Source organism: Equus przewalskii, chromosome 11, assembly GCF_037783145.1.
Source record: "Equus przewalskii isolate Varuska chromosome 11, EquPr2, whole genome shotgun sequence".
NCBI lineage: Eukaryota > Metazoa > Chordata > Mammalia > Perissodactyla > Equidae > Equus > Equus przewalskii.
The window spans coordinates 26,905,543-27,007,267 of record NC_091841.1 but is presented as its reverse complement, the minus strand read 5'-3'; the positions used below and the strand labels follow the sequence as shown (position 1 = coordinate 27,007,267).

Sequence of the window (101,725 nt, the reverse complement as noted above, 5' to 3'; positions counted from 1 at the left end):
AGTCTTGCTGGGGTTCTATCCAGCCCCTGGAGTTTTGCAGTGGGTACACCGGAACTCAATATATTAATTTAAAACTTATAAATACATATGAATTTTTAAAAAGAGGATCATGCAAGGATCAACGACGATTGTGTGTCCCTAACCAGATTATAATTAATCCATCCTGTTGACCCGAAGTAGGCCTCCTCAAAAAAGTTAGCTTACTTTTCTAATGGGCCGAGCCACGTGAGAAACTGAAATGAGTGGGAGGGGTGGTAACTATTTTCACTTTTCTCTTCCTGTTTTTTCAGAGCCTGGGAAAGCAAGTCAGAATTTCCAATCTTTTCCAATTCCCACATGATTCCCTAATTTAGAACGAATTTAGAGAAGATAAAAAAGTCTCCATCTGGGGACGACTCCGCCGCCTGCCTTGGAGCATCCTTATTCTCGGATGAGGAAACAGCCTGGGGTCGGGGGGGGGGGGGGGGGGTGCTCCGGACCCCTCCCTCGCTCTGCACTAATGCGACTTGGGCTTGGCCTTAGGCACGATACTCCCGCCGAGGGGTCGCCTGACAGTTACTTAGTGGAAATGCTTTGGCCAACGATTGGACCCTAGCAGGAGGACCTGGGGAGGCGGGTGGGGGGCGTGACCCACAGGGTTCAAGCGGCTCCTCGGGTCTCGGACCTTCTGGGTCACAGGCGTCAGGCTGCGCAGACGAGGCCTCGGACATTTACTCCTGGGCGCCTCCTGCCCACCCACTGCCCCCGATGGCCAGCAGGGTGGATGCATCTTAAACGGACGAGCCCGCGGCCCCACTCGCCGGCGGGAGCGGACGCGGCACGGGGCCTCGCTCGCCCCTTGTGTGCAGCAGGCTCCGCGAAGCCCCCGATCCAAGCACAGCCAGGTGGAGAGGTCCTGGCGCTTCCCTTTTCCCCGCTGCATCTCGATTGGGGGGAACGGGAAATTAAAAAGTGCTTCTGCGGCGACAGCCACCAAGAGCACCTTCAGCGATTAAGAAACCGTGCGGAGGTCAGCCACCGGCCTTTGCGGGCGGAGCAGGCCCGGGCCTTTCCCTGCGCAGGGCGGGCGGCCACAGCCCAGCAGCCCTGGCTCTACTCCAGACCCGGCCAGGGGTGACATCACCAAACTCCTCCGATCCGCGGGAGGGGGCCCCGAAATCCCCTAAAAACATTGTGAGTAATCGTTGGGCCCGCCCTCCAGACGAGGCTCAGCGCCGGGAGCAGCCGAGCCGCCCCGCCAGCCCCGGGAGCAGCCTCCGGGCGGGCAGCCTCTTCGTCTCCCGCGCGGCGCACACTTGTCGCCGGCCCCCGGCGGCGCGGCGCGCGCGGCCTCTTCGTCCTCCGTGCGGCACGCACTTGGCCTCGGCCCCCCGCGGGGCGGCGGCAGCGGCGGCGGCGCAGCGCGCAGGCGCGGTCGGATTCCCGGCAGTGACGCGGCGGCGGGCGCGCGCGGCGCATTTCCGCCTCTGGCGAATGGCTCTGCTGTAGCGCGCGCCGCGGGCCCAGCTGCGACCCCGGCCCCGCCCCCGGGACCCCGGCCATGGAAGGTGAGGGCACCCTCCTACCCCGCGGGTGGCGGCGCCGGGGCGGCCGGGCCCGCAGCGGGAGCCCCGCGCCGCCTTCCGCCCCTTCCTGCGCCGATGGGCGCTGCGCAGGGAGCGGCCGGCCGGATGGTGGCGTGGGGCGGGGCAGGCGTTAGGGGTCTGACTCAGTTTCCCCTCTGGGTGGAGGGGGCCTTGACTCAGTATCTTCCTGGGGTGGGGATGTGGGGTGAACTTTGACTCAGTTTCCCCACGAGGCCCGTGGAGGCGATTCTGACTTAGTTTCCTTTTTAGGGGGAGAATGTGTCTGACTCAGTTTCCTCTCGGGATGGAGGGTGGGGAGTGCCCTTCCTTAGTTTTCCTTATGAAAGTACAAAAGGCCCTGACTCAGTTTCCCCCAGTAAAGGGAGGACGCTATTCCCAGTTTTCCCTCTGGAAACAGATGTTTCTGGTTCCTTTACCCCCGCCCCTGAGTTTCACTGCAGGCTCCAGGTAGCAGGCCCTGACTCAGTTTCCCTCGGAGGGAGCCTGGCTCTCTCTCCTCTCCGTGAGGATGGGAAGTGGGCTTGTGCTGACCCTTGTCTCCCTCCCCTTTCAGACCTGTTCCCCCTCATCTTCCCTTCGGGTAAGTGGACCATCCTTTCTCTGCTTCGGGAGGAGCTCCCCAGGGTTAGGGGCCATGGGGTCGGCCGCCTGATGGGGGCTGGCCGGTGTCTCCCCCACAGAGCCAGCCCAGGCTTCTGGCCCCTATGTGGAGATCATTGAGCAGCCCAAGCAGCGGGGCATGCGCTTCCGCTACAAGTGCGAGGGGCGCTCAGCGGGCAGCATCCCGGGCGAGAGGAGCACGGATACCACCAAGACCCACCCCACCATCAAGGTCAGCCCTGGCTCCGCGGGCGGCGGGGGAGGCACAGAGTCAGCCAGGGTGGGACTGTGGACTGCCAGTGGGCTTGCTTCCAGGCCCCCGTGCAATCTGTGTCTGGAAGTTGGGTCTGGAATTCCGGAGTCTCTAGGATGCTCTCTGTACTTTGGACAGATCAATGGCTACACGGGGCCAGGGACAGTTCGCATCTCCCTGGTCACCAAGGACCCTCCTCACCGGCCTCACCCCCACGAGCTTGTGGGGAAAGACTGCCGGGACGGCTTCTATGAGGCTGAGCTCTGCCCTGACCGCTGCATCCACAGGTGAGCTGCCCACAGACAGGCGGAGCGGGGAGGGGGTGGGGGGAGCACCAGGCGGGGCAGTCGTGTAGCTGTTACAGTGTTGTTCCTTTCTGGTCAGAGGGTGGAATTCCTCCCCAGCTCTGCAAGCAGATTCCCGTTGTCTTTTTTTTTTCTTTTTTTTTTTTTTGAGGAAGATTAGCCCTGAGCTAACTACTGCCAGTCCTCCTCTTTTTGCTGAGGAAGACTGGCTCTGAGCTAACATCGTGCCCATCTTCCTCTACTTTATATGTGGGACGCCTACCACAGCATGGCGTGCCAACTGGTGCCATGTCCGCACCCGGGATCCGGGCCGGCGAACCCCGGGCCGCCGAGAAGCGGAACGTGCGCACTTAACCGCTGCGCCACCAGCCGGCCCCCCTTTGTCTTGAAATTACCTGTTTGTGTGTCCACTCCCTCAAGCAGGTGTGAGCTCCACGGGATACGGATGGGTCCCTAGTCATCTCTGAACCCCTAAATCCTGTGTCTGGCAGGGCCAGTCCCTCAGTATCACATCTCTTGTAGTGAGAAAGAAAACCAGTGAACCAGCAGTCTCCCCTGGAGCTTACATACCAGTTGACAGAGACAGGCCATAAATAAATAGACAAATAAATAAACGAGATACCATAAGAGTAATAATTTTAATGCTGAAAATAGAAGAGTGGTAGGTTGGAAGAATAGCAGGGGAGTTGGTCTTGTTTTACTCTGGATCTGGAGGTCAGAGGGCCTCTCTCAGGCAAGATCTGAGAGGTGAGGGGCCGGCCCGGTGGCACAGCGGTTAAGAGAGCACATTCTGCTTTGGCGGCCCTGGGTTCGCCGATTCGTATCCGTTTGGCAAGCCATGCTGTGGCAGGCGTCCCACATATAAAGTAGAGGAAGACGGGCACGGATGTTAGCTCAGGGCCAGCCTTCCTCAGCAAAAAGAGGAGGATTGGCGGCAGTTAGCTCAGGGCTAATCTTCCTTGGGGGAAAAAAAAAAGACCTGAGTGGTGAGAAAGCAGAGAAGCACAGAAAGAACATTCCAGGCAGAATGAACAAGTGCAGAGGCCTTGAAGTCGGAGTCAGTTCATTGTGTTTGGCGAACGGAAAAGAAGCCCCTGCAGCTGAGGGCAGGGAGCCGGCAGGCACTATGTTTAGAGTGGGTGGCAGGGCACAGGGGCTTGTCAGCCAGAATGAGGAGTGAGTTTCACTGCGGCACACTGGGAAGCCGTTGGAGGGCTGAGCATCTGGTGAGTGGGTGGGGAGGAAGGGGTAGACTGGGCGAGGCAGTAGGGCCCAGACTCTGCTGGAGACAGTGGCAACTGACGCCGGGGGGGACCTCAGCTTCCAGAACCTGGGGATCCAGTGTGTAAAGAAGCGAGACCTGGAGCAGGCCATCAGTCAGCGCATCCAGACCAACAACAACCCCTTCCAAGGTGAGGGGTGAGGGGGTGAAAGCCTGGGCCTGCCTAGAGCACCCCTACCCTCTGTCGCCCTTCTGAGGCCACCTTCCCTTCCTCTCTCCCCCATTGGTCAAGACTCACAGTATGGATGAAATCTTGATGCCCGTTCAGTACACACTCCCATTTTACGATTGGGGAAACTGAGACCCAGAGAGGGAACATGACATGCAGGGTCACAGATGGAGTCAGTGATGGGTCTAGAACCTTCTCTTCCTCCTCCTCTAGGACTCCTACTGTTTCACAAGCCTTCAAATGGCTCTCTCAGCCCAGAGCTCCCTGCCCGGTGTTCCCTGTCCCTCCCACCCCCGGCCCCAGCTCTCCTGACCCGCTCTTCTTCTGGCAGTTCCCATAGAAGAGCAGCGTGGGGACTACGACCTGAATGCGGTGCGGCTATGCTTCCAGGTGACAGTGCGGGACCCGGCAGGCAGGCCCCTCCGCCTGTCGCCTGTCCTTTCTCATCCCATCTTTGACAACCGTGAGTGGCCAGGGAGTGCAGGAAGGGGAGAGGGACGGGCCTGGGAGGAGGAAGGGTGGGACGGGTGTGGCCTGCGAGAGGAGCTCTGGCTGCCTTCGGTAAGCAGGCATATTTGTCTTCTCTCCTGTGCCAGCTCTGCTGGCTGGGAGACAAGGCGGAGGAGAGCCAGAGCTGCCCTCGAGGCGTAGCTTCCGGGCTGACAGGGAGGCAGAGGGGAGACAGGCATTTCCAGTATGTGCTGAGAGGATCGTGTGGCCAGAACTATGCTAAGGACTCCAGGAAATGAGCTCCCAGGCACAAGATAATATTCGAGAGGAGTAATTCAGTGGTGAAAGCTCACAGGAAGTTCACAGATGGATTGGGCAGACATTGATCAACGTGCAGTCTCTACTTAAGTAACCAGCGGGATGAATGAAAACGAAAGGGCCCTGGAGCCCCAAGGACGGGAAACCAGGATGAACGGGGGCTCAGGAGGGAAGGGTTCCTGGCCAAGGTGGGTATGAACTGGGCCTTGAAGATTGCTTGGTCAAGTGGACAAGGAGGAGGTGTGACCACATTGGGTCCCACTAGACTGTGAGCTCCGTGGGCACAGAGCGGTGTGGGTTTTGTGCGTTGTCGTGTTCTCCGTGCTGTGAGCAGTGCTGGGCGCACAGCCGGTGCCAGCAGGTCAATAGTTGGTGAATTGGTTGGGGAGAGGAGATAAGGAGCATGGGCGAGCCTTCACTGCAAGGTGCAGTCAGCAAGCTCTGGATGCCCCTGACTCTGGGCGGGGCAGGGGCCTCGCGTCTCCTGCAGGCCAGCCTCGGAGACCTCTGGCGGTTCAGGGCTTCCCTTGTATCCCCACACCCTCAGGCGCCCCCAACACTGCTGAGCTCAAGATCTGCCGAGTGAACCGGAACTCCGGGAGCTGCCTCGGGGGCGATGAGATCTTCCTGCTTTGTGACAAGGTGCAGAAAGGTACTCACTGGGAAGCAGGGCTGGCCTCTGGAGCAGGAGTGAGGGGCAGGGCTGAGCAGTGATGGCGAGTGTCAGGGAACTGGCTTTAAACACTGCCCCCAATGCCTCATGGACAAGTATCGGCAATTGGGGAATGTGCTAGGCTGTGGGTGGGTTGGGCACACTGACCCACACTGCCACCCCATCTCCTGCAGAGGACATCGAGGTGTATTTCACGGGACCAGGCTGGGAGGCCCGAGGCTCCTTTTCACAAGCCGATGTTCACCGACAAGTGGCCATTGTGTTCCGGACACCTCCCTACGCGGACCCCAGCCTGCAGGCCCCCGTGCGTGTCTCCATGCAGCTGCGGCGGCCTTCGGATCGGGAGCTCAGCGAGCCCATGGAGTTCCAGTATTTGCCAGACACAGGTGCACAGCTGGGGAAGGTGGCAGCAGGGCCCTGGGCTCCAGCCAGTCAGAGCGAGGCCAGGGCCGGATGTCTGGGGCTGCAGTTGGGCGTCCAAAGCTGGAGTCAGGCAGGGAGTTACACAGCAATGAGATTCTCTTTCTTGCTGAATTTAGTAATAATGATACCCCAGGCTTATTGGGTTCTTTCTTATTACACGCTTGGCCCTATCCAAGTATGTCAGTGAATTAGGTGATTTTATTCTCTCACGAACCTTTTGAGGTAGGAGATAGCATCTGACTTGCCTCAGGTCACATAGCTAGTGAGCCATCTGGCTCCAGGGTCCCCTGGCCACGCTGTGTGTCTCTTGTCACTGCCACACAAACATAGTTTGGTCATGGCTTTCAGGCATCTGACCGCAGTAGGAACAGCCAGAATGATCCTTTTTCCGAAGCCCAGCATCTCGCCTAAGAGTGTTTTCTCCCTGGGAGCAGTCTCTTAGGGCTCAGAAAGCAACCGCAAAACAGCCGTCAGTTCCTTCCACAAATAATGATTGAATTCCCACTTGGTGCCAGGGCCAGTGCCAGGTATTGTGAGTACAAAGATGAGTAAGACGTGTTCCCTACCCTTCGGAAGTTCAGTCACATGAGGAAGACACATGCAAAACAGATCCTTAAGTCACAGAATGACATGTGAAAGAGGGAGGTGTGTCAGAGTGCCGGGATGCTGCGGACGGCTGCGTGGAGGAGGTGGCATTTAAGTTGGAGAAAGATAAGCGCATTCTGCAGGCGGGTGGAGCAGCACCTGGAAGGGCAAGGGTGTTGGAGGGTGCATGGCACGTTTGAGGGCAGCTTTGTGGTGGGAGCTGACGTTGGGCAGCGAGCAGGCCCAGGCAGGAGGGCCTTAAATGTTACGCTCAAGGCATTCATCCAGGGTTTCATCCTGAAGGCACTGGGGAGCCACCGAAGGTTTATAAGCAGAGAAATAACAGCAGATCGGGAGGCTCGTTCTGGCGGCAGTGGGTAGAGGATCAGAGAGGGGACACTCGAGGCGGATGGGGGGTCCATTTTGGAAGATGTCATGGTCCAGGAAGAGAAGACACAGGGTGAACGTTGTAGAGGGAATGACAAAACGACACGATTTGATCTCCCGCCGTCCTCCTTGGGCATCCTTCAGCCCCACGAGCCCTTTTGTGTCCAACACACACCAGGCTCAGTGCCGCCTCTGGACCTGGGTTCTAGCTGTTGCCTCTGCTTGGAAGGCTTGGCCGTCAGATCTTCTGTGACATGCTCACACCAGTGCTTCCCTGACCACCTCTAAACTAGCCTCCCTGACCTCACTTCCGGTGCTGTTACATCACCCTGTGTCTCTTCCTCAAAGTTCCTGTCACTTGTACATGGTTGTGTCCTTGCTCCTCGGACACTAGGATGTCACCTTTGGGGAGCAGAAACCTTGTCTGCTTCCTCAGAGCGGTATTCACAGTGGCTAGAGTGGAGCCTGGCGTGTAGTGGATCCTTGGTAAATAGGTGTCGAGTTAGTGAATGGTGGGGAGGGAGAGAAAGGAAGATGCTGAGGATGATTCCAAGGTTTCTAGCTTTGGTGACCGGGCAGACGGATGGTGAGGAAACACGGGAGGAGAAAGAACCAAGTTTTTGGGGAGAGGTGATGAGGCTGGCTTTGGGTGGTGGTGAGTACTTGAGTTAGCTGGGTGCTGCGGTAGTTAGAAAGACAGTTTTGAAAGCTCTAGACTGAACTATCGAACCATCGGAGACAAGAATAAGAGTGTCTGTTGAAGTCGTAAGCAAGTGTGTCGTGCCTCAGCTGCCCCAGAGTGCCAGGAGATCATCGCCAGGCCTGGGTCAAGGCTGGAGAGGAGCTAGGACGTGAGCAACGCAGGGAAGCGAAGAGGCTGGAGACTAGGGCCCCAGGAGGGCTCCTGTCCCCCAGATAGCATGGCCCCTTTACGTGGAGGCACCCATGTGGCCTTCAGAGGGGCACATTCAGCCAATAGAGGCCTTCTCAGAAAGCTGTGGGACTCAGAATTGTTGAGAGGCACAGTGTCACGCAGCCCTTCTCATTGGCTGGAAAGCTTTGGAGAAAGGGTCTCAGGAAAGCTTGGCTCATCACCTTCCTCCTGAGGGTCTTTTGAGACCTTTGGGGGTCCAGCTGAGGAGAGTGAGACCCACTTCTCCTCATTATTTTTCCAGATGATCGTCACCGAATTGAGGAGAAACGCAAAAGGACATATGAGACCTTCAAGAGCATCATGAAAAAGAGTCCTTTCAATGGTGAGAGGGGCAGTGGGGAGATTGAGAAGGCAGTAGGCAGGGGAAGGGAGACCCTGGGGACCGGGAACTGACCCAGCCTTGCCCTGCAGGACCCACCGACCCCCGGCCCCCGCCCCGGCGCATTGCTGTGCCTGCCCGCAGCTCAGCCTCCGTCCCCAAGCCAGGTAAGGTTTTCTGTTGTTCCGGCACTGCAGGCGCAGATCTCTTCAGCCCGTGGTTTAGACACCTTCTTGGGGGAGACGAGCAGGCAGCCTGGCCAGCAGGTGTCTGAAGCCTGCTCTCTGTTGGGGTGTTTCGCAGGGTGTGAGGCCTAGTTCCCCATGTCAGGGCCACCTTGAGGTGGGTGGTGAAGATTCTGATTCCTGGGCCCCATTACAGACCAGCGGAATCAGAGGCTTCGGAAATGTGGCCCAGGAACCAGCAACTTCCTGGGGACACTAACGCATGCTGAAATCTGACAACTGCTGTGCCCATTAAACCCCATATTGGATACCTTGGGATATAGAAGTTAAAAAACGCACAGTCTCTGCCCTCAGTTGAATTAGGGAAATAAAAGAATCAGCTCCAAAGTAACAGAATGTATGTGCTGGGGTGGGCCTCAAAAAAGAGTGACAAAGTCACAAAAGTGTGACGAGTGCCCTGCTTCAGGCCACTACTCACTGGTTGCGCCTTGGGCCCAGGCCCTCTGGAGGTTTGGTTTTTTGGCTGTAAGGAGAGGTTTTACTAGCTGATAGCTTCCTCTGAAAGACTGGGAGAGCTTTGTGGGCTGGAGTAGATAAGGAGGGCTCCACAGAGGAGGTGAGGCGAGAAGTAGACCCTACAGGCCAGGTCAGATTGGGTGCTAGGAGGAGGGAGCTCGGGTGCTGGCAGTGACTCCATAGCACTGTTGACAGGGGCTGGGGTACAGAGGACAGGGTGGGTCTCTGAGGCTTTCTCTGACCCCTGCCTCTCTGTCTCTCCTCCAGCTCCCCAGCCCTATCCCTTTACGCCATCCCTCAGCACCATCAACTTTGAGGAATTTTCCCCCATGGTCTTTCCTTCTGGGACGATCCCAAGCCAGACCTCGGCCTTGGCACCAGCCCCTGCCCCAGTCCTGGCGCAGGCCCCAGCCCCTGCCCCAGCCATGGCATCAGCTCTGGCCCAGGCCCCAGCTCCCGTCCCTGTCCTAGCCGCAGGCCTTGCTCAGGCCGTGGCCCCGCCTGCCCCCAGGACCACCCAAGCTGGGGAAGGGACACTGACGGAGGCCCTGCTGCAGCTGCAGTTTGATGCTGATGAAGACCTGGGGGCCCTGCTCGGCAATAACACTGACCCGGCCGTGTTCACGGACCTGGCATCTGTCGACAACTCTGAGTTTCAGCAGCTGCTGAACCAGGGTGTCTCTATGGCCCCCCACACAGCTGAGCCCATGCTGATGGAGTACCCTGAGGCTATAACTCGCCTGATGTCAGGGTCCCAGCGGCCCCCTGACCCAGCTCCCGCTCCCCTGGGGGCCTCTGGGCTCCCCAACGGTCTCCTCTCAGGGGACGAAGACTTCTCCTCCATTTCGGACATGGACTTCTCAGCCCTTCTGAGTCAGATCAGCTCCTAGGGAGGTGACACCTGCCCTGCCCGGAGCACTGGGTCACAGGGGATTGAAGCCCTCCAAAGCAGGCTTATGGATTCTGAGGGTGTGTGCTCCAACTGCCCCCAACTTCTTTGGGTGACATTTTCCTGGGGAGGGGGGCTGCATTTTATTCTTTTATTGGCAGTATCTATATCCTTTTGGAGGTGCTTTAGCAGAAGCATTAACTTCTCTAGAAAGGGGGAACCTCAGAGGACTCACACACTTCCCTCATCCTGATGTTTAGCTCCCTTGTCTCTAGAGGGAACTCTGGGGGCTCCTGTCCCCACCCTCCAGCTTCTAATACTCTCCTAGAGAGAAGCACAGGCTGGAGCTATGGCCTTTGAGGCTGCAAAGCCTTATTACCAAGTGTTCTCAAATCATGGATTTACACCTTGAGCCAAAATAATGCCCCGTTACCAGCCCCTGTGGTGCTGGTATTGTCCTTGTGCCTAACACCAGCGTTTGAGGGGCCAGCCTGCCTGCCCTGCAGAGGTCTCTGCCAGTTCTTTCCTTGCTCATCTGGCTGAAAGGAACTGGTGGGACAGCACTGGCCCTCTCCAGACTCTGGGGAGGTTTGGTCTGTGACTTCTCGGTTCCCCCTTTTCTCAAGTGCCTTAATAGTAGAGTTTGGAGAGTGGGGGGAGGGCAGGCTGGCAGCTCTCCAGTCAAGAGGCTCAGTTTTTACAGAAGATTCAAAGCAGCTGGACTCTTGCTCTTTCTACTGTCAACTAATAAATTCATTGCCAAGCTGGCCAGAGATGTGCCTTCTTTCAGCATTCTGCACACTCTTTGCTAGTCATGTCAGGCTGGACATTGTTGATACAGAGTTGGATGAATATTTATACTGTCATCTGGGAGTTTGCAGTCGAGAATGCCCTTGGAAGCCCCTGGTTACGATCCCATGGATGAAAGCAGGCTGGTATGGTGGGTGGGGACCTGCGGAGTGAGAGGGCCCAGGGCTGTGGGGATGGAGCATTTTCCGGAAGGGCTTCACGGAGGCTACGTTCGCCTCGGGTCTTAGGTTAACAGAGGAGGGTGGGTCTCGCAGAGGGGCTGGCCAGCGTTTGGAAGTGAGCGGGCTCAGAGACACGATGTTGGGAAAGTTCCATGGGGCCAGGCTGTAAAAGATCAAGAACGCTGGGCCACGCGTGCATCTCTTGGTGGTCAAGGGAAGATTTGCATCTGTTAGATGCCAGGTAAAGGTCTATGGTTTGATACTCTCTTCTGCTTCTGGGAGGACCGAAGAAATCTTAAATGTGTTAGCTCCAGGAGGCCTAAACAAAAGTCACGTAACAGCAGAAGGCTCGAGCTGGAAGTACTTCCGGCTTGGCCTGACGCACGCGCAGTAAAGCAGGGTCGGCGACAGGCCGCGGCGGGCTGGGCCCAGCTTTCTCAAGTGCGCATGCGCAGATGTTATTCTGCGACGGTGAGGCCAGGTAACGCGCTGCAGAGAAAGTCGTGTGCTGAGGGCAACGGGGTCTCTGTTCCGGGCTTCGCACTGTTGCGGGAGGGTGAGGGCAGGGGCAAACGGGTTATCAGCGGGACGTGATTCGGAAGCTGCCGAGTCCCCTGGGAACACAGGAGGCCCTGGGTGCAGACTCGGATGGACCGTGCCTACGAGGGAAGATGCCAGCGGGCGGTGGAACGTTGGGGAACCTGAACGCGTCTAGAGTCGAGCTCGCGCTCCAGCCCCTAGGCCACGGGGCGGGGCTGAAACTGGGAGGGCCACTCAGGGACCAGGCCCAGCCGCACTTCCGCGCGAGGGGCGGCACCCGAGCGTGGTGGCCGTGTCGGGACCCGGGCGAACCTGCTGGGGAGCGCCCGCGGAGGGAGCCCGGGCGCTGGGGACGGGGTCGGGGCGAGCGCGAGGACCTGGCGGCTGCGAAGGCTCCTAGGCCCAGGAAGCGGATGGCGGAGCTGCCCGCAGTGGGGCCCACCTGAGGCCCAGAGGGGAACGAGTGAGCCCAGGTCCTCCAGCCCCGGCCGTGGCTCGCTCTTGGCTTTCTCAGTGTCCTGCGGTGCCCTCCGGTGACCCCCGGAAGCCCGCTCATGGCCCTTCCCACACTCCGTGAGTGACCTCATCGTGCTCTTGGTTCCCCCGTCCGAAATCCTTGTCTCCGGCCCAGACCTTTCTCTCCTGCGCGCCAGCTTAATGGACATCTCACACTGACATCCTTCAAGCTTCAAACGCACCGTGTTTCAAAAGATCGGGGCCATACCCAGTCTGCCCCAGCCCTCCCTGTCTCGGCCTGGGCCCTGGCATCCTCCAGGGACTCCAACCAGAAACCTGGCCACGGCAGTAGATGCCGCATCTTCTCCCCTAGTGACCCCAGTCCACTCCCTTGCCAGGTCCTGGTAAGTCTGCCCACTTCTCCCGATCTTCACCACTATCACCTCGTTTGAGACACTATGACCTCCCACTGGGGCTTCTGCTACAGCCTCCTCCTGGCCCTGCCTTCCTTGCAGCAAAGGGCCCTGACACCCAAACTTTACCTCATCACTCTCCCTCTGAATATCTATCAAGCACGGGACCCGATCCGTGTTTTCTGCAGACACACCCAGAGAGTGACCAGAGCCTTCCACACTGCCCCGTGAGGGCTCCACACTGTAGTTCACAGCAGCTAAAAGCTGGGACACAGTGTTGGGAACTGCTAGTCCAGGATCCCCAGTGCACCTTTCACAGCCCTTTGACTGAGCTCCAGCTCCTTTGCCCTTGGATCCCTGTCCTATAGGCCCCAAACTGGTCCTACCCAGGATGGCTTTGACTTCTCTGCCTGGTCAACTCCTATACAACCTTCAAAACCCAGCCCTCACATTACCTCCTTCGTGAAGGCAGATTCCCCCAAAACTTGCTCAGAACCTAGCTCATCCTACCAAAGCCTAGTGGGCCCAGGGCCTGCGTCTCAGCCAGCCTGGGAAAGGGGCTGGACTAGACATGGGATGCTGGGCAAGTCAGTACCCTGTCTGGCCTCAGATCCAGAAAGCAAAGGGTTTAGACAAAAATCCACGTTTGGACCTGCTGATGCCACTCACGGGAAAGGGCCTGGCCTGATGAGAAGAGAAGTGGGTCAAGGACTGAGTTTCCCCGGGACATGAAAACGTCTCCCAAGCAACTAAGGCAGAGAAGCTAGCCCCGCTGGAACTGGGCCCTGCAAGGTCTGGCCAAGTGGTCAAGGGCGTGCCAGGCTTGGGGGCTCAGTGATTACAGAGAGAGGTGGGGCCTGCACTGGGGCCAGGGCCTTGCAGGGTGAGAGGGCCTTTATAAGGGGGCATGGTCAGGCTGTCACTGACCCCTGAGCTCTGTCTCTCCCTGTCCTGCAGGTCCACCTTCTGCCCCTGATCTCAGCCCCTCAGTTTGGGTTCCATGGCAGGGGCCTGCCTGGGCCTGGCTCAGACGATAAAGCGGAATAGGTGTGGGGTGCGGCCACCTGCTTCCCAACAGACCAAATCAGTGTTTGCGAGAGAAGCGAAGGGGTGGCTTAGCCTCAGAGAACCCCTCTGTGAGTGCCATCCCAACCCTGAGCCAGTGTCACCAGGGCCTGCTCATCTAACTGGTCCCAGGAACTTGGCTGGAGCCGCTGGGGCAAAAGCCCTTCCCCTGTCATGTCATGAAGGCCCAACCAGACACAAATAGCAGTGGCTTCTTTACTCCCTGAAGTCCTGGTTTCTGCACAGAATATTTACAGATGGGATGTGGCAAGGGCAACTTCGCCACCACATAATGGGCCGGGCAGTGGGGGCAGTGCTAAGATGCGCTTAAGCGCAGGGACAGTTCCTGAGGAAGGCCCAGGGCCCCGTGGGAGCCGGTGCCCTGAAGGTCCTGGGCGGTTCTGAGCAGGCCCGCGGGCAGGCCAAGGCTGGACGAGATGGCTCAGGCCAGGTCGGGGCTGGGAGGGCCCAGCTGCTTGGAGGCCAGCAGCAGGCGGGTGGCCGCACTCTCGGATTCGGCCTGCAGCCGCCGGTTGTTGTGCCGCAGACTCCGCACCTCCTCCTCCAGGGCTGCCTTGTCCGCCTTCTCCTAGGGGGTCGGGGGAGCGGGAGTCAGAGGGGCCCGCCCCTGTCCTGGGGTAGCCCTGTAGTCCCTGCCGACCCCAGCCCACGCCGTCACCTTCTGCAGGTCGTCCTGCAGCTTCCTGAGCATGGACTCCAGGTGAGAGACCTTCTCTGACAGGCTGCCGGGTTCTGGCCTGAGGACATGAGGTCAGGACTCAGTGGGACCAGGGCAGGGGGCAGCACCGTGGGCTGGCTCCCAGACCCACCTGAATGAGAGGGGCCCAACCCCAGTCTTCTCAAACTTAGGGGTCCGTGAAGGCAGAGCCCTGGGACAATGCTTGACTCCAATGGGTGGGCACAGACAGTGGGCACCTAGGTACAGTGAGGGGGCTAGATGGGGCGTGGAGCCTTACTCAGCATCAGACTTTGGCGTTCCCTTGGCATCTCCACTCTCTGGGATGGGCTGTCCTGTGGGGACAGAGGGACCGTTTGGACAGGCAGGTAAAGGGAATTAAGAGCCCCATTCTGGCTCCTACCCCCAGCGCCCTGGTAGCCTCACCCTCCCGGGACAGCGACTCCAGGATGGTGTTACAAGTGGAGGCGATCTCTGAGATGGACTGCCACTCGTCTTCCAGGGTCTCACTGCCTGCCTCTGACATGACTGTGGGCATGAGGTGGCTCAGCCGGGGAAACCCAGGCCAGCCTCCCCCCGCCTGCCTCCTATCCCTCACCTTGCTCCAGACTCACTTTTGCTGATGGAGTTGCGCAGAGACAAGGTGCGTGGCAGGAAGGAGGCCCTCAGCTCCGGGGCCGGGTTGCCCCTGTCCTCATCACCAGTGGGGCTGCCTGGCCCATCCTGGGGGGCAGAAGTGGGTATGAATGCAGTGATGCCCACCATCACCACTGTGCTCTCACCCCTTGTTGGGCTCCGGAGCGTCGCTTGTGCTCACCTGGGTGGGGGGAGTCTCCCTGCCAGTGCTAGGTGTGGCTGGCTTGGCGGTGGTGGCCAGGAGGAGGTCCGGGGTGGTGTTGGGCAGGACTGGGACCTCGTCCGACAGGGAGCTGGAGAGAGCAGGGACAGCTCAGCACTAGACGCTGCGGCCCGTGGCGCCTGCTTTCAGAGGCCTGCCTGTCCAGCCTCACCGGGCTGGAAGAGAGGGAAGGCCAAGAAGGCGGACCTGCGGGGTGATGGTGAGTTCTGGCTGTGCAGGAACTCAGTCCTCTCCTCGGCCAGGTCCCCAGGCCCTGGAGGACCGCTGCCATTATTCAGGCAGAAATGTAGCAGCTGCTTCGTGGCGGGCAGCAGGACCAACCCCGGGGCCTCATCCTGCACAGGCTCTGGGGCCCCCCGTCGGCTGGGCTCCTGCAGAGACAGTGTGTACAGCTCCGAAAAGCTCCTGGGGGGAGGAAGGGGCAGCGTCAGGCAGGAACACCCCGCCCCCAGCAGCCCACATGGCCAGCCCCTCTCCCAGCTGCGCCTGAGGCTCACTTCCAGGAGGAGGAGAGCTCTCCAAACTCCCTGACAACAAGGAAAAATGTTTGCTTGGCTACTGGCCATTTTTCCAGACGTAGGTTCAAATCACAGTGCTGTCCCTGTGTATCCTGGGCAAAGCGCTCTGAACATCAGTTTCGCCATCTGTGAGATGGGGATGATGGTGCCGGCCTCACAGCTTGCCGTAAGCATTTAAATAATAACCCAGGCGGGTCTCTTAGCATAGAGACCCAAAAACTACTGCCTGGGGACCAAATCGAGCCCGCCAGGCCTTTTTCTTTTCTGTTTTAGATGTGCCTGTTTTTGTACTCCTGCAAGCTAAGCATCGTCTTTACATTTTAAAATAGTTGAAAGAAACCAAAAGAATATTTCACGACACGTGAAAATCATATAAAACTCAAATGTCCGTGTCCATAAATAAAGTTTGAGTGGAACACGGCCACACTCGCTCATTTACATTGTCTCTGGATGCTTTCGTGCAACAAGTCGGGTTGCTGCAGCAGAGACCAGATGGACTCTAGAGCGCACGCTAATGCCAGCACCGAGCCCCGCGCGGTGGCCGGCCGCCCGCTCCTCCCACCTCCCCGCGCCCGGCGCCCTGACCTGCGCGGCCGGCCGCTCTCGTCGGGGGGCAGCACGGTGACGCAGACCTTGGGCGCCGAGCGCAGCAGCTGGCCGGCGGCCTCGGGGCCGAGGCTGGGCAGCGTCTGGCCGCACACGCGCAGCAGGCGCGCCCCGGGCCGCAGTCCCGCCGTCTCGGCGAACGTGAAGCGCTCCACTTGCGTGACGAAGCCCTCGGCGTCCGCCTCGAAGCCCAGGCGGCCTTGGCCGTCGCGGGGCAGCGCCAGCTCGCGGGTCTCGCAGCCGCGGCTCACCAGCTGGGGCGGGGCAGGGCGTGAGAGGACTGCGCGAGGAGAAGCCGCCCCCGCGCCAGCCCCGGAGACCCCGTCCCAGGCCGCCCAGCCCTTTGCACACCCCGGAGAGCATCAGCAACCAGCCGGCCGATGAGGGCCTGAGGCTCAGAGACCAGGGGCTCCAGTTCCAGCCCTGCCAAGCTCCCGGGCTGGGGCCACACCCTTGACTTTCCCCTAGGCAGGAGGCAGCGGGAACGAGCGGTTCCAAAGCCGGCCCCGTCCCTACTCCGGGCCCCACCTGCAGCCGCGCCACGACCTCGCCCACGGCTTGGCCGGGGGGCCCGTCGAGCCGCAGCGTGATCGCCTCCCCGCGGCCGTGGTACAGGTCGAGCTGCTGCTCGGAGAAGGTCCAGGCCAGCACGTCGCGACAGGCGCAATTGAAGACTACGCGGCCGTCACGCGGCGCCACCAGCACCAGCGCTTCCGCCGAGATGCCCAGCAGGCAGGGTACCTCGGCGCCGTCGGGGCTGCCCGTCTGGGCCCCGGCCGCGCCCCGCGCCCCGGGCGCCGCGCGCACACCCCACACCAGCGCGCCCGCCGCCTGCAGCTCGGCGCCGGGGCCCCGAGGGGGCGCCCGCCGCCTCCCACCCAGGGAGGGCAGGCCGAAGCGCGAAGCTGAGTCCAGCGACGTAGTGGTCACCTCGTTGGTGGCCAGGTCCTGCAGGTACTGCTGGCGCGTGCGCGTGGCCATGGCGTGGAACTGGCCCGCTTGGCTCGCCGCCTGCTCGCCATTGAGCGCCTTGGCCAGCAGCAAGGCCCTGAAGTCGGCGTTGGCCTGGAAGGGGCCTCCGCCAGGGGGCAGAGCTGGCCCAAAGGCCGGGGTGTCCTGGGTGCGGCTCACGGCCACCCTGCGGGGAGGGAGGCGGTAGTCAGGGGCAACAGGGAGGGTCCAGGAAGCCAGACCCCGTGGCAGAGCGGGCAGCACGCAGGCGCCCACCTGTAGGAGGTGTGCGGAGTGCAGGGTGCGTGTGCCCGCACCACTAGGAACACGTGCTGGAAGTGTGAGCGGATGGTGGTGGGGCAGAAGGGCTTGCTGCCAGGTTCCTGGAACACGATGGTCACAATGTCGTTGCCGATGTGGCGCTTCCGCAGGAGCTGGGGGTTAGATGGTAAGGGATGTGAGCGGGCCCCCCAAGTCCCTCCTCATTCAGGCAGGGCAGAGCCTGGGCACCAGTGGCTCCCCCACCCGCCCCTGGACAAGGCCTGGGGTGCTAAGTCTTGGGAGAGACACCAGCAGGGAGAGTTGTTGGGGGTCAACAGACCTGAGGGGAAGGCTCAAATACTGCCACCCACACAGCAACCCTCCCTGCTTCCCCAGAAAGCCCTGGCCACCCCCTGACCCCCAGCCCCCTCACACCTGCTGCTGGTTATTGGGGGTGTAAGGCAGCATCGTGGACACGTGGAACATGATCTCGTGGTCCTGGTATGTGGTGTAGAGGGAGTGCGTGCCCGTGGAATCCGCTGTGGCCAGGGAGTTGGGGACACAGAGGGAGACCAAGGGGAATCAGGGTGGCTTGAACTTGCCATCCTTGCCGGCAGTCTGGAGCCTCTGTGTCCCCAACCAGCAAGTGGACAACCCCTTCCTGCCAGGAGGTCCAAGGGCTTCAGCCTCGCGGTTCCCCTCCCCCTCCCCCCACAGGCTCCAGCCTCCAGCCTTGGGGTTGGGGGGCATTGAGACAGAATGACGACAGAAATGAGAAATGGCCTAAGAGGGAGGCGGGGGCAGTGTCCTAGGAGAGGACAGATATTGGCCCCGGCACCAGCATGTGTGGAGCAGCTGAAGGAGTGGAAGGCAGGCAGGTGCTCCATGAAACACCTCCCAGGGGCCCTTCCACCCAGGGAGGCAGGGGCGCTCCCCAGGAGGCCGGGCTGGTGGAATATGCGTGTTTTAAGGAGGGGGTGGCGTCCCCAAACCCTCCTGGCCCCAGCTCAGCCAGTAGGGGACCGGGCCCTTGGGGGACAGTCCCAGCCCCTCTCCCCAGCCCACGGCTTGGCCTTTCCTCCCCTGACCCACATCCTCAGCCTCCCCAAAGAACTCTCTACCCTTTCCACCCCCAGCCCCAGGACAACACGGGACAGAGAAGTGACAAGGCAGTTGGTTCTCATCAAGGCAGCCTGCCCCCGCGCCCAGCCCCCTGGGCCTCACTTTTGGTGTCCAGCTGCGCCCGGTAGCTGTCGAAGCCTTTGAGCCGCACCACGTCGCCCAGCAGGGTGAGGAACTGCGTGAAGGCCGGCCCTGCCTCCTGGTTGTTGTACATCTCCTCCTCCGAGCCCTGGCCCTCCCGGCAGTACAGGATGCCCACCTTGCGCTGGAAGCTCAGCTGAGGGGCAGGGTACAGGCAGAAGGCACAGGCCTCAGTCCCCCAGCCCCACCCCCACTGGGCCTTCTGGGATGGATGGGACACTGGCCTCGGGGCCGGACTGCCTTGATGTGTAGCTCTGAGCACCGCCCTTTCCAAGCCGCCTCTGTCCTCACCTATCGGGTAGGTTCAGTCTGTCCTGCTCCCAGGGCCCAGGAGGGAAGAGGGGGTCACAGGTGGGACGGGACCAAGAGGGGGGTGGTTCTCATGTGACCACAGAGGAGCGGATTCACAGAGAGGACCCTACACATGGTGTGCTCAATCCCAATCAATGTTCCCATTGTCATCTTCTTTATCTCAAGGTTAGCCTGTCCTCCCCTCCCTCGGATCCCGGGCGCCCTGCCCCAGCCGGCTCCCACTCTGCTCCTGTCCCCTTTGGCTCATTCCCATCGAGGTTAACCGTGCACAGCTCCGGGTGCTCTAAGCCGGTGCACACGAGCCCAGCGCCCCTGCAGCTCTGGCCTCCCTTCTTCCTTCCAAGCTCGTCTCCAGCCTCAGTCCCCACCTTCCTCCCCGCTTCCAGCCCAGCCCTGAAGCCCTGGCTCCCTCTTGAGGAGCGCATGGCCTCGTACTTGCACCCTCTCACCATAGTTGGCTCTTGGGAAAACGGGAACCTCACTCTGCCTGAAAGCCAGGGACCCCACCATCTCGTGCCTGGGCCTCTTCTACACCCGTGCTGTTTGTCTTTAGTGGCTGCAGTAGCCGTCTCCACGGGATGACACTCTGGTCTCTGCCTGCAGCCCAGGCCCTTCTCCAGAGCTGCAGACCCAGCTGCTCCAATGTCCTTCCAGCACTTCAGCACCCTCACTTCCTGTGACTCTCCCATCCCGCCCATCCTCCAGGGTTCCAGACTCCATAAAAATACCACTCCCAGGGGCCAAGAAGCTGGGGAATCTCACAACACCTCCACCTTTCAGTGAGTGACAAAGGCTACCCACTACCCCAGGACTGCCACCTCCTCTTCACCTCTGCCATCATTGCCACCAGGTCTGGCTTGCACAACTGCAACAGCCCTCGGGCCTGGCCTCCCTGCCCCTTCCGTCTAGCACCTACTCTCAGATCTTCCATGGTTCCCCAGCGCCCTCAGGACTGAATGCAAGCCTTTCCCACCCCTTCCCCCAAGCTCCGCTCCAGCCACACTGAACTGCCTGCAGGACCCCAGTGTGACCTGCTTTCAGTCTCTAGACCTTTGCACAAGTCGTTCCTTCTACCCAGAATACACCTGCTCTTCCTGGCTCAAGCTCTTGCCTTTCCTCCATGATGCTAACCCCTTCACCAAAGAAGGGCTGTCAGCACTCCCTTGGTGCCCCACAGAGCCCTCAGCATTCCCCTTTCACTGTTATCCTGCTCCACGATTCTCTGTGGGTCTCTCTCCCCGACCTGGCTGTGAGCTACTCAAGGACAGCACCTGGTCTGGACATGTCCCCAGCAGCCAGTCTGGGGCCTGGCACCAAGACAGTGTGAGGAATGTTTGTCGAATGACTGATGTTGAATGACACAGGAAGAGAATCAGGGCCAGTGGGCAGCTTTCCGCACAGGGGAGGGAAGGACTTGCATTTCTAACAAGCTCCCAGAAGATGTGGATGCTGCTGGCCTACAGACCTTCCTTTGAGAGGCAAGGCTCCAGATGACCTCTGATGCCCTCTCTCTGAAAAACATGCGCTCCTGGGGTCATCGTCCAGCCCAGGATCAGGGTCAGGGCTGGGCAGCTGGGAGCTGGGCAGGCTGGGTTCACGCCAGGTCTAACTGTAGGGCTGGGGACGCCCCGGCCACTCACCACTTGCTCGTCCAGCGTGAGCAGCGTGCGTGGCACCTTCGGTGAAGCTGAGCCCAGGCGCAGGCAGGTCGGGCTCAGCCGCGGCGCCACGTGCTCCAGAAGCTTCCTTGGGGACAGGCCCCGCGGGGGCCCCGGCGGCAGCGCGTCCTCTGAGATGGTGCCGCGGAGGGTCCGGAGCTGAGGAGGGATGTAAGAGCTCTCGGGATCCGTACAGGTTGGCTGCCGAGGAGGCAATCCGCGTTCTGACCCCACGATCTCGGCTCACCTGCGTGGTCCGCACGATGATGCGGTAGCTGTGCAGAGTGCCCCCTCCGCTGCTCTCCTTCTCCTCGCGCCGCAGGCTCACTGCCACCGGGCCCAGCGCCTCGTCCAGTCCGAAGAAGTTCTGGTGTTCTGGGGGGCCGGGTCGTCGATGACCGGTCCTGTCCCCACAGGCAGTCCCACCCTTGCTCGACCACGTCCATCACTAAGTCCCGCCCCGGGTCGCATCTCCTCACCTTGCGCAGATCCTAGACTAAGTACCGCCCCCTCCGCAGCCCCGCCCACATCCCACCAAGGCGAATCCTGACTGGTGCCTGCTCCCATACACTCGGCCCTATGCCCCGCCCCCCTGCGGCCCCGCCCCTATCACACCTGGCCCTGGCCCCAGATGGCGTCATGCCCGCCCCCCATGCCCTCGTTCTTCTCCAGGATGTCTGCCCCCTCCATCTGGGCACTGATGAGAGCAAGGTTCCCGGAGGCAGGGGTTTTCAGGCCTCAGTTTTCACCTCACGGAAATGTAGATGGGAAATCTCTCCCTAGCCCAGAGCAGGAGGAGGATGAACCAGAGGAGGCAGAGGGTGTGCCTGGCTGTGGATGGAGGCTGGGGCTGGCCTCCAGGAGGTGGTGAAAGCTGGGCCCAGCGAGGCAGCTGTGGCCTGGAGGCAGAGCCTGACTCTTCATACGGCCCGGGACTTGATGGGGACAGTAGCCATGAGCCCTCCTGTGAGCACTGAGGGTGACAGAGCCCTCCCCTCACCTTTGCCGTAGAAGTACTTGCGGTAGTAGCCAGCGCCCAGGTCTGCGTGCTCCAGGCTGTAGGCCAAGCTTCGGTTCTGTGGTTCCTCCAGGACGGACACAGCCGCGTTGGGCAGCGCAGGGGGCACAGGTGGGGACACTGGTCCGCCCAGGCCCAGCTCGCCCTCGCCGCCGAGCTCACTCACGAAGCCAGGCGCCTCGAGCAGCAGGTCCGAGCTGCCCGTCTGGTCCTCAGCCGGGGCGGGGGTTCCAGAACGGGCGTCTGCGCGGCCCCCCGGCCCCCGCGGCCTCGGAGCCCAGTCGAAGAGCAAGCTCTGCACGTCGTAGTGGGCGAACCAGCGGGGCTCGGGCACCGGCGGGAAGGCGGGCTCGGGCTCCTCGGCCGGCAGCCCGAGCAGGGCCAACGGGTCGGTGAAGAGCCGGGTGGCGGCGGCGGGCCGGCTGGCGTCCTCGTGGCTGTGCGCCCGGGCGCGCGGGCTGGCGGGCGTGGGGGGCCGGGCCTCGCCGGCATCGCTGCCGCTGCGCAGGAGCGGGCCCCTGGACGGCCTCGGCTCGAAGGTGTGCGGCGTCAGCGGCGGCCGCGCGGGCTGGCGCAGCTTGCGGGCGAAGAGGTCATCGGTGGGCGCGGGGGCGGCGCCCCGCCGCGGGCTCCCCACGCCGCCGGCCCACATAGGCGTGCCGCGGGCCTGGCGTGGGCGCCGGGCCGCATCGGCGGGCACGGGTGCTCGGTGCCCGGCGGCAGGCCGGCTCCTGCCCTGGCGGAGGAGGGGGCTGCTCAGAGGGGCCTGAGAAAACAGGAACCCGGCCCGCGCCCCGTCCTCCACCTCGCCGGTTGGCTTCCGGCCCCCTCCGTGACCATCAAAGCCGCTTCCGCTTTCCTGGCCACTTCCTCGTCTGCCTGGGGCTGAGGTTTCCAGCCCCCTCCTCCAGCTTAGCGCTGGGCTGGGCCCGGGGCACGCTGTCGGGGCCTTGACCCTGAGGCTTGTGAGCCTGGGCAGCCTGGGGCTGACAGGGGCCTCCAGGTCTCACTCCACACCTTGGCTTTGTCCTGGACCCAGAGTGAGGGTCCCCTCCAAAGCCTGGCCCAACCGGACAGATGATTTGTCTCATCTGGGAGGGAAAACCCGTGGGGCCACTGGTGTCTGGGTCCTGCTCACTTGACAAAGGGAGGACGTCCTGTCCCCAGAGACCTTCCTCCCTGCCCCTCCCACTTCCTCCAGGATCCCTCAGGAGCTGAGCACCCAGAGCCTGGGTCTCAAGGCCCTGGCCCTCACAGCCTCAATACCTCAAGGACACAGGGGATCCAAGGGCCACTGGCAGGGCAGCAGGCACAGCAAGAAGCCTTCCTTCAGCACAGGAAGTGGCCCCAACTCTGGGCCCAGCCCCCTGCCCAACCCCACATCCTGAAGAAGGTGCTGGGGTCACACCAGCTCAGTAATAGGACCCATGTCACCCTGGCCTGAAGGACAGGCCTGGGCTCACCCTCTGGCAGGGTGCTGTGGCCATGCCTGGGGGCAGGGGAGAGTCATGCTGACCGGGCCCCTTTGCTGGAACTGAGACCCATGGGGACCTCTGCCTACCTGGCCTCACTGATGCTGACAAGGAGGTCTGAACCCCATGTGACAGATGGTGAAAGTGAGGTCCAGATAAGGAGATGCTTTTGCCTAAAGCAATTCTGTCACAGCAAGAATTTGAACATGGGTCTGTCGATCTCCCGGGCTTACACAGTGCTGTACCTCCCCCTCCTATGCTGTGTGTAGCTGTGGTGTGAGTTGGGGGTTGGGTTGAGGCTCAAGGTCTCACAGGATGTAAAACTGAGACACCCAAGGCCCCAGAGACCTGTGAAGTCCGGAAATGTGTCGAGGCCAGGGGCAAGTGCAAAAGGTGGTGTGAGAACCTGAGGGAAGCCACCCCCAGGTGAACCCAGGATGGAGTGGGCAGCTGCGGGAGGGATGTGGGGACCCTCCACTAGGGGTGCAGACACCTGCTGGTGGGTGTTCGTGTGTCACCCAGTGACACTGTGTGGGGCTGGGTGAGGAGGAGGTGGGGGCAGGGGCTCTGTGCACCCCTCAACTAATGCTCCAGAACGAAACAAGGATAGGCCTGCAAAGCTCAGACTGCCTTGTCCCTAAGTTTCTCCTAGGACAAGCTCTGACACTGACCCTGAGGCTAGGTTCTCTCATCTCTAAAATGAAGTTAACCATCCTTGTCCTCTCCCAAAACTGCGGGGAGATTGAAAGGTGGGGGAAGCGAGTGAAGCTGGCCATGTGTTAAGTGTGTGGTGGCAGATGCAGGCCTGGCTCCATGTGCCAAGCTCTTGGGCCGCGGCTGTGGTGTGTGTGATGGGGGTTAGAGGGGACCCGAGAGAGGAGTCTGTGCTAGCTCCTGCTCTGTGTGGGCTGAGCTCTGTGTGTGTGTGCGCGCACAGCCCACGGGCTGCCTCTTGTTCTGGCCCGGTGCCGGGCTCTGGCCCTGCCTTGAGGGGTGTTCTTGAGCTCTGCCCCCCACCCAGCAGCTTCACACAGGGTCCATTGAGGCCAGGACATTCCTCGCGGCCTGTGTCACTCGGGGGGAGGGGGCCGGCCCCGCCCCCACGGATCCGGAAGGCCTGGCTGCCCCAGGAGGAGGCGCTGGACGCTTCCCAGCACATCTGGAGGTCATGACCCCATTTCTACTGCCAGGGGGCGCGACAGATGTTTCCTCCCAAGCCAGGCCCGGGATGGGGGGCAATGTGCAAAGGCTGGGTAAGAGAGCGCCCAGGGAGAAGGGGAGCCCCAGAACGGGGGGGGGGGGGTCCCGCACACAGCTGGCAGCAGGGACGGTCGCCAGTGCCGCCGAGGGGAGCTGGGGGCCGCCGCATCCACTCTCCCGTACACCGGCCGGGCCGGGCCGTCACGCAGAGGAGAGAGTGGGGGCCGCCGATCGGAGCCAGGGGACCGGACATGCTGACTCGGGACCGGAGCTGGCGCCAGCAGGGAGGTGGGGAGGGCGTCGGCGACGGACGCGGCGAGGACCCCCCCTCCCATACACACACACCACGAGGGCCCACGCCAGGCCGCCACCTCCCCCGTCCGGCCCGACTGCGGCACCTCCGCTTCCCCTCTCCCACCGGTACCTTTGGGGCTCCCGCCGGCGGCCGCCTCCCGCGCTGGGGTCCCGCTGCCTGTTCTCCCGCTACCGCTCCGGGCGCCGGCTCCGCCTGGGGGCGGGGCCCTGCCGGGGGCGGGGCCGCGGCGGAGGGGGCGGGGCCAGCCCGGCAGCCGGCTGCGGCGGGAAGCGCAGCGGGCGGGGACTTCGGGCCACCCCGGAGCCCAAAACGAGCCAGGCCCAGCCCAGCCCTTGGCTGGGAACCGCAAACAAGTGTGCCTGCCTTCCAGACCAACAGGAGGGCTAAAGCGGGACACCTAGTGTCCAGCTCCTGCCGGTCGCACTGCAGGTGCTAGGACCTGCGCCAGTTCATGCGCTCTTGCTAAGCACTTGGGCCCTCCTCTATACACTTTCTCATTTATTCTTAAAACACCGTAGACAGGTGTGTCTCTTTATAGAGAAACTGAGGCTCAGGGAAAGGCTTTGGCCAAGGTCAAAGCTGCTAATTGTAGGAACCAGCCATTGAAGCTGGAAGTCTTGGAATATATGGGGTGAGAAATTGAACAAAATGAACTTCAGATCAAGGCTTGAAAAGGGATGAGGCTTGTGAGGAAGGGGACCCATACCTACCTGAACCCCACCGTGGTCTAACCTTGATCTCCATCATGATCCAGCCCCATATCCTTTGTCCCCTTCTCCATCCTCATCCACCCTGACCTGGCCACCTCCTCTAGCCTCCACCCAAACGTTCCCAAATAGAAGAAACCACCAACCAAAATCAAAAATAGTGTTATTAATTCTGGTGTCTCCGAAGCACGGAAAAAAAAAAAAAAAGACAAAAAAAAGACAAAGAAACCACCCTTCCCACATTTCAGCCCCAAGTCCGGGCCAAGGGGCTGCCCCTGCAGGCAGTGCAGGCCCAGAGGCCAAGTTAGTCCTGGCCACGGGCTTCAAGTGGGACCAGCCCATGGGTTTGGCTCTTAGGGCCTGGCTGGGAGGCTGCCTGCCTCAGTTTGGGGAGCCTAGGCCCTAGACTAGGGATGAGAGATCAGGGGTCAAGGTCAGAGGTCTGGGCCACTCAGTTCTGGTGCTCTGGCTAAAGCAGCCAGAGGTCAGGGTTCAGATGTGGAGGCCAAAGCCACTCAGTTCTGTGGTCCAGCAGAGAGGGCCAGAGGCCAAGGGTCCAAGTTACTGAATCCTGGGCTGGGATCCAGGGTAAGAGGCCACTCAGTACTGATGCTCCAGCAGGGGCTGGGCGGCCGGGCTCTCGCGTTCCTCAGCAGGGACAGGCCAGTCACCCAGGGCCCCAGTGGGTGTGCCGCTCTCGGGAGCACTGCTGTCCAAGCAAGGAACGTCCTGGGCCGCTCTGGGGGGCGAGGTGTTGGTACTGATATCCGGGCTGAGGCTGAGGTCTAGGGGCGCCTAGGGGAGGGGAAATAGGTTGGTGGGAGAGCACACCTAAGCTGCCTGTGACTCAACCTTCCCATAAGACCCTTACCTGAGATTTGGGGGTGCCTCCTTTGGGACTCCCTGAGGCCGGCTCCCCTTCGGATGCCCCCAGGCCCTTCCGACCCCCAAGGCTCCACTTCCCACTGGGACCCTCAGAACTGAGGGGACCAGGGCCAGGGGGCCTTGAGGGCCGGGGACCCTCGGTGGGGGTGGGCGAAGCAGGGGGCGGCCCAGGCAGCCGAGGGGGAGGCCACTGCAGCAGAGGAGGGGGGCGTCCATCACCAGAGCCACTCAGGGAGGGCCGCGGGCCCCAGCCAGGGCCTGGTGGGAGGGATTGGTCGCCACTGCCTGTGGGAGACAGATAAGAGGGCAGAGACCTCAGCCAGGCTGTCCTCCTCACCCACTGTTTCAGCCTGGTCTTGCCAGCTCACCTGCTGTGTTCTCAGGTGTGGGGTGTGCCAAGGGGGGGTTATTGCTGAGGGAGGTCAAGCCACCACCTCCGCCACAGTCCGAGTCATCCACGTTGCCACCGCTATTGCAGCCAGCACCACAGCCCTTATGAAGCCTGGGGAGGTGGGGCAGCAGTGGAGAAGAGTTGGCGGGGGTAGGGCCAGAGAGCTCACGAACATAAGCCCCCAGCCCTAGGACAAGTCACCTAACATCTCTGAGCTCTAGGGTCCTGTCTCTAAGAGATTTTCCCATCAACTTTGTGGGCTCTTTTAAGGAAGACATTATCAACGGCTGTTAAGGACAAAGACCACCTTCAGCTCTGTGGGGGGAGAGGGGGCGGTGGAGTCAGGTCAGCTCTGGGAGGGGGTCAGCTCTCAGGCTCAGTCCTGGCTCCAGCACTTCCTCACGCTGAGAGCAAGGAGGGAGTGGCTTCGTCTCTCTCAGCCTCAGTTTCCTGCTCCATGAACCTGGCTTCACGGGCTAGGGGCCGCATTCAGGGCTCACCTCTCCCAGCTGTGCAGAAGCCAGCGGGCGATGGCACCCAGGCTGACGGGGCCCCCCCACAGCGCCCGCAGCTGGGGGTGGCTGCCAGCCAGCGAGGTGGTGAGGGGCGACACGTAGATGGGGTAGCCCAGTGGCTGGTCGCAGGAGGAGTTGATCATGTTGCGCAGCGCCTGTTTAGCGTTCTGGATGCTGCCCCGCTCGGGGTTCCGGTTGCGCAGGAACACCAGCTCCTGCTGCTGCCCGGCCCACAGGCCTCGCACACACTCGCGGTTCACCTGCGGGCAGCCACACGCAAGGGTCAGGAGGCTGGCACCAGGGAGGGGGCCGGGTCAGGTGGGTGGGCCATCCCCACCTTGATGACTCGGAAGCTAAGGTGGCGCCGGTTGAGCATGATGATCTTGTACTCATCAGAGGCGTCATCCAGGACGTGGCGCAGTGCCAGCAGCGAGGGCGTGTTGCTGAGGATGGCGCTGCGCCAGGCCGGGTCGCCCTCGTGCGAGATGACCAGCCGCTCCTCGTTGGCTGCGATGGCATCATACAGGGCAGCCGGCTCCTCATACTCATCTGGGGATGTGAAGTGGTCCTACGGGCAGGACGTGGGGGCCAGGGTCAGTGGTCCCTGCCATCAGGAGGGGCTTCATCCTCTACTCGCCCACCCTGTCCAGGCACACCTCTCCCCACCTGGTGAAGCTTGAGGGCCATGCGAACCCCAGGCGCCACCACTCGATGAAGCAGGTCCATGTCGGCAAAGACCCACTCGTCTCGTGGGGAGGTGATGCGGAAGTCCCCCTTGAACAGGGCGTGCAGGCCATAGAGGAAGGGCTCCAGGCTGGGGAAGAAAGGCAGGGAGTGAGCACGAAGGTTTAGAGCTCTGGCTCTACGTGCAGTGGTCTGAGCCAAGCCCTGTCTTCATGCTGGGCCTCAGTTTCCCCATCTTGACAAGGAGGTCAGTCTCTGCCCAGCTCCCTCACAAGGTGGCAAGGAGCAGGCAAGGTCACAAGTGGGAGATTCCCTTGCCCACAGAAAAGAATCACATGGAAGGAAGGACTGATGTGGTTCCTGGGGGCCTCTGGCCCGGAGCTCTTCACAGAGTGGGTGGAGGGGAGAGCAGTAGGCCCAGCTGGACCTGTGCGCACTCACCTGGCAGACATGCTGTGTGAGGCTGTCCCCAGGGCCCGGCGGCCCAGCACACACAGACCAAAACACAGTGTAACCAGCGGGGAGTTCCAATCCTGGTCCACGGGCTGTGGCACAAAGACCCCATCCCCAAGAGCCCAGCTCAGACCTGGGTCAGGTAACTTGGGGTGGGGGCCAAGGGAGGCCGAGGGTGAGAGGACCCCACATAGGGAGGGGAGAAGCAGAGTGGGGAGAAGGCAGCCCCAGGGTAGGGTGACCTGACCTGGCTGCGCCGAGAGGCGCAGTACTGGATCCACTCGAGGTGCACCGCGCAGAAGGAGGGCAGCGAGAGGCCGGAAAGGCGAAGGTCATAGTCCTCATCCACGCTCAGTGAGAAGGTGGGGTCCGAGTCCGCATAGCCAGGCGCCCGCACAGGCCGCAGGGCTGCTGCAATGCCTTCGTGGCTTAGCCACGCCTCCAGCTTTGGTGAGCGGCTCACATAGTAGATGATGCTCTGGAAGGAGAGGGGAGGCGTCAGGGTTGGGACCAGAGACAGGGGCAGTACCCTAGCCCCGCAAATGGAGCAGAGAGCGTCAGGGTGAAGAGGATTCCCCTTTGACTGAGCTGAAGTCTGCTTCCTAGGATGCCTATCCTGTGTCCATCTCAGCTCCCTGAAGCCACAGGGGCAAGGCTGTGCTGCTCCACCAGGCCAGGGAGGAGGAGCGAGGAAGCCAACAGAAGCAGTCCTCCTCACAGAGTGGGCCCTGGAGGGTCCTTCACTGCGCCAAGGGCTTGCATGCTTGCCTCAGAAGATGCCCCATTTGTGAGGGAAACTGAGGCTCAAAGACAGGGCAGGCTTGCCTGAGGATACAGAGCAGGGCAGACTGAGCTGGGATCGGAACCCTGGGACCCTGGACACCACGAGGCTGTGGGATCCAGATCTCAGAGGCCTTGGAAGGTCAGGCTGAGATGGTGGGGCTGCCTGCAGGCCAGGGAGTCTAAGTGCCCCTGGGTCACAGGTCCCTCTAGGCAGCTGAAGTGTGACAGCCACAAGGGTTCCCCTCAGAAAAAAGATAGAGGCACAGCGTCCTGTGTCCAATTGGGGCTCCTGGACCCGTTAAGAGACTGCAGGTTTCTAACCAGGGGTTTGGGCAAAGGGAGAGGAGCTTGAGGAGGGCAGGCAGTTGGCAGAGCCAGGACAGATGGGCAGTACAAGGCTGGCAGCTGGCAGCCAGTGGTTACTGAAATGCCACGTACCGCCCTGGGATGGAGCCGATGGGGCTGGCCCTCTGCCTGGGTAAGGGGTAGGGAGTCCAGGGCTGGGGAGGGTAGTGCAGCTGGCCACAAACAGAGGGCATGCAGGAGTAGAAGCATCCAGCAGTGTGGCTCTGGGGGGCCGGGAGAGGCCAAGAGCCTGCGCAAAAGGACCACAGTACAAGCTGGGAAGAACCCAGGGCCTCAAAGAGCTCCCTGGGGGGGCACCTGGAGGCCACGGCTACGGGGGGGCTTGCCTGGCAGCTGGGAGCCTGGCCCCAGCATCAGCTTGGCTGTGGGCAGGTGGGTGGGCAGTCTGGGGAGGGCTGGGCTGTCCCTTTAACCAGAGGAAGGAGGACCAGGAGCTGAGTGGGGCGAGTAGGGGCAGAATGGCTGTGGGGAAGCTTCCAGCTCCAGGAAGACCAGCTCTGGACTGACCTTGTTGCCCAGAGGGTGTCTCAATACTCCCACCAGAGGCCCCAAGAAGAACCAGAAAGGAAAACCCTCAGGGGTGGAGGGAGGAGCCTGCCTGGCAAAGAGTAAGTGCTCCCTTAACTTCTGCCGCTGCCACTCTTCTGTGACACCCCAGCTGTCCTGGGACCCAGCCCTGGCGTGGCTCTAGCTGTAACAGCTCACACCTGTGAGCGTTCGCTGGCGTCTGCTCAGTGAAACCGCGCAGGCCTCACGACTGGGGTGCCTTTCCTGCTCTCAGCCCCACCTAAGTGCAGAAGCAGGTCTGTGGCCTCAGTTTCCTCAGCTGTAAAAGGGGCCAAGTGTATGGGCCCTGCCTCTTCTAAGGGTTGCTAAAAACATCAAACAGGATAACTAACAGGCCTGGGCTTGGAAATGTTGCGAGGACCCCGAGGCGTGGCTGCGGGCGGATGTGGGGGCCGGTATCTCCACAGCTGCGGGGGCTGCACCGAGTTTCTCACTCAACTGCACTTCATGACTCCAGGGGAGGGGCGAGGTGGAGAGGGGACAGTGAGGGGGCTGAAGCCACACAGGAGGGGCTCTGGCTGCTCTGCCAGCCCCGAGGGCTGGACCAGACACATCCTTGCACTCCCCCAGGCTGGAGGAGCTGTCCTGCACACCTTCCCCCCCAGGCCCTGCCCACAGCAGCCCCTACTCTTCCTTCCAAACTTCACCCCACACTCCGTTTCTGGTCCTCCAGGCACTTCTCCCCGGCTGATTCTGCCCAGCCCTGGCAGCAGCTGTAGCCGTGGCAAGTTGGCTTCCCTGTGGGACTATACACTTGGCAGGGGTGGAGCTCATCTCAGCCTGCCAGCCCGGGCCTGGCCAGGCGCCTGGGGCCCAGCTGTGAGAAGGCTGCATGGGCCTGGAGCGGGGCTTTTGGGAGGCAGCCGGGTGACCTGGGAAGAGCACCTCTCTCGAAATGGGAGAGGAAGGTGGGCAGGCCCATGACCCCTGGGTGCCCCTGGACTGGGAATGTCCCTGTCTGGACCACAGCCTCTTTTTTGGTGAAAGCGAGGGGTGGGGGGCTGACAAAGCCTTCCCTAAGAGTGGATGGGTAGACGGAAAAAACGACAGAGAGATTATAGCTTCCCGGACGTATGGCACAGATGGGCTATCCGCTGGAGGCAAAAGGACAGCTGAGGGATACATAGGACCGCCCTCGAGAGAACTTCAAGGAGCAGGTGCAGGCTCACCTGGGCCCCAGAGGAGGCCCCTCCAGGCCCCTGACAGGGAGCCCCAGAACAGATGCTAAGAGGGCACAAGGGGACCCGGACTGTGACCACCAACACACCCGATTCCCACAGTGGGGGCCACAAAGCCTCATCATTCCTGCCATCTCACAGAACTACAATAATCCCCACTTCTCAAGGGGGTAAACTGAGGCAAAGCAATGGAGGTGACATCCCAGGTTTCTCAGAACTCAGTCCAGGGCTCCTTCTGGACCCCACACTGTGCCTCACGATCCCCACCTCCCTCAAGAGGTCTTGAGACCCCCAGGCACAGCTTGGAGCACCCAGGCTGAGGGAGGGAGGCCCAGGCCTGGGTCTGGGTCTATGCCTGGCTCTGCCACCTTCTCTTGATTCTGGAGCCTCAGGCAAATCGCTTTCCCTCTGCAAGCCACTTCCACATCTGAGACAGTGGGACCTCTCCTGGAGGGTGTGGTGGGCTCACCCAGCTCAGGAGAGGTGCCTGCCACACAGCCTGCCCCAGGGGAAGCACCACTGCTTGGCAGCTGCTCCTAAACTGTCACTAACATCACCAGTATTAGCATGATCGCCATTCTGCACTGGTGGGACGTGCGGCAGGGGGCCTGGTGGTCTAGAAGGTTGGCTTCACAACTGCCCCTCCTGAGACCAGCAGCCCTGAGAGGGGATCCATGCACGTGCTGCCCACCTGCCCCCAACACTTCCTGCCCAAGGTGAGCCTTCTGGAAGAGGGTGATAAGGAGCCCCGTCCCAGGCACCCCACTGTTAAGCGCCACACAGGCCGCGAGGCCCCCGAGGCCAGTTGTGCAGTGGTGGCACCCTGGGGGATGCTTAAACTCTCAAAAAGCCTCAGCTTCCCCTGAGCAAAAGAAGTTCTCAGTGATCCAGAAGCTGGCGCTCAGGACACTCCTGGTTAGCGCGTGGTCGCCGGCAGGGACCCCGCTGCCCAGCCGCCCGCCTGCCACCGTACCTTGACGTAGTAGGTGATGAGGATCTTGCGGAGGTCGAAGACCTGAAGCATGGAGGCAGCGTTGTTGTCGCTGATGCTGTAGCCCTCCAGCACGTACTTGCTGGCTGTCACCTCCCAGGCCAGCCAGCGCTGCCCGAAGGCGGCATTGAAGGACAGGACCCGCGGCAGGTGGCCAGGCTCACAGCAGCAGCAGCCCTCGTCCTCCTCCACGCCCTCCGTGATGGCCTCCACCTCGCGCTGCTGGCAGTACGTACCTGCGGGGGAGGGGCGACCAGTGAGGGGGCCTCCTCGCAGGCGAGGACCCAGGCGTGGTGCCAGAGGCCTGCGCCATTCATCCTCCCGCCTGGGGTGCCGTGTGAGCAAGTGTTACTGAATGAAACAAGAAATAAGTCCCTTTCTCTTCCTGACCCCCCGCAGCCACAGTGGGTGGGGAACAGGGGTCTGGTCCCTCATTTATAGAGGCAAAAACTGAAGCTCAAAGACAGGTGACTTGTTCAGGTTCATGTGCTCATCAGCTGTGCTTGGAGCCCCCGTGCATGCTCAGGGGCCTCTTCTGATGCTGGCGTCAACATGTACATCCTTCTGAGGGCAAGGAGCTGGCTCACTTACCAGGGGTTATGTGTGGCACCCAACCAGGGCCATCCCCGAGACCACAGAGCAGGCCAGTGGGAGCTGGCAGGAGAACCCAGAGCTCCAGGCCCAGGCATTCACCACACAAACAGTTCAGTCACCAAGGACCCAAAGTTAGGGCAGGGACAGGGTTGGCCAAAGGAGGCCCTGCCACGTCACTGCTCAGACTGGGAAACCCAGGCCCAGGGAGGAAGAGGCCTTGCTCAGGGTCACCCAGCAAACCAAGGCAGAGCTGGACTCGGATCCAGCCCTCACACACTAGGAAACACAGTGCCCCAAGTCAGGCCCAGGCCCTGCGGCTCACCCCGGAACTCAAGGCCACGCAGCTGGAAGGTGACGAGGCCATTGCCAACCTCGATGAGGTGCACCAGAGCGTTGAGGTAGTCGGAGGCCAGGACAAAGCAGTCGCCAGGGCCGTAGTTGCCCCAGCGGCCCAGCACCAGGTCCCCACACAGCGTGTGCTGCAGCGAGCGCGTCAAGTGCTCGTAGAAGATGGAGTTGAGGTTGTTGTCGTCAGCGCCTGGGACCCAGGACAGACAGACACATGGACAAGGTGACAAGTAAGCAAGGCTCCCTCCCCCAGGAAGCTCCACCCTAAAGCCCCTGGATGGCTGCATACACACCGGGGTTCCGGTCCAGCTGCGTGACTAGGCGGGTGTTAGAATGATCCACACGTTTAGTGCTGTTCAGAGACAGAGCAACAACACAGTTGGCTGGGAGGGTGAGGCTGCCGGGGGTTCCGATGACGATTCCCCACTGGCCCACCATCGAGTCCTCTCCAAGCCCACACCCCTGCGCTCTGGGAGGACGCCATGACAGCGCCATCACACAGGAGGAGACTGAGGCTCAGGGACAGGAGCACACAGCCAGGGAGCCCAGGGTGGCAGCCTGAGGCCTTGGTGTGGCTCGGGTTTCACCCTCATCAGATCAGCCACCTGAAGCCCACCGTGCCGAGCTCTCAGGTCTGCGCTGTGGGACCCTCTCTGTGCCCCATCCAGCCTTAGGTCCAAACTCACCCTCCCTCCCAGCAACCTTTCCCACCCGCAAGGCCCACTCCTCCCGGGGTCCCCCCGAGTGACGCGCCTGTCTGCCACGAGACTCACTTGTAGTCGCGCTCCCAGAACTTGAGGGGCCGTGCATAGGACATGATGAAGACAGCACTGCCCAGCAGGGGGTTGAGTGGCGTGGAGAAGAGTGCGGAGAGGAGAGCCTGAACGAACAGCATGGCCGAGTCTGGGCCCGAGTCAAGGAGATGGGAGGCACACAGGACCCTCCCCAGCCTCCCTCGCCACCCCTCAGCTCCCCGCTAGCCCACCCCGCGCCCCTCATCCCTGGCCATGGCCCTCCCTGCACCCCCGACCCAGGCAGCGGGTGGCAGGCCGGGTACGTGGCACGGCGAAGGGCTGGGCAAAAGCGTGGAAAGCCGAGCCCCAGGTGATCTGCCAGGGCGCGATGTAGGTCAGCACAAAACGCAGCTTGTACAGCAGGTCCCACAGCTGGCAGGCCGGAGAGGGGAGGAGGTGAAAGACACGCAGGTCACTCACAGAGGTGGGGCCTACCAAGTACGCATTCAAGGCTTGGGGGCCACCCCACCGGTTGCCCACATGGGAGGCTAGCTCCAGATCACTCCCAGCTCTTTCTCTCTGGACCTGGCTCAAAGCCCCTGTGACCACCATTAGCAACTCCCAGCAAAGCTACCACCCGAAGGGGCATGAGCCATTTAATTCCCACGATCATCCTGGGAGCTTCCCACTGCTGTCCCACTTCACAGATGGGAAAGTTGAGGTTTGGAGAAAGCAGAGCAGATAAACGACTTGCTCAGGCCACCCCACTCAGTCAGTGATGAGGTTGGGCCTTGACTAGGGGACTGAAAGTCAAGAGACAGTCCCGGTCCTGCCCTCAGAGAGGGACAGTTTGGATCTTCCCTATCCTGAGCCAGACCAGAAAACCAGACTAGAATGCCCCAGTAAGGAAAAGGCTCCAGCCTGTGCTGGGACCCCACTGAAGGCCCCCAGTACAGTGCCAGGGGACAGTCCTTTGTTCACAGTGACCTCCCAGCCCCGGCTCAGGGAATCCTGCAGTGTGGCGGAGCAGTTCACAGACACCCAGGCCCCAGGGCCTTCTGAAGCTTGGCTCTGAACTGCTCTCGAGGGCTGTGGCTGACACAGCGGCAGAGCCCAGAGGACAAAGGCCAAGTCCTAACTACATGAACTGCTTATGAGAAAGGTGGTCAAGTACAGTGACTCAGAGAAAGAGCTGTGAAGTCAGACAGGCCTAGAGTCAAATCCTGACTCGCCAGCAATTCTCTGGGGGACCTGAGGCGAGTCACTTAAACCACAACTTCCTGTGAAGGCCCACGGTGGGGCTAATATGCAGCAGCAGCTACAGAGACTGAGGGCCCTGAGCAAGTCCCCCCTGACCAAGGCAGAGGAGGTCTGCTCCTGCCGCATGGCCTGGAGGCTATCCCACGGCCGCCAGCTCACCTTGCTGCAGAGCAGGGACATGAGGAAGTAGTCAAGCAGAAAGCCCTGGGAGAGGCGCGGGTAGTCGAAGTGGAAGAGCAGGACGGTGAAGGCCAAGGTCAGGTACTGCTGGGGCGGGCAGCAAAAGGCCGAGCGCAGCAGCTTCAGCCCAGCCACGGTCATCAGCAGCGCCCGGCAGCTACGGGCAAGGAGGGCGGTGTTAGGGGCCGGGCAGGGGCTCCGGGGGCAGTGTGTGTGGGTGCCCATCACTTGCCCGCCCTGGCCTGGGCTCTGCTGGGCTGTACCCTGCTCTTTTGGGCCAATGACTCTTAGCGTCCTCCTCTTTAGGGTTACCCCCTTTACACGTTTGGGCGATACATCTGCTTTCAGAAGCAACTGCTTCAATGGAAAGTGTGTCAGGAACTGGAGTCCTCCTTTAGCTCACTGGGCAACTGAGGCAAGTCTCATTCCCTCTCTGGGCCTCAGTGTCCCCACTGTCACTTGGGAATATAGACGGTGGGATGGTAGGGAGTGGGTGGCCCTCACTAGAGGCAGAACTTGTCCGGGTGGCTGACAACAGCATGGGCATCCACCGTGAGGGCGTTGAGCACCACGGCAGGGTAGATGAGATACTTCTCAACGCACTGCAGGCCGGCGTACAGCTTCTCAAACCACATCACCTGGGCAGCGCCTACAACAGAAGGTGGGCCTGTTGGCTGCACCTGGCCCTCCACAGTCCCCTTCCAGTGCACAGCCGGGACAGGTGCGCTCTCAGAGGGAACCCTGAGAGAGGGCAAACCACAGGATGTGGTGTTCTGGGTCCCTAGAGACTTCGTGGGGGAGGCTGATCTTCGGCAGCCCAAACACAGGCGACGAGGCCCCGACAAGGCATGTCAGGGGCTTGGGGCAGGTGTTCTGCCCGTTCTGCTGTCTGCGAAAATGAGGCTGACAAGGACATCGCAGATGCCCACCAGAGCCAGGGCAGGCTGGGTGAAGTCCAAGTACATGGTGACCTGAAAATGTAGGCCCCTTCTGGGCTCAAGCTGACTGGGGCCACATGCTATAATATGGCACAGATGCTGGCCCAGTGGGCAGAATCTTTCATTGTTTAAGAACAAGAAGACATGTGGGTTTTCATGTAACAAATCCAGGTTGGTTTTTTTTTTTTTTTGAGGAAGATTAGCCCTGAGCTAACATCTGCTGCCAATCCTTCTCTTTTTGCTGAGGAAGACTGGCCCTGAGCTAACATCCGTGCCCATCTTCCTCTACTTTATATGTGGGACGCCTGCCACAGCATGGCTTGCCAAGTGGTGCCATGTCCGCACCCAGGATCCAAACCGGTGAACCCCAGGCTGCCGAACAGGAATGTGTGAACTTAACTGCTGTGCCACTGGGCCGGCCCCAAATGCAGAGGTTTAAACATCACCTCAAGGGTGACTCTGTGGCACAACCCAGGTGAAAATGTGAGCCAGGCAGATTCAGTCCCTTGGCAACCAGGCTGTAACTCTGGACAAGAGATCCCATTAGGGCCCTGGAATTCTACTTTCTCCAACTCCTCAGAGAAAGCAAGGCGGGCAGAGCAGACTGGGTGAGAACAAAGCAGGGCCGAGCTGGGGCACAGCCGGCAGGAGAGGGCACACAGGGCAGTGAAGGGCCACAGGGACAGCGAGGGCCAGGGCCGGCACAGACAGGGCAGCGTGGGCAGAGGCTGCCCCCTGCTGGCCCTCTGAGCGGAGGACCCGCTCCCATCAGGCTGGAGGTGAGCCAGGAAATGAGGGTGGCAGGGGAAGAGGGGTCCCAGCCCAGGGCGCACACTCACCGCGCACTTCGTACTGGCTGTACTCCAGCGGCTTCAGCACGGGCTGCGACAGGCAGAACCAGGGCAGCTGTTTGCGGAGCTGTGGCAGCAGGTAATGTGTGAAGAAGCCCACGGCCCCAGCCAGCGTATACAACACGAAACCCAGCACTGACTGCAAGAGGGAGAGGCCAGAGCTCAGCCAAGTGGAGGGGGCCAACGGGCAGGAGGGGCGAAGGACACGAGGCCGGAGCTGCCCAGGGCCCTCAGATCAGACTGGCTCCTGCAAAGACTAAGGGGGCGTGGGGGGGCCTGTACCACACAAACCTTCAGGGCAATGAAGACGGTGCTGGCGCTGATGGCAAAGGTGAGCACAGCGATGACAACACACATCACTAGGTCGGAGTGCAGGACCTCACGCTGCAGGGCCAGGAAACACCAGCTGAGGCGCCCGCCGCCAGTGGCTGACCATACCCCCTCTCTCAGCCCCGGACCCCAAGGCTAGAACCCCACCCCCGGGCCCCTCACCACCGACTGGCGCATCTTGTCCGGCAGTGGGTCTGGGGGCTCAGCCCGAGCTGTCTCCAAGCTCCGCTCCTCCAGCTCAGGGAACAGCTTGCTCCGGATCAGAGACCTAGCGTGGGTGAGGAGAGTCAGGGGCCCAGGTCTGGGGAGGCCGCCCCCTTCTCCCACAGGCTTCAGGGTCAGTGGGTGGCAGGCACAAGCACAGACCCACAGACCCCCCCCCCCAAGCCCCTGCCATGCACAGACACACACACAAACACACACGTGTGTGCATACGGACAGGCACATGCAGGCACCCACCAGAGCACGGTGGGGTCACTGCTCTGCCGGCTCAGGTGGTAGGACAGCGCCACCAGGAGGCCACAGAAGACGGAGAAGAGGACAGGGACGTGCTGCTCCGGCCAAGGAGTCTGGGGAGAGAACCCATGCTGGTCAGGGGAGGTGAGGGTAAGCAGGGGGGGGTGCCCCCCATGGGAAAAGCCACTGCTGAGGCCGATTCACAGCCCTATCCCAACGACCCCCCCGCCCCCCGGGCCTCAGCATGCCCCCCACCCACAGGTCACCCCTACCTTGATGGCCCCAAGGCAGAAGCCATAGAGCAGAGCAGCAGCCAGCAGGCTGCGGGAGAGGCTGAAGACAGCTGTGAGCGGGCTGGTGGCGGCTGTGAGGGGAGGAACAGCAGGTGAAGCCCAGCTCCCCCCTTCTGGCACCCGACTCCCCACCAACTGCCCCTCAACTCCCAGAGGCTAGTCTCCCCGGGACCCCGGCCCCAGGCCATTGTTCTCTGCCTCCCCCAGCCCTGAGAGGCCCTCAGAGTTTCTGGCGCTCTCTGGTTTAAAGGACTCGCCTGGGGAGAAAGGGGAAAGGATGGGTGAGGAGTCCACAGTAGAGATGGTGGAAAAGCCTCAGCTAAGGGCTGGAACCACAGACCTAATCCACGGCCCCTCCTGGCCCCACACTGCCCCGACTCCCAAGCCCTCTGTGGGCCCCATACCTGTGCCCCCAAAGCCGTGCATATCTATCTGCTCCAGCAGGTACATGAGGCAGGTGTTGACCTGGGGCAGGAGGCCCAGGAGGAAGACGAACGGGAAGCACAGGGTGAACACTGGCAGAGAGGGGAAGTGAAGGCCCGGTCAGCCCGCCGGCCACCCCTTGGCCCACCCTTGGGGCCTCACTTCCTCCAGCCACCTCAGCCCTGTCCAGTCTCACCAGTGGCCACGTCACGGGCACAGAAGAAGAAGGAGGCGGAGAAAAGTGTGAGGCCGTAGAGGGAGACGGGCGGGAAGGGCTGAGCTGAGCCCAGAGCGTCCAGCAGCCAGATGAGCAGACAGCAGATGCAGAAGTAGACAGGCCGGCTGTACGCGATCACCCAGTTGTGGCCCTGGGGAATGGGGCCGTGAGGAGCTGGGCCTCCCCCACTGACCACTTCACATGCATGTGCACACACTCATGAACACGCTCATGCACGCTCACATGCCCCAGTCCAGCCCTGGATCAAAGGCCGAAAGCCTGGTGGGGTTGGGGCAGCTGGACCGAGGTTCTGGGGTAATAGGGGTGCTGTGGAGCCCTGCCCCTCTCCCACTCGACTCCCTCCCCACCTGGCCTCAGGCCCCCCCAGGGTCCAGGCCCGAGCCTCTGGGGAGGGACGCTGAAACTCACGTGCATGGGAGATGCCGCATCAGGCTGGACGCTCTGGAAGAGACAGGAGCTACACTGGCAACAAGAGCCAGAGCCCACGGGAGGGTCAGAGGCCCCAGGACCTGCTCAGTTCCACCACTGGGCCATTATGAGCGACCAGGGCAGGCTCTGGTTACGGGGGATCTTAGGCATCTTATCTGCTTTCCAGCTCATACTCCTCAAAATGAGTCATGGGAAGGCGTGGTCTAGGAAGAGGTGGGTGGGGCAAGGAGACCCAGGGAGCCGGGCCTAACCTTCAGCAGGGAATACTGGCAGGAGGCAATGACCAGGCAGAACTGGAAGACCCAGATGTCGGTGAAGAAGCCCTTGAGCAGCAACAGGTAGCCCAGGAAGGCAACAAGGCTGCTCAGGCCGACGCCGAGAATGTTCTCCACCAGCCCTCGCGTCCTGGAGAGACAGCAGGGTCAGGGCACACCCACCTCCTCGCCCACAAGTAGGGTGAAAGGTGGGCACTGGGGAGACAGGACCTGGTCTCAAAGGCTCATGTCTGGGCGTATGGCCCTGCCAGTCCTCACCGTCTGAACATCCGAACTTCTGACCTCTCGGGGACGAGGCCAGGTTGCACCTGCCCCACGTTGCTCCTCCTGCATCCCAGTCTTTGCCCTCCTAGACCCCAAGGGCTCTAGGCACCACCAGTCCAGGACTTGCCCACCTGCGGCTCCCGCATGCTGCATCAGTCACCCCACACTACGCCAGGGGCAGTGCCTAACCCACCCCCACCAGGAGAAAGCCGGAGCCTGGGAAGCCAGGACAAGGGTCTAGGCCCAAGGGGTCCACAGACAACAAAAGTCATGTGACTTCTCTATCTGACTTTCTGGGCCACAGTTTCCCCTGAGAAATGGGAAAGCTGAGACAAACGGTTTGTGAGCTTTTTTAGGCTACAGGACGTCAATTTAAATCTAACACAGAAGCACAACAAAAACAACAGACCGAACAGGAATACTTTGTTGCGAGGAGAACTTTGGGACATAGGGAGTGACTATAGCACCACCCATGGGGCCACCCCTTTGCTCCCAAGAAGAACCTGAAGAAAGCCCACTGCAAACCCCAGACCCCGAGGCACCCTCAGCGACCCCCAGCGTCAGGTTCTCTGATGCCATGAGGCCTCCACACGTTCCCAGGATCTGAAAGGCCAAGGGCCAGGGGCGATCCAGGGATTAGGGGCCAAGGCGGCGGGCTCTCACCGGTCTAGCAGGGCCAGCAGGGCGAGCCGCTCGTAGCGCACGGAGGTCCAGCGGCCAGGAAGGAGCCAGTACTTGTAGCTGTGCTGGGCACGCGGCGGCGCCTCCTCCATCAGCGTCTGCTCCTGGGATTCGTGCAGGGAGTCCTGGTCCAGCAGGTCAAACTGCGGTCCCCACAGCCGCAGCCATCAGCCCCTCGCCCCCCACATGGTCGATCACCACAGCCCCCCACCCAGCACACACTCGCTGGTTGGCCATTTCCTCTAACACAAAGTCCGCACCATCTAGCGGCCCTGTGGCCTGCCCTGACCTTCCATCACAAGGGCCTGCTCCTTTCTCCAGGTTCCCAGGACACGACTCAATGGCTGCTGGGGACTGCTGGGGATGCTGGGAGCCAGAGTTACAAGATCCGATGTCTGTTTTCCCCACTCAGGCAGCATCTCCTGCCTCTTCCTGGGCTCAATGAAATCCACCATGTCCTTTGGGACTTGGCGCAATCACTACTTTTCTCCTGGACAGAGCCATCAGGGTCACTCTGACCACACTACCCTGGAGCACACAGAGCACCAGCCCTGAGGACAGGCCCAGGTGCCAATGCCAGTGCTGCGAGGCCCTGGGTGAACTACTTGATCTCTCTGGGTTTCTTGTGTCCTTCACTCAACAAGCACTTATAGGGTACAACGATGGGCCTGGCCCTGCGCTGGGCCGTAGGGAGACAGTGGAGAGGCAGACACACGGCCCCGCCTCTGGAGGTGGCCGTCAGCTGTATTAGAACAATGCCCACCCCATAGGATGGTAAAGCAGAATCAATGCATCGGGCAGGGGCGCGTGGGGCTTCTAGGCGTCGCTCCTGGGGCTGTCTGCAGCGCTGGGTGATAAATGCAGCAGTGCTCCTTATATGACTGTTCTTTACACTCTCGAGTCTGTGTTTTGCGCATTCTCAGTACTTTTGCTATTACTAAGCTGACAGCATAAATTATGTCCAAATCAGGATACTTTCAGAAGCGCAAAGGGGCACTATGAATAACTCTGCTGAGACGACGATCGTGAACAGAGGGCCCCAGGCTAACCTGTGTCAGGTGCCCAGCACAGGGAAAAGCATAGTCACGTTGGGTAAGTTTTACTGCCCCTTCTGCAGGTATCATTGTTAACACCCATCGTCCTCACTAACTGTGGGCCCTCCAGAATAAAGAAAATACTCCAAATAGGTTTGTTAAGTAAGCAAATAAATGATCCCTTGGGTCACTCAGATCCAGAGCCTGCACACCCTGTGCCAGGCATCAAAGGTCAGGACAGGCACCTTCGGGCCCTGAGAGCCCACACTCAGAGCGGCCTGCCCCTTGGTACCTGGGCGGGTGTTCAATGATCTGCCCCCCCATCACTGCCCGCCTCCTGCAGGTCCTTCCCCAACAGCTGGCTCCTCACCTCTGGGATCTCCAGGGGCACTCGGCGCACCTGCATGCCCTGCAGAACCACAGGCCTTGGCTGTAGCAGGTTCAGGCCACCTGTTGCCTCTGGGACATCAGCTGAGTGGAAGCTGGAGGAATGCGAGTGGCGGTCCCTATAGGAACGACAGCCGTGAGGGTGAGGGCCATTGACATACCCTGGAATGGGGTGGGGTTGAGCCTGAGGCATAGCCATGACTGGGGGCCCAAGGAGACTTGGATACACCAAAAGCAGCACAGGGGGTCCAGGAAAGGCAGGTGGCAGAGGCACCTCCATCCCAGGTCCTGGGCTTCTGAGAAGGCCCTGAAAGCCTTCTGCTTGAAGTGCCATGTCCCTACAGTATCAAGGGATCCCTGTAGGCCTGCCCCTCACTGCTCTTCACCCTTCCCTACTCCTAGAGGTTCTGAGCTGCCCCTGCCCCAGCCCAGTGAAGGGAGAGACAATCCCCAGAAATGGCAGCCTCCCAGGCCACCGGTCCGGGAGAGCCCACCTGGGAGACTCACCAGGCTCCGTTGGCTGCCTGCTCCCCCTGCTGCCCTACCGGGTTCTCGTAGCCGCCTCCAGCCAGGCCAAAGGTGTAGGAACGCCGCACACCTGGGGCAGGGGTGTGGGACACGAGGTAGCACGTCAGGAACAGGAACATCAAGGCCCAACCCACATGGGCACCAGGGCCATCAAGTGGGCAAGAAGCCTGTGCTGTGTCCCCCTAAATGGCAGCCCAGTCCCTGGGGACCAAGAGCTGGAGAGGAGCGGGACTGCAGGTCAAGGGCCAGGCCCTGAACTCAGCCTGCCCTGGGTTTGGATCCCTGTTCTACCACTCACTCAGCCCGTGACTTCAGGCTGTGCCTCAGTTTCCTCATGAGCAGAACAGGAATGATGAGGCTACCCATGCCTCAGAAAGGCTGCAAGTTTGGCGTCAGGCAGTGCAGGTAAAGCAGTCACCACTGGGCTGAGGTATGTATCCAAAAGAGTGAACACTGCTGCTAGGATGACAAAGACCCCCAGCAGAAGAGAAACGGTGTGTTGGGCCAGCCAAGGTCAGAGGCTTGGCCCCCGGACTCCGGAGGGGCTCACCACTCTCATCGTAGAAGTAGTGCACGGCACCCTCAGAGGTGTCGTCAAAGGTGCAGGCCTCGTGCACGTTGGCTCCGGCCCGGGTAAGCAACAGCGACGAGGCGAAGTGCAAGGCAGAAGGCAGCGTCAGCGCCCGGGAGTGGGAGGCGGCCCGGCCGCGCTGAGCCTCCTGCAGGCTGCTGGGGAGGGGTCAGCCCACAGGTCAGCACCACTGAGAGCCAGCTGGCCCCCACCGTGCCTCTGACCAGCCAGCAGGTGCTCACCTGGGGGGCGAGCCCATGACGGAGGCTGGAGGGGTGGGGTTGCTGCCTGCATTGTGGCGCCTCCGGATCGCCTGGGTCCGCCTCACATTGCTCGAGCGGTCCTGTTTGCCAGTCTCCTCGGCCGCTGCCCAGAGAGAGACCCCCGACCGTAAGTGACAGAGGTTTAAACAGAGCCTGGGAGCAGGCAGCAAATGCTCCTTCATGGAGCCAAAGGTCAGATCTGCCCATAGAACCACCGTGCCCTGCCTCTGGAGACCAGCCAGGTCACCTAACCACTTGTGCCTCAGTTTCCACACTTGGAAATAAGGACAATGTGACCCGCCTTGCCCCACTGGTGGCCCAGAATAAACGTGGAAGCTGAAAGTCCTCAAACAGCAGCAGCTTTGCACTAACTGCAAGACCTGGAGCCAGGTGTCTGAGGGCTCTGTGCCTCAGTCTCCCCATTGTTGGAGCCCTGCTTATCCGAGGGGTTTGGCAGGCATCACTCAATCGCTGAGTCCACATCCATCTACTGCTTGAGACACAAGCTGAGACGACTCTGACCAGGTCCCCTCCAGCCTGTCCCTTGCCTAAAGCCAAGCCCCTACCTGGCTTGCTTTCCCCACCCCAGCCCTGGAGCCGGCACTCACCTCCTCCCACAGCACCTTCCTCCTGCAGCTCCCCCCGCCAGCCGGGCTGGTTGGCAGCAGGTCCCCTCCGGGCCTCAGTGGGCAGCACAGCAGGCTCACCAGCAGCCAGCTCCACCCCTGCCTGGGCCTCCAGCTCAGCCTTGGAACCAGCCAGCGGGGCCCTCAGGACATCACCCCCTGCCCCATCCATGCTCAGCACACGGGCATGTGTTTTGGCGCTGGCGGTACTAGGCGTCCGCTGGGTCCCATAGGGCCGCTTGGGGGGCACAGCAGTCCCCTCCTCAGCCCCATGGGGGGCCCGTCGCTTCCGGGGTCCCCCTGCTGCACCCCGGGAGCTCTCGGGGGAGTAGCAGGAAGTAGAAGAGGAGCTTTCAGTACTGTAGCGGCGCTGAGATCGGAGACTGGAGGCTGGGCTCAGTTCGCTGCCCTCGCTGGTGTCTTCGTCCTCAAAGAAGCCCCCGCCTTCAAGCAGGGGCCGCCGAGGGGCACGGCCGGGTGGGGAGTGTCTTCGCATAGGTGGCCGCCGTTTGCCAGGCCGCAGCAGGGCCAAGTCCTTGGGCCGGACAACCAAGAGTGGCTCAGCTGGGCCCGGCGGCGTCCCTGCTCCTATGACTGTGTCAAAGGAACGCAGCGTGTCGTCAGAGGGGACTCCAGCATCTGGTGAGGCAGGCAGCTCAGCCTCAGAAGGTGGGTCCGTGTCGCTGCCCTCAGGGGCCTGCCCACCAGGGGGGCTGTCCAGGTGGGTGGAGTTGGTCTTCTCACTCTTGAAGCTGCTCAGCGTCTCCCGGTCAGTGCCACTGAAGCAGGAATCGGAGGAGCCAGCTTTCTGGGGCAGGGGCTCACCTGAGCCCCGCCGGTCCAGGGGCTGGTAGCCGCCCGCTCCCCGGCGTTGTTCCCGTCGACTGCTGGTCCTCACCAGGGCCCGGTCAGGCCGCGTCAGGGTCAGGAAGCTCTTGCTCAGCTCCTGGCTGAGGCTCCCCTTCAGCAGGGGGCTCATGGGAGTGTCAGCCACACTGCTCCCACTCCAGGGAGCTCCATCTCCAGCCAGGGGAGAACGTTCTGAAGAATCCGTGCTCGGGAGAGAGGGATCTGGGGCAGCTCCCGGGGGCGTCTGGGGAAGGTCTCCAACTATCAGAAGAAACGAAGACAGAAAATGAGATAACGGCATGCTCCAAGAACTGGTGGTCCTATGACCTCCTCTCTCCAAGAGCCCAGCTGGGACAGGACACTGAGGAGGCCCCATCCAGAAGGACAAAGAGAGCCCCAGGGGAGCAAAAGTTGGGGTGACAAAGACAAGATGGCTAGTCTTCCCCCAAGCCCCTGCTACACCATACCCACTTACTCAGTTTCTCCTGCGAGTTTAGCTTCAGCATCTCTCGATCAGCTGAGGTCACGATCACGTTGTTGCTGCCCTGCTCTCGCACTAGCTCCTTGATGTCTGCAACCATGGCCCCAGAGGTGTCAGCAGGACCTCGAGGCATCTGCATGCCATCCCCTCTTCCACCACCACCTTCACCCCTGAGCAGGAGCCACCTACCTCTGAGGGGCCCGGAGTCCTCCATCCGGGGCAGCAACTCCTGAGCAGACAAAGAGAAGCAAGAAGGTGCAAACAAGGCAAAAAGTAGGCTCAGGACATACCCACAGTGGGGACGAGCTCCCAGAAGAGGTACGGGAGAGGCTGAGGGCTGACACCACTCACCGAGACCTGGTTGAAGCCAAACACGGAATGCTGGGAGCTACAGCGCACTGGGGGTGTGGAACTCACTTTCCGAAACACTGTCATCTCCACTCCAGGGTCCCTAGCAGTGAAAAAGAGCACCAACTTTGAACTAACTTTTCCTCTTTATACAGTACTTCTTCTGCCATCCCCATCACTCCTCCATTCTCAACAGTGCCCTTACAAGTCCAGGGCCGACCACAGAACAAGTGTGCACCAGCTCATACAGCCAAGCTTCCCTAACCCCCTTCTCCATCCTCCAATGCTCAGGCCCAGACACTAAGAACCCTCAAGTCCCAACACAGCCGCTGCGCCACCCACCTGGGCAGACTGCTGTCCCCCTGGGCGGGCGCTTCCTCTGGCTCTCCTATGGTAGAGTTGCGCTTCTCCACAATCTCGCCCTGGTCGAACATGGCATGCAGCCGATAGTTCACAGTCTTGATGGTAGCGAAGATGACAGCCACCACAAGGCAGTACACACCAGCCACCATCAAGCTGGGGGGCAGGACCTGGGGGTGACAGCCAGTCAGGTCCTTCCTCACACAGCCTGGCCCCCTGGGATGGACCTACCACCAATCGTGGCTAGGATTCACAAGTTCACAAGAAGGTTTCCTCACCCTTCTTTGCAACTAGAACAAAGACCCTGTCAGGGAGCTCTGCCTTTTAACTGGAAAGAGAGACTAAGCGAGGGGCTCAAGGTCACCCAGCCCAGGAAGGGAAGAATCTGGTCTCTCCTCTACACACCCCAAACTCTAGATTCCTCTTTCCACACGCCAGTCCCCGAGACACAGCCCTGAATCCCTACCAGGCTGCCACCCCTCCGTGACATCTGCCCTCCCTTTTCCAGGAGGGAGTTACAGGTGGCGGCAGTATCTCACCATGTACAGCAAGAAGGGAAAGGTGAGCAGGAAGATCCACACATAGAGATGGAAGCAGTTGGAGAAGGTGCTCTGGTGCGGGTCGAAGAACCAACCGCCGGTGAGAGAGGCCCACACCCCCTGGCGCAGGATCTGCAATACCTGCGACCCCATGGCCCCGCCGCTGCTGCGCGCGCCCCCCTCCCGGGACCCTCATGGGGGCGGCCCCCGGCCCATGCCCCGCCTGGCGCCCGAGGGCCCCGGGGCCCGGCCTCGCGCTCACGCCATGGCCTCCCCCAGCGGGGGAGAGGGGTCGGCCGGGCGAAGGTGCGGGCAGGGGGCGGGGCCGGCCGAGGCGGTCAACGGCGCGAAGCTCGGGCGCGGGGGTGGAGCCGCATCAGGGGCGGGGTCTGGGCCCCCACCCCCGGCCCAGAACTGCTCCGAGGGGCCGAGCCGGCAGGCAGGCGCGGGGCACGGGCCGGGTACCCGTCGGCGGCATCCAGAAGTGGGCGTGGGGTGGGTGCTCCGGGGGTACAGGTGACGGCTCTCTCGGCTCCGGCCCGGGAGAGCCCGGGGACACTGAGGTCCACTTCCGGGGTCACAGGTCACTCGCTTAGGGCTCCGCGTTCGCCCCGCTTCTGCGGGAGCCGGCCCAAGGGGGAGGCCGGAAGCAGGAGCCGCGAGCCGCCAGCCTGCAGTGGCGCATGCGCCCGACGGGCCCAGTTGGGACCCGGAAAAGGAAAACCTTACGGCATGAATGCGCAAGCGCAGGGAGGTGATGGAGATAAAAAGCGGCGGAGCCCTGTGGGCGTGCGCAGAATCTAGGTGCAAGGGAAAAGATCCAAAAGTAGAAGCGCTTGAGCGCATGCGCACACCTAGGCAGCGCCAAGCTCGCGGAGACCCCCGGGCGGAACCGAAGGGATAGTTGGGTGGCCATTGGGTAACGGCGGCGTTAACTGGCGTAAAGCTCTCCCAGTGAGTTACAGGAGGCGGGGAAAAGGATGGAGGCGTGGACTCCCCAGGGGTAGGGCGAGAGCTCTCCGCCGCCGAAGCACGCCCCTCTTGGTCCGCCCTTTTAGTGCTGGACCTCAAACGTCATGACCGTCTCTCTGCCCAAGCGGCCTCTACTTCCGGGTCAGAGCTCAGACCTAGAGTGTAGAGGAAGACCCTCGAGAACAGGCAGGAATAGTCGAAATAGGAAAGCGTCGTCTTTCTTAAAGTGACAGGCTCAAGGCGATTGGGGGCAACCCAGCGGTTGTAAGGGACGCTTAGCTATTCTGAACCCTATCACGGGGCAGATTTCGGGACAACAGTCTCAGGTTTCTGCCCACTGGGGAAGGGGCGTGAAGAAGTGGATTGTTTCCCAGGTGAGGAGAGCCTTAGACGACCCCTTCCAAGAGCTTGAGGTGCAGCCAATTCCGTCCTCCTCCAGTCTTCGCCAGTGGAAAGCGGAGCTTCTGGCCCCTATTTCAGATATGAAGAAAATGAGGCACAAAGAGGATGGGTCACACAGCCCTGCAACTTCGTAGCCAAGAGCAGACTCCGGTTCGCCCCACTCCCAAGCCAAGTTCTTCACCCCATTTTGCTGATGCGTATGCAGAGGGCGGGGATGGCCCGTCCTTAGCAGAGACCAACTTCGACCCTAAACCTGCTGTGATGGGGCGTCGGGCCTACCTTTCCCCTCCTTCTGCCCCTCCTCGCCTGCCTACCCTGGAACTCCCCGGCCCAGCCGCCTGCAGCCTCTGGGAGGGGAGCGGTGCTACCCGCTCGCGTCATCTGATGCTGTTTCCTGCAGGAGGGAGAAGAGCGGAAAAAAGTGAAACTCCACCCTCCACCTCTGCCTCCCGCCCCCGGGGCCAAAGTACAAAGGGAGGAGGAAGAAGAGAACGGGGTTGGAGCCGTCGGGCTGAGGGAGCCGGGCCGGGAAGAGGCAGCTCGGCCCAACTAGGGACGCTCCAGCCACCCCCTGTGCAAAAAAACCTAACCGGAATCCAGGCGCTGCCCCTCGCTGGCACCACCTTACACTTGGCGGGTGCCAGAGCCAGGCTCCCAGGACTGCTCCGGAACTGAGGGACGCCCTGGCCCCTCCGAGCTAGCCATGGTGAGACGCCGGAGGCCCCGGGGTCCCACCCCGGGAGCCTGACCACACTGCCCTGGGGTGCCGTCCTCTAGAAGCCCGAGATGCGGGGGGCCGGGAGGCGACACTCCTGGCTCCCCAGAGAGGCGTGGGTCTGGGGCTGAGGGCCAGGGCCCGGATGCCCAAGTTCCGGGACTAGGGCCTCGGCAGCCAGCAGGGGTGGGGACCAGGGACACCCAGGGAAGGTCCCCCACACGCCCCAACGCCGGCTCCCAGCCATGGAGCCCTTGAAGAACCTCTTCCTCAAGAGCCCACTGGGGTCATGGAACAGCGGGGGCGGTGGGGGCGGTGGGGGCAGCAGCGGAGGAGGCTGGCCGGAGGGGTCCCCGAAGGCAGCGGCTTATGCCAACCCTGTGTGGACAGCCCTGTTCGACTATGAGCCCAGTGGGCAGGATGAGCTGGCCCTGCGGAAGGGTGACCGTGTGGAGGTGCTGTCCCGGGATGCAGCTATCTCAGGCGATGAGGGCTGGTGGGCGGGCCAGGTGGGCGGACAGGTGGGCATCTTTCCATCCAACTATGTGTCTCGGGGCGGCGGCCCGCCCCCCTGCGAGGTGGCCAGCTTCCAGGAGCTGCGCCTGGAGGAGGTGATCGGCATTGGTGGCTTCGGCAAGGTATACCGCGGCAGCTGGCGAGGTGAGCTGGTGGCTGTGAAGGCAGCTCGTCAGGACCCTGATGAGGACATCAGTGTGACAGCTGAGAGTGTGCGCCAGGAGGCCCGGCTTTTTGCCATGCTGGCACACCCCAACATCATTGCCCTCAAGGCCGTGTGCCTGGAGGAGCCCAACCTGTGCCTGGTGATGGAGTACGCGGCCGGTGGGCCCCTCAGCCGTGCCCTGGCTGGGCGGCGTGTGCCCCCCCATGTGCTGGTCAACTGGGCCGTGCAAATTGCCCGTGGGATGCACTACCTGCACTGCGAGGCCCTGGTGCCTGTCATCCACCGAGACCTCAAGTCCAACAACAGTGAGTTTTGGGGAGCGTGGTTGGAGGGTGGCATGGCCCAAGCACACACCCACTGCCAACTCTCAGTTGAGCCTACCTGGGGACCTGCTGAAAGCAGGAGCTCCTGCCCTAGGGGAGTTCCACTTGACCAGAGACCTTTGTGCCCCAGCCCCAGAAGGAGTCCTTGACCCCAGCTTACAGCTGCCAAGTTAAAAAGTTGGGATCGCTCAGGTGGGCCATAATCATTCTGCCTAGCCACGGCCACCACCTCAAGGGAGTAGAGTACTGGCTGCTGGCATTTCTCATCTCCCCTCCCCTACAGTTCACACTTGTGCTGTTGGTGCCCGGCTCTCCCCTCCACTTGTGGTGGGTAGCTCCTCTTGAACAGACGTCTCAGAGGCGATAGCCACCCTTGGTGGCCAAGGCTGGGACCAGGGCTGGACCCACCCCTCCCCTGGCTGCATGACCTCTAACGGGTTATTTCAACTCAGAGCCTCGATTTCAGATTCTGTAAAAAGGGAGTGACTGGGAGAGTGAAACCGTTTCATGGACTAGGGAAACCCTGGCATCTGATGCCCGGCGCGCCGTGGGTCCTCAGCTGTGGATATGGACATTCGAGGGCTGGATCGCCAAAACGGCCTCACCTGGCATCAGCACTTAGAGTGGGTGTGGTGGAGACTGGAGCAGTGAGGCACTCCATCTCCAGCCATTTCCGGCCCCACACGCTGCGCGGCATGGGCCCGAGACAAGCAAGTGACAGGTTTAGAGGGCTTCCTGAAGCAGGCAAGCTTCAGACCAGAAGAAAAGCAGGCAGCGTTCAGAGAGGCCCACAGTTGTTGGCAGGGCCTGATGAGAGCAAGGGTGAGGAGATAGGACCCAGCACAGCCATGGGGACAAGGGCTGAGTCTGCTGGGACCCAGCGTGCAGGCTGTAGAGCAAAATGAAGTACAGAGGGGCCGGTGGGGTTACAGGAGAAACATGGGCGGCTCTTGGAGGGGTGAGCATGGATATTTTGAGCCTCCTTGCTTGGGCTGGCCACAGATAAGGGGCTTGAGGGGAGCAAAACACCAGGACCCAGTGCCATGGAGTCAATGCCAGGGCTAGAGGAGCTGGGGAGGCCTGCCAGCCCTCCCACCCACTCCTCTCACCCATAGTAAGGGACAGTGGCCACCCCTCAGCCTCACTCCTGGACCCTAGCCATCTAGGGACCCCTACTCCCTGCCCCAGCCTGAGGGGGATTCCCCGAAGGCCCGGGGGGAGGGGACTCTGTCTTCTGTTTTTCCTCTAGTTTTCTTTCCAGAGAAAATGGAACAATAGCCCAGGCCCCTGCTCCCCACCCTCCCCACCGCTTCCTGCGTTTCCTGCTGCCCCTGAGCCGGCTTCCTGCCCCTGCTCCAGCCTCTGCTCCCTCCCCAGCCCAGCTGCCTGCAGGAGAGGAAAGAGCTGGGGGTGGGGGGTTTGTGGGAGAGGAAGGAGCCAGGGCTTATACCCCTACCCAACCCCCCCCATCCCCTGTGTCCTTCCAGAGTCTGGCTGGTGGTAAAGGGTAGCCAAGGTACCCTCAACCCCCCAAGCCTGGCCTCCCACCTCGCAGACCCCAGTCCTAGGCCCGGGGTGCTGTCTGCGGGATTGGGGGGGAGTCCCTGGGCTGGGGGTGCGCAGGCAGGAAACAATGGCGTGATTTTCCTGGACAATGGGGGCCTTGTGAGGAAGCCTGGCGGGGAGAGGAGGGGGAATTCTCCAGGCCCACGAGTCACAGGACTGACCAGCCAGCCCGGCCTGGGCCTGACCTCCCCTAATTCTCCCCCAAAAGGAGCCCCCCCGTTTGAGACCTGGCCCAGGCCTCCCAGAAAGGAGAAGTAGGGACCATGGCAGGGAAGCGGAAGAGGTGTGAGCAGCCTAAGCCACTCCCAAGCCCCACAGAGGCCAGCCTAGGAAGGGGACTGGGGACCAGGTCCCTTGTAGTGGCCAGGGAGCCAACAGTGGGGGCTTGGAGCCTGGGGATCTCTAGCCCCCTCTCCTCCAGGTGGCCCCTGACCACCCCAACCCCAAAGGGTACAACAGACCCCAGAAGAGCAACTCGGGTTGGGACAGATTCGAGGCACTTGGAAAAACGAGTGGGGACATGGATGTGAGGATGAAGATGCAGGTGTCAGATGGAGCTGGGGGCAGGAGGTGGCAGAAAGGCCACCAGTACAAAGAAGTCCTGAGACTTGGGGTGAGTTGCTGCCCCTCCCTGGACCTCAGATTACCTGACTGAAAGGGGGAGGCTGGCCTCCCAGCCTGAGATACTGGTGCAGAAAGGGCTTCTCCAGCCTGCGAGGTACCACAAGTGGCTAGAGACCCAGCCAGGAAGCAGCAGGGATTGGTCTTCAAGAGGATGGGTGGGTCCTGGCACCAAAGGAGACGGGAGTCCGTCCCTGACTCAAGCACACAGACCCCTCTGCCTGGTCCCACTCCAGCCACCTGCCCCCAGCCTACTGTGATTCTTTGGAACGACCTTGTATAGGGCTTCCTAAACAGGGTGGAGGCTGTTGTGAAGGGGGAAGTAAGTTGTGATAGAGGATGGAAAGGACGGAGTTGACACGAGAGATGTCAGTGGGCAGAATGTTTAGGACCGCTGGCATTTAGTAGTTGCTCCCACCAGATGTCAGACCCCGAGCCAAGGCCTTAGACAGTGTCATCTTGTGTAGTACTCAGGATGACCCTCAGAGGTGGGTTTTGTCATCATCCTTGACTTTATTTACTGTTCAGGACTCAGCCCCGGTCTGGCTCAGAGGAGAGGGTAGATGCAGGACCATTCTCTGAATTAGGAGAAATTGCAGGAAGATTTGCCAGGCACCGTGGGACGATGAAGGTGGTTGTTGAGGGCACAGGGCAGCTGTTGGGCAGCTGAATCGACTTCTAGCCTAGAACTCCAAACGTGGGAGGTGCCAATGGGGAGGGGGCAGCCGAGACAGCCCGGGGGCGGTGGCAGAGGTTCAGGAGAGGCCAGGCTCTGAGAGCATTGAAAAGGCTGAGGGTGGGGAGGCCCTGGAGGAAACAGCACAAGCAGCCAGAGGCCCCAGGAGCCAAGGACAGTGGGGAGGGGCTGGGCGGCAGTGCCAGATGCCCCCATGAGGCCCAGAGAACTTGGCCAGCAGCAGGAGCAGGGGTTGTGGCTTTCGGCCTAGAAAAGTGAATATGCTGGTTCTGCCACCTCCTCTGAGAAGTCTTCCCTGACTCACCAGGCTGGGTTAGGCGCCCATCCCCTCTGCCCCACCCCCAGTACCCTGTGCTGCCCTTATTCTGGTGCAGTGACCCCGAGCAGGACTGCTGAGAAGTGTGCCCAGAAACAACCCGTGTTCAGAAATGTCCTTGGCTTGGATGTCATTTCTCTGTGATGCCCTCAGCTCTACCCAGAAAAGCAGAGAGGCCCCTTCAGACTCTTGATGACTTTCTGATTTTGTCCTCTTTCTATTCCTCTAACACTTCTCTCATTTGAGCCATGTTTGTCTTGAGAGATCTGCAAGCTGTTGCTTCTCCTCTCTGTACAGAGTTTGGTGGCCCCATTTGGGCCAAAGCCATGAGCCCCTGCCAAGTCTGACCATCCACTCCTACATTAGCCCCAAGCTCCTCCTTTCTGGCCAAGACCCACTACTTTCTTAGACCCTCCCTTTCTCCTCTATCCAAAGGCATCAGCAGATAAGTCTTAGAGTCTTTCTCTCCCCTGGGAGTGGCTGCACTGGCCACCATGCGATATGGGTGCCAGGGGTCTGCGGTGCCTGCTGGGCCTCCTTCTTGCCAACGGTTTCCCGCCTGCTCCCCACTGAGGGAGGTTCTGATTCACACTCCTGCCTCAGCATAATGACAAGACATGGGTTTCTCTTGAAATCGGAGCCACAAAAGCTGAGAGGCTGCCATATTGCCAGTTTCTATTCACTCCAGTATTAGGAAAAAGTTACAGGACTGGCCTTGGAACCACACAAACCAGGTTGGAATCTCTGCTTTATTTGTGTATGACCTTGGCCAAGTCATTTCCCTGCTATTTCGTCATCTGTAAAATGGGGATAATGGTGTCTACCTCACAAATTTGTGTGCGTGTGTGTGGATGCTAGAGCTGAGTGTAAAAGGTCTGGCCTCTAGTTGTCCCTCCGTAAATGATTCCTGGCATTTTTATTTTTGTCTGATTCTACCCCAACCCCAGCTGTGAGCTCTGCAGGGCAAGATCACCTCAGTGCCCCCAGTGCCCAGCCAGGATGTCTGTTGGATGACAGTTTGCTCCCAGCTCTTCCCTTGTCCCCACCAGCTGAGCCTGGAGCACCCACAGTCCTGCCCTCCTCTTCCCCAGTTCTGCTGCTACAGCCCATTGAGGGAGACGACATGGAGCACAAGACCCTGAAGATCACGGACTTTGGCCTGGCCCGCGAGTGGCACAAAACCACGCAAATGAGTGCTGCGGGCACCTATGCCTGGATGGCTCCCGAGGTTATCAAGGCCTCCACCTTCTCTAAGGGCAGCGATGTCTGGAGGTGCGGCCTGGGTAGAGGCTGGACTGGGCCAGCTACGGGGCTGCAGAGGGCAGATGTGGCTGCCAAAATCTAGGGCTGGGCAGACAGGCAGAGCCCAGAGGGAGGGACCCTGGTTGCTTTGGGGTGAAATGGCAATGAGTGAGTAGAGGAGGGGACACAGACCCTTTGTCTCGCCCACAGCTTTGGAGTGCTGCTGTGGGAATTGCTGACTGGGGAGGTGCCCTACCGTGGCATCGACTGCCTTGCTGTGGCCTACGGAGTGGCAGTTAACAAACTCACATTGCCTATCCCATCCACCTGCCCCGAGCCCTTCGCACAGCTTATGGCCGGTAAGGGGACGGGGCAGGGGGTGGGGGTGAGGATGAGTGGAAGAGTTCCTTGGCCCAGGACACATCCACCCACGGACTCTTTCTTATTCTGTCCCTCCTCCACTCCGTGTCCCCAGACTGCTGGGCGCAGGACCCCCACCGCAGGCCCGACTTCGCTTCCATCCTACAGCAGTTGGAGGCACTAGAGGCGCAGGTCCTGCGGGAAATGCCGCGGGACTCCTTCCATTCCATGCAGGAAGGCTGGAAGCGTGAGATCCAAGGCCTCTTCGATGAGCTGCGGGCCAAGGAAAAGGTGGGAGGAGTCGGGGTCTCAGGGTTGGAAGGGAACGCCGGGAAGGAGTGTCTCCCCGATCTCCGTGGAGCAGAGAGTGGGGGTGGGCGCCAGGGTGCGTACTCGGCTGACCCCACCGCCTTCACTGTCCCGGGCCCAGGAACTACTGAGCCGCGAGGAGGAGCTGACCCGCGCGGCGCGTGAGCAGCGGTCACAGGCGGAGCAGCTGCGGCGGCGCGAGCACCTGCTGGCCCAGTGGGAGCTCGAGGTGTTCGAGCGCGAGCTGACGCTGCTGCTGCAGCAGGTGGACCGCGAGCGGCCGCACGTGCGCCGCCGCCGCGGCACCTTCAAGCGCAGCAAGCTCCGCGCGCGCGACGGCGGCGAGCGTATCAGCATGCCCCTCGGTAAGGGGCGGGTCCCAGCACGCCGCCCGCCATTGGCTGCGTGGCAGGGGGCGGGGTCAGGCCTGTGTGCCGGCCGCACTGGGATTGGCTTAGGGTGTTGGTGGGTGGGCCAGTGAGCTGAAGGCCGGGAGGGGCGGGACCAAGCGTGGGTTTTCTGTCTGTGGGCGGGTCCTGGCGGAAATGTTTGCAGGTCGGTCTGGGAGTGGCTGCGGCCGGGAAGGGGCGGGGCTCTTGAAAGTTCTGGGGAGGCCGAGGGGCGGGGCGGGCCGGCTCCCGGGAATCTCCTGCTCCGCCGCTCTCCTCTGGGTGGTGGAGTCCAGGCGGTGGCTTTCCTTACTGAGAGCCTGGGGCGCGGGAAGGCAGTGAGACTGGCCCCAGTCACACAGCCACCGTCCAGGCCCGATCCTTACACTGCCTGCGTGGCCGGGGAGCCGGCCCAGGGCGCCGGCGAGTTGGGATCCTGGTTGGGATCCTGGCTCTTCTTCCCCACAAACCTGCACCGTGCTTCCCCCTCTCAACCCCAGACTTCAAACACCGCATCACCGTGCAAGCCTCGCCTGGCCTGGACAGGAGGAGAAACGTCTTCGAGGTCGGGGCTGGGGACTCACCCACCTTCCCCCGCTTCCGGGCCATCCAGTGTAAGAAACCTCGCCTCCCCTGCCTTTCCCCACACCCGGTATCTTTCTGTCAAACCTTGTCCTCGGAGGTGGATCCCACCCACTATCTCCTCGTCTTCCTCCCCGCACCCAGGGTCCCTCTCCTATCCGTCTAGATTGTACTTTTCAGTTCCCCAAGCAGCATTTATTTTACTAATTTTTTTAGCCAACAATTGTATGACACTATGCACCACTCATTTTCCTTAATGCTTTGCTAGTGTTAGCTTAATTCCTCACACTTATCCTGTGAGGTAGCTATCATTAGTATTATTATCTCTGTTTTATAGATGAATAAAGTGAAAAAAGTAACTTGCCTAACGTCACATAGCTAATGAGGGGCAGAGCCAGAATTGGAACCCAGGCGGTTTGCCCCAAGGTCTCTACTAACTACCCAGCAGCAAATGCCAGCTGAAGGACTAAATGAGATGTCCTACCCCACTGCCAGCCCCGGGACCCAAACCCACCTACCCTGTCCCAGTTCTGTTCAGTTCTCTGTGGCCCAGAGCCCACTCTGGGAATGATACGGGGCCCAGCCTGCTCCCCTGCCCCTGGAGCTTGACTTTCATGATGGGAAGATGAGGATCAGGGCTCCTGAACTCAGCTCAGATTCTACTGGTTTTCCCCCCACAGTGGAGCCTGCAGAATCAGGCCAGGCGTGGGGCCGCCAGTCCCCCCGACGTCTAGAGGACTCAAGCAATGGAGAGCGGCGAGCGTGCTGGGCCTGGGGTCCCAGTTCCCCCAAGCCTGGGGAAGCCCAGAATGGGAGGTGAGTGCCTGAGTGCCCCCCACCCCAGCATCACCTGCTTCCCAACAGTCCTGAGACTCACAGAGCACAACTCTCCTCCTCTCCCCAGGAGAAGGTCCCGCATGGACGAAGCCACGTGGTACCTGGATTCAGATGACTCCTCCCCCTTAGGATCTCCTTCCACACCCCCAGCACTCAACGGTGAGTGGTGTGTCTCGCCCAAGCAGGCTCTTGCTGCACTCCTTCTGTGGGTACTATGGGGAGGCCTCAAGAAGCCAGCAGGCAGGGCAGATCATTCCTAGAACCCAGGTCTGGCCCATGACTGAGCTGGATACAGCCCAGACCTCAGAGGGCCCAGAGTCTGGTCCCCCTGTCCAGGCCTGGCCCTGTGGCAGCCACTGTGCCCTCAGCAGGCTCTAGGGAGGGAAGGAAGACAGGCAACTGTAGGAAGACAGGGATAGTAGAGGGGAAGACCCCCCATTTGCGACCCAAGGGAAGCTGGGCCCAGAGAGGGGAAGGAAACTGCCCCTGTGGAGTGGAGCCAGCCAGGCAGCTGTGCCACACTGTGCTTCTCAGAGTCCCTTCTGGGGAGCCCCAAGGAGGAGAAGAGGGTAAGAAAGCTGAGCAGGTGGGGATCCCAGGCCCATTCTCCCTGCCTCTGGAGCAGTTCTGGGCCTTCCTGTGCCCCATGATGATACAGTCCTGTGAGGGAGGTGCTGTTATCATCTCCACTTAGAGACGATGATGCTGCTGAGGCTCCGGGAGGTGAGCTTACCTACTAAAGGCCCCAGCTGAGCATTTGAACCAGAGATAGTTTGGCTCCCATGCTCATAGCGAGCTTGCTCGGAAAGGAAGCTCTCTTGAACAAGGGGTTTCTCTCCTATAAACTGCCTGGAAGCTAGGGGGTGGGGCAGCGAGTGGGGCTCCCATGTCAGAGGGATGAGGACTCAGCTCAGCTCTGCCCAGCATTGGTGAGGGCTAGAAAAGTGCAGCCTCCCTCGCTTATGGCTCTTTCAGAGTCCCCAGCTACACCTGCTTCTCCCAGCCAAAATATAGGGCCCGGCCTAGCTGCCATCAGAGCAGAGTCCTATTTGGCGAACAACTGAGCCTCGCTCCTCTCACCCCACCCAGCCCATCACCTCCGCCATTACCTAACCTGCTTTCAATAGTGGTAACAATTGCTAACGTTTATTAGGTTCTTTTTACATGCCAAGCAATACTGTGAGTGGGTACTATTATTAGCTCCATTTTATAGAGGAAGAAACTGAGGCACAGAAAGGTTAAGTGGTTTGATGTAGGGCACACAGCAGAACAGGGATTGGAACCCAGGTCTGACTCCGGAGGCAGGGCCCTGGACCCCCATCTGCTGCACCATTTGCTGCCCCAGCAGTTGCGTTGCCCCAAGCTGGCTGTGCTTCAGGCACTGAACTGAGAATCAGAAGGCCAAGGGGGCTGCCTGGATTCACCTGCTCTAGAAAGTACCAGGCCAGAAGGGCCAGTGGAGGATGTGAATCAGTCTTGTCGACCCAGGCATGTAGGTTGAAGCAGCGCTGACCATGGTCTGCAGATCCCCTTGGCCTTGCCTCTCTGAACAGGCACAGGGACACAAGCGTCTGGACCCCATCCTTCTCAAGCAGGGACGTCACCTGCTGCAGCCCAGCTGCTACCTGAGCACTTGGGTCCCCTAGCTCAAGCCCACACTCCAGTCACTATCTTGGGCCCACGAGAGTACGTGACCTTGACCTCCCAGCCACCTACAGAGTCAGAAGCCTGGCTGAGAATCAAAGAGGGCCCTATGAGATTGTCCCAGGCATAAGCCACACCACTGGGAAGCCCCATCTGTCGTCGTTCCCCCGCCCCCGTCCCACCCGGAGATTCTGGCCCCCAGGGAGCTGGTCACAGTGGATTGTATGTTGATGGTATAGTCAGTCTACACTGGGAGGATTCTTGCCCTGGAGCCACTAACTCCACGGGGGCCATGTCCTCTCCCTGAGGCCCCACAGAAGCGATTTCACCTTCATCTCTGGGTTAAGCATGCTTGTGCCGTTTTCTCCTAAATAACAGGGTTGCCAACTCTTACTGCCAGGAAGCTTAGAGGTGAATTCAAATCCTTGCCCAGTGACCTTGGGCAAGTCACTTAACTCTTGGAACCTCAGTTTCTCAGACCATTGTCTGCAGGAACCTCGTTCCACTCCTTTTGTGTACTGGCCTCCAGCTTCACTTCTTTTTGTCCCATTTCCCTTGCTTATTTTAAATATGTCTTTCCCTTGTTCTGTTTAAACTCACTATAAATTATCAGTTTCTTCACCTGTAAAATGACATAATAATGATAATCTTATGTGGTTGTTGCCAGGATTATAAGAATGGATTCTTCCATCAAACAGGTACTGATGCATTTCGTGAGCCAGGCATCAATGCGTTAGACACCCACAGTGGCCTGGGAAGGCTTCAAGAAGAGGAAAAAACTCTGGTTTTCCTCTACACACTACTCCACTTCTGACACCAAATATTCGAGATTTTTCCCCACATTGACCAGTTCTCTGGGCGTCCTACAATTCAGTTCACTCTGACACTGTCTACCTGGAGTTAGCGGCAGAGCCCAGAGGTCAAGGGCTCAGTCCCACAACACCGCTCCTCCCCACTGCAGATGCCAGTCACAAGTCCGGGGTGTCGTCTGTGCTTTTGACCAACCTCCCACGACCCCCTCCTCAGGTTTAATAATTTGCTAAACAGCCCCCAGAACTCAGGAAAACAGTTTACTTACGAAATTACCTGATTATAATAAAGTACACAGATCCAGAACAATCAGATGGAAGAGATGCATAGGGCACAGTCTGTGGGAAGGGGCACAGCACTGCCCTGCCCTCCCCAGGCACGCCACTCCCAGCACCTTGATGTGCTCACCAACCCAGCTCTCTGCACCCTTTCGATTAGGGTTTCTTTGGAAACCCTATTTCATAGACCTGATCGACTGATCCAAACACTGGCCACTGGGGGACAGAACTCAATCTCCAGTCCCTCTCGCCTCCCAGAAGAGGGTGGGGGCTGGAAGTTCCAACCCTCTAATCACCTGATTGGTTCCCCTGGCAACCAGACCCCATCCTTAGGGGCTGTCCAGAAGCTCCCTCATTCATTTGAACTCAGGTATGGCTAAAAGGGGTTCCTTGTGAATAACAAAAGACACTCCTCTCACCTTGATTGCTGTCACTTAGGAAATCCCAAGGATTTTAGGAGCTCTGTGCCAGGAATGAGATGAAGACCAACTATATATTTCTGATTATGAATCACACTATCACAGCTTCATGGAGGAGGTGACATCTCAGCTGGGTCTTGAATGGTGAATAAGGGATCTCTGTAAGCTGAGGTTGGACAGGTGTGCTGGGCAGAGGGAATAGTGTGTGCGCAGGTGTAGGGCTCACCAGACCTGAGGAAGAAGAAACCTGGCTGGAACTCAGACTGTTGAGAGCCAGGGAGTGCCCGGCCTGCATCCCCCGGGTCTGTGGAACCCAGTGCAGCTGCAGGACATGGGTCAGCAGATGTTTGTTGAATGACTGAGTGAATGAGGCTGGCAAAGCAGGTCAGAAGCAGCTCAGGAAGGGCCTGGAACTGATGGGAAGTTCTTAAGCATAGACTTGGCTGTAGCAGATTCGCATTTTATAAGGCAGTGGCCATGGGGATGGGGCGTGGGAGGGGTGGATGAGAGTCAGACCGGGTCAGGGTTGCGGCCGAGAGCAACCGCCCCAGTCAAGTCCTGGTTCATAGTAGAAGCTCAGTTTTCCCAGCTTTGCATTTCTTCCCCTGGACACCCAGCCCAGTGCTCCATTTCAGGCAGGCCCACTCCATGCCTGGCCCGAGGAGGAGGGAAGAGGCTTCGAAAGCCCGGCCAAGGAGCCTGGACTTTATTCAAGTGGCAACAGAGAGCCATGGCAGGTTCTGGAACCAAGGAGGGCCTGACAAGATTGGGGTTTGTGGGAGGCCATCACAGACCCCCCTACCTCCTCAGTGATGGGTTCCCCAGTCCCAGCCCAGGTGCTCTAGAGTGGAGTCAGGCCAACCCTAGGCCCACAAGTAGGACACGGATGTTCTGAAATCCAGAGCAAAGACTGGGGGCAACCGGTGGAGAGCAGAGGCTCTGCCGCCCCTGCCTGGAGTGAAGTCAGCTCCACCCCTCACTGGCTGTGCAGCCTTAGACAAGAGCCTTAACCTCTCTGAACCCCTGGCACAAACAACTGACCTCTCTGAGCCTCGGTTTCCTCATTTCTGGAATAGGCACAGTGATACGTCCCTCCTGGGGCTATTGTGTACGTTGCAGTTGACCTGTGTGGAAGCCACTGCTGGAGTAGCAGGTGTGCAGAAGGGCCAGGGCTGCCCAGCCAGGAAGACATGGGCCCAGGGCTGCAGTACCAGTCAGTGGGGCCAGCCGGGTCCCTGGGGCCCTGCAGATGCCCCTGGCTGGCCATTGAGGCCACTGAGGCCCACTGTGGTTTGACAGCTTGCCTCCTGGGGGGCTCTCTTTCTCGGTCCATGGGCCATCTCTCAGCTCCAGGGCGCCTGGCTGCTTCCCAGGCTTCCCTCCTGCTGGTTCCTCAGCCTGCACTGCCCTCCCCACACACCTGCTTCTGCAAGGCCAGCGTGTCTGTGCGTGCGTGTGTGTGCGAGATGGGCAAGGCAGGTGGGCTGGGGGAGCACCAGAGCCAAGAAAGAATGTTGGGAGCGGAACTCAGTTCTTATTCCACGGCCAATGAGAGGCCCCTTTGCCCCCCGCTCCCCGAGATGGCCTAACCTGTGTCCCCCGCGCCCCCACCGGCAGGTATCCCCCCGCGGCCGAGCCCGGAACCCGAGGAGCCACGGCGGCCCAGCCCCTCGGAGCGCGGCAGCAGCTCGGGGACGCCCAAGCTGATCCAGCGCGCGCTGCTGCGCGGCACCGCCCTGCTCGCCTCGCTCGGCCTGGGCCGCGACCTGCAGCCGCCGGGGGGCCCGGGCCGCGAGCGCGGGGAGCCGCCGCCAACGCCCCCCACGCCGCTGTCCACGCCGTGCGCAGCCGAGCCGCCCCCGTCCCCGCTCATCCGCTTCTCCCCCAAGACGCCCGACGCCCCCGCCTCCCCGCTGAGCCCCGACGCCCCCGGCCCGCCCACGCCCGCGCCCCTGCTGCTCGAGCTGGCTGTCCCCGCGGGCCAGCCATCCGCCAAGAGCCCCCGGCGCGAGGAGAGGCGCGGTGAGTGGCCGAGGCAGGCCTGCGCGGTGGCATGGCAGGGAGGGGCTGATGGGGTCATGCGGGGCAGTAAGGCGGGACGCAGCTGTCTGCTGGACCTCAAACCGGACCCTCAGGGCGCTGCGCACGGATTTAGGGAACTGAGTTCTAAGTTAAGACCCCCAGTGGCCAGGGGGTGAGGCCGGCCAGGCCAGTTGTGAAATAATAGAAGTGTAATAACAATGGTGACAACTATGATGACAGCACACTCCTACTGGTTGCTTCCTTGTGCCATGTACTGTCCTAGTGCTTTAGAGAGATTCACATTTAACTGTAACAGCCCTGTGAACTCGGTACTCCTGTCATACCCATTTTTTCGTTGAGGAAAGTTAAGGCACAGAGAGATCCAAGGAGTCAGGGCTCCCACCAGTAAGTGAAAGTGAGCAGAGCTGGGATGCATGCCCTGGCCGGTAACCACAACATAATAAACAGATGCACCATGGGGCAGAAGGGAATGAGGAAGTTACAAGTCAAGTAGCTCACTGTGCGGATGGGGAAACTGAGGCCCAGCGCAGGGCAGTGCGTCCTGGGAACACCCAGGAGTTGGTGGCTGTCTGACCCTGTGCCCCCTCCCCCATCCTTCATAGGAAGCACTGTCTCGCCCCCACCAGGGATATCTCGCTCTGCTCCTGGCACCCCAGGCACCCCACGCTCACCGCCCCTGGGCCTCATCAGCCGACCTCGACCCTCACCCCTTCGCAGCCGCATCGACCCGTGGAGCTTCGTGTCAGCTGGGCCACGGCCTTCGCCCCTGCCCTCGCCACAGCCTACGCCCCGCCGGGCGCCCTGGACCTTGTTCCCAGACTCGGACCCTTTCTGGGACTCTCCACCTGCCAACCCCTTCCGGGGGGGCCCTCAGGACTGCAGGGCACAGACCAAAGACATGGGTGCCCAGGCCCCATGGGCACCGGAGGCAGGGCCCTGAGTGGGCCAGGCTGCTCCCCCACGCTCCCGCTGCCCTGAAGGAGCCACAGCATACACTGGAACAGGAGCCGGGCACATCTCTGTAGTTGCCTTGGTTTCCCCCAGAGACCGCCCTCTTTGGGGATCAGGAACACTACACTGCACAGGAAGCCTTCACACTGGATGGGGGCCTGCACCCCCCACACACCTGCAACCTGTGGGTCCCCCGACTTACCTGCCCCACTGGGGCCCGACACTGTACCCAGCTGGTTGGGAGGACCAGAGCCTGTCTCAGGGAATTGCCCCCAGGGGTGGTGCAGGGAGGAGGGGAGGTGCAGGGGAGAGGGGCTGGCCTCAGCTGTCACCAGCACTTTTGACCAAGTCCTGCTACTGTGGCCCCTGCCCCAAGGTTCAGTGCCTGGACCCCCCCTGCCCTGGGGGTCATCTGGGGCCAGGGGTCTCTGGGTGCCTTCCTGCTGCCCCGGCCAGGGTTGGGGCCTCGGCCTCGGGATCCAATGAAGCCAAATAAACTCCCCAAGCTGTCTCCCCAAGCACAGCCTGTCACCTTTCTTAGAGGTAACCGGGGAGCCAATCTATCACATGACCCTGGTGACCTCTTGCCCCCAGCACACTGGGCAGTTGGCTGGGTCTGGGCGGGGATGCCTCGCGCCACCCCCCTCTCCTGGGATCGAGTCCACTGGCCTCAGGCACCCACACACGCGCTGGCCTCACCCACCTTCTCCCCACCTTGTAGGCCTTTCCCACCGTTTCAAGTGACTGCATTCACCTCGATTGTTCCTGCTGCTGGGTGGCCCCCGCTTGTCCTGGGGGTCCAGCTGCAGCCTCTCTTCCCCTGGGATGCCTTCCCTGGCTGTGCCGCTCCTACCCCAGGCAGCTGGCTAAACTCAGGAGCCCACAGCATCTTTGGGTTTGTCCTCCGTTTGTCTATCCCATGGTCTGGATGCAGGAGGGGTGACCCCCCTGGCACCTGGCTCCACTCATGCTTCTCTTACTGCCATGGTTTATGGGAGTAGAATCCTGGCTCCCCCTCCCCTGCGCGCGCCATGGCAGCCACAGTCACTGCTCCAGCAGGTTCAGCGGGGTGGGGGCTCGGGCACCAAGGGTTCTGGGGAAGGACTTGGAATGGAGCATCATCTGCTGGGGCTGTGCTGGGTGTCCTGCCCCCTGTCCCCACCTGCCCATCCCCAATCCCACCATTTCTCGCCCATTCTGCTGCTCAGGCTGCCACCCATCCATCCAGAATGCCTGCAGTAGCCTCCCCCCCCCCCCACCCGACCATGGGTCCCCGGACCACACTTGTCCTCAAGCTTTGTGTCCTTACTCCCTCCCCCTCCCCCACAGCCAGCCCCCTGTTCCTCTCACATCCCAAGCTCTTGTTCTGCTGAAATGTCGCTCTTTAGACTGGGAGCCTTCCCTGTGACATTCCCCTGCCCCCAGAACTCTCTCCTGCAGGGAGCTTATAACAATGTGAACTTGTCACGTTCCCCTGCTGACAGGTTTCTTGTGTGAACACCAGGAGGGAAGGGACCTGTGTCTGTCCTCTTCCCTGGTGTCCTCAGATCTAAGCACCTGCCGAGTGGATGAATGGAGTACGTATGACTGAATGAGCGCGTCCTTGACTTAGCAACTGCAGTGTGATTCTGAGCCACTTAGCTCTCTGGGCCTCGCCTTCCTCCACCCCGCCCCCACCACCCCAGCTGAGGGGAATTGGGCAAATAACATCTTGCCCCCGAAGCTGGGCGGAGTGATCCAGCTCACTTCCAAGTCCGAGCTGCGTCCTCTCCCTCCATGCACGCTCGGCCTAGCTTGCGCCCTGGATTCCCTCCCTCTTCAGCCGCCCACACAGCACTTCTCCCAGCCCCACCCTGCCCAGCCCCTCCCAGGTGCCTGCAGCGGAGCAGCCAGCTCCCACAGCACCTCGGACTCCGGGCGGCACACCATGGGGGGTCTAAGGCCCTGGGCCAGGTATGGACTACTGGTTGTGGCCCAGTTGCTGGTCCTGGGGCTTGGGGCAGCGGTGCTCCAGGCCCTGGAGGGGCCTCCAGCACTCCGGGTCCAGGCCAAGCTCAGGGCCGAGCGGGCCACTTTCCAGGAGGAGTACGGGGCCTGCCTGCCACCTGGGGCACTGGAGGAGCTGCTGAGCACCGTCCTGGCAGCCCAGGCCCATGGGGTCTCCAGCCTGGGCAATGGCTCAGAGGCCCGGAACTGGGATCTGCCCTCAGCCCTGCTCTTCGCTGCCAGCATCCTCACCACCACGGGTAAGGCCGCCAGGCAGCCGGGTAGGAGGGGGCCCCTGGGGTCCCTGGGGGTGCAGCCCTTCGCCCAGCCCCAAAATGCCAGACAGAACCCAGGCCCTCTTAGACCTGACCTCACAGCTCAGGCTCCCCACACCAGCACACCCCAACTGGTACCTCAACTTCAGCTGCCAGGAGGGGTGTGGCCTCTACCCAGCCCCAGTGCCAGGCACTCTGTGAGATCCAGGAAGGGTGCCCAGACTCCACGGGCCTCAAGCAAGGCAGGGAACACGTATTGTGGGAGGGGTTCTTGGATGCAGGGAACTGGAGGGAACCCGGGGGGTACAGATTAGGACCACCGACTCAGGGAGGGAGTGTGAGGGAAAGCTCCTGGGGGAGGCAGTCCTGATGAGGCTTTAGCCAAGGCAAGAGGGCACAGAGATGAGGGATGAAGGAATGCCTGGCAAAGAGAACAGCATGTGCAAAGGCCCAGAGAAATAAAGCAATGGGACCCACAGCTCTGGTGTTTTTAGTCTCGCAGTGTCTAAATATCTTTTGTTTTGTATCTAAATATCTTTTTTTTAAGATTGGCACCTGAGCTAACATCTGTTGCCAGTCTTCTTTTCTTCTTCTTCTTCTCCCCAAAACCCCCCAGTACATAGTTGTATATTCTAGCTGTGAGCGCCTCTGGTTGTGCTATGAGGGACGCCACCTCAGCATGGCCTGATGAGCGGTGCCAAGTCCGCACCCAGGATCCGAACCAGCAAAACCCTGGGGCACCGAAGTGGAGCATGCGAACTTAACCACTTGTCCATGGGTCCGGCCCCCTAAATATTTTTTATTATGTCTAAATATTTTTTTAATTAATGTCTGTTTTCCAACTTCTTTTGGAAAAATCGAGAAACCTATTTGCACTGAGACAGAATCCCTGCAAGGCAACATACTGGCTGGAGTGGAACAGGGCCTGCCCTTTTGGGCAGAGCACATGTTCTCCAGTCCACCCCAGTCCCCACCACTCCCTCTTGTCTCACATCTGGCTGCTCTAGACGTCTGAGTTTACAGCCTCTGGACTAGCTGATCCTGTTCTCCCAGCACACCCCACTCTCTCACCTCCCCTGCCTTCGCACATGCTTTTCTGGCCTTGGAAGCCCTCTCTCATGCAGTCATGTAGTTCTTCAAGTCAAGCGTCCTAATTTTCCTGCCTGCTTCCCCCACCAGATGGCAGGCACTGGACAGACTCAGATTCCAGTGCAAGCCCTAGCACACAGGTTGACTTGATACACCTTTGGGGAATGAAAGAGTTGGTGGCATTCTGCCCAGTGAATTTGGAAGTATCGGTCAAGGACAGAGCTGAGGAATCTCTCAGAAAGCCAGGCTCCCTCTGGGGCAGGACAGCAGTTCTCAGAATTGTTCCAGCTACAAGAGGCCTGAGGGGACTGTCTCTTTTAATCCTTTCATTTTCCAGAAAAGAAAAGAGTGGCCCAGAGAGGTTAAGGGACTTGCCCAAGACCCCCAGTGAATGAAAGGCAGGACCAGACAGAGCGTGGGCCTGAACAGGTCCAGCAATCTTGGCCACCAGAGGGCAGCCTTCTGCCAGAGGCAATGCTGGGGGTAGTGGGGACCCCAGCAGGCATCCCACTGAAGTGTTCATTGCCCATGTGTCTCTCCTTGCCAGGTTATGGCCACATGGCCCCACTATCGGCAGGTGGAAAGGCCTTCTGTGTGATCTATGCAGCCCTGGGGCTACCTGCCTCCCTAGCTCTTATGGCTGCACTGCGCCACTGCCTGCTACCTCTGCTCAGCCGCCCAGGTGCCTGGGCTGCCAACCGCTGGCAGCTGGCACCGACCACGGCTGCGCTGCTGCAGGCAGCTGGACTGGGCCTGCTAGTGGCTGGTACCTTCGTGCTCCTGCCAGCACTGGTGCTGTGGGGCGTGCAGGGCGACTGCAGCCTGCTGGAGGCCATCTACTTCTGCTTCAGCTCGCTCAGCACCATTGGCCTGGGGGACCTGCTACCTGCCCATGGCCGCAGCCTGCATCCAGTGCTTTACCACCTTGGCCAGCTTGCTCTTCTCGGTGAGTCCAGCTGCCAAGGAGCGCAAGGGGGAGAAGAGGAGGGAGGAGGAGCCTGGACTACAACTCCCATAAACCATTGGGGAGGCTGAGCCTCATTGGTAGAGGGACCCTGGCTAGGGTGTGGTGTGGGGAGTTGTAGTTGGAAGAACCCAGGTGGCAGTGTTAAGAGAACTGTGAGTGGCACCAGGTGCCAGGGTGGGTCACAGGCTGGGAGATGGGTGGGGAGCATCATGAGCACCCTGAGACTGCCCCAGCAACCTCTCCTCCCCAGGTTACTTGCTCCTGGGGCTCCTGGCCATGCTGCTGGCCGTGGAGACCTTCTCAGAGCTGCCACAGGTGTGCGCCATGGTGAAGTTCTTCGGGTCCAGTGGCCCTTTGACCACTGAGGACCAAGGTGGCATCCTGGGTCAGGATGAACTGGCTCTGAGCACCCTGCCACCCTCAGCTGCGGCCCCAGCTGCACCCTCAGAACAGGCCCCAGCTTGCTGACAGGTGGCAGGTGATGGAGATGAGCTCCTTTCAGGTGGAGAAGCCTGAGGAGGAAGCAGTGTGAGTGGTTGGGGAAGCTTCCGCAGAGGGGAGGGGGATGTGAGGACCTCAGGGAACGTGTTAATAAAAAATAAAATGGGCAACAACCCCCACTGTGTTTAGTCTCTTCTTTCGAAACGGGACTTCATTCCAGCGACCAACAACCCAAACCCCGTCATCCCTCGAAGGCAGAGATCCGTCCGCCGCTGGCATCTGGGAACCTGAGAGGCGGCACAGCCGCATTTAGGATCGCAGACGACCTCGTCGGCCCAAGCCCCGCCCCTTCCGTCTATTGAAAGACCCCGGCGTCCCGAGAAAGACCGGCGCTGTGTAGCCTTCCCGAACTTTATTGCTCTCCAGCAACAGGAAGGGGAGGGCGGAGGCGCGGCAGCTCGCGGTCATCCCTCTCCCCGGGGCCGGTCGGCTGGGACCTTGCCGTCGGGGAGGGTTCTGCGCGGCGCTCCCGGGCCCCAGCCCCGCCAACACACCCACACCCACTCACACTCACACTCACACGGACAATAAATACGGCCCGGACGGCGCGGCCGCCCAGCCGCTCCTGTCCCACGGGGCCGAGGGGCTTTCCTACCCCCTCCCCGCGACGGGGCCCCTCCAGGCCGTGCGCGGCGTCTGGGAGGGTCCGGTCCTCCGGAGCGCAGGCCCGGGACGACGAGAAAAGCTGCGGTCCGAAGGGCCGGGAGGGCGAGGACTCCCGGGCCCCGCGGCCTCAGCTCAGCGCGCAGCGTTCGCGCCGGCTCAGCTGGCGGCTCAGCTTGCGGCGCCGCTGCTCCAGGCCGCGTTCCAGACGCTCGTCCTCCTCCAGGGCGCTGGGGGGAACCGGTTCAAGTCAGCCCCCGCGTCCCGGGTGAGCGCCACCCCTAGTCCGCCCCCGCGCCGGGCCGAGCGCTCCGCTCGAGCGCCCTGGACCCTCCCCAACTCCCAGCGCATCCCGGCCCCGCTCACATCCGCTCCTTGCGGTCCAGGTTCCGGACCAGCTCGTCGCGCTGGTTCACCAGCGACACCAGCTCCTCCAGCAGGAGCTGCTCCCTGTGCTGCTGCGCGGCCGTTTTCCGCCAGTCTGAGGGCGGAGGAGACTGCGAGTCAGAGGACGCAGGCCCATGCCTTGTCCTGGCCCCCAGCCCCTCCGGCCCCATCTCCCACCTTCGATGGCCAGCATGGCCCGTAGCTCCCGGCTCAGCAGCTCGAACCTCCGCTCCAAGTCCTGCTCCTCGATGCTGCGGGAGGGGTGGGGGGCCAGGTCAGGGAAAGGGGAGCCAGAGGGGCTGCCCAGGGCTGGGACCACTCCCTGGTCCCCATGCCGCCTCACCACCAGTTCCCGTGGAGGCCCGGGCTGCCGGCAGAACTATCCCAGTCCGCAGTCCCAATCATCTCCATTCCCACTGCTCTCCAATCGCTGGACGTTTACAGTCTCTTCCCACACCCACTAACCTTCTTCATTATTTTTTTAGATAAGAAACAACCGGGCAGGATTATTTGGATGAACATTACTCATAAACAGCAACTATTAAATTAAAATTTAAAGACTAAAAATTATTCTTAAAGACTAAAGTTATTGTGAAAAATGATCCAAAATGCAAAAGGGAGGCAAACCTGCCTCCACCATGCACACTCTAAAGGCAGTGAGGGCCGACAGTCACTTCTGACCCCACTGGGGAAACCAGCTGCGCTCTCCTCGGCCTCAGTCCCCCTCACTGTAAAGGAAAACGGTCACACTGGGCCACTCAGCCCTGACCTGCCTGCGCCACATTTTTCTTTGGGCCTCGGTTTTCTGATTCGTACAATTAGTACCAATTTAAAGAGGAATATATATTATTCCAATTTATAGAGGAAATATATTCTTCCAATATATACCAATTTATTGGTGTATATATATATCAATTTATACAAGAAATGAGATAGGAAACAAATTAATAAGATGGCTGAGAAATTTTTCAAAAAGATCTTTGTAGAAATAAGCAAGCAGGGGCGGGCCTGTGCAGCGGTTAAGTTCGCCTGCTGGTTCGGAGGCACAGGGTTCACCGGTTCAGATCCCGGGTGCGGACATGGCACCGCTTGGCAAGCCATGCTGTGGCAGGCGTCCCACATATAAAGTAGAGGAAGATGGGCATGGATGTTAGCTCAGGGCCAGCCTTCCTCAGCAAAAAGAGAAGGATTGGCAGCAGATGTTAGCTCAGGGCTAATCTTCCTCAAAAACAAAAAAAGAAAGAAAGCAGCAAGCAGAGAATATCCCGAAATAGCCAAGGCTGTCTCAGCTCCCCAGGCCCCAGGTGGGCAGGGGCGGGGCCAACACTCACAGCAGCTGCAGCTGATCCTGCCTCCGGATGAGAGCATTCTTCTTATTGACCAGTGTGAACCACTCCTGGATCAGCACCTCCTCCTGCAGCCTGTTGGCACCTGAACCAGCCAGAACAGTCACCAGACCTGCCACTGACTGGTGTCAGGAGCAGGGCGGCTGGAGGTGGGGGAGGGGGTTTGCTCCTTTGTGGCATCCCAGAAGTCAGAGCTGTGTGCCTCCAAGCAAGCTGCTTCCTGGCTCAGGGCCTCAGTGTGCCCAGCTGTAAATGGGGACGATGACCCCAGCCTGCCTCCTCCCCACTCCGCCCAAGGCCTGGAGGAGCTGCAGGGCGGGCAGATCTGGCAGCATGTGTCGGGGAGTGGACTCCAGAAGCTCACCCCACCTGACTCCATGAGGCTCCTCAGCTGTGTCTCCACCTCGGCGGCCCGCCCATCTATCTGCCTCTGCTCCTGTTCCAGGGCCTGCAGCTCCGCACACACATACTGACTTGTGTCCTGGAACCGTTGCTGGGGTGGAAAGAGGGGGCGGCAAGGGAAAGCGTGGGCTCAGGCCAGGCCCTACCGAGGAAGTGCCCACCCATGAGCTCCTCCCACCTCAGCCCACCTTACCAGCCCAGCCTCCTCCCCTGGGCTTGGGGGTGGCTCCTCCGATGGGGGACTCCCACCTGCAGACAGACCAGGCTAAGGCATCCTCAACTGACACCTGCCCCCAGGAGGTCCCCAGCTCAGGATCCGTCAGCAGCCCGAGCTGAGCTGGCTCACCGCCCCTTCAAAACTACTCACCAGAGAGCTGCTGTGGGGCTGTGGCTGTGGATGGGCTGGGGGCAGGGCTGGGGGCAGGGTTCAGGCCTTCCTGTGGAGGAACAGGCCAGTGAGGGCCTCGAGAGGCTACCCAACAGCCCTACCCCGGGGCCAGCCAGAGCCTCACACATGGAGGGGAGGAGGGGCCCTCAACTCCACGCCCTGCCCACCATAGCTGCTTCTCCAGTCCTACATGCACAGACCTCCTCCCCCCACTCCTTCTAGAACAAGTGCTTCCTCAAGCAAAGGTCACGGCCTTCACCCTCCCTGGCTCTGTGGTCGGGGCGGGGGGGGTGGGGGGGAGGCTCTGAAGAGCCCACCTGGGGCCCCTCCTTCCCCCACTTCTCCCCTTCTCCACAGACTCCCTCAGGCCACCTCCGACTCCCATCACCTAGTGTTGGCATCTCCATCATGGCCAGGGCCCACACGGTCACACTGAGCAGAACAAATCTGGCCCTATCTCCAGACCTAGGGTCATCCATCTCCTGGCCAAAAGAGGGCGCTCTCCCACCTTATCCATTCCCACACATGGAGATTGTTGTGCTCTTCACGCCACACTCAGGACAGGACAAGTTGGCTGGACCTACTAATTTCAGCCTGGAAGGACAGGGCTGGCCCCTGATATCCCCTGCCCTGGAGACTTGCTGGGACTGTCAGCCCTGGGGGCCCCCAACTTCCGGCTCAGCTGAGAGCCTGGCCCCCTTTAATGGTACAGGCTCTGGCTACTTTTCTAGGTCACCGGGCAGGGAAAAGGGGTGAAGCTACCCCACTATCCGCCCCACCCTGCACCTCTCTGAGAGGCAGCCCTGGACATGCCCAGCTCAGGTGCCATCCTCTGGCCTAGGTCAGTGGCAGCCTCCTCACCATGCTCTGCCTGCGGACTCTACCCTCAAGCCTCAACCGAGGGGTCTTCCTAAAACCTTCACCCAATGGTGTCACCCTCCCCACATCCCCCTCTGCCCCCAGCCTCGTTACCAAGGCCTCTTGGCAGCTCCAGCCTCAACTCCTGTTACCCTGAACCCCACCCTCCAGCCACAGCGATGGACTTTCGCTTCCCCAAATAGCTTCCTCAGCCTGGAGCCGGCCTCCGTCTTGGGCTGCTGGACACCAACTCGACCTTCACGACCCGGCTCAGCTCCGCCTCCTCCAGAGGCCCCTTGGGGCTCCCAGGCCGCCTTCTGCCTCTCTCCCTGACCTTCATGTCTCCTGAAGCCTCGTCTGACCCCCAGGCTGGGCAGATGCTCTCCCCTTGGCCCCCCTCATCATGGCTGTTGGCGACCCATGTCTCCCTGACCAGAGCCAGCCCCTGCAGCCAGGGTGGGGCCCAGAGAAAGCACTCAGAGTACCCGGATTAACGATAATAGCTGATATCAATTAAGTGTCTATGTTTGGGGCACTGTGCTTGTATGCACTCAGTTCTCCCAACAACCCTGTGAGGCAGGGACGATTACCATCCCCACTTTACAGATGAGGAAACTGAGGGTCAGAGATGCGGCTCATATAGGGTCTGGCCTAGGGCCCAGGGCTGTCTAATCCAAAGGTTTGCTCCCAAGCTTGACTACCAATATGCTGTTTGCCTCTGGGCCAGTCACGCCCACTAGGCCTCTGTGTCCTTGTATGTAAAATGGGGAGAAATCCCAGCCCTGTGTAACCTGGGGGTTGAGGGCGCCAGAAAGGCATCTTTTTAGATAGCACCCCAAAGTCACACCTCAAGGCCACTTTGCAATAAATGTTCACGTATTTGCTTCTCATCCTCAGGGAAAGAGCACGAAGAGGTTAAGTGGCTTGCCCCAGGGCTGGGCCCAGTAGAGGGCACCATTTAAGAGTTGAGGCTCAGGGGCCGGCCCGGTGGCGCAGTGGTTAAGTGTGCATGTTCTGCTTTGGTGGCCCGGGGTTCGGCGGTTCAAATCCCCGGTGTGGACATGGTACCGCTTGGAAAGCCATGCTGTGGTAGGCGTCCCTCATATCAAGTAGAGGAAGATGGGCATGGATGTTAGCAGTCTTCCTCAGCAAAAAGAGGAGGATTGGCAGCAGATGTTAGCTCAGGGCTAATCTTCCTCAAAAAAAAAAAAAAAAAAAAGAGAATTGAGACCCAGAACCTGGGTTCACGTCTGTAGCAACTCCCTTTGCCTCTGTCTTCATCTCCCTGAGCCTGAACATTCCCACCTGGGAAATGGGGTAGTCCTTCGTCCCTGGAAGGGACATTGTGAGGAATCAGTGAGGAGCTGATGAGGGGTCATAGTGGCACGCCAGGCACACAGTGAGTGCTCAACGGACAGGGCAGGCAGACGCAGGAGAGCCGGAGATTGGAGAAACCCCAACCTCAGCAGCAGCTGAGCTTACTCATGCCAGCCCTGATGGGAATTCCAACACTTCCTCGTGTCTGACCCAAATTCCCCTTTTTACACCCTCATCTGTGGTTCCTCCTCAGGAAACCTTGCTGGGCCAAACCAGAGGCACACTGCTCTCCTCATGGCGTTGCTTCTGCCCCACCCCAGCTTCAAGGTGCCTGACTTCATCCCACTCTAAGACTTTGGGAGCTCCCACGGGTGGGGCTAGGCCCGACATGCTCCCACTGCGCACACGGGGGATGGGAGATGAGAGTGGCCAATGAGGAGGAGTCCTCTCCAGCCCCACGGGTCAAATATCTCCTGTGGGACAAGGGCTGGAGGGGGGCCTGGCTTGGAAGGACCAGAAGTTCAGACTTGAGCCAAGAAGGGTGTAGGATGGAGCCTCCCCTTTAAGATTTAAAGAGCCACTGACACACATTAATCGGGCTGTGGCCACAGGCCAACAGACAAGCCAAGGGTGCTCTGTCCCTCTGACTCCTGCCTATCACATCTCCTGTGGGTGCCTCTGGTGCCCTCCCTGTCTCTCATTCACAGGCCTAACGCTGTGCCTCTGACCCTGCACTCAAGGCTCCTGCTCTCCAGCCCGCCACCTGCGGACCTTACCGGAGATGACTGGCAGTTCCCCAAATGAGAGCTGAGCTTTCCAGCTGCCACATCTGTGCTTGTGTGGGTCCCTCCACTCGAGAACCGCACCCCCGCCATTCTTCACCAGGGAAACCTGCCCATCTGATCAGCCTAGCTCAAAGGGCTGCTTCTTCCAGAAAGCCTTTCCCAGTTTATTCCTTTTCTCCTTTCCTTAGAACTCAGGGGTCATCCCCGGGGAGCTGAAGGCTCACAGCTGCCTGACAGAGCTGCCTCTGCTGTCGCACGCAGAATGGGACAGTGAGCGGAACCCCAGCTGGAAAGCCCACGGCCTGGACTTCAGTGGTTCTGAGTCCTTGAGCAAATCCTTGCCCTCTCTGGGACCATGTGGTCTGAAGTGACCACAAGCCACCTGGGAGACTCTGACGGGAGACCTGCAGGGGTTGGGGAGACGTAGGTACCCAGCAGGGTCTGCCATCTCCAATCTCCCTTTATCAGAGAAGAAAGGACGCTGGCCTCCAGCATCTGGAGTTCAAGACCCGAATCAGAGAATCTGGGGGTTAGGAGGCCCTGGAGAGACCCCTTGAGTATGGAAACCCTGCCTTCACTTTCCAGGGCCACAGTGGCTGCTGGTTGACCTCCGGCCACCCGCAGGGAAAGAAATGCCTCAACCCACTTGCCAGTCCGTAAACAGCACTGCGCTGGGTGCTGACAACATGGAGCCTTCTGGGAACTTGCCACTGCAGCCATGATTCCATTAACTGAGTGCCAAGTGTTAAAAATCACTAGCATGTATTCCAAGGCTGGCAGCAAAATCGGGACTCTTGTCCCAGCAGCGGCTGTGGGCTCGCATGCGTCCCCTGATGAGGAGCTCACCACCTCGCCAGGGGACTCTTCCGCGACACCACGGTCCTTCCAATCAGAAAGCGCCTCCCCACGTCCAGCGTTGGCCTGCCACCCTGAAGCCTCCACCTGTGCCCAGGTCTCTGCACCGCCCGCCCGCCGCGGGAGGGCACTCACCGCAGCCGCGGCTCCGGCGCCGGCAGCGCCCGCGGCTCCCGAGTCCGGCTCGTCCCCGGAGAAGGAGCTGCTGTGCCGCAGCCGCGAGCGCCTCTTCTTGAGCAGGTCGGCGTCGCGCACGTGGGAGAAGGAGCCGTGCGCCCGGGGCGGGGGCACGGGCCCGGTCTCCCCGTTGACCGACGGCCGCCGAAGCCTCACGCCGCCCCCGGCGCCCGGCGCCCCCGCCCCGTTCGCCAGCCCCTCGGCGGGGGGCACGGAGGCCCGGGCTCCGGCGCCGTCGGCGGGGGCCTCCGCGGCGCGCGCCTCCTGGGCGGCCTCGGCCCCGTGGTCCTTGGAGGCCGCCTTGGGGGCCGCCCCGTCCGCGCGGCTCGCGGCCTCCCTGGGCTCCCTGGGCTCCTCGGGCGCTTCGGCCCGGTGCTCGCGCAGCCGCTGCGCCAGGCCGCCGGCGTCCAGGGCGTCGGGTGGGCTCGGCTGGGCGCTAGCCACGCGGTAGGTGCCAGCGCCGCCGCCGCCCTCCAGCTGCACCAGCTGCAGCTCCTGCCCCGTGCAGAAGGCGCGGATCTGGCACAGGTACGTCATGACGATGAGCTTGTCGGGCACCGACAGCAGCACCATGTCCGCAGGCTCCAGCAGCCGCGACACGCCCAGGGCCGCGAAGCCATCGAAGGCCTGGAAACGGGGGGCTCCGGGTCAGCGGCCCCGCCCAGCCGAGGGGGTCCCCGCGACTGGCACGCCAGGGTTTGCCTAGCAACGCCTTTGCCCTCCCATTGGGGGAAACCTAGCAACAGGGCCTGCCCTCGCGTTACCCAGCAACTGCACACCAAAGGTTGGTTTTGGAAAAACCATCTAGTGGAAATATGCTTTAAAAAAAAACCAAAACTAAACCAAGGAAAACGAACAATTTAAAGCCCAAAAGGGGAGAAAGTGGCAGAACTTCCAAAAGCCACGGCTGGGGTCCTACAGCCGACAGATTCCTCTCCTGACAGACGGAACCCAAATCTTGGACCCACAGCCCGGCTCTAGACCCTCTTTCCCTGCAGGCATGGCTCCCTCCCCATCTCACCTGCTTGTTGTTCTGTTTAATGTTGAGTGGGTCCAGGGACGCATAGTCACTGCGGAGAGAGCACCGGTCAGAGGCTGGATGCACACTGCCCTCCCAGAAGACTCCCCCATTCATTCCCGCCCCACCCCACCCCACCCCACTCCACCCCACTCCTGCAGCTCACATCTTGTCTGGGTAGAATCGGTGCAGGATGGCACAGAAGGCCAAGCCATTGCGCCACGATGTAGTGAAGTTGGTGACTCGGACTCCACGGTAGCCAGCGGTGACTTCCTGGCACCACTCCAGCAGCGACTGGCTGGAGCTGACCGGGGCAGGTGGTGCCTGGGGACACAGGGAATGTGAACATGGAACCTGTGCCCTCTGCACCTTGGGGACAAAACAGCCCCAGGTCTTGGTTTGCAGGGGTCACCAGAGACCACGGGCCAGAGCCTCGGGGCCAGGCAAAGGGTTTCCAGCTCTGGGGTTATCTACCAAGGTCACCTAAAAGATCAGTGGCCCCCAGGCAAGATGAGAGTTCATCAGCAGCCACACCTCAAGTTCAGCCCAGAAAATCAGCTTAGGGGGGGTCCCATTCCATGCAGCCCAGGGAATACAGGGTGGGGGAGCCAGGGCATCTGAGAGAGGAGGGGGTGAGGGGGCTCCATGAAGCTGAGCCCCTGTGCACCCCACCCCAGTCGACCAGGTGGGTCCATGCAGAGCCGCCGTTCGCTCAGCCCCAGGTTAGTGGGAAGCAGCAGACTGGCCCTCGGCGGCCCCCATCCCTACCTGGCTGCCCGGCAGCCTCCTGTCCTCTTCAGGCTCCTCTGGGGAAGAGGCCCCCGAGGGCCTGGGCACCCCAGTCCCTGCCCCACTGGCCAGCTGAGGCTCAATCAGGCTGGCCTCTGTGAGGTTCCCCTCAGCTTCTTTTCCCTTCTCGGTTCCTGAGACCCCAACCTCTGCTTCCTGGGTCTCAAAAATATCAGATTGGTTCTCTGGAGGCCCTAAAACCTCCGTCTCTGCTTCCTGGGGCTCCCAAACCACAGATTTGGCTTCTGAAACCCCCAAAATCCCATCCTCTGCCTCCTGGACCCTCAAAACTGTAGTCTCTGCTTCTGCTCCCTCAGTGCCTAAAACTCCACGCTTAGTGACCCGGGCCCTTAAAGCCTCGTATGTGAGGCTCCCCAGGAGCCCTGCCTCCTGGACCCTCGAAGTCTTAGCCTTTGCCTTCTCAGCCTCTAAAACTGTAGGTTCCGTCTCTTGAGTCCCTAGTCCCTCAGTCTCTGCCATTCCAACCTCTGGCCCTGAGACCCCTGAAGCCCCCAGCTCTGTCTCCTGGGTCCCTGCTATCTGAGCTTCCATCCTTGAGGCCCCTGAACCCCTAGCTGCTATCTCCTGGGTCCCCAGCACCTCAGCCTCTGCTGTCTCACTCTCAAACTCTGGGACCCCTGAACCCTCTACCTCTGTCTCCCGGATGGCTGCTCCCTCAGATTCTATGCCTGAGACTCCTGAAACCCCCACCTCTGTCTCCTGGGCCCCAGCTATCTCAACTTCTACCCTCAGTACCGCTGAATCACCACACAGCTCCTGGGTCCCCAGCCCCTCAGCCTCTGCCCTCCCAGCCTCTGTCTTTGGCACCCGAGAACCCCCCAGCTCTGTCTCCTGGGTCCCTGCTATCTGAGCTTCCATCCTTGAGGCCCCTGAACCCCTGGCTGCTATCTCCTGGGTCCCCAGCACCTCAGCCTCTGCTGTCTCACTCTCAAACTGTGGGACCCCTGAACCCTCTACCTCTGTCTCCCGGATGCCTGCTCTCTCAGATTCTATGCCTGAGACCCCTGAAACTCCCACCTCTGTCCCCCGGGCCCTCAATATTTCAGATTCTGCCCTCCCAGCCTCTGTCTCTAGTACCCGGGAACCTCCCACCTCTGTCTCCTGGGCCCCCAGTATTTCAGATTCTGCTATCTCAGCTTCTATCCTCAGTACCACTGAATCACCAGACAGCTCCTGGGTCCCCAGCGCCTCAGCCTCTGCCCTCCCAGCCTCTGTCTCTGGTACTCCTGAAACCCCCACCCCTGTCTCCTGGGCCCCCAATATTTCAGATTCTGCTATCTCAGCTTCTATCTTCAGTACCGCTGGACTCCCAGATATCTCCTGGGTCCCCAATATCTCAGTCTTTGCCCTCCTAGTCTCTGTTCCCAGAACTCCTGAGCCCTCAGCCTCTGTTTCCTGGGTCCCCAGGACCCCACACTTTGCTGTCCCAGCCTCTGTCCCCAGGGCCCCTGAAATCCTCACGTCTGTTTTCTGGGTCCCCAGTTCCTCAGGTTCTACCATCCCAGCAGCCTCTGACTCCAGGACCCCTGGAGTCACGGTCTCTGTCTCCTGAGCCCCCAATATCTCAGCCGCTGCCGCCCCAGTCTCCATCTCTGCGAACCCTGGTCCCACTGCTTCGCTCTCCTGGGTCTGCAATACCTCTGACTCTGCCACCCCAGTCTCTGTTTCCAGGACCCTTGAGTCCCCAGCTTCTGCCTCCCAGACCCCCAGATCCCTAGACATCACCCCCTGGTCAGCTGCTGGGGGGGCCCCCTGGCACCTGCTCACCTGGGGACTGGCGCTTGCTGCTCCAACAGAGGGCCCCTGCTCCAGGCCTGTCCCCCCAACACCAGGGGCGCCGCCCCTCACCTCTGCATCCTCTCTCTCCTGGCCTGTAGCAGCCCTGGCCCCTTTGAGGTCACTGAAATGCCCGGAGTGCCCTGCAGACCCTGCTAGGGGTGGGCTCAGGACTGTGGGAACCTCATCCCTGGTCCTGACCCCCATCCTCCCCTGAGAGCCCCTTGGAGGAACCTCAGGAGTTCCCTTGAATCTTGCCTCAGATGTCACCCCTGTAGCCTCTGGTCCCTTACTGTCCACCTGTCTCACCTTTGACCTCTGCTCAGCATCCACTTGACTAACGTCTGAACTGTCTTCAGTCTCCCCAGCTCTGACCTCTGACCTCTTAGTGTTCACCTGTCTGACTTCTGACCCATGCTCAGTGTCCATCCCACTCTCCTCTGGCCTGTCCCCAGCGCCCTCCTCCTGCACTTCAGGCTTCTGCCCTCCTGAACAGTCTCTGGAGCCTCTGTCCTCAGCGCCTGGGGCCGGCCCAGCTGCAGGGGCCTCTGTCCCTTCCTGAGGGCTTGCCTGGGCCTGCGTCTCCCCAGCAGAACCCACGCCTGCTGGGGGAGCCCCTGAGGCTTTGGGGGCCTTGTCTTCCCCTTGGGGGACTGGGGGCCAGGGGGCATCAGAGCCTTTCCGGAGCCGAGGAGCTGGGGCTGGGGCCACATCCTGGCCTGGCTGTCTTGAGGACCTGAGGAGACAGCAGGAAGGGGCATTGTGGGGGTTCATTTGGCCCCCTACTCTCAGCCCCACCCCCCACCCTTCTGCTTGCTTCCTAACAGTGGGCAGGGGATGGGGAGTGGGCCTGGTTCCAAAGCTCACCTCGTCTCCAGTGGCATTCCCGGGGGCCTTGGGGCCTTAGGCCCCACTGGGCCCCCAGCCACAGTAGATGGTTCTGCCCCCTGGCCCCGGGAGGCCCTGGCTGGAGGCGCAGGGCCACTCACAGGGGCTGGGCTGGTATCCTCAGCACTAGCAGGGCTGGCAGCTGGGGAGGAAGGAAGGGAGCGGGTACTGAGGCCGGGGCCCTGTGACGGGAGGTCCAGTCCCCGCTACCCCAGCCTGGGCCTCACCTGCCTGCTGGGGCTGTACTCGGCCCTCCTCCTCCTCCTCACAGAGTGTCCTCAGCTCCCGAGAGGGATCTGGGGGATTTGGGGAGCCAAGGGTCAGCCCAAGGCAGGGCCCTGCAGGTCTGACCCCCTCCCCCCAACTAGAGCGCCGGGCCTACCTGAGGAACGCCCCAGCCTCAGGGCACCGCCCCGGCCTGCGAGAAGAGACAGGCCCACAGATGCAGGGAAAAAGAAAGAGAGAGAACCACAAGGACAGACAGAAAAAAAGCCTTAACAAGCACAAGGGAGGGATGAGGAAGCTGGTGACTGAGCATGAGGGTGGGTGGTGAGGGGTGGCGAGCAGGGCCTGCAGCCCCTCTGTGTGCTTTTGACCCAGCTGTCTCAGGGCGGGTGGAGACCTGGGGCAGGCACCCTCTCGGGGGTGAGGAGAGGGCCAGGGGCATGGGCAGCCACTGGGAGCCCATCCTGCAGGACTCAGCTAAGGACCCAGGCCACCATGGGACCAGGGGCCAAGTTTGGCCAATCGGGGCTGCCAGCAGGCTATGAGTCCCATTACTGGGCGCGCACAAGCTGGCCCACCCAACACAGCAAGTGGCTTAACGGCCTGGGATACCCCCACCCTCCCCAGGTCTTGGTGATGTCAATCCATGGCAGGTTGTAAGCCCACCTGGTGGGGGGACACGAGCCCGTGCCTCAGGGGGCCCTGGACCATTAGCCTCCTCCTCGTCACTCTCTGCAAAGTCGTCCAAGTTGCCCACGTCACTAGGCTTCACGCTCATGAGACTTGCAAGACTCTGCATGTCATCGTCCCTGGGGGCGGAGGTCAGGGTGAGGGCCGCAGTCAGAGCTGGCAGACCAGGGCCAAGGAGGGCGGGTGGGCACTCACGTGGCGCGGCCCTCCCGCAGCAGCACCCCGGAGAGAGTGAGGCTCAGCTCGGCATGCACCACCTTCACCGACTTGGGCTTCAGCCGCAGCCGCAGCGGGACCTGGGCAGGCACGGGCCCTGCGTGGCGTGCCAGGTCCACCTCAGCCGTGGCCAGCACCTTCCGCTGCCCCTTGGACTCCTGGGGGCCGAGGGGAGGGGCGGGGGAAAGGACCATCAGTGCTGTCCCCGAGTTCCCGAGACCCCCAGGCCGCAGCCCACCCCGGCCACTCACATTCTCAATAATAAATGTCCACTCTTTGGCCTCATACTGGTCCACGTGGGGGTCCTAGGAAAAGGAGGCACTGGTGAGTACAGGGGTTGCTGGGGTGGGGGCCGTGCAGGGGGAGGGGCCTGCACTGGCTCTGGAGGTGTTTGGTTGGAGCTTTCACACATGCTGGTCCCTCTTGCCCAAGAAGCTCCCCAGCTTTTCCTGATCCGAGCTGTCTGTCATCCTATACATGGCGGGTAAATGCTACCTCCTCCAGGAAGACCTCCTGGGCTACTCGTGCTGAGTAGGCACCCCGCCTTGATTCTTGGTCTCACCCACCTGTTGTTTCCTATTTGGAGGGATAACCCTCCAGGGCACCCCTGTAGCTGCCTGGGGTTGTAATCACCAGCCCATTCCCATCTATGCAGGAGGAGACTCACCCTGTATAAAGTCACGGAGATGTCCACGTTCTCCGGTACCATCCACACCACGGTGCCCCGGTACGGGTTCTGGATGCCCGGCTGCCAGCTGTGGGGCTGCAATGAGCAGTCTGCGTCCTCCCTCCAATCTTAACTGTCCCCTTCACCCCTTGCCCCTATTTCCAACCTTGACCCCATCTTTCTCTCCATTCTGTGGATGCTGATCTGAACCGGAGTCTGACTCCATTTCCCCATCAGGCCTCACCCGCTTTCCCCACACTCCCCCATTGGCCCCACCCCCCAACCTGGAGCGCCAGTTGACATCCTCCCCCACCTTGGAGCAGATGCGTCGGTTCCGCCGGGTCCATACCACCACCAGCTTATCTGGTTGCCTGTGGGTGAAGAGGGGGCTACTCAGTCAGGCCCACCCAGCCTCTCCATCTCCTCCAGGGTCTCCCTTCTGCCCTCATCCCCTTCCCCCAGGAGAGGGCCTGGATGGCCCCTTATCTGGGGCCAGAGAGAGCAGGGTGGGGCTGCTAGGCAGGGTGGGGCCTGGGACAGAAGGGCAAAGGCCCGAGTTGGGTCAGGGATTATGAAGAAAGAGAGCAAGAGAATTAGAGACCTACAGAGACAGGCACACAGAGAGACAGAGAGCTACACAGAAACACAGCAAGGACCCTGCAAGAGACACACAGACTCAGACACACAGGGAGAGACAGACTGGGAGCAGGAGGCCATTCACTCACAAATATTTGTGGAGTGCATTCTATAAACCCAGCCCAGTTCGGGGGCAGAGCAGGGCAGAGGAGAGGCAAGACCCTTCTGGGGCTGAGGGCCACGGAGGTGGGAGAAGAGCGCCAATCAAGATGGGACACAAATTAACAAGCTGACTCAGGGAGACGGGAGAGAGCCGCTGGGTCTCCCTGAGGTGGGTATCTGAGCAGAGGCGTGAGTGCGGGAGGGGTGGGCCATGTGAGGTCTGGAGAGGGCAGGCTCCAGGTAGAGGGAATGGCAAGGGCAAGGTTCCGAAGTTGGGGGGAGGTGCATGGTCAGAGTCGGGCAGAGGGTCAGCTCATCATTAGAGACCCTCCCTTTGCTGGGTCCAGGGGCCCCGGGAGTCAGCCATGCTCCCCACCTCTCAAACCCAGAGCCCTGCACCCTAGCTCTGCAGGGTCTCTGACTCCCACGAGGGCATCCAGGAGGACTTCCAGAAGGTGACATCTAAACTGAACAGCATAGACAGGGGCAGACTGGGGCAGAGGAGAGGCAGAGCGATGTAGGGACACAGACAGCGAGAGGAGACAGTCGTCTGCCACGTGGCTGGGCCTAGGAGGATGAGGGCCCCTTTGGGTTAGAGGGTCAACCACTGCTCAGGAGGTTGGGGACAGTTGAGGGGACCATCAGGCCGAGGGCAGCACGAGAGCCCTCCTTGCCTGTACCCACTGCCACGCCAAGAGGCTCAGGTTCACCCAGCCCACTGCCCCGCTGGAGGTGCACAGTGCAACTGAGGATGCTGGGGCCCAGAGAAGTTGGGGGCCAGGGAAGGTCACACAACTAAGCCTAGAGCCAAGCTTCCCTCCCCAACCCCAAACTGCAGGCTATGGCTGGGTAAGGGTAGCCACGGGGCCTTCCCAGAAAGGGGAAGCGGACAGGGCTGCCTAGGGAGGGCGGGGCCTGGCTAGGCAGCCTGACTCAGGCTGGGTACGCCCTCCAGGGGAGGTGCGACCTGGGCAGGGGCAGCTTCCTAGCCTGGGCTCCAGGCTAAGAAGCCCTGGTGGCCCTGCCCACCCCCCCCAACCGGCCATGACTCACATGCATTGACACTGTCCCACAGCTCCGCCTGCTCTCCCAGACCATGCCCAGCGTCCTCCTGGCCTCACCCAGGATGCTGGGACAGAAAGCATGAGCCAGAGGCCATGGTTCAAGTCCCAGCCCTGTGCTGTGTTACCTCAGCCAGCCCTTGTGCTCTCTGGGCCCAGCCAAATGAACTAGACAGCCCTCTGGCTGGCCCAGTCAAGATCGGGGATTTGGCAGCTGCCCAAGGGACCCCAGCCTCCTTCTCACTCCCCTCCCCTTGGACTCCATGGTTCCTGCCTGCTGAGGCAGCCCTTCCTTTTGGGAGCCTAAATTTAGCCCCGCCTGGCGGGTGAGGCCCCCACAGCTGTGCCCTAATCCAGCCAAGGGAAGCTGACACCATGAGTACGTATATTTAGGGTGTGACGCAGGGGCCCGGGCAGCTGCGGGTGGGAGCATGTGAAGGAGATGCCCCTGGGCCCTCTGGCAGTTGGGGCCAGATCCTGCACCCCCTCATATATCTCCCCTCACCCCACCACCTCGCCCTCCCCAGGCCCTCTCCTCCGGGATCCACACCCTACGAGGCCCTCAGGCCCCTTTAAGCTGCTCCCCGCCTCCCTTCTCATCCCTCCCAGTGCTCAGTTTCCCCTTTTAAGGACATCGTGGAGACTATCCAGCCTCCCAGCTCCCACTCTGGCTGAAGCAGGGGGGTTCCTCTGGCTCAACAAGTAGGCAGGGGAGGAGGGGGCAGCATCCTTGTTCTGAGCTGGACGCAGGTCCAGGGAGGTCTCTGTCCCAGCACTGCCACCCACAAACCTCAAAACTTGCTCCCTTTTCTGATGTCATCCTGAACCATCCCTCTGGTCAAAACCATGAGGCTTCCCTTCGCCAGCCCCGAGCACGGCCAAAGAAAGTGTGGGCACAGATAGATTCTCAGGCCTAGAAGTCTTCCCCTCCACTGGCCCAAAGCTGCCCACACCCCCAACACTAGGGGTCCCTTAAGCTGCAAGGGCACTTTTGAGTCACTGTGGCTGCGACACCAGGGCCCAAGCTGGGGTAGGGGCCCCTTTAGCTACTGGACTGGAGGCAGGGTTCTCTCAGGCTCCAAAGGCTGGATAGGGTCCCAGCCAGTCTGGGGAGTCCCCCAGGCCTCCTTCCCACTCACCATTTCTTGGTGCACTCCACCACCAGCTCGTGGTAACAGGCCACAAACTGGAACTTGGCGGCCCGCTTGCCCACGCGCTGCAGGCGCTTCCACACCGAGGTCATGGCCCTCGCCGCCCCCGCCGTCCGCTCCTCAGACCCGGGGCTCCCGCTGGCCCGCGATCGCCGGCCCGGCCTGGGTCCCCATGGCCTCCGCGGCTCCTATCCGCGCCGCCCGCCCCGTCCGTGCGGAGGTGTCGTTGGCTCGGACCCGGGGCCGCTCGGGCCGCTAGCGCGCCCGGGGCCCGCCGGGTGGTCTGGCTGAGTCGGTGGGGTCGTCTGGGGCGCGCCGGGTCGCCGGAGCGCCGAGACGCGAGCGCGCCGTTTCCTGGAGCCGCACCCCCGTCGGAAGGCGGGCGGGGCTCCGGCGGGGGCGGGGGCCGGGCGGCGGCGTGGGGGCGGGGCGGCCCGGCTTCCGGGGCCTCGCGCGGCGACCGCGGTGGGGGGGACGAGGGGCACGAGGGGGGACGCGGGGACCGCAGCGCCTGCTCGATGCGCGCCGAGGCGTGTGGACGCGCGGCCCTGGAGAGGGCACCCGGCAACTTGGTGCCGCCTCCCTTCCTGCCCGCAGCCCTGGGAGGTAGGTATTCGTGGCCCCATTTCACAGGCTGGGGAAACAGAGACTCAGAAAGGGGAAGAGACTTGCTCAGGGTCACACTTCGAATCTGGGCCAGAGCCAACTGTCCTCAACACTGGGGTGGCTGTCGAACTCCTGCTGCCACCCATGTCTTAACCAAAGCAGAAAGGCACAGGGTCAGGGGCCAAGCTGGGTGGCCCTACCTGTGGGCAGCATCCATTCGCTGGTCCGGGAACCTGACTCCTCAACTGTCAAGTGGGAAGATGGTTCCAACATCCCACAAGGAGCTCCTTCTAAGTGTGTGACCTTGGGCAGAGCGCTAACACTCTGAGCCTCAGTTTCTGCCTCTGTTAAATAGGGATAATTATAGTTCCAGCTTTTACAGAGTCCTTGAGTGGCTGAAACCTTGGAAAGCATTTAGTAGGGAGCCTGGCTGATTTTGCTAGGTCTCATTAAATGGAATCCGTTATCATGGACAGGAAAGTGTGTGTGTGTTTACTCTCCTTCCCCTGAGATGCCTGTCACAGGCGTTAGCCGCTCTGTTCACACCTAGATTAGAGCCCTTATCGCCTCCCCACCGCCTTGTGGGGTAATGAGCCGCTGTGGGTGTCAGGGCGGGAGTTAGAGAACTGCCCTGGGGCCAGAAGTGGGCCGGGCTCCTCCCCCGGTGCCAGCGCTCTGCAGGGTTTGTGAATGGACGGAAGCCTGGTGCTTGGTAAACACTAGGTTTGAACAGGACATCTGATCTGCCAGGAGTGCCAGCTGAGTTGTCTCCGGGAGGCAAGTGACTATGCAGCAGAACTCGGGGAGGAGAGGCCTGTGAGCCTAAGTGTGCAATTTCGAGGTCCGCTCTTCCTCTCAGGAAGTTATGGGGGTGTTGTGTGTGTGGTCTGAGCCCCCACTGTCCCCAAAGGTGCAAGCTTCTTTCAGCGCACGTCACACTGGCTTTGGCTCCCAGTCGCAGAGGTGTGGTCCTCCATGTCCTCTGTAAGAGAAAGCCTTTTATCTACAACCCTAAAGGTCCCAAGTACTGTAGGGGGAGCCAGGCGGTCTGTCTGGGACCCCAATCACCTCTCAGCGCCCCTGGGATCTCCTGCACCAAATCTGGGGCCCTTCCCCCATCTCCTCTCCAGGGCTTGTCTGGCCTCTGGGGAGGCCTGGGGCACCGCGACGTCATCCCCTTCTGCCTCTGCAGCTCTTTCCTCCCACCCATAGGGCACTCACTAGCTTCCAGGCCTTCTTGGAGGCGCCTTCCCCTCTCCCTCTCCTGCCGAGGGGCCCCTCGGCCCGCCGGCCAGGGCCCACCCATTTCCTGTGCCGCCCCAACTCCGCCTCCACTCGGGGTGGAAAGTTTCTCTCCTCAAGATGGGCGGCTCCTTCTCCTTCCTTCCCGGCCGGCCAGGAAAGCCCAAAGCGAGTGGGGAGGGGAGTTGGGCTCCCAGGCCTCCGGCAAGAGAGGGGAAGTGACTCGCCCACAGTCACACAACCGCGGGACCAGGCTTAGCCAGCTGGGAACGGTGGGCACCCCCGCCCGGGGAGGGAGGCTTTGCACCGTGCCACCGCCACGCTTCGCTTCCAGTCGGGGTCTCGGGCGCCACCTGCCGGCGGAGCGCGGGGCGGCACTTGCCAGAAACTCCGCGGTCTTCTCACCCCAGAGCCAGGCAGTCAGAACACAAGAACGCTGAGAGAGTATTTATTTATCTATGCGCCCAGGAGGCTGGCCCCTAAACTTAAATATCCAGCACGGAGCCTTGGCCCTCCCGGCCGTGGGTGGGTGCAGGAATGGGTTCTGGAGCCCTTGTCCAGGGCAGTGGAACCCAGGGACCAAAGGTGGGATGCCCCTGAGCCAGCAGCTGCCAACAGCAGCAAAAGGTGAAAAGGAGGTGGGAGCCAGGCACTCCTCCTAATGCAGAGGCGCCAAGGGGAGCGCAAGATGCTTTGGGCCCCACCGCCAGACTGAGGGGTGGCCAAGCTGGGGTGCACACATGTGGGAGAAGTGGAGGTCCAGTGCCGGGGGCAGAGCCTGTAGCCAGGTGCCCGCCCCAGTGCCAGCTAACCCAAGACGGGGGAGAGGGGTCGGCAGTTTTGCCTCTGAGGGGCCCAAGCCTTGCGCTCCTTGAGGTGAGCTGGTATGGGGAAAGCAGGCACTATAGTCTGAATCCTTGCTGAGGGGTGAGTTTCTGAGCCTTTTGCACGGGTGCATGACCCTCGCTCCCCCAGCTCTTCAGAGGCTGATGTGGAAGGCGTCCTGCAGCCACTGGTCACGGGCATTGTGCGTCTGGGGCACAGTGAGGGGTGGCGGGTCCGGGGGCAGGCTGGCATCAGGAGGCTCGTCGTCATCAGACAGGCCAGCATCAGGTGGGTAGGAGCTGTCCGAGTGCAGGGAGGATGACAGGTCCTGGCACAGGCTCAGGTCTTGGCACAGGTGCTTGTAGTCCTGGATCGACTCGTACAGGCCCCACAGCTGGCAGAGCAGGGACATGTCCAGCTGCCGCAGCCCCACCTGCAAAAGACTGAGGGTGGGCTGGGGTTGGGGTCCAGGCCACCCTCAGCCCAAGCCAATCTTCCTGTACCTTCCCCAGAACAAGTTTTTGTGGACATCAGATGCCACTTGCAAGCTACGAATCTTTAGACAAGTCACCGACCCTCATCTGTAAAATGGGGACAACATTCATCTAACAGGATGGAATAAAATAACACAAGCAAAGCATTTAAAACTGCACGGCAACTTTCGCTATAAACGGTAACTATAATTACTGTCACCACATCCCGTCTGACCCCACGGGCTTCTGCAGGTCCTGAGACCCAGGCCGCATACCTGGTTCCCCGCCTCTGCGCTCTGCCCCGCGCCAGGATCTTCTGCCCGGCGGCAGCCCCCAGCCCAGCTGGCCCGGGACCCAACTACTCACCATCTCCTTGCGCAGCGCCGCTAGTGCCGAGTCCAGGTTGACAGGGCGACGCGGGCCGGAGGGGCCGGCGGCGGGTCCCGCGCAGGCGGCGCCGGCGGCGGAGCGGGGCCCGTCCGGGACGCGGGCGGCGCGGCTCAGCTCATCGTGGATGCGGCTGCGCTGGCTGTAGACGCGCTCCAGCTCCCGCCACGAGCCTCCGCTCGCGTTCAGAAGACCGCTGAGGCCGCGCGGTAGCGGCGGGAGCCCAGCCAGGGCGCAGCCCGCGCCGCCCGGCGCCTCGACCGAGGGCAGCCCATTCATGGCCGGGCCGCCGCGGACGGCGATGCCGCCGCCCTCCCTCCAAAGCTCCGCCGGGGCCGCCGACCGCAGGCCCCGCACCCCGGGCCCCGCCGGCCGAGCCCAGCCGCCGCCCGCAGGCCGCGCTTTGTTCCTTCCCCGACTCCTCCGACTCCGCCCCTGCCCCACCCCCTCCGGGCGGGCGGGGCCTCTCTTAAAAGGGCAACGGCTGCGGCACCGACCGAAGGGGAGACGGAAAAGGGGAGGAGGAAAGAAGCCAAAAGCGGCAGGCCCGGTTCCTTCACGACTCTTTTTGCCCCCCCCCCCGCCCCCGAACACTGTGTTAAATTATTCTGCCCAGTTATAACTCCCAAGGAAAAGGATCTAAAAGTGGTGGTCAAGAGACTGGGTTAAGTCCACACTTGGTCACTACCGTGCAATCTGATGCCCTGTCAGTGTCTGAGTACCTGGCCTGGGCAGGAGGGTATCAGGATGCTCAGGCGAAGGAGGAGAAGCTACCAGGAGACTGGAGCCCCAAATCTCACTCAGGGGTGGGGATGAGCACAGCATGGCGGAGAAGCCTGCAGGGGTCCTGCAGAGGTCCATCCCTCCCTTCGAGGACGCTGTGGCCTCCTCCTCAGAAAAAAACTATCACATAGCCCTCTCCGTCCCCCCTCAACCTCTGAGTGGGGAAACTGAGCAGAAACAAGCCCAACTCATCTCTCAAGGCATCAAGGAGAGCAGACAGTGGTAGGGGGAGAGGCCAAAAGCAAGAAAAAGGCGAGGTGGCATGCACGCTCAGAACCAAGAAAAGAACAAACCACACAAGAGGAACAGCTGTTTTTCTGGAGGGTTTTTCTCAGCAGGGGATTCTTAGTGTTGCAGCTGCCGCAGGCTGTGCAGAGCCTCAGCACATGCCCGGATAAGGCTGCACAGCTGGATGCTGGTCTCCAGGGAGGTGCTAGAGCCCAGCTCCGTCGAGGCCCAGGTCAGCTTCTGCAGGAGGGCCTCCTGGGTGCAGGCCACGACAGCTGCATTTGGAGGCACAGCAGCAGAGGGTGGCCCCTGAGCTGCCTTGAGCCCTGCTGCAGCTCCCTCACAGTGCTCGGGCCGGGGTACTGGGGGCTGAGGGGCAGGCCGAGAGCCCAAGGGGAGCTCCGAGGCAGAGGCGAGCTGGTGCTCCCGAGCTTGGGAGAGGGCAGCCTGGGCATTCAGAGCTAAAAGAGGAGAAAGTGGGTGGAATGGTCAGGATGCCCAGCCAGCCTCAGTCCTGAGCCACCTCCTTACTCTTTCCTGCTCTGCTCTCTCTGTGCTTGAGATGTTTTCCTTGCCCCTCTATAAAGTAGCTCATCCATTTTCTTCTTTGTATCAGAGTTACTTATGCCCTTGCTTCATCTCTCCCATCAGGACTATGGCTGATTGAGTTCAGACTCTCCATAGTGTCTGGCACACAAGACGTGCTTGGAGCTGTTACTGAATGAATGGGCCTTTCTAGAGCTGAAAGGGGAACGCACCTTACCTCGGCCCCACCCACAGACTCCACTGTCACCTCCCAGGCCCACTGCTCCCGGGCCTCTAACTCCACGCTTCTGCCCAACCAAGCACACTCATCCTCTCACCCGGATTATCTTTATCCACGTCTGAGTCGAGCTCCTGACAAGCCACGCAATAGATTTTCCGCTGTTTGTCTTGGAGGAGGATCGTCTAGAGAACAGAAAGCACAGGGGACAGGGGTGAGACGCTGGGCAATGGGGTCCAGAAGGGAGAGTCGGGGAAGGGCCGTGCGGCCTAGTCCGCGGCCCCATGCCCGATCCCACGGCCCGAGTCTCTGCTCACCCCGCAGTCCGCGCACGTCTCCCCCAGCATGCGGTAACCACGCAGCAGGTAGTCGCCCATGAGTCGGGAGATGCGATCCTGCCGCTCCCGTCGCGCCTGCAGCACCTTCGTCTCCGCTTCGGTCGGAGGCTCCCAGGAGAAATCGTCGGCTTCTGGGGGAAGAGAGGCACAAGGGACCGGGGGGTCTCGCCTGAGCACGCTGCCTCCCGTACCCCACAGCCACAGGCCCTGGCAACCCAAGTCCTCACCAGCGCCGTTTAGGGCCATGTTGCCGTTGTCGCCGCTAGGCTCGCCGGAGGTGACGCTCAAGCGGCGCGCCTTCCGCCGGCCCCGCCCCCTCCTCGTTGGGCGGAGGCTGAGGGCGGAAATGACGCTCGCTGTGCTCCTCCGAAGTCGCGCTGCCCAGAGTGGGGCGTGTCTGCTGCCGACTTGGCCCCGCCCCGTTGGCGCGCCCCTCCCCGGGAGCCCAGCCGGCAAAACTTTCGACTGGCCAGGCCTCGGGAGGGGCGTCTCCGTGGTAACGCCGCTCAGGTCGCAGGACCCGGAAGTGGCTGCGCAGGATCGCCCTTCCTGCCCGCCGCGGGTGGTGGGGAGCCCCTGGCTTGAGAAATCCCTGCTGGCCTTGGCCTCCCTTGGGGGTTCCCTTTCCGCACACACCGGACTGGGGGCCCGCAGGGCCGTGGCGCTCTCACAACAACAACAGCACCCGTGATAGTGACAAACGGCCCCTTGCCCGCGTGCGGCCTCCTCAGGCCCCAGTGCTTCTCGCTTCAACCGAGGCAGGCCAGGCGGGGATCGTCTTCGCTTCACCTTTCATCCTATTTCAAGACTCCTCCCCTTCAGCCGGTTCTGTGTCCCAGTCTGCCCACCCTCTACCCCCAGGGCCTGGGACTGATGCCACCAGCGAAAAGCCTGCTGACCGGAAAAGCGCTGTGCTGGGCATGCGCAGTTCCGGTCCTGGCTGCAGCTGAGGGATGTCTGCTGGAGGGTGGTGATGAGAGCTTATTACAAATACTTGTGACTGTTATGTTCTCCTTGAGTGGGTTGCTATTAAAGTTACCAGTGCTCCCTGAACATTGACCTTGGTGATTTTTTTTCTCTCTCTCTTTTTTTTTTTTAAGATTTTATTTTTTTCCTTTTTCTCCCCAAAGCCCCCTGGTACATAGTTGTATATTCTTCTTTGTGGGTCCTTCTAGTTGTGGCATGTGGGACGCTGCCTCAGCGTGGTTTGATGAGCAGTGCCATGTCCGCGCCCAGGATTCGAACCAACGAAACACTGGGCCGCCTGCAGCAGAGCGCACGAACTTAACCACTCAGCCACGGGGCCAGCCCCAGGTGATTTTTTTTTTCTTCTGTGTTCTTTTTCCATACACATCCTCTGTTTTGAGATTTGGAGAAGCCAGATGGGGCAGGCAGCAGTCCCCGGACGTGCAGCCTGTGCCTCAAGGCTGTACACCACGGCAGTGGAGAAGGAGCTGGGACTTAGACCCTCCTAATCTCAGCGGCAACCTTCTTGTTTGACCGGACAGCACACGCTTTCTCCGTCTTACCTGAAGATTGAGTGCCATCCCCCTAGCCCCATCTTCCTCCTACATAGACTCCCCGGGACTGCCATTTTCTGACCCTTGCTGCCTCCTGCTTACCTGGGGAGCCCTATTCCCCTCTTCCCTCTCTCCATCGACCAGCAGACTCTCGGGCAGTAGTGTACCTGACGCAGGGCCTGATCCCAGGTCAGTTCTGCCAAGCTGGCTAGAGGGACTCTTGGACTCTAGTCTGTATGCAAAGACCCTCCAGGTCCTTACCATCTTTGGCTCTGAGCTTGAATTCCTCAATGCGCCCTTCTGTGTGGTCATCATCATGGCCAATATCCAATGTCCATCATGGCCTATTCTGCCTGGTACCAAGACCCTTACTCATCCTCCCACTTAATCCCCTTGCATTTACTCCTCGTGACCTAATGGGGTAGGTACTACTGTTATCCCCATTTTACAGAGCAGGAGACTGAGTAATTCTTTTAAAATATAAATCAGATCATGTCACTCTTTTGCTTAAAACCCTCTGGCATCTCCCCATCACATTTAGACAAAAATCCGAACTCTTTACGATGGTCTCCAAGGTCCTACAAATGGGCCTCTGGCCCCCCTCGTCTCTTCCCACTCTCCCTGCATTCCTCCTCTCCCACTCCTCAAGGGGAGTCCCATCATCTTTGTCCCCTCAGGGCCGCTCCCTGCCTCAAGTTCCACAGGCAGGTGGACAAGGCACAGGCCTGGAATCAGGCAGGCCTGGTTTTGATCCTGAATCTGCTGTTTACTGGCTGTGTCACCTGGAGTAATTTACTTGACCTTTCTGGACTTCAACTCCTCATCTGTAAACAGGGCTGGTTATACCGACTCGGAGGGGTTGCTGTGAGAATTTATTGAGATGTGAGGGGAGAGGTGATAGCAGCTAGTTCTCTCCCAGTCTCTCGCATTTCTGCAGGTCTAGTCAGCAGAGGCACCATCTTTGTTCTGGGCTGTCTTTTCCCAGATCTTTGTATAGTGGACAGCCTTGGACAACAGAGATGGTGGCTCCCTCTAGAGCAAAGGGCAGGCAAAGTTACTGCCCACTACACAATATTTGGGTGCCCTAAGCTCAGAGTCCCTCTCCTGTAACACAACGTACCATGTGCGTAGACATCTGTGTGAGTCCATCTGCACTGCCATCATGAGACTTGAGGGTAAGGGGAAGTGATACAAATACGCTCACATTCCTAATGCTTGTTGTGCTGCAGTAGTCCTTTGTCTTTGATCCAGAAGTCTCAGGTCTTCTGCCAGCATCCATGAACTTGTGTCACTCTAACTTATTTGTTTGAAAATAGGGTAAAATCAAAGACCTTTCACAGTTCTTGATCGTTTTGGCCATGAGGGTGGGATGCTGACAGAAACACGGTTTTCTGTAAGAGGAAGGATGAGGACCTCATGGGCTGATTAACAGGTTTTGAGGAAAGACCAAGGGAATCGCAGCACATATGTTGACCCAATTGTATAGTCAACCAAACAATAAAGGTTCTTCAGTTTCATTTCTTGTTCATGAGAAGGAATTAGTGAGGGAGTTGCAGGTCGAGTACCAGGAAGTTGGCTTTGAAGCAAAGTCAGTTACCAGGCATCGCCCTGGTAGTTGCTAATCTCCTCTGGGTGCGGTTGGGGAGAGGTGGGGTAGCTCCTCACCAACCAGTGGTCGGCCTCAGGTCTGCGTCATTGTAACAACCAGTACTAAGACTCATCCTGGGAGTTCAGAAGTTTCCACCCCCCTTCAGACAGCACTTACAGACACAAACATACACTAAACATGAATGGATGGAAATTCACTACTGCTATGGACAAAACCCAGATGAATCATTAGACCTTAGGTTGGCTCACTTGGGAGATGAGGGGCAGGGCATGTGATGCTTGGTAAGGAAGACTGGCAAGAGCCAGACCATCGTACAGCTCAGCCCCTCCTACAGTCTATCACGCCAACCTTGTATCCATTCCAAGATGACAGTAAAAGGTCTCAGGGTTTTTTTTTTTTCCACTGGGTCCTGTCTGCTACAAGGGAGCTTCATCCCTCTTAGGGAGATTTCCTTGAGACAGACAAACTTCCATAGGAAAACACAGATGAGGCATTGATTATTCTTTGGGCTCTTATTGTCTTAGTTTAGGTTTATGATGCTGATAAATGTGACCCAGAAAACCCTAGATAAATTCTTGTGATCAGCTCCACTGCCCTGGAAGACTCTCCTAGCCTTTATATTAAAACAAGGCAAAAACAAGAGATGTTATTATGACAATAGGACAGAAATACCCTCTATCAAGGTGGTCTCCTTAAAAAAGAAAAGTCACAGCTGTGCAAGTCAAGCCTGAGTCCTGACGGACATCTATAGAATACTCCACCCAAAGACAGCAGAATTCATATTATTCTCAAGAATACATGGAAAACTCTCAAGGAAAGACCATATGTTAGGCCATAAAACAGGTCTCAGCAAATTTAAAAGGGTTGAAATCATACTGTGTTCTCAGATCACAATGGGATGAAATTAGGAATCAATAACAGAAGGAAATGAGGAATTCACAAGTATGTGGAAGTTAAACAACATACTCCTCACTAACTAATGGGTCATAGAAGAATCACAAAAGAAATTAGAAAATTATTTGAGATTAATGAAAATGAAAACACAACATACCAAAACTTATGAGATGCAGCCAAAGCAGTGCTTAGAGGGAAATTTATAGTTGTAAATTCTTGTAATGAAAAAGGTCTCAAATCAATAACCTAAGCTTCCATCTTAAGGAGTTAGGAAAAGAAGAGCAAACTAAACCCAAATCAAGCAGAAAGAAGGCTCTAGTAAAGATGAGAGAATATCAACTAACTTACAAGTTAGTTCTTTGAAAAGATCAACAAAATGGACAAACCTTTAGCTAGACTGATCAACTCAAGTCCTTGTCAGCAAAAGAGTGTGAACCTTGCATCTCCAGCAGGAAAGCAACGTGGCTATGGTTGCTGAGTCAAGTAATCCCCAAATGTGAGATAGACAATATCAGTAATAGAAATTGTCTCCTGCTCAGTAGAGGGCTTTGGATGGCAATGTTTTCAGCTAACTGTGGAAACAAATCACAGCTGATCAACCATCTAGATCACTTATGTAGGTACCCATGCTAAGGGCCCATTCTCTGATGAGGCTGACAGGAATCAAGGTGTTGATCGAGGCTGTACTTCCCAGATTGTCTCCCTTTCTGCCTGGATCCATCATCATACCATACATGGCAACATGTCCACCATCATGGAGTGGGCACAAAGTAAAGGACTCTATGCTTCTGATGCAGAGGTTACCATTCCATGCTAGACTTGTGATTCCTGCCAAAAGTTCACCTGTTTGCCCTGCAAAGAGGGAAGCCACAGTGTATGTGGCATTGCGACTGAATGCACAGGACCTTTGACTTCTTGGGGCTATCAGTGGTGCCTCACACTTTTTCAGGTTGAAGTGGAACTGTTTCAGTCCAATCAGCCAACTCTGGCCATACCATTGTGGTTCTTGAGACTAATCTGTGTCATGTTTTTGGCTTTCTGGACCGCTTGAAGCCTAATGATGGTGCACCTTTTATCCCCAAAGCTACTCAACATCGGGCTGATGGCCTAGCTATTTGGCGGTCCTTCCATACTCCCCATCATCCACAGTCATATGGTACTGTTGAGCATTGAAATAGCCTCCTCAAAAATCAACTCAAAAACATTTCTGGCTCTCCCTCCTGGTCCATACACCTCAGTATGGAAGTTCAATCATGAATGTGGCTGTCCTCAGGATGGAGCCACATCCTCTTGGCCATGTCCTTCATAATGATCAAGATGAGAGGGGTGAGACCAGTTTTGAAAATTCAGGATTCCATGCTCACCATTCCTGAACATAATGCTTCTTTCTTTCCCCTCACAGCAGCCCCAGCCAGACTGGTTGGTGCAATTCCCAGGTGGCAGCCCAGTCAAAGAGGGGCCTAGGAGACTCAAAGTGAATTATAGTTCAACCACATGGATTCTGTTGTTGGACTGATGTGGTCCTGGATCATGAGAATGACTAGAGCACTCAGTGTGTACACCCCTCTCTTTGAGTCCCCCAACAGTGGGCCAAATGTGGAGTGGGGACATAATGAGTCTCTGTAAGTTTTATAAAAACGTCCTGGGGCTGGTCCGGTAGTGTAATGATTAAGTTCACGTGTTCCGCTTCAGCGGCCCTGGGACTTGCAGGTTCAGATCCCAGGTGCGGACCTATACACCACTCATCAAGCCATGCTGTGGCAGCGTCCCACATACAAAATAGAGGAAGATTGGCACAGATGTTAGCTCCGGGACAATCTTCCTCACACACACACACAAAATGTCCTGTCCTTCTTGTACCTGACACTTCCGGATGAAAGGTGTGAGTGGCGGATGATTGGAAAAATGGTGACGTTCTAGTTATTGGACTAGAACACATCAATTTTTCCGACAGTAGAGGGAGAACAACCTTGGCACCTGGGGAGGGAACATGTCAGGCCTGGGAGACATGGTAGAAGGAGAGACATTAATGATCATCTCTTTCCAAACCACCTGGAGCCTTCCTCACTGAGAAAAACATGCTGGCCCAACTCTCCCAAACTATGGCAAGTGATTTAAATTTAACTGATGGCAGGGTCTGCCATGCTCCACTAGACAGTTCTGACCTTGATTTGGTTGGCGTTCAGCTTAACCTTACGAAGAGACTAGAAGCAACGAGGGGTAGCCTCAGCTCCTGTACCTCCACATAAAACCCTGTCAACGCCAACACCTCGGATATCTTCCCCATCCCCAATCCTGTAGCCATGATCACTCAGTCATTTGACGGGGTGGATGAATGCCATCTGGCTGGTGGCATGGACAAATGGGACAGATTGGACTGACTGTCCTTATTCAGTTCCTCCAAAAACAAGGACTAAACTCAATCATTTGAATTGGACTGGGAGCCCTAAGGCCTACCAGCCTGCAGGGAGGCCACGTTGGAGGCACCGTCAACCTGGGCTCCCCTAACCGATGTAGGTCTCACTCAGGGGGCACCATGTTTCTTCCCAGAAGCACCACATGCATCCTTGAGATGGCACGACTTATGTGGAAGTCACACATTAACTTGCCTTTCTCCTGAAAACAGGGTGACTTGTAATTTATCCCTGACTTTAGCCAAAGTGATCAACGACACCACGTTGGCCTGGAAGGCATTCAGGATGGCCTCAATTCACTGACCAAGGTTGCCATGGCTGATAGAATTTTCCTGGACTTCTTCCTTGCAGGCCAAGGCAGAATCTGTGCAATTGTTCATATATCCTCCTGTACCTGGATTAATGCCTCAGGCCAGTGGAAAGGTGGATACAGAGACCTAAGGAGCAAGCTACCTGGCTTTCTAAGGTGGGTCTAGGGGCATGGTTGAGGTCAGTACTACAAGTTGGTCTCATCCTGCTGCTTGGAGCCCTGGTGATAGTAGCGTTAACTAAATGCTGGGTGTGACAGATTGAAGAGATTTGTCCTAGCGTCTGTTGATCAGATTTGCCAACAGAGTGGTGAACTCGTGGGAAAACTTTCCAAAAGCCAAGCCAGCAGAAATGAGGGGTAGATATTATTGTAAGACAATTATCCAGGGGTCTCTTGACTTTCTGCATGCTTTTCAAGCAAGGCACCGACTGCCTTTGTCCTGGACTCTCTTCTCAAGGTTGTGGTACAGTGAACAGCCAGAGAAGATGGAGACAGTGTCTCCCTCCAAAGCAAAGGGCAGCATGCTTACTGGCCATTGGAAAAGATTTGGGTTCCCTACGTTTAGGGTCCTCTTCCATACTGCAATCCACTGTGTGCAGGCATCTATCTGAACCCCTTGGTGCCACCCCCATGGGACTTGGGGACAAGGGAACTGACATCAATATGCTGATGCTCATGCTGTTTACTGTGCCATGAGTAATAAAGTCCTTTGTCTCTGACCCGAGAATCTCCTGTCTTCTCCCAGCATGCACGAACTTGTGGCTGGCTCACTTGTTAGTTTGCAAGTAGGGAAAAATCTCAGACCTGTCCCTGACAAGGGGTGGGCACACAGAAGGTTCCAGAAGTGCTGGTGGTAAAGCCCGTTTACAGCAGTCACGGTGGGCAGACTAGCTGTTGGGAAGCAGTGGGTTGGGCCTCTTTCAGACCCTTGCCTACCATCATGTGAGCCAGCCCAACATCTGTCCCTATCTGTGGCAAGGTCGACACGACAGCAGTCAGGCCATTCCCAAGTGACAGCAAACACCATGGCAGCATATTCACACACAGCTCAGTTACAGGCGCCCCTTGACTGCCTCAGTTTGTGGGCCAGGTTCACAGGGCCTGCCAACAAGTGGCCTATGCCGTGTAGCCGTGGCTCTGAAAATCATAACTTATGTTATTGTATTTTCACACGAACAGGCACCCAAAGGGGTCAGCTTTTCTTCCTGTTTTTCACTGCAACGTGAACGGACCTGACATCTCTGTGAAACAGGAAAGGGCTGGATGATACAGTGATAAAAATAATAATACTCAACTTTTTGTGTCTGTTTTCTTTGGGCCAGGCACTGGGCTAAGAGCTTTCCATGACATCTCATTTAATCCTCAGGACAAAGCGTGACTTAGGTCTTATCATCCCCAATTTGCAGGTGCAGAAAGTGAGGCTTGGATAGGTTAAGAGACGGATCCAGGTCACCCTGCTGGTATGCGGCAGGGCTGGGACTCCATCAGGCAGTGCGCATTGAGTCCCATTCTCTCTCCTGTCTTTGAAAGGTGGACAGGAGTGGCAGGACTGACAATCCGCTCTGATTTATCAAGCGTGAAGACAGGTTCATTTCACTTGCCAATCTCATCTCTCAGCGCCTTCATGTGGCGCATCAGAGGGATTCAGTGACAGCCACTTTCAGTAAAGTGTCTTCGAAGAGAGATGCTTCAGGGCAGAATTGTTCCCTCCAGGCCTCCGAAATTTCCAACCCTCATCTTTAGAATCCACCCACTCCCAGAGCCATTTCTTTCTTCAGAGCCTGGAAGCTTCCCAAAGACACTGAGAACTCACAGGGGTGGCGCAGAGCCTGGCGCGCGGTCAGCCTCTCTCAATGGTCGCTCTCCTCCTCCCCCAGGACAGCCTAGGACTTACCTGTGGCCAGGGTCCACGAAGGGCTTCCTAAATGTCACCTGTTTGACTTCCTGTTTAAAAATGAGGAAATGGAGACATTGAGAAGTTGAAGAATTTTCCCAATTCACAGCTGGTACGGGATGCAGCCAGGAAAATCTAATGCCAGAAAACGAGGGCTGTGCTCGCTGCCACCTGAAACACGACTTCCGTTATGCAGGCTGCTGCTGTCCTGTCCAGCCAAGCCCCCAACGAGGCACCCGGAGCCCCGGGTCTGAGTCCTGCCTCTGCCACTGACCGGTTGTATAACCTCGGCCAGGTCCCTTGCTTTCTCTGGGCCTCAAGAATCGCTCTGCACAAAGGGGCCCCCTAACATTCAAGCAGGCTGAACATGCCTAGGCTTGGGTCCTGTGGCTCCTTTTTGTCCCATTCCAGCAAAACCCCTTGTTGCCCTCAGGGCCCCACCCACCTATCCTGAGGACATCTGTGGGAGCCTCTCATCCCTCCCTCCCAGGAGCACTGCGTGGGTTTGGGATCTGGCAGGCTTGAGTTCAATTACTACATCTCACTCACCAGATGACCTGAATCTAATTGTTTCATCTTTCAGAGCCTCAGGGTCACTGGGAGGATGAAATAACGTAACAGGGTAAAGGGCACAGTAAATGGTGGGCGCTCTGTGGTCTTGCTCCATTAGTCAGTCAACAAACTTCAGCATCCTCTGCGCGCCAAAGTCCTGTGCTAGGATCTGGAGACAAGGTTGTGCCTTCTTGGGAGGGCAGGGAGACAAATGATAAGCAGTAAAGAAACCCCTGAAGAAGAACATTTCAGGCTGTGATGAGGGCCAGCAAGAAACAAACAGACGATGTGACCCAGAGGGTCGGGTGGCTGTTTTACAGAAAGATGTACGGAACTTCTGGAGGCAGGGACCCTAGACATAAAGGATTGGCCCCAGGCCAAGGACTGGGTTCAGCACCTCTGGGGCCCAGAGGACCTTGCAGGCCCAGGGAAGCTACTGGAGCTTTTATAAGCTGGGAGGAGCATGGTTGGAATTAGGTTTTAAAAGGTAACGCTGGCACCAGGTGGAGGAGGGACCAGAGCAGGCAGAGCAGCGGTGGGGAGACCTGTTAGGCGGCAGAAATGATCTGGAATGACCACAAAGGTCATGGTCTCCTTGAACTGACAGGAGAACTGACGTCTAGGAGGAACGAGACTGTGCCGGAAGATTCTAGCAAGATGGGGTGGCTGGGTGTGGTGACACAGGAGACGAGGCTAGAAAAGGCGGACAGGCCAAGGATCCCACGTGTGTTGGACTGTCGCGATCTGCCCTGCAGATCCACCCTGCGTGCTTGTCCTCCCTGCTCCGGGCCACGAGGCTGACCTCTGTGCTGCACCCCCAGGCTCCTATGCCCGCAGGCTCCCTTTAGGGTTCCCTTCCCTGGGAGGCCTGGCTGGACAGGAGATGAGGGCAATTTTTATTTCCCCAGCTCCCTCCCCGCAGGCTGCAGGCGGACAGGAGCTGCAGGTGTCTGCCGAAGTCACAGCTCTCGTGGGGCAGCCCTCTCCTGCAGCTCCAGCGTCCCCTCAGCGGGGCTCAGGGCTGCCCTCTGATGCTAGTCCCAGGGCTCCAGCAGCCCTTGGTGGTCCCCGTAGCCCTTCGTAAACAGTGCCTCCATTCTAGTCCCCTCCATCACCCGCACGAGGGTGACCTCTCTTTCCTGCTTGGACCCTGACGAGCTTCAGGAGTCTGCTAATGACAATAAGTAACAGCACTCAGTATGGACCACACACTGGGCGGGGTGCTTGCGTTCATAGCTCTGTGTCACTGAGCCCCCTCAGCAGCCCCTAAAGAAGGGCTGTCATTACCCCCACCCGACTCAGCAGCATTAGACACTGTTGGCCGCACCCTCCTCCCTGAACTCTCTCCTCTTGGCTCTTCCTGCGTCACGCTCCCGGTTTTCCTCTCTGCTCCTTCTGAGTCACTTCTGCCCCTGCCTCCTCCTCCTGACCTGGGAGTGGTAACCTCCCAGGTTCACCCCCAGCCCTCTTCTCTCCCGAGCTGAGCCCATCCTTTCCACGGTCCTAAATGTCCCTGTATGGTGAGGATTCCAAGTCATTGTCTCCAGGCCAGACGTCCTGTCTGAATTCCAGACCCCTGGGCTGAGACATCTCCACTTGGATAACACAAACATTTCAAATTCAGCAGGCCCCAAACAGAGCTCTAGATCCTTCCCCGGGTCTTCCTCTCCTCTGTCATCTTCCTTGGCCACCCAGGGACTCAGGCCAGAAATCTGGGAGCCGTTCACGCCACCTGCCTCTCCGGCACCCTCCCACTTCACCCAGTCTTGGAGTCTACCTTCCAAATACACGTCCACCGCATCCAAGTTATCATCTCTCCTGGGATGACGGCAACAGCACCCCGACACAGCCCCATCACAGGGAGAAGAAAAGCCCGGTTCCTCCCCGGGGCCTCGCACCTTCTGCTGCTCTCTCTCCCTGTTGCTCTGCTGGCCTTCTCTCGGTTCCTACAAGAACGGACTCTTTCCCATCCCTCAGCCCTGCCTGCCCCTTTGTAAACCATCTCTTCATCACAGTCCCCTCAATCCCTCGGGCCTCCTACAGCCTTCCCTCAGCCTGCTGGCTGCGCAGCCTGCTGACTCCTGCTCTTCCTCCAGCTTCCGGCTCAGAAGTCCCCTTGTTAGAGGGGCTTCCTGGACCTCCAGGTCCCGCCACTGCCCTTGTTCCCGGCTCCCAGCTCTTCTCTGCCGCAGCACTGACTTCTGTTGTAGCCACGGACATCTGCGATTTGATTTGTCACATGTCTGTCTCCTCCAGGACAGAAGCTCCAGGAGGCCAGGGATTGGTTCTGTTTGTTAGCAAGAGCATGGCCTAGGGGCCGGCACCATGGCCGAGTGGTTAAGTTCTCGTGCTCCACTTCGGCGGCCCAGGGTTTTGCCGATTTGGATCCTGGGCGTGGACATGGCACCGCTCATCAAGCCATGCTGAAGCGGCGTCCCACATGCCACAACTAGAAGGACCCACAACTAAAAAACATATACAACTACGTACCGGGGGGCTTTGGGGAGAAAAAGGAAAAATAAAATCTTTAAAAAAAAAAAACCCAGCATGGCCTGTGGTAGGTTTCCAGTTTGTTAAATGAAGAGATTCCCCATTTCACAGGTGAGAAAACTGAGTCTTAGAGAGATTAGGACTCCACTGCTGGTTTGTGTGACTGTGCTGTGTTCCAAGGTGAGCCACAGCCTGCTCCTCAGGCGCAGAGGAGCGTGAGGAGAAAATGACTGTAAAATGCTCAGCCCTGCCCTAGGCAGGTGGGAAGCACTCAGTATTATTCCCCACCTCAGTGTGACCCCAGGAAGGGTGGGGCTGCCCCTCACACCCCCACGCTGGATTCCAGCAGCAGGGGGCCCCTGGGGACACGGGATCACCCCGCCCCACCCCTGCAACACCAGGCTATAGGAACAGGGCCCCTGAGCAATTCAGGCCCGGGCTCCACAAAAGGGTCTTCCTCAGTCCCCGCGAAGCCACCCAAATGAACCCACCCTTAAAGTAAAAACCACGAGTTCCTCGCACAGGTGTACTGAAGGCAAGTCCCTACTCCCAGCCCAGGTCAGACTGCCACCCCTCGTGCCCAAGAGGACAGGGTTTGGTGCCACCCTGATTTGGCAGTGTCCTGCTCTGGATGTGCCTGGTCACACCCACCCCCTGCTGAGTTCTGAGTCAGAGACAGAACCCTGGGGTCTCCTGCCAGGCACACCCCCTAGGGCCTGGGCCCCAGGACACTGCAGCCCTCCAGGGCCTCCCTTCTAGACCAGAGCACAGGCCTGGCTCCTCTCCAGCCCTGACCAAACTTAAGGCCCCTCC

At 59.9% G+C, this 101,725-nt stretch overlaps 8 protein-coding genes and 1 long non-coding RNA gene across 29 annotated transcripts; 4 read left to right on the top strand and 5 right to left on the bottom strand.

Moving 5' to 3' along the window:
• Positions 1-634: 634 nt before the first annotated feature.
• RELA (RELA proto-oncogene, NF-kB subunit) lies at positions 635-10,645 on the top strand. The gene is made up of 11 exons (XM_070565497.1): positions 635-1,547; positions 2,140-2,166; positions 2,267-2,418; positions 2,578-2,726; positions 4,065-4,156; positions 4,527-4,658; positions 5,511-5,615; positions 5,810-6,022; positions 8,207-8,287; positions 8,377-8,451; positions 9,253-10,645. The coding sequence occupies exons 1-11, from the start codon at positions 1,541-1,543 to the stop codon at positions 9,873-9,875; spliced, it is 1,656 nt and encodes a 551-aa protein (XP_070421598.1). The 5' UTR covers positions 635-1,540; the 3' UTR covers positions 9,876-10,645.
• Positions 10,646-13,521: 2,876 nt separating this feature from the next.
• SIPA1 (signal-induced proliferation-associated 1) lies at positions 13,522-24,664 on the bottom strand. Of its 2 annotated transcripts, none has more exons than XM_070565493.1 (16): positions 24,559-24,664; positions 21,445-22,193; positions 20,692-20,819; positions 20,427-20,603; positions 18,436-18,610; positions 17,647-17,750; positions 17,227-17,384; positions 16,528-17,137; positions 15,979-16,253; positions 15,062-15,280; positions 14,834-14,945; positions 14,631-14,739; positions 14,443-14,544; positions 14,297-14,351; positions 13,999-14,077; positions 13,522-13,908 (listed from the first exon to the last, which is right to left on the bottom strand). In XM_070565493.1, exons 2-16 carry the CDS (start codon positions 22,112-22,114, stop codon positions 13,762-13,764), a joined length of 3,120 nt encoding a protein of 1,039 aa, XP_070421594.1. In that variant the 5' UTR covers positions 22,115-22,193; positions 24,559-24,664; the 3' UTR covers positions 13,522-13,761. The 2 variants fall into 2 exon arrangements, with proteins under 2 accessions (XP_070421594.1, XP_070421592.1); XM_070565491.1 differs by having other exon boundaries at positions 21,445-22,198; positions 24,559-24,657.
• Positions 24,665-25,303: 639 nt separating this feature from the next.
• PCNX3 (pecanex 3) lies at positions 25,304-46,546 on the bottom strand. 4 transcript variants are annotated; one of them, XM_070565455.1, is made up of 35 exons: positions 46,251-46,546; positions 45,694-45,881; positions 45,355-45,454; positions 45,193-45,232; positions 44,998-45,093; positions 43,656-44,783; positions 43,027-43,150; positions 42,764-42,942; positions 42,193-42,283; positions 41,669-41,804; positions 40,247-40,407; positions 39,296-39,449; positions 39,024-39,056; positions 38,574-38,745; positions 38,359-38,469; positions 37,934-38,025; positions 37,665-37,774; positions 37,368-37,473; positions 37,167-37,259; positions 36,864-37,014; positions 35,591-35,735; positions 35,066-35,243; positions 33,970-34,078; positions 33,686-33,815; positions 33,206-33,264; positions 32,887-33,102; positions 31,953-32,206; positions 28,333-28,563; positions 28,074-28,177; positions 27,615-27,762; positions 27,286-27,516; positions 26,934-27,208; positions 26,411-26,544; positions 26,029-26,327; positions 25,304-25,952 (listed from the first exon to the last, which is right to left on the bottom strand). In XM_070565455.1, the coding sequence occupies exons 1-35, from the start codon at positions 46,401-46,403 to the stop codon at positions 25,758-25,760; spliced, it is 6,126 nt and encodes a 2,041-aa protein (XP_070421556.1). In that variant the 5' UTR covers positions 46,404-46,546; the 3' UTR covers positions 25,304-25,757. The 4 variants fall into 4 exon arrangements, with proteins under 4 accessions (XP_070421556.1, XP_070421560.1, XP_070421557.1 ...); XM_070565459.1 differs by having other exon boundaries at positions 40,247-40,368; XM_070565456.1 differs by having other exon boundaries at positions 42,764-42,939.
• A 495-nt stretch (positions 46,547-47,041) lies between these two features.
• Positions 47,042-62,926, top strand: MAP3K11 (mitogen-activated protein kinase kinase kinase 11). Of its 4 annotated transcripts, none has more exons than XM_070565480.1 (10): positions 47,042-49,326; positions 53,636-53,816; positions 53,997-54,145; positions 54,262-54,437; positions 54,577-54,820; positions 55,345-55,458; positions 56,107-56,242; positions 56,331-56,422; positions 61,032-61,436; positions 62,060-62,926. In XM_070565480.1, exons 1-10 carry the CDS (start codon positions 48,585-48,587, stop codon positions 62,395-62,397), a joined length of 2,577 nt encoding a protein of 858 aa, XP_070421581.1. In that variant the 5' UTR covers positions 47,042-48,584; the 3' UTR covers positions 62,398-62,926. The 4 variants fall into 4 exon arrangements, with proteins under 4 accessions (XP_070421581.1, XP_070421582.1, XP_070421579.1 ...); XM_070565481.1 differs by having other exon boundaries at positions 47,044-49,326; positions 62,084-62,926; XM_070565478.1 differs by having other exon boundaries at positions 48,076-49,326; positions 53,594-53,816.
• Positions 62,927-63,334: 408 nt separating this feature from the next.
• Positions 63,335-67,341, top strand: KCNK7 (potassium two pore domain channel subfamily K member 7). Its single transcript, XM_008507151.2, has 3 exons — positions 63,335-64,654; positions 66,306-66,704; positions 66,976-67,341. Exons 1-3 carry the CDS (start codon positions 64,336-64,338, stop codon positions 67,191-67,193), a joined length of 936 nt encoding a protein of 311 aa, XP_008505373.2. The 5' UTR covers positions 63,335-64,335; the 3' UTR covers positions 67,194-67,341.
• A 222-nt stretch (positions 67,342-67,563) lies between these two features.
• On the bottom strand, positions 67,564-83,933 carry EHBP1L1 (EH domain binding protein 1 like 1). 14 transcript variants are annotated; one of them, XM_070565465.1, is made up of 21 exons: positions 83,573-83,819; positions 80,948-81,005; positions 80,635-80,730; positions 80,219-80,272; positions 79,947-80,125; positions 79,728-79,870; positions 79,219-79,254; positions 79,064-79,132; positions 78,816-78,978; positions 77,940-78,684; positions 76,131-76,307; positions 75,529-75,686; positions 75,366-75,414; positions 74,303-74,971; positions 70,332-70,401; positions 70,158-70,213; positions 69,932-70,055; positions 69,548-69,647; positions 68,394-68,467; positions 68,196-68,310; positions 67,564-68,059 (listed from the first exon to the last, which is right to left on the bottom strand). In XM_070565465.1, exons 1-21 carry the CDS (start codon positions 83,674-83,676, stop codon positions 67,960-67,962), a joined length of 3,339 nt encoding a protein of 1,112 aa, XP_070421566.1. In that variant the 5' UTR covers positions 83,677-83,819; the 3' UTR covers positions 67,564-67,959. The 14 variants fall into 14 exon arrangements, 11 of the variants coding, with proteins under 11 accessions (XP_070421566.1, XP_070421562.1, XP_070421567.1 ...); XM_070565461.1 differs by having other exon boundaries at positions 76,131-78,684; XM_070565466.1 differs by lacking the exon at positions 76,131-76,307.
• A 77-nt stretch (positions 83,934-84,010) lies between these two features.
• On the top strand, positions 84,011-90,282 carry LOC139074511 (uncharacterized). The gene is made up of 3 exons (XR_011524168.1): positions 84,011-84,190; positions 86,770-86,930; positions 88,780-90,282. It is a non-coding gene; the product is annotated as an uncharacterized lncRNA (long non-coding RNA).
• On the bottom strand, positions 85,865-87,542 carry FAM89B (family with sequence similarity 89 member B). The gene is made up of 2 exons (XM_008512348.2): positions 87,097-87,542; positions 85,865-86,690 (listed from the first exon to the last, which is right to left on the bottom strand). Exons 1-2 carry the CDS (start codon positions 87,394-87,396, stop codon positions 86,412-86,414), a joined length of 579 nt encoding a protein of 192 aa, XP_008510570.2. The 5' UTR covers positions 87,397-87,542; the 3' UTR covers positions 85,865-86,411.
• ZNRD2 (zinc ribbon domain containing 2) lies at positions 88,211-89,592 on the bottom strand. The gene is made up of 4 exons (XM_008507152.2): positions 89,457-89,592; positions 89,209-89,360; positions 88,992-89,076; positions 88,211-88,589 (listed from the first exon to the last, which is right to left on the bottom strand). Exons 1-4 carry the CDS (start codon positions 89,473-89,475, stop codon positions 88,246-88,248), a joined length of 600 nt encoding a protein of 199 aa, XP_008505374.2. The 5' UTR covers positions 89,476-89,592; the 3' UTR covers positions 88,211-88,245.
• Positions 90,283-101,725: the final 11,443 nt, after the last annotated feature.

What these genes read in the sequence shown, in the direction of transcription:
- RELA (XM_070565497.1), top strand. An exon ending in TCATCCCATCTTTGACAACC is followed by an intron (nt 4,659 to 5,510) that starts GTGAGTGGCCAG and finishes CCACACCCTCAG; the next exon opens with GCGCCCCCAACACTGCTGAG. An exon ending in TTGTGACAAGGTGCAGAAAG is followed by an intron (nt 5,616 to 5,809) that starts GTACTCACTGGG and finishes CATCTCCTGCAG; the next exon opens with AGGACATCGAGGTGTATTTC.
- SIPA1 (XM_070565493.1), bottom strand. Translation starts at nt 22,114, where the DNA reads ATGTGGGCCGGCGGCGTGGGGAGCCCGCGGCGGGGCGCCGCCCCCGCG. An exon ending in TCATCGTGCGGACCACGCAG is followed by an intron (nt 20,604 to 20,691) that starts GTGAGCCGAGAT and finishes ATCCCTCCTCAG; the next exon opens with CTCCGGACCCTCCGCGGCAC. An exon ending in AACTCACCATCACCCCGCAG is followed by an intron (nt 14,946 to 15,061) that starts GTCCGCCTTCTT and finishes TGCTCTCTCCAG; the next exon opens with CTCCCTGTCGGACGAGGTCC.
- PCNX3 (XM_070565455.1), bottom strand. Translation starts at nt 46,403, where the DNA reads ATGGGGTCGCAGGTATTGCAGATCCTGCGCCAGGGGGTGTGGGCCTCT. An exon ending in GCCAGTATTCCCTGCTGAAG is followed by an intron (nt 39,057 to 39,295) that starts GTTAGGCCCGGC and finishes TGTCTCTTCCAG; the next exon opens with AGCGTCCAGCCTGATGCGGC. An exon ending in TTAGCTTCCGAGTCATCAAG is followed by an intron (nt 27,209 to 27,285) that starts GTGGGGATGGCC and finishes GGCTGCCCGCAG; the next exon opens with GTGAACCGCGAGTGTGTGCG.
- MAP3K11 (XM_070565478.1), top strand. Translation starts at nt 48,585, where the DNA reads ATGGAGCCCTTGAAGAACCTCTTCCTCAAGAGCCCACTGGGGTCATGG. An exon ending in AGACCTCAAGTCCAACAACA is followed by an intron (nt 49,327 to 53,593) that starts GTGAGTTTTGGG and finishes TGTCCCCACCAG; the next exon opens with CTGAGCCTGGAGCACCCACA. An exon ending in CCGCTTCCGGGCCATCCAGT is followed by an intron (nt 55,459 to 56,106) that starts GTAAGAAACCTC and finishes TTCCCCCCACAG; the next exon opens with TGGAGCCTGCAGAATCAGGC.
- KCNK7 (XM_008507151.2), top strand. Translation starts at nt 64,336, where the DNA reads ATGGGGGGTCTAAGGCCCTGGGCCAGGTATGGACTACTGGTTGTGGCC. An exon ending in CAGCATCCTCACCACCACGG is followed by an intron (nt 64,655 to 66,305) that starts GTAAGGCCGCCA and finishes TCTCCTTGCCAG; the next exon opens with GTTATGGCCACATGGCCCCA. An exon ending in TGGCCAGCTTGCTCTTCTCG is followed by an intron (nt 66,705 to 66,975) that starts GTGAGTCCAGCT and finishes TCTCCTCCCCAG; the next exon opens with GTTACTTGCTCCTGGGGCTC.
- EHBP1L1 (XM_070565461.1), bottom strand. Translation starts at nt 83,676, where the DNA reads ATGACCTCGGTGTGGAAGCGCCTGCAGCGCGTGGGCAAGCGGGCCGCC. An exon ending in GTGGAGTGCACCAAGAAATG is followed by an intron (nt 81,006 to 83,572) that starts GTGAGTGGGAAG and finishes CTTCACCCACAG; the next exon opens with GCAACCAGATAAGCTGGTGG. An exon ending in ACCGACGCATCTGCTCCAAG is followed by an intron (nt 80,731 to 80,947) that starts GTGGGGGAGGAT and finishes TGCTCATTGCAG; the next exon opens with CCCCACAGCTGGCAGCCGGG.
- FAM89B (XM_008512348.2), bottom strand. Translation starts at nt 87,396, where the DNA reads ATGAATGGGCTGCCCTCGGTCGAGGCGCCGGGCGGCGCGGGCTGCGCC. An exon ending in CGGCGCTGCGCAAGGAGATG is followed by an intron (nt 86,691 to 87,096) that starts GTGAGTAGTTGG and finishes AGTCTTTTGCAG; the next exon opens with GTGGGGCTGCGGCAGCTGGA.
- ZNRD2 (XM_008507152.2), bottom strand. An exon ending in AGACGTGCGCGGACTGCGGG is followed by an intron (nt 89,077 to 89,208) that starts GTGAGCAGAGAC and finishes TCTGTTCTCTAG; the next exon opens with ACGATCCTCCTCCAAGACAA. An exon ending in CGTGGATAAAGATAATCCGG is followed by an intron (nt 88,590 to 88,991) that starts GTGAGAGGATGA and finishes CTCCTCTTTTAG; the next exon opens with CTCTGAATGCCCAGGCTGCC.